Here is a 144,179-nt window from a genome sequence, read left to right on the forward strand (position 1 = left end):
AACGTTAATATACACAGTAATTTTGTGCGCATGTGTTAAACATATTTTTATGCTCATTAGAACACGGCTTTGTTAACAAAGCGTAATAAGGACGTCATATTAGAATATCAAAATAATTCTATCATGCCATGCTCTATGCTCATTTTAACATGGGTATGCATTATATTTGTAAACATTTAATACTTCGCTAACGCTCGGTGTTAAGATATTAACAAATATAATGCCTTCCCATGTTAAAATGAGCATAGAGCATGGCATGAAAGAATTATTTCTTAAATGGTAAATGAGGCTGAGATAAGATTTGGGTATTTTCTGTATCCAACTAACAAATGTTAAAATTATCAATAAAGTAAGATACACATCTAAAAAAATATATTTATTTTTAAGTCTATCTGTATTGAATATGTTTTAGTTACATTTCATGCAATCTTCCCCAAAAAATCCCACCACAAAGATGACATTAATTAAATCATATCAAATTTAATATATAACAGTATAAGACACAAACTATGATTAACATATTTGAAATGAAAGTCTTTCAACTGTGCAGGGTATTTATAGGCAGCCATTTATGTATGTACAAATTATTGTAATTGTATTTTATAGTTAACATGTGTATATAAATACATAAATATGATCAGTATAAAAATATAAGTACACCGTAGGTGTGGTATATTTCTTTAATTTATGTAAAATGGGGATATATACAGGCTTCTTAACAATAAATAAAATGATTTGCAGGGCGCAGCTTGATGCAACGGCAGAGGTCTAACCCTGAACAGTTGGGGCAAGTATGGACACGACATTCAAGCTTGATACAGCTCTGAATTTGGATTGTGATTACATATTTGACTCAGCATAGGTTTCTGACACAGAATGAATCTATAATACTAAAATTACGAGGTCCAATTTGTCAGCCGTCATCACGTAAAAACGACGAATCAAAGAATTCAACTTTTTATATAACTGATATATTACAAAGGTGTATATTAAAAATTACACCCCTCCAGGCCCTTTTGTTTTCCACGTAATTAATATTGCCAATAATTAAGAAGTTCCGGGTCGAGTCCGAGACCGATAGCAATAGTATTTTCACCTGTAACAGTTACCTATTACCTTATCTGTACGTTCCGCATCTGACTGGCGCACCACTAAATGGTGTATTCAGGATTAATATGCTATATACACGGGTCATATTCACAGGGTTGACACTACTAAATTATCAAATTGTTACCTATTGTAGTATTTCAATCAGTAAGACTTTCTAAGATAACAATACGAATCCTAAAAATCTGGACTAAAAATAAGACGTATAGGTACAGTTTTCAGTTTGTTAGTGGACATGACGTAAAACAGCTAATCAAAGAATTCAACTTTATCTATAACTAATGTAGGACAGTGCTGTTAAAAAAAATACTCCATTCCAGGACCTTTTGTTTTCCAAATAATTAATATTACCAATAATTGATAAGTTCCAGTTCGACGGGTTCAAACAAAGATTTGAAAGCAGAGAAAACTGTGTATCTTATAATCGGCATGACTTTATCAGATGACAATACTTATACTAAGTATTATATGCTTTAATTCAGTCACGGACCCGCGATATCACGGGTGTGCTCTAGTGTGGTCTAAGAATTAAAAAAAATTGAATTGGACATTTACCTATTATGGTCCAATATCCAAAATCTAAATACATGGTGGGATTCAGCATATCAAAGAACCCCGAGTAATTGATTTTTTTTATGAAATCAAACAAAAAGTTTAATTTTGGACCCTTTTGACCTCAATGTGGAACAATTTGATAATGGGCGCAAAAATCTAAATACATGGTTATTCAGCATATCAAAGAACCCCATTATGCTATACATTCAATTTTAGTTGATATCAAACAAAGTTTAATTTTGGACCCTTTGGACCTTAATGTAGACCAATTTGAAAATGGGACCAAAAACATAAATCTAAATACACAGTTAGATTCTGCATGTTAAAAAATCCTATAAGAATTCAAGAATAAAACCTAATTGAAATTGGTCAAGAAATAAGCAATATAGAAAGTATTGTTTTTGGCCCCTTATTCCTTATAACAGTGAGGGCCATGACCCCCAAAATCTACCTGAACCTTTCTTATATGGTATGGAACCTTATGGTATAATTTCAGAAAGATCCATAAACTTAAACACAAGTAATTGTCTAGAAAAATGCTAATTTGGGCCACTTTTTGGGCCCCTAATTCTTAAACAAGTAGGACTATAACCCAAAAAACTATCCCAAATCTTAACTTTAGTGATTATTAAACTTGTGTTAAAATTTTATTGATTTCTATTCACTTATACTTAAGTTATTATCCAGAAACCATCTGTTTTCGTGCGATGCTGACGATAACAACAAGGCAATACCAATATACATATTGTTATGTAAGACATACACCATGGTAAAAAGACATAGACTCATTTTAAAATGATAAAGAATTTATTTTCTTTCAATAATAACTGCCAATATCCCTATGGTAATCAGATAGATGAACCACAAATTAACATTTTAAATCATATGATGCTCCTACCTTGTATTTTACAAAGAGAACTAAATCAAGGGAATTTCATATACATGTACCATATCAAAGTTTAATCAACCTTCCATTCTTTAAGAAATCTTCTTTAAGCTTACAAATCTCTAAGAACAATAGAAAAGATACTAAAAGTTCTTATAAGAACTGATTAGATATACTCTATAAAAATCTTCATTAAAAAAAAGTACAATAAAATTCATCATTAACATACAGCATACACATATGAAAAACACAAAGCTTAATTATATTACTTCTTATATTATTATACTATATAGATATAGGAAGATGTGGTGTGAGTGCCAATGAGACAACTCTCCATCCAAATAACAATTTAAAAAGTAAACCATTAAAGGTTAAAGTACGGCCTTCAACACGGAGCCTTGGCTCACAGACACACCGAACAACAAGCCCCAAAATTACTAGTGTAAAAACAGGCCCCAAAACTACTAGTGTAAAACCATTCAAACGGGAAAACCAACAGTCTATATGCAAATTAATTTTAAGTTATGTTGGAAGAAATTCTGTTCACTTTAATGTTAAGAAAATTATTAAGGCAATGCATGCATGATGCATATATGTGCTATTAAAACTAATTCCTCTATACATTTTTTTCTTTTTTTAAACTTGTATGAACCCATGATATATATATACTTTTGAAATCCACATGAAAAATAATTCATTATAAGATTAATATAAAAAAAAAAACAATGACTGCTTGTAAACAAGTTTTGGCACTGAAGTTTACTGATAGTGACCATGGTGACCTTGATAAACAAGCAATATCTAGTACAATAAAAAAAAATCATAACAAATGCAACAATCTGATTAAAACACAGGTCCTTCATTCAAGCTTTCCTTACAAAGATCTGACAACACTCCATTTAACTTCTTGTTCTGGTAACTATAACATCAGCCAAAGAAATGCCAGCCTCCAAAATTTTGAACCTTTTTATTAATTCAGAGAAAAAAACAAGAGGATCGTGAAAGGTCTTTTACAACAGAAAAAAGAACAGAGCATTTCATATCCTTGTAAGCAAAACTTGGACACAGAATCTATTTTAAACAAATGGCAAAAACAAGAAATTGCAATAAAATTTGACATGGTAAAAAACCTATTATAGATTTATACAAGAAACACATCTAATTTTTTTATATAATAAGTTATAACTTTCCATGAACATGTTGTCAAAAAATGTTATTCTAGTTCTTCAGGTTCAATTTTAACTTGAACCATATAAGTATTATCAAAGGGTTCTTCTGTGGAATATTCATCTGTTGCTGTTTGTGCCATTTCACACACTGAGGAGTCATTAGCCGACTCTTCAAGTTCGGAAGACTTAAACTGAATTTTCGGTAATCTCTTTCTCACAGGTAAATCTTCTGATCCATCTTTAAAATTCATCTCATCAAATGATTCTTGATCATGGGTCCAGACGTGTTTTTCCAGGCTAGATTTTGAAAAAAACTTTGAATTACACATGTGGCAGACATATGGTGTCTCCATTTTGTGTCTTGTTGTCAAGTGTCTATTTAAACTACTTTTATCCCCAAAGCCACGTTCACAATAATCACACTTATGAGGTTTATCTCCAGTATGTGTCCTTATATGTCGTAAATAAGTATAACTCTTGGTAAACTTTTTACCACAGACATCACACTCCATTAGATTTTTGCCTGTGTGAAGTTTGTAATGTGTCACTAATGAACTTTTCATGGTGAAGCTTTTGTCACATAAGTCACATGAAAAAGGTTTGTTTAATGATTTTGACGGTACACCAATCTCAGTTGCCTTGTCATAATGAGCATTTTGTGAGACATCAAACTCTTCTATAGCTGTGAAATCTTTGGAATTCGAATTTTCGTTGAGAACTTCATGTTTTGTTACCTTTCTTTCTCTTTTTCCACAAGATTCCATATGTCGAATATGGTTACTCCTCTTAGGAAATATTTTTCCACATAAATTACATTCGTGTATGTTTTGCCTTGTATGAAGTCTAAAATGAGTTGTTAAAGAATCTCTTCTACTGAAACTTTTTGAGCATTCAGAACAATCAAATCGTTTCTGTTTATTTTCAGATTTTGACTCTATGTCTGAAGCAGTCTTTAATCTTTCTGAACATGTACTAAAGTCTAAGTAGCTGTCATCATGTTCACTGAATTTGGAACTTTCTTTTTCAATACTAAGCTGTCCTTCTGTTGATTCAGAAGAATTATTCAGACTTTCCTCTAATGCATTTTGTATCAAAAGAGCATCCATATTTTTATCATTTATCATATTGTCACCATGAGCATTTTCTGAGACCTCAAATTGTTCTTGAGCCGTGAAATCTTTAGAATAAGAATTTTCATTCAGAACTTCATTTTGTGTTACCCTTCTTTCTCTTTTCCCACAAGATTCCATATGTCGAATATAGTTACTCCTCTTTGGAAATATTTTTCCACATAGATTACATTTGTGTATGTTTTGCCCTGTATGAAGTCTAAAATGTGTATTTAAAGAATCTTTTCGGCTGAAACTTTTTGAGCATTCAGAACAATCAAATCGTTTCTGTTTATTTTCAGATTTTGACTCTATGTCTGAAGCAGTCTTTAATCTTTCTGAACATGTACTAAAGTCTAAGTAGCTGTCATCATGTTCACTGAATTTGGAACTTTCTTTTTCAATACTGAGCTGTCCCTCTGTTGATTCAGAAGAATTATTCAGACTTTCCTCTAATGCATTTTGTATCAAAAAAGCATCCATATTTTTAGCATTTATCAAATTAAGATCTACAGTGCTTTGTTCGACTGGTAAACTTTTATCCAACACTGATTGGTCATTATGAATATTATTTTCTGTCAATTCCATGTCTGTACTCTGGCCTGACAGATCATCATCCTTTGTGCCAACAATGTTAAAATTATCGCTACCAACCGGACTAATGTTCCCATTCAATTCTTCTTCATGAACAAAAATTTCATGCTGTCTTAAGCTCATTTTATCTTGGAATACATCATTACACAATGTACAAATGTAGTCCTCACTTTGTATATCAACTGTTAACTTGGATTTCAATTGATTGTTTTCTGATGTTTTTGAATTTCCATTTTTGTGAGTTTTTAAGTGAAATTTTAGATGAGCACCAGTCAAAAAGAACTTTGTACAAATACTACACTGAAATTTATAATCTCCTTTAGTATTATGTGTTTTGAAATGACAATACCACATACTGTAATTACTGAAACGTTTATCACAAATAGTACATTTATACGGTTTTTCGACCATGTGCTTTGTCATGTGATGTCTAAGGTGATGTTTCAAGTGAAAAGATTTCCCACAAGTTGTACACTCAAACTGTTTCCCTGTTGAATGTGTTTTAACATGATTCCTGTAATTTCTGCGATAACCAAATTCCTTTTCACAAATAGGACATTTATATTCTTTGACCTTTTCATCACTGTTTACATGGGGTCGATTAGCGTAAGTTCTCATGTGACGACGTAGACTACTGGGATCGTTAAATTGTTTTCCACACACATCACATTGGTGTGGTTTCTCACCAGTATGTGTACGTATATGTACACGTAAATGTTGACCTTTGATGAAGGCCTTACCACAAAACTCACAGACATGTGATCTTGAATAAACCTGGCGTCTCCTAAAACGTTTAACTTCATTCACACCAGACTCATTTTTTAAAGATTCGTCATGTATCAATGAAGCATCAGTCACATCAGTTTCAAAAGGGTCATGTGTTTTTAAGTGCCTTCGCATACTGCTGCGATCGTTGAAACCCCTACCACAAATATGACAGGAGTAAGGTTTTTCTCCAGTATGTATAAGTAGATGTCCCTTAAGATGGTGAGGGAATCCAAACCCTTTACCACATATTGAACAAAGAAAGGGTTTTTCACCTGTATGTGTTCTCATGTGTCCAATCAGCTCTGCTTTTCGATTACAAACTTTATCACACCTGTCACAAGCATGTCGTTTAGGACCAGTGTGAACTTTCAAATGCCTTTTAAGTTCAATTTTTTTACTAAATTGTTCTCCACATGTGGAACAAATATGAAACTGTTCTTTTGCATGAATTCTGGCATGTGACCTCAAGATTTTTTTAGTTTTATATTGTTGCCCACAAACACCACAGATGTGAATAACATCTTTGTTATGTGATTTTGTATGCATTTGTAGTTCTTTCTTTTTACTAAACCTTTGATCACATGTAGTACATGTGTACTTCAAATCTTCAATCTTTTCAACATTTTGCCTGATCTTTTTTGGTTTTGTTCCTTTTCTTTTTCTCCTATTTTGGACTTCTCCAGTGTTCACATTTTCATTTGCATCATTTAATTCAGACATGTCATTTTCTGCATTAAAAATATACATGACAGGATCTTCTTGATCAGTTTCATCTTGATAAGGAATCTGGTCAGTAACCCCATCTGTTCTGTCTTTCAATTCGTTCGATTTATTATCTGAAAAAAATTCCATTCCTATTATTTTGAGAATGCATTCTGTAAATGACAATATTTCAAAGTAATAATGACAGTGATTTAGCTAGCACTCGTCACTTTCATAATTTACGATATGGTTTTCGCATTGACGAAAGTATTTGAAATCAATTTCGTCACTTTAATTTTGAAAGTGTTAAAATATTTTTCACATCAAAAACCTGTCTTTTTGTCTTTGACAAGTTTATGACCCCCAGGTTATTTTACATTTGCAACGGTGTCTTCTCATTTATCCAACTTTTTAAAATAAGGCATTCTCATTTAGTATACATCAATAAGACAGCAACCAAACAAAACAAATAACTACAAAGAAGGGACATAATCCTTTCATAACAAAATATATGTATAGATTATAACATGCCTTTTTCCATATTGGCCTCGAGGCTTTAGCCGAGGGGCGATATGGTTCGAGGGGTGATACCAGGGCCAATATGGAAAATACATGCTATAATCTTTTTATCACATATTTATGTTCTGCAGAAAAGAGAAAACAAGGTCAATTATAACAATTTAAAGAAAGATAAAAGGTAAAACCTTAAACATTTTATCACAAACTTGTCGTTAAGGATGCAATGACGCGACATCATTTAGAATCAGGGCACAATATCAATATCTCTTTTTTGCCCCAGGCAATTTTGAGGTATTGCATATGCAAAACCCGATGTATTCGTTACAAATATGTGATCAAGCACTTTATACAGCACACAATTGCAAAACTTATCTATTAGCAACTCTAAGCAATGTTGCAAAATACCTTCATCTTTTACAGCTGTCTTGTCTATGTATGTCCATTCCTCAGTATACCCATTGAGTATATTGTTTCCACTTTCACTTTTAGGGGAACAGGGTTCCTGCTTTATTTCATCTAACAATTTGTTTCTGGAATCATCTGTATTTCTATCTCTGCTGTTGCTAAATGTAGTGGGATTACTTATTAACTCTTGTAGATTTTCATAATTTTTATATACAGTAGATTCAATTGCATTGTCAACAACTTCCTGTTTTATAATTAGCATAGAATCTACTGACTGCTTTCTTCCTGGAACACTGGAACCTTTTCCATCATACAATTCACACTCCATATCTACATGTATTAAACAGGTTTAGAGCGATACAAATTTTCTGGTGCTCTTTATTGATTCTGTTACAAATGTACCACTGCCATGACTGAGTTTCATATCTAAAAATAAAAATACATCCCATTAGACATTGTAGACTATCAAAATAATCATGGCTTAACATTTTTGCTAAATGGATTTGTGAGAGAGAAAAAAACAGTTGCAGATATTAGATCCATCTTTCAAAATGTGTGATGCTTTATTAATCTATTTATTTTTTTACTTTTGTGTCATGTACATTTATATGCATTTACACAAAACATAAAAAACAAAAAATCTTTGCAGAGTTTAAATTGCTATAAAATATAAAACTTTAAACAACACTAAAATGGTTTGCTGAGCGCAGCCTGATACAATGCCAGAGGTCAAACCCTGAACAGTTGGGGCAAATTTGGACACAATATTCAAGCTTGATAATGTCATGACTGTCTTAATTTGGATTAAAATGTAATAAATTTTTTGACATAACATCATGAACATAGGTTTATGACACAAAATAAATGTGGTGAAATTTAAATATCTTACAAATCTATTGTGACATACTGTGTTATTGAGGATTTCTTCTTGAAACATGTAATATAAAGTTTTATGCCGGGCTCAGTAAAAATAATTATGACATCCTGAAAGGCTATTACATGTATATCTTTTTCTTTGACGCCTTACATCGACACAGAAAGGCATCAAAGCAAAAATTTAAATAGCCTTCAAAGACGTCATAATTATTTGGACTATGCCAAAGAAGAGCCATGGAGCTATCACATCCATAAATAAAGCCAACAGCATTATACCGCTGTTCAACTCATAAATCGATAGAAGAAAACAAATCCGGGTACAAACTAAAACCATGCAAAACTGAGGGAAACGCATTAAATATAAGAGAACAATGACACAACATTAAAATGTACATATGTACAAATGTAACACACACAGAAACAAACTAAGCATTAGACAAAATCAGAAGAGAATAACAAATATAACATCAAAGCTAAATACATCATTTTTATACATAAATTTGGGATAGAAAGTACCGTGACACGTCTTATAATATTAATGTAAATTCACACTCATATATAAGGAGAAACAAACAACACAAAAGAAACACAACGTTAAAATGTAACACACACAGAAACGAACTATTATATAACAATGGCCATATTCCTGACTTGTTACAGAACATTTTTTAAAAAGAAAAAAATGGTGGGTTGAACCTGGTTTTGTGGCATGCCAAACCTCCCCGGCTCCCCCTTTAATGGCAATGTTAAATATAACATTAAAATGACAACACAACATAACAGGACTACAACACAAATAAATAGGAAAACATATTGGACAAAGAAACAATCGAATAAAAGCTAACAAAAGGTACCAGATTTAAACTTTAATATGCCAGGAGTGCGTAGTTTGTCCACACAAACATGACAAAGACGCCAAGATACAAAAGTTCGAAAGCCAAACCAATTACAAAGTTGATCTTCAACAGCAAAAGTTCAAAAAAGCTGATCCAAACACAGGCAGGGTTTTCTGCTTGGGATAAGAACATCCTTATTATTTAGAATAATTTATACTTTTGCAAACAGTTTACTGTAAATTTTATAAAATGCCTATATAAAAGATATACATGATTAAAAATTGAAATATTAACTAATTTCAGGAAAGAAAAAAAAAACGAACCGAAAAACAATTTACATTACATAAAACAACATAATCCAACACAATAGACACACCCGAGTTAATCAAGGCCTCAACCCAAAAAGTGACGTCACATTTGAAATTGTAAAAACGGACAAAAAGTGACGTCACAAACAGCACACAAAAATTACGTCACATTCTGACATTAGAATGAATAAAAACTGCAAATGTAAAATATCAAACAAATTACGTTGAACAAAATCAAATTAAATAAATGAAAGTGGCGATTAATTTTCTCTGACATAACACATGAATACAACAGAAATGACATCATTCAAGACATTTGACAAAATGCGATGAGAATTACAAATATAACATCAAAACTAAATACATGAATTTGGGATAGAAAAGTACCGTAACACGTCTTAAAGCTACAATTCACACTCAGCAAAACAGTCACAATCGAGAATAAGTCATGTTTGGTAATTAAAAGATTAGACTCCACAATATAACATGTGGTAAAGATGTCCTAAGCTAGGTTGGACAAAGACACATCGTATGGATCAACAGGGCTCACGCTACCAGGTAACTTGGGCGAAGAAGTCGCTTTCCTGACCGTCACTTTGCTTTCCCCAACCCACAAAAGCGAAAACAAGTCGCCCTGTTGTTAACAATACTTTCAGTCTCTTCCGTCATCGAACATTTAAAATTTTTACCAAGTTGATGAAGTTGATGAAACATCAACTTTTTATTGATAATTAAAGAAATTCAGACATTAACGATTCATTATCTTAAGAAAAGAGGTTGAAGCATTGTTTTTGCAGTGTGTAGCAAGTTATTTAATAAAAAAAAATTATCACTTGGTGCACTTCCGCAAGTTCCGGTGCTTGTTACTCGAAAACGTACATCAACCTAACTTTCGGCTGCAAAATAGGTTTGTTACTTCATCTAAACCTGATAAAAGTTGCCTCCAGTAAGTGTTCAATCCATTTATTGCATTAATAACATCATGATCCTTTCCATATAACTTGTCAAACATCATTTATTTTTGTAAATTTTCTTGCATTTGTCCGCCATTGACCGATTTCTAAACTACCGATAGGAAACGGACCAGCTACATGTACCGTATTTATTCTATTTAAAGCCCCCCTTCTAATTAACGCCCCCTACCGAAAATAGTGTGTTCAGAACTTTTGACTTCTAACAAACGCCCCCATTTTGTAGTTAAACAAATAAATTTGGTCTATTTCAGTAAAATTTTAAGTTTTTCAATATCAGTATCGTTCCCGGAAAATGTGTTTATGCAAGGTATTTCAAGTACGATATTAAAAAACTTGCTTCCAGTCCCAGTCGCGTTGATTTTACCTCCCCTTTTTAAGAAAAAAAGTTGAAGATTTTACTATGTTCAATCAGCACGTGGCCTACACATTTTTCTTCATTTCCAATGACAAAGACGAGTTTGAAGGCAAATTTATCGTTTGGATTAGCTTCCTCTTGTTCATATCTTAGTTTTGTCGCCATTTGCATAACTCCAGATACTTTTGGATACATAATAACCCCTAATTCAGCTGTTGAAATTATGTTCCATTGATGTTGACGCTTGTTCATTCGAAAATTTTAACAAATTATTACAAGAGGTCACATTACTGATAAACGCTATTTATAGATTATGGAGACAATAAGAAACACGTGTATGTTACTATAGTCTGTTTCAACAAAATTCAGGTAAAGGTCAATGAAGTAAGGTACGAAATTGGTTTCTCTAATTGACGCCCCCCTTTCGGAAATTGTCTTCGCCCCCAGGGCGTTTAATAGAATAAATACGGTATGACCAAAATCCATATTTTAAAAAAAATTACTACAGATGCAAGGATGGAACAGCTGACAGAAGAATATTGATCCCAAAAGGAAAAATTACGCATTCCACACGCATTAAAAGACTTTTGGTTACATCTAAATAAACTCATCATTGATTGGTGTATATAATTCCCTATAATTTATATGGATTGTTGTAAACTATTGTAAAATTAATTGCTTAACTTGACTGTTACACTAATATCAATATTTTATGGCCCAGCTTACCTTTATATATCTTTTGCTGAGAAACACTGAATTTCATACCAAAGATTAATTAAATTGTAATTGATATATTATAATTTCTTTATCTTTAAAAAAAAAATATTTTTTTTTAGTGCTTGATATTCATGATATTTAATTTGTAGTTTCTCACAAGGACCTTGGTAAAATTTAAACAACTTTTAATTTGAAATGTTACTTTAATTTTTTACTCAGATATGAATTTAACAATATAAAAAGAACATTATTTACAAATGACCGTTTATACTACAATAAAATCCAAACATTGTAGCGCGCCGCACAAAAGAGCACTTCTCTTTCAAATCTCACCACTTCTCCCTATTAGTTTCAAAAAGAGAAGTCACTTCTCCCTATAATTCTGAAGAAGTGTGAGCCCTGATCAAACAATTCGTGATGGTGTCTGTAAAATTTACAGAGTGTCAATTTTAAATTATCTGTTTTCCTCATAACTCTGTTGGAGCAGTTACTGCATATATGGAGCACACTCCTGTTTATGAAGTCCATATAGTGTGAACAAGCATCAGAATAACGTATCAATTGAGATATGTAAACACCATACGAAGGGGCAGAGGGGATGATACTGCTGAGAAATGGGAAATTGAGGATAACACGAATGACCGAATAACATGAATGACCGAATAACATGAATGACCGAATAACATTACTGGAATAACACTTGTAATGACTAGTCCAAGATTACTCTGACGTCCAACAGCTGTTTTGCCAGACAAGCTGGGGCCGTGGGACGTCAGAGTTCATCCCCTATCAAAAAGTGGATATTTGCACACCCAAAATAGATGCGCTGCTTTGTCACTTCTGCAGCCGACTGAGGGCCTTGGAATTATATAAATTGGGCATCAATCTCTTCATTTTTCATTTATCTCTTCATTTACGTAAGTTTCACCTACCTGCCAACCTCTATTTTTCTATAGCCGTTGGACGTCAGAGTAATCTCGGACTAGTAATGACCGAATAACAGTTGAAATTTTAACAATAGCACATATTGGTGACTTTTAAACATTGATTTTTAAATAATGATATATAATCGATGCATTTCATAACTTAAAAATGATTTACAGATAGCAGATAATTTCATAAAGATCATTTTAATGTACATCAAATATGGGGGCCATTGTGATTTCTGGTACTAGGTCCGTTTGTGTAGTAGTATCCATTTGAAACTATCAGACCTATCATTTGAAGTCTGAGAGTTCTTGCTGTTCTCCTAATGGTTTTAGTAGTTTCTTTCCGAGATCCTTTTCAGTAGGATTTTCGGCTTTCCTCTACCTTGATACAGCAGGGCATTTGGTAGTGTCGGTTTTGATAGATTTTGTCCTAACTGATTCCTCGTTATTACCTTAGACGTATTTTACCAAGGCATTTGTGGGGTATCCAGGTCGACCCTATCCCATTTATTGATTTAAAACACACATATATTAAAAAAGGATATTTGATACATAGAAAAAATACACTTTATATACTTTGAGGACTGAGCAAATCAGGTGAGACAGAGTGTGTGAGTTCGTATGTTTTATTTTGTTATATTTTATGTTAAGGGATGGTTAACTTTCTGGTAATAAGACCTGTCACGGCCTGGCTGGGGAATTGGGTAGGCAAATGCTCACATTAATCTGTACCGATACAGGCTCCAAATACTTCCTTTATACGCCATAATATATGGTGGTAATCCTTATAAAGGATGCTTATACGGAGACAAGAAGAAGAAGGAAAGCGTCCCGTTTATCATAGATTTTCGTGCGAAAAAACACATACACATCCGAGTATTTTTTATATTTTGTCCTTATCGTTCTTATAATTGATTAAAACAGTGTGTGAAATAGAACTATGGACACCTGTTTGCTCTTTAATACAAGAGGATAATTATTGTTTTACCACTGTTTTCTTCCTTTCTGATTTGCCGGAAGTACCGCTACCACAACTAATTACTACACGTATTCGGAATTATCAAGTGCGGACTACGGAATATAACTCTATCACAGGCAAAACAAAACAAAACGTATTTGTCGGGCAATTTTCAAAATCCGTTCATATTTTAGCAGGAACAAAAGTCAGCTATACCAGTGTTACGGCGAGTCTATGTTTTGGAACAGTATGTGCCTTTAAAATGGACTGTTTTAAAATTAACATTTATTAGTATTGTTGATATAAAATAAAATTGTGGATACAAATGATTATTTAACATGTTTATATAAGTAGTTAGACCTACATTATTGCGCTGTAATTCATTGAATATATCAGAGGCGGATTTAGAGGGGGGCCAGGGCCCCCCCCCCCTTTTGGGAAAAAATTGGTTGCTTATATAGGGAATCACTGAAGCGTGACTGGAGCGGGCCCCCTCTTAGGTCAGTCAGTGGGCCCCCACTTATGAAAATTTATGGATCCGCCACTGTATATTCATAGATTTTGTTGAATTTGCAACTCGATGTTAAGTGAAAGAGCGTTTAGATTTGTTTAGTATTAATTTTTGCAAGGATTTGTATAGTTTGACTGTCTAAAGTTCTCTACAAATCCTTGCCGGTAAATTTGTTAAGTGCTGAGATAAATAAGAGTACTGGAGTTGTTTTCATAAGCCATTTGGTTGACATAACAACCGCTCATTTTAGCTTTTATTTAAGAGCTTTACTGGTCTTGCACATACCTCAGTCACTATTTACACGAAAGGTCTAGCACAGACTTCGCTGACTAACTGTTCTTGCACAGACCTCGCTCACCGCAGGCACATAATAATTATATATAAAGTTAGATATACTGTTTCCAGCTCGCCGTGGCCGTCTACACGAACTTGAGGTGTTGTCTACACGAACTTGAGGTGTAATTCATTTCACTGCATCTAGACACAATATTGTGTCTACAATTATAATGCACCTAGACAAAGGTTAAAATGACAGATTAAGCTATGTCACTTTTATATGAATTTTAACTTGCTTTTTATATACTTACATGTTTCATGTTTTTATCTTTACAAAATTGGTATTTGTCAAATTGTAATTTGCTAATAAACTATGAAAACTTGCTAGTGTTAATTTTTGCAAAACCAAATATGAAGGATCAGAGACTTAGGATCTAGATTTGAACTCTTTAAGCAGAGTTCGAGGGGTAAACAGTTGGTTCAAATATGTCGAGCATGACACGGGAAATAAACAACGTAAAACCCCTCCGGTTACACCAGAAAATACAATATCATTATCTGTCTCTTGCTATATTGCATGCTCCCAGATTTTAGATATAAATTGGAAAAATATTTTATCAAATTAATTCAATGTTAAATATTCTATAAATGAACTCTTTTAATACTACACTTATGTGTACATACAAAAAGCTCAATACAGTGATATATGTTGTTATAGAGGCCGATTATTAACATCAACCCATGCCCATCATAACCACCTCTGATCATCGATAATCAGTCTAACTTGGCAAACATGCAACACTACATGGATTAGAAGTCTTGAATAAACAGCTGCGCCATGAGCGCATGATACGCCCGACGTCTTATGTGGAAGTTATATGCAATAATCATAAATAGTTTCTGAGAAAGTTTTAAGCAATAACCATATATAGTTTTTGAGACACGGCGGGAAACCCACCACCCTTTTTTTTTTGTTTACAAAAAACTAAATATCACTAAAATAAAATTTTGAACTTAAAACCAAAAAGTATACAGATCTTTAGATTAATATAACAAAGAAGTGTGTAAAGTTTAAAGCAATAATTATAAATTATTTTTGAGATACGGCGCGACATGTAAAAAAAACTCCCCTGTTAAACAAAATACTCATTAACCCAAAAATAAAATTTTGAATCATCACCAAAAAGTATACAGATCTTTAGATCAATATAACAAAGAAGTGTGTAAAGTTTTAAGCAATAATCATAAATTGTTATAGAGATACGGCACAACATGTAAAAAAAACCTCCCCCTTTTTTACAAAATACTCAATCAATCAAAAATAAAATTTTGAAAAAGTATACAGACCTTAAGATTAATATAACAAAGACATGTGTAAAGTTTGTAGCAATAATCATAAATCGATTTTGAGATATGGCGCGACATGTAAAAAAAACCCTCCCCCTTTTTTACAAAATACTCAATAACTCAAAAATGAAATTTTGAATCATCCCCAAAAAGTATACAGATATTAAGATTAATATAACTAAGAAGTGTTTAAAGTTTTAAGCCATAATCAAGAATCGTTTTTGAGATACAGTGCGACATGTGAAAAAAACACACCCCTGTTTTAGTTACAAAGTGCCGCAAATCAAAAAGTTTAAATCTAATTTTCACCAAAAAGTATACAGATCATTTGACCATCATGAGAAACAACTATATTAAGTTTCATGAAATTTGGATATGTCGTTCTCAAGTTACGCCATGTTTACGCCGGACAGACAGAAAGACAGACGGACAGACGGACGGACGGACGGACACCGGACATGTGTATACCATTATACGTTCCGTCAAAATTTTGACGGGCGTATATAAGGCATCTTTCTTATTTTATATTATATAAGTACGTCTGAGTCAGTGACAACTCTACAACAGATGTATCCATCGGATCGTCATCAATGATGGTGATACATGGCTGTGTACATAATGTATATAGTACTCGTCTAAACATCAACCCAACAATGTTAGACTCTGTAAATTTGCTTTCGCAATTTTTTGGTTCTTCCCTTGCCGGGATTCGAACCACACCAAATCGCCTGCACTGCAGCCGTCCCGCTAGACCACACAGATTTTAGTACCACACGACCACCTGGGCCCTACAATAATAGAGCTTTCGCTGGCCGTGTGTTACCTTTCCTCGTCAGTTTTAATCTAGCGGCGTACTACAGTACATCATATACATCTTCATGCCTTATATATCATGTACAATTAAACATATTTAGTTGTGGTATAAACTTTCAATTTACGCCCACAGAGACCCAACACTGAACAGTTGGGGCAAAAATCACCGGGACACACTATTTAAGCTTGATACAGGCAATGATTTGTATAGTTAGTCTAAGTATACAAATCCTTGATACAGGTCTGAGTTTGGATTGTAATTATTTATTTGACATATTACAGGTTTCAGAATAAATGTAGTCAAAGAAATTGGTTATATGAATTGAATTTATATTCAATTAAAGATCTCTTGTTGTTGCACTTTGCTGTTGCGCAATACTTAGTAAATCTGTTGTCAGGCTATAATCAAATAAAGTTCAATTTCTTCTCAATATGTCGTATTTTAAATTTATGAAAATCAATAGGGAGATTACATCAATATCTATAAACAATTCATCAAAGTTCACGTGAACTACTGAAAGCATTTTTTAGTTATTGTGACCTAAAACTGGAAACCCCCATGTTTTATGAATAAAACCTTGTAACTCGGAAAAGTTAAATCTAAAATTTATAAAAATCGAAAGGGAGTTCTGTAGTAATTCAATTTCAATAACAAATCAAGTACTGTAAAATACAGGTGGTACCTAAATATTACAATAATTCTTAAGTAACAAAATAGTACTACAGATTTCTGATACAGAAATAGTACTTATGCAAAAGTAGCTGTGTACCAGAACTTTGGACCTCAATCAATAAATTCTTTAGACCTTAACATAAAGCCATTCTTGTGACCTATAGTTGTTAATGTTTGTGTCATTTTGGTCTTTTGTGGATAGTTGTCTCATTGGCAATCATACCACATGTTCTTTTTTATATTCCCCATGCCAGTTTCCCCCGTGGGAAGACTGACATGAACCATTCTTTCATCCGGGGAAATCAAGCTTGGATCAGTTATTCTTCCTCTGCGGAAAGTTGACGATACGTATACATATACATTTAGTAACTTTTCCCCCACAATAGATTTCACTATGTTTATAGTCTGGAAACTAAACCGAACAGTGTAGAATTAGATTTTATTTGTAAATATATACAAATTTGTTGTTCATTTACATTTACACAAGTCTGTCTACATGTTTATCAGTCTGTTTTTTTTTGTCAACAAGTCATTCTTTCTGTTCGCTATGCATGATTGATTGGTGTGTAATGCCACTTTCAGCACTGTTGGTTATTTTGTAGCAGTGACAGATTTTTTGGCGAAGAAATTTAAAGTCGAAGAGTTCAGAGAGAACCACCATTTCTGGAAAAACGACAATCGTAATCAATTAAGATAGGATTCGAACGCACATTTATCATACTATTATAATAGATGTTAAGATATAAAGAGACAAACATGCTCCCCCCACTCAAACTAGAGGCTCTAAAGAGCATGTGTCGCTCACCTTGGTCTCTGTGAATATTAAACTAAGAAAGAAGATGGATGCATGACAAAATTGTATTTTGGTGATGGTTTTGTGTTTTATACATCTTACTTTACTGAACATTCTTCCTGCTTACAATTAACTCTATCTATAATGAACTTTGTCCAGTAGTTTCAGTGGAAAATGTTAGTAAAACTTTACAAATTTTATGAAAATTTTATGAAAATTGACAATAAAGGACAATAACTCCTTAGGGGGTCAATTTACCATTTTGGTCATGTTGACTTACAATGTATTTGTATATCTTAATTTGCTGAACATTATTGCTGTTTACAGTCTATCTCTATCTATAATAATATTTCAAGACAATAACCAAAAACAACAAAATTTCCTTAAAATTACCAATTCAGGGGCACTGAGCAACCCAACAACCGGTTGTCCGATTCATTTGAAAATTTCAGGGTAGATAGATCTTGACCTGATAAACAATTTTCCCCATGTCAGATTTGCTCTAAATGCTTTGGTTTTTTTAGTTATATGCCAAAAACTACATTTTAACCACATGTTCTATTTTTAGCCATGGTCGCCATCTTGGTTTGTTGGCCGAGTTACCGGACACATTTTTAAATCTAAATACCCAAATGATGATTATGGCCAAGTTTGGATTAATTTGGCCCAGTTGTTTCAGATGTGAGATTTTTCTAAAAGATTACTGAGATTTACGAAAAATGGTTAAACATCGACTATAAAGGGCAATAACTCCTAATGAGGTCAACTGACCATTTTGGTCCTATTGACTTTTTTGCAAATCTTACTTTGCTGAACATTTTTGCTGTTTACAGTTTATCTCTATCCATAATAATATTCAAGATAATATCCAAAAACAGCAAAATTTCCTTAAAATTACCAATTCAGGGGCAGTAACCCAACAAAGGGTTGTCAAATTCATCAAAAAATTTCAGGGCAGATAGATCTTGACCTAATAAACAATTTAACTTGTGTCAGATTTGCTATTAATGCTTTGGTTTTTGAGTTATAAGCCAAAAACTGCATTTTACACCTATGTTCTATTTTTAGCCATGGCGGCCATCTTAATTGGTTGGCCAGGCACACCAGACAAAACTTTTAAACTAGATACCTTGATAATGATTGTGGCCATGTTAGGTTAAATTTGGCCCAGTAGTTTTAGAGGAGAAGATTTTTGTAAAAGTAAATGCCGCATGCCGGACGCCAAGTGATGGGAAAAGCTCACTTGGCCCTTTGGGCCGGGTGAGCTAAAAAGAAGTTCAAACCTCACCATTTTTTTTTTATATCTGTAAATCTTTAAAATGTGTCACTAATTTAAATTATTAATAAGCTAATATAAAAAAGATGTGGTATGGTTGCCAATGAGACAAATATCCACAAAAGACCAAAATGACACAAACATTAACAACTAAAGGTCACCATATGGCCTTCAAGCCCAGTGTATTAGGCTTTGAACTAGTTTCTAGTTTTGTGTCACTATAAGTAGTTGTCTTTTTCAACTGATTCTAGTTTGTTTTAACATTGTGCTGTTACATCATTATCTCAAGAAAGGGGAGGGTAAAGTACCCCAACATGTGTTAAACCTGCCACATTCTGTATAAGCCTGTCTAGCTATTGATTTTTGTATATCAATTTTCTCCTGGTTAGTCTGAATAAAATCTGGTCACAGTCTTAAGTGTGTGAACCATGACAGCTGAAAATTTCAATGAAGGTCTATTGAAGTGTGTGAACTGCACATGTGTATAACTCAAATATCAGTCAGTGAGTTCAGATGCTTGACCATTGGTTGAATTCATTCAATGTGTACTACTTGCTGTAAAAAGGTGCTGCTGTAGCATAATGTAATCATGATTTTAATACACAGTAGTTCTCTTTTTTTTTATCCTACTGGTGTTGTTGACATTTCATTGTTAATTTTCGATTTTAAGCGACACTTGTCAAGGCAAAATAATCTAGATCTTAAAATATGGTGTACACATTTGCCATGGTTTAAGACAAGATATTTGTCTGTAGTTTATAGTACCAAACTCTTTAATAGATACCTCACAATATTTATTCATACTGGTAGGCTTTTGGAATAACAATACCAGTTTTTCTGCACCAGACGCTCATTTCAACAATCAATATCTCTTCAGGGATGCTCAAGACCAAAATATTTGAAAATCTTTTTTTTTAAAAGATGAAAAGCTATAAACCAAAAAGTAATATAGAGTAGCCAAATAGATATAGGAAGATGTGGTGTGAGTGCCAATGAGACAACTCTCCATCCAAATAACAATTTATAAAAGTAAACCATTATAGCATTAGGTCAATGTACGGCCTTCAACACAGAGCCTTGGCTCACACCAAACAACAAGCTATAAAGGGCCCCCAAATTACAAGCCAGGAAGCTGTTGTAATGAATCGCTTGCCTGAGTTAGCCATGTTTAGTAAAAACCTGATTTTAAACAATAATTTTACCATGTTATCAATTACAACTGGCTATGATTTATGATATTCAATGTTAATACCTTTTTGCTGTTAAATATTTCATATTACTTTGAGATGAACAGTTCAAGTTATAGCCACTAAATGAATGGCCTGAAATCACCATATAGCCTACAACAATAAGCAAAACCAATCACCATATGGTAAGCTACAAAAGGCCATCCAAGACCAAATTAATGTAAAATAATTCAAATATGAAATTTTAAAATTTCTCATTTATATAAAAAATCCAAAAACACAACGAAATGATAACATGTAATTGTATACATCAATAAATTGTGGTGAAAACTTTAAACAATGTTACAATGTCTTAACAACAGCTACATGTATTAACAAATAAGTGTACACAGAGGATCATAATATTTGAACAACAGTACAATGTTTTATTGGCAGCTATTGACAAGTAAGTGTACACAAAATATCATAAACATTAAATTTTGAGGTATGTGTAATAAATATTTCAATTTCATTTATGTCCAGTTTCTAACAGCAAGCTTTCTAACAACACATGACTTTTATCTGTGATGTAAGGTTGGTGTAACCATGACGATGTATAAAACATCATGGTATTACGATCTTTTGCATGACAAATGTTCTTGTAAATCAGTTGTTTCAGTTTATATTCCTTTCTATACATTTCTGTCAGTTCTCTTACTGTAGAAACTAAAATATAAAATAGTAAAACTTGACAAACAATTAATAAACTCTTTAATTTATTCTATAATACATAGATAAACAAAGGAAAAGTAAGCTTCCCACGTCACTCTCTCTCAGTCTGTTGACATTAAAGTTTTTGTATTATGAAGATAAAGTTTTTTGACAAAATAATTTTAGTTTAGGACTTATTTTTTTATCCATGTCTTCCTTGAACAGAATCCAGGTCACATATGAAATTTTTGTTAGTTTTGTTTGATATTTCAATTCCTTACAAGATTGTACTAGTTTTCATTAATTGCAATTCAAAGTCCAATGAAGTTACTTATCTTGACTAAGGTAATTCAAAATTTAAAAAACATAAAAAAAGAAAAGCCATATAAAATTCTTCATTAACGCATGAATTAAACTATAGTCTTTGGTGAGGTTCACTTAGTTCACTTTTATAGTTTTGTGAATGTTACAGACTTATCATTACAAAATTTAAAGTAATATGACAATGCAACAAATCTTGTGGAAACCAGTGTAAAATTTGGTTGCATTGTAGTAATATCCAGTTGAATTATCTCCCCATGAATTAAATAAAATTGTGCAAAGTTATTTTCCCTGACAACATTCCTATAGATTTTTTGATGAAATGAAGAGTTAACAATTATTATCGGAATTTAATATAGAGCATAAAACTTTATTTTTAAATTAATAGTTTATTTATCTAAACTGCTTTCAATTTGTTGACATTTTTTATTTTTTATTTCCTATAAAATGTCTGAAATAAAATGCATGCACAAAATGAGCATTTGTTAATGGGCAAGTCAAAGCAGAAATTTCTACTTATAAGTAAAATCCACCAAACAATATCAAAGCAACATTTTTACTAGATTTGTGAAAATAAATCTGTTATTTGTTGTTGTCAGAATTTCAAGCCTTCAACTAATATATAAAGATATCAAGTGGGATAACATCCCATCAATTATCTCCCTTATATCAATTCCATCAATTATCTCCCTCATATAATCCCATCAATTATCTCCCTTATATAATCTCATTACTGTAGTCTCCCTTTTAATATTTACCGAATATATCAGGAGTCCAGGTTTGAAACAAAACCAAATCATCAGTTAGATGCTGCTGAAGTTTCATCACACCCACAAACATAGCTGATGTTCCTGACAATTTCTTCACAATTTTCTCCTGCAAAAATATACAAAAAGACATTTTAAGATCATGGTTACTATACTGGTTGTGTTGAAACAGTGCAACATTAAAAAGAAGCTTCCACATAATCAGTTTATCCTGTAATTTGCATATGAATTGAAAAAAAATAAAGCTTCACCTATGTGTTCTATGTAAAAATTTCATTTGAATGTATTGAAAAACACCAATTTCTTGGTGACAAATAGACTTTTGTTATATTAACTTTTAACTTAGAAGTACATTTGTACCGGTATATAACAAGTCACCTGATAAGACATACTGGTACTTCATGTACTTTGTTTAGTAAGGAGACAACTGAAAGAAGTAAAATCAAGAATAAATCCAGTGCAACTTGGAAAAAAATTAGCAGTTACCTATGATTGTGTCCTTTATATAGAAATTATCACAAGATTGATAGCTTAATTTTACGTCTTTTAGTTGCTCTTACTTGACTGAGTACCAGAATATTCACCATTTTCTGAATAATACTCAGCAGTGAGGTACATTGTGCTTCTAATTCTTCAGGTATACTGCCATTTGGTAGGGTTTCATCTTTATTCTCCTTATAACTACATAACCAAAAACATTTACAATAATTATGACATGTATGTAGGAAAATACAATTTTAATTTGCCTGTTCAAAGTCAGGAATATGACAGTTGTTATCCATTCATTTGTTTGATGTGTTTGAGCTTTTTGTTTTGTAATTTTTTATTGGGAACTTTCCAGTTTGAATTTTCTTTGGAGTTAGTTTTTTTTTTTTGATGAGATGTGCATACATAAATTATATACAATCATTAAAACAAACTGTGCTTATTTTAGAATGGGTAGTATAGTACTTTCATTTCCTTTTCATTAAAGAGAATTTTGCTTTCTATATTTTTCTTTATATGGTCACATTTTTTTCAAGAAGTATTAGACAGTATTTAAACTGAATTGGACACTCCTACCTTTTTCCTAAAACTAACGAATAATAAAAATTATCAATCATTCTTAAACATAATAAGACTGGCTTTCCATTTATCAAATAGCAAGATCAGAATATCAGAATATGTACTTATGAATTTCAGAATAAAACCAAGGATTTGTATAATACATCATACAAATCCTTGATTTAATTGAATTTTTCAAAATGCATTACTGTAAATTCAGAAATTATTGCGAGGTTTTTATTATTGCAAATAATGCGACAGAGTCGTAAACACAATGATTGAAACTCACATTTTGTAATATTTTAACTGAATAAAGCATGACATTTTCCAAAATCCTAAAAATCAAAATCGCATTTAAGGGGGTTCGCGGGTCTAAATCATTTATATGGGATTTCTCTATATTTTTCTATAAATGAACTTTATCTTATAGTTAATAGAAAAATAAAATAAAAAAGTGGGGTCACTGTTCGTTTGCGCTCACAATCTGCCTTCGAAAGAAGCATACATTTTTGTAAAGGTGTTTTTTTTCTGTTGAAGTAATAGGAGAAATGAAAGGTAATATCGAAAAAGCCAAAAAACTGGCATTTTTACACCAAAGGGAGATAATTTGGAACTTTTTCAATGATGTATACATTTTAAAAGTCATTTGGGGCCAACACGAATTGATTGTTTTGAATGATTTTGTACCATATGATAAAGTAACAACTACAAAAGGTAACAAATATAATTTGTAATGAAAAACAAGTGTTTAACATTTTTCTGAAATTTTTATACCCTGTGCCTCCTTATGTTAAAGTTGACAAAATCGCAATAATAAATGCACGCAATAATTTCTGAATTTACAGTATATATTTTTTGGTATTAAAAGTGTACAGGAAATAAATTTTTGTTAAATTTAAAAATCTTACACATGTTGTAGCTTAATATTAGCTATGGTATCAATAATGTGCATTCCGTCTGAGTTAGCGTTCTTCCATTTTTGAATAAGATTGTACACATCTGCTACCCCATCTTTGATTTGTCTCTCACTTCCTGTTAAATTTCCACTTTTATTATGCTCTTTTACATTCCCTGTAAAAAAAAAAGAATAACATTATGCACATGCATTGTAACTGCCAACCCATTCACAGCAACTAAAATTACATGGGCTGCAATGTTGTCCATAACATGTATGAGACTACTATAACACACATTTGTAGAAGTCTCTGGTTATCAGGGTTGCTCCATAAACTTGGAAATTGCTCACCTAAAACTATTAACAATTAAAGCATCCCTTTATCAAGCTTAAGAGGAATTGCCTCTATACTGAAAGTGCTGTGTCCTTTGAAAGTTAAATAAGATTTGCACATAGCAGGAAGGGTGAAATAGGTTTGAATGATATTATCCACTAGTTTTAAATAAGCAATTTTGAGTTTTTGAAAGTCTAATAATACCCCCCAAAAACAAAGTTGTTGAAATGTTATTGGCCCGTCAGTCCTGTTCATCATTTCTTCTCTGAAACAACAAAACAGAAATTAATGGACTTTTGTAGATACAAAGGACATACTACATGTATGTAGATGTGTTTATCAAATCAAATCAAATATTTTATTGTTTTATCATTGATAATAATGACTAAATTCTTTCTTCTAGGAGTTATGCTTCTTTGAATAGTCAAGAGTAGCACTAAAATAAGTTCATGAAATTAGGGTGCCCGGGCCTGCATTTTGTGGGAAACATTTGGTTGATTATATAGGATTCACTGAAACATGACTGGAGCAGAGATGGAGTGTAAAATCTTATAGCAGAAACCATTTGTAACCTTTATTGGTATAATTATCAATGGATGAAAAAAACAGAGTATTTTGAATTCATAAGTAAATAACTAAACACATACAATCTGTATCATATTAATATAGAATGCATTTGACCTCATGTTAAGAATGTGACTTGAATGGAGAATTTTCTCATCGGTGCATATACCACATCTTTTTATATCTATGATCATTATTTTATCTCAAACTGTGTTTTTTTGTTTTGTTTTTTCACTTGTTTGTAATGATTTTAAAATCGATTATCAATTTAATTGATTTTTTATTGTATATTCCTTTTTATCATACATTTAGTAGTAAATACAGTAGTTTTGGATATTTTATAAATTGCCTGCTGTTTAATCCATATTGGGCAACTTTGATGCGCACCCTTTATGAAATTATCACACCCTTTATAACACCCCTACCCTTTATCGCACCTTTTTTTTTTTTATTTTACATTTACACTGTTTTGATTTATGCAAGCTTCTTCATAATTTTTTCTCCCTCAAAATGGGTCCTTAATTAATGGTCATCTGGGTGCGACATCATTTATTGAATGATGTCATTGTTTGGAATGTGACGTCACAAACATTGAGTTTTCATATTTCTGAAACATGAAATGCAATTATAAAAAAAAGAACTCAATGAAATACTATACAAAACACACAAACAAACAAAATAAACAATTTTTTTTTCTAAAACAACAGTACAGAAATTGTAAGGTATCCCAGGTGCTTCGGATGAGTAATTGAGCAGTTCTATCAAACCTTTCAAAACAAGACAAAAGTAGAACTGAGGGTAATTCAGGTGCTTGGGATCAGGAAGCAGTACATATATATATACACTCTCCTGTTGAAATATATGATAAAGCATACATGATTAGTCCAAATAATTATGACGTCTTGAAAGGCTATTATAATTTTTTTCTTTGACGCCTTACTTCGACTTCATAACGCCAAACTCATATTTTCAGTTGGACTTTGGGAGGGAATTTAGGGGGTCTCATTGGGGGGTTCCGATCCCAGATCCTGCTTACTGTTTTGTCAGATTCCTGTATCCCGTTTACACTATGTACGTAAGCAATTCTTATTTTTTTGTCATTTCCCGTGTCCTGCAAGACCTCATTTCCTGTTTTCACGCCACAATAATTTGACTTTCACGTGTCACGCTTACAAAAAATCGGCAATCACGCGTCACACTTAAACCCCAATGAGACCCACAATTTACTGCTTTATTAAAACGTCATGATATAAAACTTAGTTTATTTTGGCATCTTCAAAACCTTCTATAGTCAAAATAATTATGACGTCTGGTGAGGCTATTTTTTTTTCTTTCTGGGACGCCGTCATAGGAAGGCGTCCCAGAAAAAAATAAAATAGCCTTGCCAGACGTCATAATTATTTGGAATTTTGGACTAGACCTTCTGGAGAAATGAAAAAAAAGTGCACGGCAAAATCCTGGTAAGTTTTTATTTTTCTAAAACATAAAACATACTTAAAATTCATTTATCTAGGGCATGCTATGCCTGAAATTTGTTACAGATGCGCAGAGTAAATAATTTTTGAGGTGAATTTTAGCCATAAGGATGTGATGTAACTTGTCGAATTATTGTGTTGATATTATATAACGATATATAAACAGATTGTGATCAAAAATAAAACCTAGAACTAGTATAAATTTTACTTTGACCATGCTTCTTCACTGGTGAAAATCTACTTTCATTTTCATTCGTCATATCAGGAACGATAACTCTAAAATAAATATTATAACTTGTATACATTAATATGATACCTTATTATGATGATATGTTATCTATGTCCTATTATCTTTTTTTTTAACACAAATTGTGAACTTCAATATATCAATCGACTCTATAAAATATTTGGCAAAAGAATTTTTGTGACTAAAAAATAAAATGAAATCAATTTTTTGTTTCAAGTATCAGTGATATAGGTTCACAAATTTATTTTCACATTCTACTTTCACTTTACACACAAAACCTACTTTCTCTTTCATCATGGACGTGATAGTTATTGGAAGTTGTAACATGGACCTCTCAACGTAAGCATTTAGTCTAGAAAAATCACTGAAAAATCATGCACAAAACTCTCCAAAATTGTTTGTTGTGTAGGTAAAATAAATATGTCGTGTGGTCTAGCGGGACGTACAGCTGCAGTGCAGGCGATTTGGTGTCACGATATCAAAGTAGCATGGGTTCGATTCCCGGCGATGGAAGAACCAAAAATTTGCGAAAACAAATTTACAAATCTAACATTGTTGGGTTGATGTTTAGACGAGTTGTATATATATATACATATATACTGCTTGGGGCAACGCCCACCTTTTACGCTCAGCCCTTTTGCTGAAGGTGCAAGAGGCTGACGGTATAGCGAAATCCAACTCGTCAACACTCGGTCGATGATTTCACAAACGGCTATGGATTTATTTTCTGTACAAACTTTTTTTCTCTCAATTTTAGCATTACATATTGTGGCAGCTGAGGGTGAAACAAACAGTTTTTTCTCAGGGTGCAAAACAATTTTTTTTTCACCAAAAAATGAAATCCAAAGTCCCCCCCCCCCCCCCCCCAGGAAATCAAATGGTTGCTGCCTTACATTTTTCTAAATGTGTTGCTGCTGACTTAACTAAAACCTTAATTATTGGTTCATCTGTGTGCCCATTAAAAATTCTCTGAATTAACATGCAGTCTTGGTTATTTTAACTTTTATAAGCCAGCTGTGCAGATAAGTGTTATCGTCATTTAATTGTTATTCATGTATCTTAATCTTGCCTAATTGTATTAATACAATAAAGAGATGTTGTATGAGGGGGACATCTGTGAGGAAATAAATTTTACTTTAATTTCGGTAAAACGGACAATCCATAATTTGAGAATATTTTACATTAAAGCGACTTTAAATTAAAGTTGTAAAGAATTGATTAAATTCATTTGGCAAATATACTTTTATAAAGTTAGTTACGTTATAACGGTCACTATAGATAAATGTTGTTTAAAGGTCAATATTACATGTCAAGCCTCAAGCTATTCCCTAAGTCAAACACTTTACAAGTTCGTTATGCAACTTTTCTTCGGTCAAATTGAATACACAGATAAATCAATTGATATATGGATTGAACCTTATCCAGTTAAGAATAATTAAATAATACATCAAACAAAATATGTGATGTCCATGTATATTAAATAGCGGTCAGTTGGATGTTTCCAACAACAAAAATGTGAGGAGAAAAGAAGGAAATTTATCAAGAAATTATTATAAGCTTTTAGCAAAAGTATTAAACAAATAACTTACATGGGCCTCAGTTTATTGCTAACGAAAGTACTACATGTACTATATAAACCTGTTTCGCCCAACACTATGCACTTCGGTGTTGCGGCATATTAAAATATAGAAACTTCATTTCTATTATTCACAGCCAAAACGTCCCACCCAAAGCCAAACTACGGCAGAGTTACAGGTCCGTCTTAATAACTACGAGACAGTAAAATAAGTCTTGATACATCTATCCACATTAGATCAAACGACGTGAATGAAAAACCTAATGACAGAGCTAACATGAAAAATATGAACCAAATTCAACCAGAAAACCAACGCCCTAATTAAGAATAATACAATTGACGAAAAATAATATGAGAAACAAGAATGTGTCCAAAGTACACGGATGCCCCACTCGCACTATAATTTTCCATGTTCAATGGACCGTGAAATTGGATAAAAAATCTTGTTTGCCATTATATTTAGAAAGATCATACCATAGGGAACATTTGTACTAAGTTTCAAGTTGATGGGACTTCAACATCATCAAAAACTACCTTGACCAAAAACTTTAACCTGAAACTCACACTTTTATTTTTTATGTTCAGTGGACCGTGAAATTGGGGTCAAAAGACTAATTTTGCTTTAAAATTAGAAAGATCATATCATAAGAAACATGCATATATGTGTACTAAGTTTCAAGATGATTGGACTTCAGCTTCATCAAAAACTACCTTGACCAAAAACTTTAACCTGAAGCGGGACAGACGGACGAACGGACGGACGAACGAACGGACGGACAGACGCACGAACGGACGCGCAGACCAGAAAACATAATGCCCCTCTACTATCGTAGGTGGGGCATAAAAATCAGGACCAACGACAACCTCGAGATCTGCTCCTAACAGGCACATACAGAATGTGATGGGGTTAAACATGTTTGTGATCGCTCAACCTCCCCACTAAACTGTGATATTGTCTGTAAGTGTCTTATTCAATAGGTAGGTACAAAGCAAAGCACAACGTACATAAAAACAAAAGACACAAAGCACCGATTTATATTCAAAGAAATTCAATACTCGCAGTTATAGAAACTTTAGTTGAAAGCCAAATAAAACTACTAAATAAATCATGGTCTCTTAAGAAACTTACTAGTATGTCTTCTTCGGACTGTATGTTGTATAGTTCTTCCGAAAATACCATTATAATAGATTTAGGTAACCTACAGGACATTTGTCAATACATCCCCGCTTTTATCATGTTGCTGTTCATTTTGATATACCTGCATCTCTATTCGTTTTCCATGTTTTCACTGGACAAAAGGTCAAGAGAATTACTTGTACTAGCTATATACTTTCAATCAGAAATATTGCTTGTCTATGGAAGTTATCATTCATAAATTATTGGATTGTCTAAAATATATACTCGGACTTCTCTTGAACTGAATTTTAACAACGGTCGGGTTGTTGTCTCTTTGACAATTCCCCATTTACATTCTCAATTTTAAATGATATATAGATAGAATAATTTAATCAACATGTGACTGCAGATGATCTCAGAAGATGGTTTACCGGTTATAACCTTTGCCAGCTCACTTAAGGAATCGAAGGGGTTTCAGAAATTGACAACTTTGTGGAAAGCGAAAGGGCATTTATCTAAAAATAAAATGTGTTTGATAATCATTAGAGAATCAGATTCTTACATTAAGTTACTCGTGGATTATCGGATTATCCAATCTCAATAGCTAAATTATAACTTTTAAAGTCCTGGCCAAGACTCGGACAAGTTTTAAAATTCAATAATTCAACTTTCTGGATTGGACAAAACGATACTAGTAATTCAAAGGTACCAATATAAGAATCTATACTTTACAATTGGTCCAGTAAAGAGACAAGTCCCCAAATGTAAAGCGACAAAGTAACACCAGTTCCTTAAATGACCTTGAATTTCTAAATTAGTGCTAGATCAATTACGGTAACTTGATTTTCATTTCTTCATTGCTAGATATGCTCCAAGGTTTCCTAAGCCGGGAGAAACAACGACTGGGCATAAATATGTTGTTGGCTTTGGCGGGAAAGGTGCAAATCAGTGTGTGTCAGCAGCAAGACTTGGCTGTAAGACGGCAATGGTCGGAAAGGTGAGAACGTCAATATATTTATCTTAAAGTAGGTTATAACAAATAAGAAGATGCTGATGATTGCAAATAAGACAACACTCCACTAGACTGGACTGAACGACGTGGACGTTAGCAACTTTATGGCACCGTATGTCACTCAAAAATTAATAAAACCCATACCATAAAAGCAATTGCAATGAAATGCTCCGACATGACTAATGTAAAACAATCCAAACAAGAAGTCTTACGGATCTTACAGCCCGATTTATGTAGTCACGATTAACAAAGTGACGATATTAACATCAACTACAGGTCACGTACGGACTTTAACAATGATCCCAACCAATACTAAATAGAATACCAAACTATAAAAAGTAACGACATGTCAAATGTAAAAAGAATTCAAAAGTTAGGAATCCTATAAGATTATTCAATTCTGACTAGACATCGTTTCAGACTTATAAAGATTATGAACTTTCCGATTAGATTTTCCTCTTATTTCAGTGTTTTTGTGATTTTACTTTTTTTTCATAGGGAAAATATAAGTGACGTATATCGAATTTTCTTTAGGTTGGAAACGACGACAATGGAAACAAAACGATTGATAATTTTAAGAGCAATGGTGTAACAACTGGTAAGTGAAATATTTAAAATTTTAGTATCAATAAAAGAAGATCACATAGTTTAGCTTATAAACACAATTTATTTGTACTTTCAATAAATATGACTCGATACGCTTTTGGTAAAGGTTTATGGTTGAACTATCTTCGAAGGTACCAAAAAGGTAAGTCGATTGTCCCTTGCATTTTTTCATACCATAGTAAAATTCTATAAAAGTTGTCCAATCCTACTGGAAATCTTAGATAAAGTGAATTTTGAATCGAACGACGTCTCTGACTAAAATGAACCATTTTTTAATCGAAAAACAATAGATAGGCTTACTTCAAGCACACTTTCGGAAACAATGACGCAAATTCAATTTTTCACCGGCAAATAGAATTGATCAGAACTTGGAAGAAGCTTTTTTAAGAGATCCGATGTTATCTGACTTTTTCACTAACATATATATATATATATGTTTTTGATAAAAGAAAAAATATAATGTAACAGCAGCTCTCATGTATTTTTCATCATAATAATCGTATGGGTTTATAAAATTCAAATTTCAGATTATATGGCAGTTACTGACCAATCAAGTACGGGTATAGCTGCTATTACCATTGCGGATACAGGTGAGGAATAATCTGTATCTGACTTTATCTAGTAATCAATCGGGCGAGATATCAAAATTATTGACCACCTCTCCGCTTGATCTAACTCAAAAAAGCTAAATGGTATTTCAAAAACGACTTTCTTTTAGCATGACAAATACTGCCATTTTCACTGTAATTTCAGACACTGCTCTGTTATTTAAAATATTTATTATGATCAAGAGGAAACTTACCTGGATCTTTAAATTATAGGAGTTGCTTACAACCAACGTTATATTGTTGGGTCTTCTAAATGTTCAACGAAACCTCATTATAAATTATTAACATCGATATGAGCAATCAAAGCCGGGCCTCAAAGTTATTGTGAAACTACCTGTGATAGATGTGACATGAATGAAAATCCACAGATGTGTATGTATGTACAATCAAATAGGCGTTCATCTTTCAATGTATTTGACTTTACAACACTTTATTCAAGAATTTTCCGTTCAGCCAAACTAAAAGACAAAATAGAAAAGAATGGCAAGTCGTTTAAAAGAGGAGCACATGTTGTTCCCATTGAAATACCGACTGTTTTTTTGGTCAAGAATAATGTATTCGAAATGGGCGTGACTTTAATCTTCCGATAGATGGCGCAACATTGTAATCACAAAAGTTGGCTTAATCCGCCAAGGGTGGAGAGAGCGGGAGTGGATCGTAACCCTTGGCTAGCGAAGATGCATCACACCTTGGTTATCTGTCATGATTAAATTTGTATAAATTACTGTGGATTTTCTTCTGTATGACCCATTACTGAGAAGGAATGGGACTTAGTATTTTACCAATCTAAAAATAAACAAAGCCATAATTACATTTATTGGAATTCTATTTCAGTTTAATAGATAAATATTTGAAAATTGTCGTTTGTCAAATCACGTTTTTAGGAATATAACACATATGAAAGAAACTGGCGTTCAAAAGGAATGGTATACTTAGTGCATTTACCTTTACATTGGCGATAACAGATATACATTTGTCCTTAGTTGAGTAGATGATTTATAAAATATTTAATCCCCGTAATATTATTATTATTGAAACAAAATAACAGAACGATTATTGTAACAAACTGTTTTGGCTTTACTCATTTTAGGGGAAAACTCTATTGTTATAGTACCAGGCGCCAATTTGTTACTGACTGATGTTGATGTGACGGCTATAGAAGACCTGATAAAAGGTTCAAAAGTAGTGGTGTGTCAATTGGAAGTTGGACTGTCGGCTACATTGGAAACATTGAAACTTACCCGAAAGCATAATGGTAAGATTTGAGACGGAAGTTATTCGAAGAGGATACGGATCAGGTAAAGCGGTGCCTTTAAATGTTTTTCATAATGCAACATAATGGTGATTACATGATACGTTAAAACATTATTTTCATCCGTTACAAACATTTCTTGAGCAAATAAGATAAACTCCGAATTTTGTGTTGTTCGTGCTGCTCATGTTTAATTTCTATGTAGTATTTGTTTTTGTCGTTTCTATTGTTTTGCCATGCTGTTCTCTTCAATTAACGATTTTTGTTTTACTTTTTCGTATCTTCCAGTTTATTTACGACGTATTGGTTTGAATGTCCCTCTGGTATCTTCCGCCACTCTTTTCATCCCCTTTAAAACTTAAAATAATCTTCAATAGTCATATAGCATATAACATGATTAATGAAAATGAAAATAAGAAAACATTACCTTTCACAAAATACACCCACTGTGTTTATGAATGACACATATGTTATTGAAAGCTGACAATTGTGTATTTCTTTACAGTCAGGTGTATTTTAAACACAGCACCAGCACAGTCGGGCCTTTCAAATGATTTCTTTGTATTGTCCGATATTTTGTGTGCAAATGAAAATGAGGTAAGCAACATTTACAAACGAAATTTAATTTGATAACAATTTATATCTAATATGTTGAAATCATGCTTAATCTTTTAATATCGTCTTCTATTGGGAAATTTAAAACAAGGTGAACAAAAAGAAGTAAAAGTTTTCCTCCTTTTAAATATTCATATATTTATAAAAAAACTGTAAGCAAGCCAGTATTTATATATATGTGTTGTTCAATAAGTGTTTTATTTGGGTAAAAGGAGACAGATCTGTTAAGCAAATTTGTTTGTTTCTGAATCCTAAATATTGATAACATTTGCTCTTCAACTTCGTACTTTATTTGGCCTTTTAACCTTTTTTGAACTCGAGCGTCACTGATGAGTCTTTTGTAGACGAAACGTACGTCTGGCGTATATACTAAATTTAGTCCTGGTATCTATGATGAGTTTATTATTGTACCATATCGTTTTGTGATGATTTACCGGAATACATATACTCCTACGCAAACTACACCAATCAAGCAATAGGTATAAAAGACATATAGAAGTCACCACATGGTTACCAACAATATACTTATTTTAACATATATCATTTTTGAATCACCAAAAGTGTTTAACAGTTTTGCCTTCTTGATACAGGCACACGGAAGTAAGATTTGCAACAACAAAAATTGTTTTAAATATTTTAAGACTATGTTGGTTTGCTAATTAATTTTTATTAACATGTAGGCTTATAGTATATAGTAAAACAAAATAATAAATGTTTTGAATATAATTAGGCAGAAATGATGACAGGGTTACCAGTTTCTGATGTTGCGCAAGCTGAAGCAGCAATAGATGTGTTGCTAGGCAAAGGTTGTCGGTATGCTATTATTACATTAGGTGAAAAAGGGACGGTCTTTGCATCAAAAGATAACAGAACGCCTACTTATATACCAGCAACGAAGGTCAAGGCAGTTGATACAACAGTAAGTTCGTCTTTTTAAATTAACTTAAGTACTACCGAAAAGACTGTTATTGTTGTAGTTATGAAAGATCATAAAGATAAGTTGTCCCAGACAATTTTGTCATTGCAGAGATTTTTTTTCTTCTTTCATAATCAAAGCGAATAGTTCACCCCATTTGTGGTTGATTCAGAACCTTTGTTTTCCGTTTATAATGGAAAGACGTAAAGTGTCATCAAATTAGTATGTTACACTTTAATTTGCTACCAATATGATGATACCATTGTGAACTAGCAGTGCCCTTTATCATTAAGCCAATACGTTGGTTCTTCTCCAATTGCCCTGACTTCAATTTTTGTTAATTTAACACCAAAACAGAAAGAAGGCTTCACTGATAGAAAGCGATGATAGAAAGATTTTTATGCCCCATTTATGGGAATTATGTTGTCTGGTCTGTGCGTCCGTCTGTTCGTTCGTCTGATCGTCCGTCTGTTCGTCCGTCCGCCTGTCCCGTCTCTGGTTAAAGTTTTGGTTAAAGTTTTTGGTCGAGGTAGTTTTTGATGAAGTTGAAGTCCGATCAACTTGAAACTTAGCAAACATGTTCCCTATGATATGATCTTTCTAATTTCAATGCCAATTCAGAGATTTTATCCCATTTTCAAGGTCCACTGAACATAGAAATTGATAGTGCGGATGGGGCATCCGTGTACTTAAGACACATTCTTGTTTCCTCTAATGTTGTTCGATTTCAGTAATGTTTCTCCAAATCTCGAGTATTCCAAATACTGGATTCTAGCACATTAAACGAACCAATTAGAAAGTAAACATCATTTACATATATTCGAGTTTAATATGAAATCGTACGATGCGGGAGTAAATTCAAAGCTACTAGTTGACGTATACTCTTTGATATAAATAATAAATAATAGAGACAAAAAAACAAATAAAAATGTACGAACAAAAACAAATGTGGAGGGTTGTCTCATTGTCAATCATACCACCCCCTCTATTTTATATTAACGTATGAAAATATTGTTGCGTAACGGGACATATCTTACTGTTAACTTTGGTTTAAGAGTCGCGAACTTTTAACCTATCTAAACTTTCAATATAGTATAAGCCGTACGGTTTCCTATAATTGCCAACATAAACTTTATTTGAACTTTAGTTAATATTTGTCTCATTGGCAATCATATCACACATCTCTTTCTTTTATTGGTATTTTCGAGGTATTTTAGCAAAATGTTTCTTTCCTTTTGTTGCAATATTCATAGTGACAAATACTCTAAGCTGTATGTGATGACCACTGCCTTATCTTAATCAATACCAATACCATCTAACATTTAAGCATAATAACTAACAATAATGTGTGTGTTTTTTTTTTTTTTTTAAACGACATGTTTTGAATAAAAAAAAAAAACTCATCAAAAATTCTTTGTGTCGCTAATGATTTTGATTTCTTAAGCTTGCATAACATCCAGTGACTTTTATAAAAAGTATATAAGGTATATACGAGTGCATGTATCCGACTTTCTAGCAGTTTATATAAAGTGTTATTCTAAAATATGCTATGTTTAGACATAAGTCATTTTCTTCAAGCAACACAAAAATAATGCTTTCAACGGAGAAAATAGATACCATTACTGTGCTTCAAAAAAGGTTATCTCATTTCTCGGTTCAAGAGAATAATGTGTTGATTTTATTTGGAGCTACGATGTATTAATAGAAAACAGAATAAAAAAAAGTAAACTATCAAATGAAACAAAATTGATATTTCGTTTTTATGTCAAGATTTCTTTTTCTATTTAGGGAGCTGGAGATGCATTTGTAGGGTCCCTAGCATTCTATCTAGCAACCAGACCAGATTTATCATTTGAAAATTCCATTCAAAGAAGTAGTATTATTGCCTCCATAAGTGTTCAATCACCTGGTACACAGTATAGCTATCCATGGAGGAAGGATCTTCAACCAGAGCTATTTGAATAAAAAAAACCAATTATTATTGGTTTAATCAATTTACAATATTATTTTCTCTGAAGCCCTTGCATAAAAAAGGGTTTTATTGGGCCGTTTAAAACAAACATGCCCAGCAATACAATCAAAACAAAAATTAAGTACTAGTATATGAATCTAATCGAACTCATTATTGCAACAAACGAATTAGTTGCACTTGTATTGGTCATTCCAAATCTGATGGCATTTGATAATATTCAAATATCTTGACAATGGTTGGGAATCAAACCTCTCAAACATATTTTTTAGTTTTTCATAAGTGTATTCATCTTGATTCCACCAACCCGGCCATTTAAGAATGTTTTAAAATTATTTTCAAAAAAATAAAACAACAAAAATATCGAACACCGAGGAAAATTCATAACTGAGAGTCCTTAATGAAATGTCAAAATGTCAAAAGCTCACATTAAGCGAATGGATAAATTCTGTCTTAGTACAAGCATTTTCATATTAACATATTAAGGTGGCAATTTGGAGCATTACATCATGTTTAAACGTTTTTGTAAGTTGTTACATCGAAGGACATGCATATTGTTTACTAAAATTAATCTGTATGACACATTTTTTGTGTCAAGTCATGACAGATTATTAACATTATCATTTTCATGCATCTCATACGCTTTTCTGTTTTACCCTTTATCTGTCACGCTCAAAACCAGAAATTTTGAAAACCAGGGATTTATAAATACGTTGAAAAGTAAGGAGCTGTATTACCAAATAGAGACATAAAAGTAATTTAAAAATCTACCAAAGGTAAGAGTTGCCCGAGAAAGTTAAAACCTTGGCTTCCCATAATGTATCGATCCATTGCTAGTATTAAAAGGAAAATAACTCCCGTGAGTTCGACTCGCTCTCCTGGATTAATCTTCGTCAGGAAAGATTGAACCCAAAGAATTGAAAGCCATAGATGCACAAACATGAGACACGTTAGGTGCTTTATGACCAAAAGGGATCTAGCAATACTATACACGTAAGGAGCTATATGAATTTTACATCCATGGATGAATTGAAGACAAACACTAGGTCTATAACGTTTGAAGTTTACTTTATTCTTAGGAAATGTTTAAAAATAGACAAATGTGTGTGTGTGTGTGGAGGGGGGGGGGGGGGGGGGTCATGTAAAAATTTAGCAGTATTAAGCTATCATCACTTACTCAGTTGGTTATACATGTTACATACATAAGACAACTTTTTCATTATAAACACCAAGGATAACCAAGAATACAATGTTTTAGAATGAATTTCCTTGATCCCAACATTTATGTTCACCAAATGTATGTTTGACCTTTTTCTCACATTCAATGCAATAAGAACAGAGGAAACCGACTATCAGTTCCGTCAGAATTGTTTTTTTTTATTTCCGCGTTTTAAATCACGTAATTTGTTTTTCAATTACTATTAGCGATATAAATAGTCAATTAGCACCAATCTTCACAACAATCTAGCCATTTTTTCATGAGAAAGAGTTAATTCAGTAAGATAATTTCATAAATTATATGTGGTGTCAACAAAAGTTCAAACTTTATCATCCTATGCAAAATTAAACACAACTATTTGAAATAAAAAAAAATGTTCGTATTATCTTAAATTTAGGTTAGTCTGGTTTTATCAGGTAGGAGACACGGAAGATGCATAATAGACTTATATCATATAGGCTTTGCTCACTGTTGAAGGCCGTACGGTGAACTTTAGTTGTTAATTTCTGTGTCATTTTGGTCTCTTGTGGACAGTTGTCTCATTGGCAATCATACCACAACTTCTTTTTTTATATTTAGCTAAAACTGTCACAATCCTGACTTAGTACAGGACAACCTCCTGGTAATACCAATATCGCTAAAAAGACAACACTACGTGACAGTATTACTGTACAATCAGCCAAAAGAACACTACGTGACAGTATTACAGTACAATCAGACACAAGAACACTACGTGACAGTATTACAGTACAATCAGACACAAGAACACTACGTGACAGTATTACAGTACAATCAGACACAAGAACACTACGTGACAGTATTACAGTACAATCAGACACAAGAACACTACGTGACAGTATTACAGTACAATCAGACACAAGAACACTACGTGACAGTATTACAGTACAATCAGACACAAGAACACTACGTGACAGTATTATAGTACAATCAGACACAAGAACACTACGTGACAGTATTATAGTACAATCAGACACAAGAACACTACGTGACAGTATTATAGTACAATCAGACACAAGAACACTACGTGACAGTATTACAGTACAATCAGACACAAGAACACTACGTGACAGTATTACAGTACAATCAGACACAAGAACACTCAGTACAGAGAAACGCATATATATTGAATAAATAATATAATGGTACATAACAACATGTAAACCGCAAAATAACAACGCACATCTTCCATTCATGACAGTACAGGGCACTACTAACAGTGACCCTTTTTTTGTGATGGATATATAATTTTGATACAAATACATGGAACAAGATACAAATAAATCACAATGAATTTTACAATGCTAGTTCAATAATTATGATTATAACGGTTTTAAAAGGCTATTTAAGATAAATGTTGTGACGACGTCATAATAATTTATTCATTGAAATTGAAAATTAAGTGGACAAATAAGACATATGTAAAATGTATCGAATATACATCATTCAACCGAACCCACAAAAGAAACATCAGAACCAAATACGTGCATGTTGGAGTTGGATGTATAAATAACATAACATGGTAATGCAAATTCATACTCAGCAAACCAGTTATATTAGAGACGGGTATTTTTACAATGCAGATAGGAAAAAGCCAATAGAAACCGTATAATTGATGATAAATATCATATCATATGCAGAAGGTTGCAACTATAATGCTATGAGAATAAACTATATTGAAAAATATCATTGGCAAAAGCATCAACTTTTGAACTTGCCAGATGTTATCATTTCACAATAATGCAAAATAACTTAATGATTAAGGTGAATAATTTAAAATATTTGTTCAATATCGAACAAATCCGTAATATGTAATTATCATGGTTAATCTCTTATTTATCATATGATTATAGGCATTTGCCACGCTGTGTGTTTATCTTGAATACGTATTGATATTAATATGATACTGATGCACTGAAATGTTCATGTAAAAATGTCCTTTTTATATATAAGATGTATCGCATTGAAATAAAGTTTTATCACATTTTTTTTATAGTACATGTTGGATAGTCATGACTTTACTTGTGTTCCTTTATTAACTATAAGCTAATGCTTTGCATTAGTTTTATTCTGATAATGAAAGTATTTTTTTAGTCGAGACAATTGACCGACATCATTAATTAAAAAAGTGTAAAATAGAGTTGAGAAAATTGTGTGAAAAAAAATGTTGTTCTGATATTTTTCTTATAAAATATTTTGTTAACTTAGGAAAGTTAGAAGACGGTTTGCCAAATTTGAATACGTTAACAATGAATCAATGGGGCATAAGCTATCAAATTCGTGTTCACCTATTTGACTACAATTCTCATACTTGATTAATAACGAGTTAAAACGTAAATCCAAATTATAAAAAAAGTCTACAATAAAAATGTAACAATACGTAGGGTCTATAATATCAGCACGGATTTATTGTGTATTTCAGTCTAGACACCATCTTATTAACTATTGAGGTGATTCCGAAAACAACCGACTGTTATATAACCCGATATAAATACAAAATAACGATAGCAATATATAGCAAACTCGTGCAATTGTTTTTTTTCTAGGTTTGATTGATTTATTATACAATTAAAGATATACGTAAATCATCGTTTTTACCTGTATGCGAAAGCGTTGTGGATCTGATCAGTCAATCAAATGGTCAACCCTTGTTTTCACTTTCAATGTTGACTTTCTTTTCCTTTTGATAAATGGAAACGCTTAATTCATGCTGAACCTATCTTTACCTAAGGGGTTAAATTGTAGGTCATATGGATACAAATTCAAGTGAATAATTAATAAACGATATTTCTTATCTTATTTTGTCAAAACTGAACCAAAATGGCTTCTCAAAGCGAGTAATTATTTCACTATTTCACTTTTTATCAATGATTTCTTTTTAAATATATCTTGAAGCTAATACTCTTTAAGATAAAACCTGAAATTTTTACCGCTGAAACTCAATCTGAAGATGAATACTATTTATTTGAAGTAAGGCAAATGAAATATGATACTATCATGATGAAGAGATATATATTAAAGACTCATGTTTCTACATATTATAGGTTGGAGATCAATCAAACTTATTTCTCGTGTTAAAACATAAAACCAAACAATCATAGTCATCAGCGGTCAATGTTTCCTTAAAGATGTCAACCGCAAACGGTGTTTTTCTTTTTAATCTTTTTATAATAATTGAGCATCGGTAAACTAATTTTCCCTAAACTTTCATTCATACTTGTTTTACCTTGATGGCATTAAAGAGCGCTTGATGATCTTTTGATTTTTTCTATTGCTGTATTTTACAGTAACAAAGTTTTTTAAGATGATGTTGTTCAATACAGTGTGATTGATTACCGTACTTATTAATACGACTGAAATCACCTACTAAGTCATATGTTTTCCCTTTCTGGTCAAATCGTAATGTCACCTCGAAGACAGCATCTCCAGGCGTTGTTTGAACTGTTATCTGATAATCAATATAAGACTTAACACGATCGTTGTTTGTAACCTTCCTATCCATGACGTGTTGTCTTGTCTTCTTAATTCGAAGCCTTTTTTCAAACGGTATTACAAGAAGAGCGTGTTTTATACTCTTCAAGAATAATTGTTCACAAACGTCAAAGGAATCTTTTAAATCTTGATTGATCAAAGATACAATAGTATGTCCAACATTGATGACGGTTTTATTTTTAATATCTAATGTTTTAAGTTTAGAACAAGTACACCAATGAGGTTGGATATCAGCGTCAACACATGTTCTGTCTTCGGAAATCTCATTGAGCAAGCTCATAGATCTTTTCTTTATCACCTCCTTTTTCGCAATTCCATTGAAATCTAAAATATGTTCTAATGTTGCGAAGATATCAAAAGGAGTTGTAAGTCTTCTAGCATTGATTTGTAAATTTCTATTAATATCTGGATACTTTTTAAGGAACCATGGGGGGAATACAATCAACATAAAAGGAAGACGTTCTTCCATTTTTCCAACAAACGTTTCTCTAACTTTACCAAAACGCATTCCATGATCACTAAAAAAGAATACAACGGTATTTTTTAAGGTATCTCTTTCAAACATGTCTTTGAAAAATTTGAGATATATTGTATCTGCTTTATATGTTCCATCAAGATAATCATGTGTCAGTCTTGTGATGAATGAGAAAGCAAAATGTGGTTTATACTGAAACATCTTCGTAAAATCCTTTAAATAGTCAAGAACTATATCGGTTTCTGTTCTCCCATGCACACAATTGTGATAAGAATTCCAAATATTTTTATTTTTTTCCATAGCAACACTAAAAGGCCTATTGTAGTAATCTCCTGGAGTTTTTTTCTTAAATCCAGCTCCAGTAAAATCAAACATTCCTATATCAGGATCATCTTCAGCATAGAAAGTTCTATATCCCTTTGCAGAATAATTATTCCATATAAAATTATAGTCGTCCATTTGCATCAACCGTACTGACTTGTTCCTTGGTAACTGATCTGCAGATTTTCCCGCAGTCATCGGTACTATATTTGGAAAAGTGTTATCAGCAACTTTATTATAGCCTAGTAAATCTATGGCGTTGATTTCATTTACCAAATACGACCATGTTTTCTTCATATAACGAAGCATATTATTTCGAGCTATTGAATCAACACCCAACATCAAAATATTTAACTGTTCTTTTCGTGTGTTTGCAAATTTAATTGCATTTTGTTCACATCGATCTTCGACGTCTTTTTTTAAATGAACAAAAGAAAAGAAATTTGTATACAAATCTAGACCAGCTTCAGTGTAACATTTTACACGAACAAATTCATTTGATATATCAACATGATCTACGAATTCATTACTTTTGTTTATAAACTTAAAATAGTTGTGGTGATGCATTCCATCATATGGTCGCCAAATGACTTCATATTTGCAGTATTTCATTTTATTTTTAAATTGCGAGTTATTGACAGCTTTCCAATTAATTAATATTGTATTTCCTATTGAATATAATAGGTCATCCTTTATGGCACACTTTAAGACAGTTCCATGTTTTAACATGCGTTTCACTGATGTATCAAACGGATCTATATGCGGAATTTGACAAAATGAAGTATCTACTAAAAAGGGAGAACTGCTATTTCTTAACTCAGGTATGGTAAATAACCTTTCGGATGATACCTTATAAAGAGAAAAGGGAATATGCTGGTAATATGCATAACAAACGAACATGAAAACGAAGAAACCAAATATAGAATACATGCAATTGCGTTGTTCCTTCATGTTTTGATTGATGGTGACGTCACTCTTGTACTTTACTTTACACTTTACTAATTGTTTTGTTTCTCTTATGTAGAGACGTTCTGTTCTGTTCTGTTTTAGTAGTATTCTTCCACTATCTTGGAGAATCGTTGAATGCACTATGTAATACGTCCACTACTGTCATTTAAATACGAACTGAAACACCATCTTATCGTCCAGGAAAATAGTCATACTAGTAAATAAAAATATAAATCCTAGAGTGTAAGTGTAATAATTACTTGCAGGTTGTTGCGTTGATATGATTAAGGGATATATTGAGCATATAAATTTTGTACCCAAAATCACACTCTCAGCTGAAAAATACGAATTAAAAAAGATTTAAAAGGATTTTGGTGAGTTCTCACGTAATCACTTGTGGATATTTAAAATCCCAGACACGATTTCTATTATGACGCAATATATTTTCAGAAACGAAATAAATAATACTATTTATATCAAAACGTGAAAAACTCAAAAACTATGTTATAAATGCAAATCTACTGTAAAATATTTGAAAAAAAGAAGTATGCTTGTTTTGTTACATTGTCCGTTTATTTGTGATTTTAGTTAAAAATAAATCAGTCAGTTTTTAAAATACTGATATTAAAAAAGAAATCGCTTTATTAAGCGTGGAAATTCTTGTATTTACCTTGAATTGTATAAGCATTGCATGCAGTAGTTTTTTTCCCCTCAAAATTCTCAAAAATTAATAATGATGCCCGACAGAAGGATTTCTATCAAACATTTGATGATTGATATTTGATAGATTTATACTTCTCTTTGTTGGGTCAAAACAAGTGACATTATAATACCTTTTCCTATTGATGTATATATTGTAAGCTAAGACAAACTTACGTTTTCAATAGTATACCTTTGATATGTCAATGTAATTATTGGATACATATGCCACCGTGCATTTCTGATTTTGTTAAAATATAATATAATAAAAAAAACAAGCGTTACAAAAGAAAAAGTTTGTTACATATCGTACAATATACATTGATCGAAATCAATTTAACCATACAACATTTCATTACTTTCTTAAATAATTCGATAAGAAATCAATAGAATTTTAATCAAAAATGTTGTATAACTTCTGTTCTAGTGTAGAAATGCTTACTCGTTTTTTTCGATAGGTGATGTAAAAAGTGAAACATTTGTTTGAGTGTTTTTTTTCTACGTAAATTTGATATGGCTGCGAAAAATCATACACTTTCATTGTGTATATATGGTAATAATACAGAAATAGTATAAGATCCATTTTTTTGCAGAATCATTAGAACATTTCAGTCCTCTCAAAGGTATGCCAACATTGAATAATAAAAAAAGACCAGACCACAAAATGTCCTTGCCGAAAGAATACATTTTCTATTAATTTATTGGTTACGTAAGCCGGAGTGCCCCGGGAAAACCATAGACTTTCGATAAGAAAACTGGCAATCCTAGCCAACTTAGATTGGAGTAGAGTGCAGCCGCACAAGCGGGGTTCGAACTCACAACCACGGTGTTTACTGACTAGTGATTACAGTAATAACTTCTCAGACCACTCTGCCTTCGAGACCCCTAAATATATTTTAGGAAAAACCTTTATTCATATCAATTATTAACGACACCAAAATGAAGCTTTTTGGTAGTTTTCGCAAACGTGTGGAAACATGATATATTATGCTCGAATCTCTAAAGCCAATTTGTAAAACTAAATTTACATATACTAATACTGACAACCATGATGTCTAACGAAGATCTGATAAATTTAGATTCATAATACTTTATCATGACCTAAAAAAGTTACCCCATCATACATTTTCCTTTTTTATATACGTGTAGATGTTGAAAATAACAAAATATATAATTTACGTTTTCCTAATAATAACTTTTATACGTATATCTACGTGTACAAATCTTAAGATTTAAGGAACGCAAATGATATAACACGATAATATATGTAGATAATTTTATCAAATCGTGTTGACAGAAATTTCAGCTGAACATAAAGCTTTCGTGAGAGTCAATAATTTGGACTTTTGATTTAATCCAAAATATTTACAACTAAATGGACAAAACCAAAAATATAACACTTTATTATGCAAACTTGGTCATATTCCAATAAGTCAACTTTATGATATTTTTCTGGAGTGTGATAAAGCTAAATTTATGGTAGCCCTATGTACGAATGCATCCTTATCATTACAGCGTTTTGTGATCAGAATGTGTTTTCTAATATCGATAAACCTGAAAATCAGGAACAGGATTTTTTTAAATTGAAATATATTAATAGAGGTATTTCTTTTATTAACTTATCTAGTAAATTCAATGATTCCACCATCTATAGCCAAATACCTTCATATTTTGATAACACAGAACCACCGATATTTTCGTATTCTCCACCCCCAACCCCCCCCACCCCCCAAAGCAGATATTTGATTGTGAGCGTCAGTATCATCAGACGTCAATATAGGAAATAGCGCTCCTTCAATTTGTTACTGTGAAACATCTAGTTTAAGTTATGGTCACTATGTTCATGTCTTTATAGGAGACCACAAGTAGAAACAATTACTGGAAATGTGAAGATATGATTGAAGCTTTAACTTTATTCAATGACAGTGTATGCATATTATTTTCTGTGACTGTATCTTACATTAATTTGTAGGATCCTTTACTATAGATAATTTAGCTGATCTGTAACCACAACATCTTCATGTCTTATATATCATGTACTGTAGTACGCCGCTAGATTAAAACTGACGTGGAAAGGTAACATATGGCCACCGAAAGCTCTTTTTTTGAGAGCCCAGGTGGTCGTGTGGTCTAGCGGGACGGCTGCAGTGCAGGCGATTTGGTGTCACGATATCACAGTAGCATAGGTTCGAATCCCGGCGAGGGAAGAACCAAAAATTTGCGAAAGCAAATTTACAGATCTAACATTGTTGGGTTGATGTTTAGACGAGTTGTATATATATATATGCATACACTGTTATTGAATATATATATATATTCGGCAATCAAGTGTTTCGACAGCTAGTAGGTATTTCTATTGGTACTAAAGGCCCCCCTTTAATAGCAAATTTTATCCTTTATTGCTGGAAAATTCAGATTATATATATAAAAAAACTCAGTAAAGACACGCCATTGCTACATTTGATTGACGCATTAAACAATTTCTACTGTTATCTTGATGATATTCTACGTTATATAATCCAGAGTTCTCTAAATATACTACCGAAATGTACCCAAAGAAACTTACTGTAAATAAATGTAACATACACATAGTTGTCCTTTTCTATACATTTCAATATATAAAAGGGAACTTCCATACTAAGATTTTTGACAAAAGAGACGATTTTTCATCCATTTTGGTTAATTTCTAACCGGATTTTTGTGACAAAAATGTCGGTTATTGATTTCGGGATGTACGGCGGGCAGGCGGGCGGGCTGGCGGTCGGGCGGTCGGGCAGTCGGGCGGGCGGGCAGTCGGGCGGGCGGGCAGTCGGGCGGGCGGGCTTCAATCAAATGTTGTCCGTGCATTAACTCATGAACCGTTCAGCCAAAGCTTTTAAAATTTCAATATGTTGTAACTGACAACTAAATGAAGGTCAAGTTCAATAATGTCGATTTTGACTATTACCGTTCAGGAGTTATGGTTCTTGAAAGATTGAAAAATGAAGTTTCCAGTCGTGTACGTGCATTAACTCATAAACCGTTCAACCAAAGCTTTTAAAATTTTATATGTTATTACTGACAACTAAATGAAGGTCAAGTTCAATAATGACGATTTTGATTTTTATCGTTTGGGAGTTATGGTTCTTGGAAGATTAAAAAATTGAGTTTCCAGTCGTGTCCGTGCATTTATGCATGAACTATTCTTCCAAAGCTTCCCAAATTTTAAGATGTTGTTACCGATGACAAAATAGAGGTCAAGTTCAATAATGACGATTTTGACTTTTACCATTCATGAGTTATGGTTCTTGAAAGATTGAAAAATGGTATTTCCAGTCGTGTCCGTTCATTTTCTCATGAACCATTTTACCAAAGCTTTTGAAATTATTATATGTTTACTGATGACAAAATAGAGGTCAAGTTCAATAATGACGATTTTGACTTTTACCGTTCAGGAGTTATGGTTCTTGAAAGATTGTGAAATGGCGTTTCCATTCACGTTGTTGCATTTACTCATGAACCATTCAAACTAAGCTTTTCAAATTTTAATATGTTGATATATACTGACTACAAAATGGAGATCAAATTTGAAATTGACGATTTTCACTTTCACCATTCATCAGTAACGGTTCTTGTGATATCGCCAGGACACAAATAATGTTAATATTAATACGGTTTGCTGTTGTTTTGACATTCTCTTGTCCTTGTTCCTTTGCATCCATCATACGGTGTTTATGTATGACAATTCGTTCGTTATGATTTTGTGTAGCGATGTCACAGATTTTAACGAATGTAATCAATGATCAAACAAATAATCTTGACTTTGAACTGGCTGTTATCAAAGGGAAACAATTCAATCTCAATCTCAATGTGTTTAAATCTCAGGAGAGATAAATCTTGTTCCACGAGGGGGTAGCTAGTCAACTATAGTCTATTTCTGAAACATATTTTGGATATTTATTTTGCTCAACCAAATTGTTTAATAATTAATTCATCACTTTGTGCTCGATAAAATCCCTGAGTATGTATTTGTTATGCAATCTTTGGTGTTTTGTGAAAAGACAGTTTGTATTATGTGCGTGAATGACATATAGTTGATAATAACAAATACGCATGGGAGTTAAAAAATGAGATGTGTGAAAAAAGATGTCCATTCACATTAAAGCAAAAAAACCTGACTCGTAATTTTTACATATATACGTCAGACGCGTTTCGTCTACAAAAAGACTCATCAGTGACGCTCGAATCCCAAAAAGTTAAAAAGGCAAAATAAAGTACAAAGTTGAAGAGCATTGAGGACCAAAGTTCTTAAAATTTTTGCCAAACCAAGCTTAGGTAATCTATGCCTGAGGTAGAAAAGGATCCATTATGCAGAGGATACAGATCAAAGATTGGTCTAATTTGACAACTGATAAATAAAAATACGATGGATGCCTAATGTAATAGCGCTATCTAAATAAAATAAATGAAAACAATATATATTTTTTTTCAATCAGTACAATTTTTATTATGTAGACCAAAAGTAGAGAAATATCGCATTGAATGACTCCAATAAGAACGCAGCCGGCAGAGCGCAGCTTCCCATGGTCCGGACTCCATGGTTGGACTCCATGGTTGGACTGATCGCTAGGCCACTAACAGCTCAATCATTGGATGTTGTCATTAACTACATACAGTTTTACTGCTTTCAATCAACAACAACAAATGGAAGTTTTTAACGACCTTGACTGGCTATACAGCCCTTGCACGGTCGGATTTCAATCAACAGGATATTTCCAAACAAATTATATAAAATGATTAGGTCTTTCAACAAGGGTTATAAATAATAAGCAACGATGCAAAAATTGAATTTTAGAACATAGATAAGTCTTTTTAAAAAATGATTTCAAAACAGTAATATCTATTCAATTTAACAAATATGTACTGAATAGTGTTATGTACCAGAAACAAACAATGGTTTGGAACAAACTATATCACTACGAACGACAACTCGACCTAGAATGTTGCTCACATTTGTTGATAATGTAAACAAACATCGATTCACAAAAAATGATAATATGTAGCAATTTACAACAATCAGAATGCTGTAGTAGAGATCATCAGGAAATTAATCTGGTTTGCCGCCCGGAGATGCCGATAAGTGATATTTTACAAAATCATGTTTTCAGTGGACGTGATGAACTGTCCTTGCCAAAATTACAAATAATTCAGGTATCTAACATTCCTAACATATATTGATACCACGATAATACATTGATAATTCTGCCTTGTTAAATATACCTTATTGTCGAAAAATACAGCAATAGTTATGTCATCAACGGCCAAAGAAAAAATCGTAATGATCAAGCATGGAATTCTGCAAATTGACCGTCTCCAAAAATATTAAATTCTAAAATTGAGTTATCGTCCTTTTCGCGCCCGACGACTATTGAAAAGGCTAATCAATGCATCACTGGTTATTAAGTAAGTCAGATTTATCGTTTCTATAAATTACGTTAAACTTTATTTAATTCTTTCATAGATACAAAAATTGCAATAAGTATATTGATTAGTAATAGAGATCTTATTAATGTTGTAATAAGTCTTTGTAATAACATTACTTGTTTTTTCTAATAAAGCAATCACAATTGATAATTTATAGTAAGACTTTCTATTTCGTTATGTAATACTTCTGTTTTAGGTTCGGATGTACATAGACGTCAAAACGTTGGAATCTGCTGCATTTGTTTGCACTTTTCCTAAGTCAGGAACTTGTTGTTCAGTCGTAGATTGTTGATATGGTTCATGAGAGTTTTTCTATCTATAGATTATATCGTTTTTTTGTCTGTTTATTTTGTTTACACTTGTCATTTTTGGGCGATTTACAGCTTGCTGTTCTGTGTTACCGAAGTATCGGTACTTTGTCTTATAATTATTAATTTAAATACATTGTGACATGGATGGAGAGTTGTCTCATTGAGACTCTTACCACATCTTCATATTTCCAATTTAATATGTCTTCTGCATTTGTTTCAATCGTTTATCACCAATATTTTAATCTGGTGTCCGGGCGAAACGTTAATTGGTTTTATTCAGGTACGTGACTACCTTACGTGTATTAAAAATAACCATGCCTACTTGACCTTTACCAAACATACAAAGTTTGCTCACGGTAGCTGTTAACCAATGATGTTCCTTCAAATGTACAAGACGTAAGATAAATACGTATACATGGATTACAAACAAGAAAGAAAAACAAATTTGAAGTGAATTGAAATACGCATGACTTTTTGATATATAACGATATGACAATAACTTAATCAATTACAACATTTAAAGGAACAGATCTGCTAATGAAAAGGGGTAACGTTTTTAATATAATTCTGCATTACAAAAAGTATCACAAAAATACTAAACTCAAATGTAAATATAAACAGGAGCAGTCCATAAAAACAGAACGAATGGAAACCTACAAACCGCAATCCTGATTTGATACACGTATTTGTCGACGAAAATGGTAGGTTAGAATTAGTTTTATAGCTAGGTTAATATGAAAATATAAAAAAAGTTAAAATGTTAATGAGTCGATAAAGCCATCAAAAAGGTAAGATATTGAGCCAAAGATGAAGTACACACCAGATGATTTGCGTTTAAAATTTAAAACGATAACCAAAATTTAGAAAAGCAAATTTAAAAAATCTATCCTGTTTTGTTAGTCAAGTATCAACGTACTGTAAACTTGACTGGTAATGCAGTGCAAAGATAATCTATGCGCCTCGGATTGAATTCAAAGGACCAGAACTAATGACATTATATCATAATAAAAAACATATTCCATCCTGTAATTTTATAGTGCAATTTCAGTTTAACGTCCGTTGACTAGCAAATTGTTTGAAATTATTTAATTTGTTTGAATAGTGACATTCCTCCTTTGATTTCGGAATCATCTGTTTTGCGTATCAAATTACATAATTTCCTACTTTATCTATTCATGCCAGCACATCGTCACATTTTAAACTTTCAAGAAAATTAAACTGGCTGCTTGTCCAGACAAAAAGGGAAAAAAGTTATTTTTCTTTGAATACGTCAATCTTAAAAAGCCGAATTAATATGAAATTCATGATATAGATATCATCTTTATATGTTTTTTATGAATAATTTTTTTCCATCTTAATGCATGAGACAAATGTCTCTCATAACTACTATTTTAGGTATTTTAAAACATTATAAGCTTTACTTCCGTTTTATCAGCGTATTTTATCTTCTGTCAAAGCACTTCTAATGCAAATCATTTTCATTTTTTGATCATTTTTTTTTCATCCCATATCTCTAAATTCATCTGGTAACATGAGTAAGACGACAGGCCTCTGAAATACACTTATTATAATCTTGATACTTTCGATACAAAAACTAATTTTGCCTTTGTTTTTTGTTTTTATTTCAAAAATTGTTACCTGGTTAACCATCGTACCACGAGAAGCATATTGTAATGGAAGCTTTAATAAGTACATTGAAATTAAAAAGAAGAGATTACTAGTAAGTGTACTAGTTCATGATACTGATAGTACTGAAAGGTATTATAATTTAGTACGCCAGAAGCGCGTTTCGTCTACATAAGATTCATCAGTGACGCTCATATCAAAATATTGATCGAAGTTAAAGAGCAATTGAGTATCCAAAATTCCAAAACATTGTGCCAAAAACGGCTAAGGTAATCTATGCATGAGATAAGAAAATCCTTAGTTTTTCAAAACAAAATCAAAGTTTTGTTAACCCTCGATGGTATGGCTTACCACGAAGACATCATCATATTTATCACTCAATTAATGTTGATATGAAAATCATTTTTATCGTTAAGGATTCAGAATCTTGACCATTTAGAAAGATATTTCAACATTCAGAAGAAATGGGAAGAGGTTATTTTTTACTTGATATTTTATCTTGTTATGAAATATATTTTCTAATCATAAGATTTTCAATATGAATTTTTACGTCTTTTTTAGAGGTTGTCATTTATCATCAATCTTTATTGATCACACCGTCCAATGATCATTACTAACCACCCCATGTCTGTATCATTCACTGTTATAAATTTTTTTTTACATTTTATTCAATAAAATAAAAAAATCCTCAGATGCTTTTTAATTAACACCTTTTTGCTTTATAAAACCATTTTAAGACGTTCTTTAGTTTTGTTATGAAACAGTCAACAGTTTGTTAAAAACAACTTTTTATTAAAAGATCGTCATTTGGTCACAAATCTCGAATGCGAAGCTCGGCATTTTGTGAAGAAAAAAAATAAAACGAAGGGAAATATGTTTGACATTCAATTATAATTTAATAACATTAAAATGTTAAAAATAATTGGGTACTTATGTTTAAAAACTCCTATAAAAGGAATTGAAAACAAGACCTGCTTTGAGTTGATAACTTTCAAAATGTTTTCAATCGTCTTTATGAACGCAGTATTTGTATTTCTGAGTCTTGTTTCCCAAGCAGATGGTTCTTGTTTTGCGTCACAGGCAGGTCCAGGAATAAAAGGTAAGCTTAGTGATAAATTATTTGACAACTATAATTAATGATATTTGTCTTTCTCTTGTGTGAATATACTCACAATGATTTTAGATGTAATCGGTGCATAATATTTTTAAAATATTAAATAGAAAAATATGCGTGCATTTTTTCCAAGATTTGCTGTATATATTGGTCCTGTCTGATTATTTAACGTGAATTCATCAGTATTCGTTAGAAACCAACTATCATGGATTTTGCGAATACAGTCAAAAAACGAATTCAAATGTTAAAAGAATTAATACTTTACTATAGGCTTTATGTGTAGAGTTTGGTAAAACCACGAAATAAAAAAATATCCACTAATATGCATGTATTCCTTTATCCACGAAAATTGATAGCAACGAAGATAAATGAACAGTGAGCTCTAGAAACAATACCTATATTACTGCACCAGACGCCCTTTTTGGCAACTAACGTTTTTTCAGTGATGCCCGGGACCAACGCACTTAAAAATTCCAAAACCGAATAGAAGCATCGAAGAGCTCATTTGGCAAATTCAACTAGAATATATTCAAATCTGGAAAGGAACCCAAAATTTATATAAGGGATGTACATTCCTTAATTAGGTTTTCTGGAAATTTTATTACAACTTTCAAACAATGTCTGTATTTTCATATCAGAACCGAGGTATTGACTACTTGGCTAATGGTACTCTCACTGACTAACAATTGATCATCTGATGTATCAATCCAGTTTCTCCCTTTTTGTGTTTTTACATCATGTGCTTAGATAATCTACAACAACAAATATTCAATAAATAATCGCTATTCATATTATAAAAAAAGTTATAAATTGAACTTTTAGAATTCAGTTTAAGAGTCATTGTAAGAAATCAATGTAGAATTTATTGAAACGTTTTTTCACTTAAGGAATCAAAACTGTTCGAATTTTTGACCAAATTCATTTAAAAAGTAGAGTTGATACTATTTTCTTTTTGTTTTAAGCTTTAAAAAAGTTGTGTGCCTTAAAAGATTTGAGAAAATAATACATTTAGTTTTGAATGAAAGTTTTATTCTTGTGCAGATATAAATATATTCAAGCACGAATTAATTCATACTTCAAACTTGAAATAATCTTTACGCTATCATGCAAACCTAGGTAATAGTTAACTATTTGAAACCGCCTCGGTGATCTTAAAGTAGCGCAATTTTCTACCTGAAAGTTCCAACACCTGCATATTAAATTGATCATAAATTGCATGATTTTCTGTAGATTTCTTTTTTTTTTCCATAGAACTCATGTTGTTTTTCAGTATTTTCCCATTCAAATATATTATTTTTATTTTTGAGCGTTTCTCATGGAACTATACCCTCGAAAGCGCTTCCGACACACAAAATGTATTAAGTGTTAATTTCATCCATGGCTACATTTCCATTCTCAATTTTACTATGCAATCAAGTAAATAAAAAGATAAAGAAGTTCACAAGATGCTACAATAAACTAGTCTGATCCGTTTTCATATTTAATGTGTCTTTTATTCGTTAGGCATATCTTAAAACAACTTTATTTACAAAGCAAGTTGAACTTATATATGGTTTTGTCATTTTTTTTTAGAAACTGTTCATCAAAATAAATAAACAAAAAATGCAAGTACTATTTGTTCGAACGTTTCTTTGCTAATGAAATGCTATTGTTTACACCTGTAGATTGTACTGCACCAAATGGAGCCCATGTAGGAAATGGTAAAAATTATGAATCTTATGACGAGTGTATCAGCTGTGATTGTGACAACGGCTACCTAAATTGTTGTCAGTAAGTATATCTTAATATCACCTTTTCGTAAATACTAGCTCATGTCATAATTAATATCCAACAAAAAGCATAATCTATTTTTAATTTAATATAGGGCTATGTTCTTCTCGTATATTTTATGATTGTATGATACTAAATCCCTAACGAGAGGGATTAAACTTGATTTTGATATGATGAAGACAACATCTTTCTATCAGTTTAACTGAGGTCTGTAGCTGGCATGTCAGTATAGTAGCGCTTTATTAATTTATATATCATTGTCATTTTTTGTTTATTTTCTCTGTTGCCTTTTTAGCTCACCTGGCCTAAAAGGCCATGTGAACTTTTCTCATCAATTGGCGACTGTCGTCGTCGTCGTCGTCGTCTGTCGTCGTTAGCAATTTTTCAAACATCTTCTTCTCTGAAACTACTGAATGGATTTGAATGAAACTTAGCATGATTGTTCCTTAGATTATCCTGCACAAAGTTTGTGCTTCGATTTTTGATCCGTCAAAAAACATGGCCGCCGTTACTTAAAATAGAACATAGGGGTCAAATACAGTTTTTGGCTTATATCTCAAAAACGAAAGCATTTACAGCAAATCTGACTGGGATAAAAATGTTCAATAGGTCAAGATCTATCAGCCCTGAAATTTTCATATGAATCAAATAAACCATTGTTGGGTTGCTGCCACTTAATTGGTAATTTTAAGGAAATTTTGCAGTTTTTGGTCATTATCTTGAATATTATTATAGATAAAGATAAACTGTAAACAGCAAAAATGATCAGCAAAGTAAGATCTTCAAATAAGTTAATATGACCAAAATTGTCAATTGACCCCTTAAGAGGTTATTGTCAATTAATAACATGTCACAATTTGTTCATTATATTTGCTAACTTTAAAAAACTTTCTCCTCTAAAACTACTCAACCAAATTCAACCAAACTTCAACTGAATGATCAGTAGGGTGTATACAATAAAGCTTGTGTTTTATTTTCTATTTCGTCAATAAACATGGCCGTCATGGCTAAAAATAGAACACAGGGTAAAATGCAGTTTTTGGCTTATATCTCAAAAACTCCAGCATTTAGAGTAAATAAGACGAAAGTTAAAGTATTTATTAGGTCAAGGTCTACCTGTCCTGAAATTTTCAGCCGAATTGGGTTACTGGTTTTTCAGGTATAATGCCCCTGAATTGATGATTTTAAAGACATTTTGCAGTTTTTGGTTATTATCTTGAATATTATTATAGATACAGATCTGATAAACTGTTAATAAAGAAAAATTTAAGCAAGCTAATACAAAAAAGTCAATTGACCAAAATTGTCAATTGACCCCTTAAGGAGTTATTGCCCTCTAAAGACTATTTTCACAATTTGTTCATCATGTTGACTTACTTTAAAAAATCTTCTCCTTCGAAACTGCTGTATCAATTTTAGCCAAACTTAGGCTAAATGAGTTTCAGAGTATCTAGTATAAATTTTATATTTTATTTCCTTGTATGTCAAGAAACATAGCTCCTATGGCTAAAATAGAACATAGGAGAAAATGATTTGTTTTTGCTTTTGAAGAAAATAGGACGATTCAAAGAACATTTAAATAAATTGAAAAGCCAAAATAATCATTGATGAGAGATTTAACCAAAAGAATTAAGATGACCGATTCAGGCTCTTGAGAGCCTCTTGTTCGAAATCGGACTCGAACTTATTTTAAACTGAGCTTTATTGTTCGTATTGCTATGCGTTTCATTATTCTACATTAGCTAGAGGTAAGGACATGAAGGGGGAATTTTGAGATCTCACAAAACATGTTAAACCCCGCTGCATGTTTGCTCCTGTCCAAAGTCAGGAGCCTTTGACCTTTTTTAGTCTTGTATTTTTGTTTAAGTTTAGTAAATTTACATGTTCATTTGAGTTTAGTGTGACGTCCATTGAACCGGAACTAATACACAGTTTTATTTAGGGGCCAACTGAGGACCACCTATGTGTTCGGATTTTTCTTGCTGCGTTGAAGATCCATTGGTGGTCCTCGTCTGTTATCTGCTCTTTGTTCGGGTTGTTGTTTCTTTGGCATATTCTACATTTCCATTCTCAGTTTTATAACATAGTGTTTATATATTGTCAACACCATTTTGTTTACCTTTTAGTCAATTACTCAATAGTCAATGATAAGGCATAATCTTTGGTGTTTCGTCAATATTTGGACAACTATTCAGCTGAAAGTAGTTTCAAGTCAAATGTAAACCGTGACGAACATTTTTTTGTTAATTGCTTTTGACATATCAAATATATGTTTATTACCTTGTTTTTAATTGGATCCTCAATGGCTGTATACGGCTGCCGTGCAGGCGATATTGATATGGTGTCACGATATCACAGTATCATGGGTTCGAATCCCGGCGAGGGAGGAACCAAAAATTTGCGAAAGCAAATTTACAGATCTAACATTGTTGGGTTGATGTTTAGACGAGTTGTATATATATATATTGTTGTCTGATCTTTGGTCGGGTTGTTATCTCTTTGAAACATTCCCATTTCCATTCTTAAATTCAATTACTAATTAGTATGTTTGGAAAAATGATTTCGATGAGGAAAAAGTCTGTTATTGAATAAATAGATTGAAAATAATGCATTGTCTCTGGTTTTTATTCTTTCCAGAATGGGAATGACTTTGTCGGGTCTCCATCCAGACTGCAAGGCTGTTGCAGATGGTCCATGCTTTGAGAAGGCTGTACTGAAGAACAATGAAAACAAACCATGCCCGCATAGATATGGAGGAACTGGTCGTTAAAGTTAAAAAATAAAATTGATATGAAACGATAACGCTCTTAGTTTGTTCTTTTTCCACTCATGGAGGATATTATTACCTGAAATTGTCTATTAATCATGCCAAAGGTGACATGGATAGCATGAATACCGAAAAAAAAGTTTGCACAATAAGTTTTAAAAAGGTCCTCAAAGATAGAAGGCTTATCATTGTGTACGCTAGATGTACATTGAAATTGGACATCAACAGGTCAACACATTAGCGCAAACATCAAATTAGTGTCAATGTCATATGTCATCTCTGTCGCCTGTTCAAGTTGTGAATGATTTAACAAAGACTTCCTTGTCTATCCAACTTGGATATCAGAAATGCTTTTATTCAGTAAAGACGCCAAAAAACGCTCTTTGAACAGCACAAATTAGCATATTGGCATTTTTAGTCGCCTAATGAAATCATAAGCAAGTATCATTAATAATGCATTAACCCACGACATAAAAGTAATTCAACATTATCAAATTTTTGATAATAATTACAATAACGAAAGTAAAAAAAAAAATCATTTCAAATCTATATTCTATGTGAGTTGTGACGAATATACAACAATCTAAAATATATCTCAGGTACATTTGTACTAGATGTTCTCTAAAATGATTTACTTCGATTGCGTCACAAACAGCCACCGTATATCGGAATGTGTAAGATGATATTTAACAAATGAATCATGTATTGAAGAAACCGATAAGATACACGTAAACAATTTTGCAAGAGAAACATTCATCAAGTAATTTTGATAAATTTATTCTGCAAAATTTCATAAAAAGCAAGAAAATATGTGCTTTTGCCTAGTTTTTTTTTTGTAAAATATAAGAAATAATTGATGCAAGCTACACTTGTACATTTGTAGTTTTAACATGAGTAGGCATTATTTTATATTCGTGATTATTTTTGCCCGAGCGACAGTGATGCTTTAAAAAATGTTAGACATTGCTCAAAAAAAAACCAAGACCCATGTATATACTAGAACTAAAAACAGAAAAACGAATTAGACAGACATCATTGTGTTATAGAGTTCGTTTATTGCCTGGCAGCTTTTTAATGGATTACATAAAGGCCGTAACTTATGCAAAAATACAAGAACAGGAAAACTAGCTTTCCTTTTAAACATTTTTTGACGATCAGATATTTTTTTTAATAATCTAATATTGATCACATGAGTCACAACACCTATTATCGTTAAAAATAATAATATCATTTTTTAATATTAATTTAACAAAAAGGTTTGTAACAATAGAAAAAGACAGCATATGCTATATTACAATTCATGAAGTACATTTAATTATACCGCATAATATATATCTATGTAACAACTTTTACAGTAAATAGTTTTAATATTGATAGCTATCTAGGAACATGTGTTGAGGATGTGTGTACGTTGGTTTGTGAAAAAACATCAATACATATACTGTTAAATGTGTTTGTGACAAACATGTATTTTATAAAAGTAGTTTTAAAAATAAGCAATTAATTTTTCGAATGTATAAATACTAAGAAAATCTATCTGGGTAATTAGTCTAAAACATTTTTGCAATTTTGTACACCTTGATTTTCATATGATGACGACAATCTTTTTCAATCCTTTTAAAAGAGGAACGAAAGATACAAGAGGGACAGTAAAACTCGTATAAGAAAATAAACTGACAACGCCTGGCGAAAAATAAAAGAAGACAAACAGACAAACAAAAGATCACATGAAACAACCATGACGACATACAAAAACTAAAGAATAGGCAACACGAACCCCACTAAAAACTAGGGGTGATCTCGGGTGCTTCGGAAGGGTAAGTAGATCCTGCTCCAAATTAATTGAGGTCTGGAGCTGGCATGTCAGTACCTGCTAGTAGTGCTTTTTAATTTATGTATCATTGTCATTTTTGTTCTGTTTCCTGTTTTACCTATTCTTACATCGAACTCGAACTCGGAGAGCTTCACTGTTTTGTATTGCTATGTGTTTCTTCATTCTACATTGGCTAGAGGTAAAGTACATGTAAAGGGAGATTTGAGATCTCACAAAACATGTTAAACCCCGCCGCAGTGTTGTTCCTATCCGAAGTCAGAAGCATTTGGCCTTTCTTAGTCTCGTATGTTTTTTTTTTAAATTTAGTTAATTTATATGTTTATTTGAGTTTACTGTCCATTGTAACTGAAGAAGTACACAAAATTATTTAGGGGCAAGCTGAGGACCGGAATTTTCTCGCTGCGTTGAAGACATATTGTTGGTCTTTGGTTTATCTGTTCTTTGGTAGGGTTGTTCTCTCTTATACATATTCCCAAACACCTTGTTTCTATTTTCCCGTATATTCACGCTATGTTTCTATTCATACGTATATTGGTAGTCAATATGAAAATGTTACTACATTTAGATTTATGACGTCATGACGTCACACATAAAACAACTGAGGAAGCGCCGCATAAGAAAAGCCGACCGTGTAAAGACTGTATGGCCATCCAAGGTCGTCAAATACTTCCATTTGTTTGCATCAGAAAAGAAAATTTGACAAGTTTATCGGAAGATATCAAGAATTTTATGTTAAATGCAGAAGATAGGAAAACAAGATTGTTAATGCAACAAGCTATGAAGTTTAAAAAAAAATATATTTTCAATAACATGTTAAAATTTTTGCAAAATACAATTAAAAAAAAGAAAAAATTTAGTCATTTTCCTGATACATTATTTACATATGTAACATATTAATTTATATTCGTCCTCGGTCAAAACAATCTGAACAGGTCCATATATAACATATTGACTTTGTCAAAAGTCCATAATTGATAAATATATTTTCACCTTTATTCATTTGCTCAAGAGTCAATGATAAAGCATAGTTTGATGTATAATCAACATTTGGATAACTACTCAGCTGAAAATAGTTTCAAGTCAAAGATAAACAGAGACGATTTTTTTTTTGTTAAACCTTTTGACACATCAAATATATGTATAATTGCTTTTTTAAGTCTCTATGACACATTTTCATTTCTATTCTCAATTTTAATTACTTATTAGTATGTCTGGAAAAAAAATTGATAAGGAAAAGGTCAGTTGTAAAATATATATGGATTCAAAATAATGCATTGTCTCTGGTTTTTATTCTTTCCAGAATGAGAATGACTTTGTCGAGTCTCCATCCAGACTGCAAGGCTGTTGAAGATAGACCAAGCTTTGAAAAAAATGTACTGAAGAATGATGAAAACAAACCATGCCCGTATCGATATGGAGGAACGGGTTGTTAAAGTTGAAAAATAAAATGTATATGTAATTACACCCCAGTTCTATTGTTATACTTCATTGTTTCTATTTTTGAAACACGTGTAAATTGAATAGATCGATTGTTACGAATAACAATGGATTTTGACCTCAGGCTGTGACAAGCGGGGTTTCTGGAAACCCTTGCTTCTACATCCCGCAAACAAAGTCCATTGTAATTCGTTACAATAGAAATTGATTACTCTTTAAATAGCATGAACATAATAAATTACTATTAGTATTCACTACAAATTGTTAAAAGATATTTTAATTTTTAAATCCAATTGCGAAATAAAAAAATTAAGCGTCTATTTTGAATACCAAAAAAACAAACTTTTTTAATCCTCTGCTGAAAGTAATATTTTTCATCCCGGTCATGCTTCTATTTAAAAAGAGGGGATTCTAACTCTCGCCCCTCCTTGGTATCCAATTGCCGATCCGGGGTAGGGGTTCCACGGATTTGACCTGATTTAAAAGATCAATGTATTTGATTTATCGGAACCTCATCCCCTTTCTGTTGTGTTGGAAACCTCCAGCTGGATCGCCTAAAAGAGATAGTTACGAAATATTAAATCTGTATCTTTGTATGCTGAGCGTGTCCGGTAGTCGGGTTTCTATTGCAGACATACTTATCCCTTTGTAGGTCCGAATACGAATGTCTATTTATTTTCGAGAAGAGAGGGGGCTTTTTTCTATAAAACCGTAAGATGAAAAATACAGTTATGATTACCTTCATTAAACTGATACAGATAAGTACTTTGAGTTATAATATTGCCTTTATCTCCAAACTCTTCTACCAAATTCAATGCTTGCCAACAATGTCGCCCGTCTCATACCCTTCCATATTGACAACTGCATTCAAGGACCATGACATATTTTTTGTTTGTAATATGAATACACGATACGGTCAATTTGACCTGCTGATCCATATTAATCCAAGGATTTATTTGAATATGCAAAAATTACCTTGACACTGGTATACTATACTCACTTGTCAAAGTTTGAACAAAGATAACCAAAAAAGGTTAATAGTAGGATTTCACGTAATAAAAAAATCTTATAAATCATGGTTTGTTATTGTCAATAAAATATTATATGCTATCGTTTTTTTTTTTCTTCATTTATTAATCAATTTTAACAACATAGAGTGGGTGTAAGTTAGTTATACACCTCGGGATACGGCGTGTCTTGATAAGAAACCCCTCCGGCCTCCGGCCGAGTTTTAAAAAAAAAATCTAGACCCACCTTTCCCTCGGTGTATAACTATTACTGATAATGCTCATAGTTTTTTCTATTTACAATCATGAAAGGTAGTATTACCTTAATTGTTTATTCATAATGCCAAATGAGACATGGATAAAATGGATACAGAAAAAATGTTTGCACAATAAGTATTTATAAAAAAAATCTCCTCAAAGATAGTAGGCTTGTGATTGTATACGCTAGAAATACATTTCGTCCTTCAAAGAAAACAGCTGGATTCAAAATAGTTAAAATGACAATGCAAGTACGGATTAAAAGAGCTTTGGTGGCTTAAAATTCAAAATATTTTTGGAAAATACGACTTAGATAATCTATACCTGAGGTAGCTAACCTTTTGTATCTTTAGAATTTCGAACAATGGCAAGTATTATTTAAAAGTAAATTCCTAACAAAAACCGGATACAATCAGAAATGGAGTACTGTGAAAGTACTTTTATGCATAGGGAACCACTTTTCGTGGTTTTCGTGGGTGACTTTATCGACGAGTTTAAGTGTCCAACAAAATAAAACAACCGTTGTCCAAATCAAGACATGGACAGATAGGTTTACTACTGATATGATCTATAGAGCATACATTGAATAGCGCCAAATCTGAGAATACTTTGAAAGTAGTCACAGGGCAAACCCACTATGAACTATAACCGCAGGCAGGATTATACCCATTTAATCTTTAAAAAAACTAAACTGTACAACTTTTGATCTTTTTATTCCCATAAACCAATACTTTTGATCGATGAAAGTCAGATTTCCGATATTGATATGCTATGATAAAGTGTTCATTTTATATCCTCATAATTCTCGTACGTATAGGAAATTATAATTTCATGCGAGGCTCGTTTTTGTTAAGATTTATTTTAACTCTTGGCATTTACTTTTAACATCGTAGAGATGAATGTGAAAAACTAAATTGGGAAAATAAGATTGAACAGATGAAAAAATCAAAAACAATCTTACTATTTTTGGAAAAATTTTGATAATTAAAAAACATGAATTGTGCCTATTTTTACTTTTGTGGGATCTGCTTGCAGAGTTTCAGATTTTTTTTACAAGAAATAGAAACAAGTTGTTTTGTTTAGGATAATAAACCAGATAAAATAAAAAGAAATTCAATTATTGGTAGATATAAAAAGTTATTTCACTGCTTTAAAAGCAGTAAAAAGACTAGTGAATGATTGTGAAGGAGGTGGACAATTATACCTCAACACTGTTTTTATAATTGTGGGTCAAACTTGTTAGTGTGTTAAACAAACAGTGGGGATAAGACCGACGAAAGCATTGAAAATATCACAGATTTTTATTTAGATATTATAAAATGTGGAGGTCTAACAGAAAAAAACAGAAACAGTTACAGTCATAAGAAAAACAAATATTATGGAACAATACATTTATAAAATTGGAAATAAAGCTATATTAAAAAAATGGGTTAAAAGCGATCTTTTTAATGTAAATGAACTTATATATGAAAAAGGCTGTATTTCTCAAGACATCATTTTAAATAAACTAAAAAGTAAATCAAACTGGATAGCTGAAATCAATTTAGTAAAGAAATCTATATCAAAAGACTGGCCAGCAATTTTAAAATCGGAAAACTCTATAAAAAGTATTGTTAATATAAAAAGAAACCAATTAATATTGGATGGTTTACCTATAAAATTAGAAGCATTAACAAATAAACTTTTATATAAGTCTGTGATGAATAAAAAAAACTGAACCAGCTATTGGACCCAAAAAATGGCTGTGTATATTTGATATAGATGATGTGTTATATCAAAACTATTTATAAATTTTTTTATTAAGATATTGAAAAGAAAATAAACTTAGAATTTTTAGATGGAAATTACTACAATATATTCTACCTACAAAGAAACTGTTATGCAGGTGGAAAATTGTAAACAATTGTTTTTGTATTTTTTGTACACAAGAAGAAGATTATGATTACTTTTTTATACTGTGTCCGTATCTTTTTAAAAAATGGAATAAAATAAATGAAGTTTTAAAGAACAGTAAAAAAAACTTTTAAAATAAAACTTCGACACTTAGGATTTGGATATAAAACTTCTGAAGAAGAACATTTTGACTTTTAACAATTGTGGGTTTTTCAATTTACAAAGCCTACTACATTTGCGATCAAAAGATACAAAATGTCAATGTTTTCTCAATATTCCTCAATGAGTTTAATATATATATATATAATGTAAAAAATGTAATATGTATCTTACAACTAATCACTACCCTGAGTGATTAGTGGATTGTAACAGGGAACATCAGGAGGAGCTTGCACTCCTGAAGGATTTTGTAACAAGCCAATATTTGAAATAAATATTTATTTATTTTGTTAAAAAAAAATATTATTTTACAATTCAAGATACGTTTATAGCATTTGTTTATGTAACTGTTGTTTAGATGACATGTTTATTACCTAATTAACACCTTTGGTGGTCTTTAAAAGAGGGACCAAATATACCAAAGGGACTGTCAAACTCGTAAATCTAAAACAAACTGACAACGCCATGGATAAAAATGAAAAAGACAAACAGAAAAACAATAGTACACATGACACAACATAGAAAACTAAAGAATAAACAACACGAACCCCACCAAAAACTAGGAGTGATCTCAGGTGCTCCGGAAGGGTAAGCAGATCCTGCTCCACATGCGGCACCCGTCGTGTTGCTTATGTGATTACAAATCCGGTAAAAAGTATAATTCGGTAGGTCAAATTCATGAAAGGGAAGGGGATTGTAGTTACGACGTAAGGAACATATCCGATATCATTTGTGAAACGGTTATTCCATAACGGTCAACCAACTCGTGATGGCGTCCGTAAAATTTACGAAGTGATGATTTCAACTTCACCATTTGGAACTCTTGGTTTAATAGCTTCCTTGTGAGCAGTAATCCTCTATCAAGAAAATCATGATAGGAAATGCAAGCACGGGAATATCGTATCAATTGGGAGATATATACCCCGTATGTAGGTGCTGCTGGAATGTTTAATATGTTGATCACTCTATCTCCGGTTAATTAGTGATATCACTACGATACACACGGGTCAATGTTTACTTTGTAATTTCCTTCAATCCTGACAATTTGTAACCTTTGTTTCTAATGGCTTCATTTTTTATATTTTTGTTTTAGAATACTAAAATCCACGAATTTAAGAACCAATGAACATGTAAATGTTGCTCAAAGTACGAAAATTGATACCCACGAATTAAAGTACTTTCACAGTATATAAAAATGAGATAAAAATCCAATTACAAATTAAATAAATTGGACGTCAGAAGTTCATCACATGAACGTGAACATCAAATTAGTGTCCATATCATATGTCATCTTCTGCCACCAGTGCAAGTAGTGAATGATTTAACAAAGACTTCCTAGTTTATCAGACTAGGATATCAGTAATGCTTTTTTATTTACGAATGTTAAACAATTTGATTTCAAATGTATACGTCCGTCAAATACAGCAACTGTATATTGAAATGTGTAAGATGATATCTAACAAATGAATCATGTATTGAAAATGCCGATTTGATACACAAGAAAAAATTGTCGAAAGGAACATTCATCAAGTAATGTTGGTAAAATTATTCTGTAAAATTTCATAAAAATCAAGCTTTTAGAAAATATATGCTTTTGCCGATTATTTTTGTAAAATTTCAGAATTAATTGATGCAAGCTATTCTTTATTGTAATTATAATATTGGCAGGCATTACATTAGTGATTATTTTTGCCCGCTCAATAGCCTATCAATGTTAAAACTACATTAAAGTATAGCTTGCATCAATTATTTCGATTATGATTAGAACAATGACGGTAATTTCTATGTCCGATTTGTATAGGTGTAGAGCATTTTTGTAGGCTCATTTATGTTTGTAAATAAGCACTCGGTATGTAATGTGTTTTTTTTCAAAAGGAGGGGATCGAACAGCCAACAATTTTTATGACGTTCAGACAACCTTTTTAACCAATCCAATATTGATTACAGGTTGCATTTCTGTTGACGATGCAATTTCCCAAAGGAACTCCTTTTACGGCTAAAACTGTACCACTTTTACTATGTTTTGAAAAAAATCTGATCCTAGAATTGAAAGTTCATATGCACCACAATTTTTTTCAAAGGTCAAAATATAGGGCTGTGTTGCATATTTTCAACGTTTGTATGCCCTGAACTTCTCAGAGTTTAAACATACACTAATTTTCTTAACTACCCCTACCTCGAATGAAAGGTTACAAAAGAGTTCAATGTAAACAATATGCACATGTTTATTTACTGGTAACATTCCCAAGTTATCTATCTGTGAGTTGGAACACAGAGAGCATAACTGGGAATCAGTATGTAAACAAAATTAATTTTCTATAAATATTCAAGATCTCCCCAAAAGAGGCGTGTTTTGAGAAACAGCTGTATTTACAAAGTGCAACCTACATGAGTCACAACAGCTAAATAAAATGATATCTTTCTTTCTATTTATTTAATAAAAAGGTTTGTAACAATTAAAAAAGACAGCATATGCAGTACATAAAGTTCATTTTATTATACCGCATTAGATGCATTATGTAACAACCTTTACAATAAATAGTTTTAATATTGATAGCAATCTATGAACATGTGTTGAGGTTATTTGTATGTTTCTTGGTTTGTCCAAAAACATCGATACAAATGCTACTTAATTTGATTGTGACTAACACGTATTTTTTAATATTCGATTTAAAAAAAAAAGCAATTAGTTTCTCGGATGTATAAATACAGAGCAGCATACATCTCACCAATTAATCTAAACGTTTTGTCAACATGGTGAACATTAAACTCTGTGTGTTTTTCCTGATCGTAGGGCTGTGTTCTACTGTTGATGGGTCCTGTTTTATGCAGAAAACAACAGGTAAACTTTAATTATCCATTTACCGTATGTTTATTTTCCATTTTCCTTTTTCGTTTACCTGTTAAAAGTTTTAAACTTGTAGTTGTACATGTTATATAACTCCCAATTGCAGGATACTAAGGACATGAATTTAAACTTTTAGAAAATCGCCAATAAAATATATGCCTCTCTACAAGCACGATTATTCTTTAAAAAGAAGCAACGTGTATTTCACAAAACTTTCTTGCAGCTAATCTCATTCATCATTACAGTTTTAGATTACCGGATTTAATATGATAATGGTCAATTCATCAATTTTATATAAAAAAAATGCCAACAAAAATATTTCATAAAGATAAAAATGTTGGCTGCTGCAAATGTTATAAAAGTGCTCTCCGTGCATATATATAAGGGTCCTGTATTGGTTTCTTTAAATTAACAAATATTTTAAAAATAAGATTCTAACTTAATAAAATCAACGGTACCAATTTTGTTGCACCAGATGCGCATTTCGACAATACATGTCTCTTCAGTGATGCTCGTGTTAACTTATCACAATCACGATGCCACTCTATTATTGCAGAAAAAATGATTCAAATTCTTTTTTTTTTATTGCATTCTTTATTTTTCAATGTATTGGTATATGTCGGTACAGTATACGGTTTTAAGGATTCCTCAGTATTATTATATGGTAAAACTCATAACGGGTAGTAGAGTAATTGAGTTGAACGTCACAGCAATTGATCAGAAATGATAGTCACATAACTATATATTATGATTTGAACATCAACAAACATCCAAGAATTACCTTCCAAGGTTCAAGTGTAGTTGATATTGGAAACTATTGGCAATTGTACTGCATTCTACAATGAGAAAAAAACATACAGTATTATCAGCTATAAAAAATACAAACAAACTACAATCACTGAACTATAGGCTCCGAATTGGGACGGTAGTTATTTAATTTAAAAGTTATTATAAACAATTTTCAGTGCAACAATTTTTCAATATTTATAGCAAATGCTATCATTTCTATTATGAAAATAATTATGGATTATTTGTTAGACGATTATACAATTTAACATGAGCAATGGTGGTATACAGGGTTGAAAAATATTAAGATATGATTAAAATGATTTTAGAGAAATATCGAGTATAGAACCAAGGCAAAAGATTCGGACCAAGTTTCTGAAATTTGGGTTTTACATGCATTTCATTGTCTCATTGGCAAAAATACCACATCTTCTTTTTTATATTTCAACTTCGTTATTTAAGTTGGGCTTTAATATTACTTTGAGATGAATATTTTGTTTTTAATGAATGTTACAGTAAATTGGTCAGTCGGGTTTGTTTCTTTTCTATAGATTGTATCTACAAAGGAATAATAATAAAAGATAAAGCCAATTACCAATCTATCAAAGAGTGCATCAATTGTAGCTGTTCGGGAGGATTACTACAATGCTGCTCGTAAGTTGTTTTTAATTATCTAATTGGTTTCATATTCTATCTATTTCTGTTATGTCGATTGGTTTCTGTGTATTCAATTTCGGAGTATTTTCAAAAATATTAAAATTTAAAAATAACTGACTTAAAACATTAATCATCATTTTCGATTTACATCAAATAAGTATTTTTTTAGAGGTTTATGTTGGGATTAATATAGTATTACCATTTGTCTTTCGCCACCTATTGTTCGTTTTAAACATTGTCCATTATATAAACAATTTTAACCGCCACTATCAAATACCTTCACTAGCACAACTAGATGTTTTAATGATTTAGACTTGACCATTATATTCTGCAATATATAACCTAAGCTGTATTTTGCAAAAAAACTTTTGGAATTACAGTTCCTCAATGTTCTGCAACTTCGTACTTTATTTGGACTGTTTAACTGATTTTGAATGTTTTGTTCCCGTTTTACGAAACACATGTATGACGTTAATGTTTTTTTATTCTTGTATCCATGATGAGTTCATTCACGCGTATACAACTAATTTGTTTGTTTCAGTATCGGCATGCACATCTCTAGCGCATCTACTGATTGTAAAGTGGTACCAGATGGACCTTGTTCTGAAAAGGCTGTTCTTATTACTGACGAGACACAGCCCTGTCCAGGAGGATTTTCTATGACTGGGCGTTGAATGTGAATAAGTGTCTTATTGATGTTGTATTAATAAAATTGATGATGAAATTTTGTTTTCTTATGTAAATAAGCCTTCATAACCTCTACTACAATCACTACTTTTTTCTCAATGCATATTACCATACAATACATAGTTTTTTTACGTCCGTCGTCATTGTTAAACTTTTACATACATCTTTTTTCTCTGATACAACTTGCCCATATGAAACCAAAATTTGCCACAACCATCCTGGAGGGCATCTATCTACTATTTCAGGATTTGTCCGATCATTACATACAAACAATTACGGTTGCAAGACTTAAAAAACGCGATATATTCACAGTGTAATGTTGTCTTTTATAAACATTATAAATCAAGATAATATTGCCAAGCAGAAATATTCAGAGTTTCAAGAAATCATTTATATAGACTGTCAGACAGCATCATACGATAATTTTTGTCATTTCTTCGATATAAGATGAAAGGGAAAACTAAAAAAAAAGATATATGAATATAACCATCGGGATACAAATTAAACAAATGTCTGAAATTCTCAGTTCATACATCAAAGGAGTGTTTTGATTTAACATGCATTTTTTGCTGTAGTATGCAGAAATAACTTTTTTCTTGTGTTTTGTTTTTCAAGAAAATATTTTTATCATTTGTTTTAATTTTGTCTGTATCAATTTTGTGACGTTTGAATAAAATTGAAAATGGAAATAGGGAATGTGTCAAAGACACAACAATCCGACCATAGAGCAGACAACAGTCGAAGGCCTCCAATGGGTCTTCAATGCAGTGAGAAACTCCGGCACTAGGAGGAATCCTTCAGCTGATCCCTTAACAAATATTTGTATGAATGTTTACTTCGATTTGACCTTATGTAAACAATTGTTAAACACAAATGAAAGTTAAATGTAAAAGTCAACATTAAAACATTAGTCGAGGTGAAATGCAGCTTGAATACATTTACGTTTTAAAGCACAAAACATTACAGTTCTCTGGTCGTGCCTTTCTTATCAGACTTTCATTACTTTTTTGGTGAAGGTTTTCTTAACTTTTAATTCCATTGAATTTTCTTTTGTGTCACGTTTCTCAAGATATTCTATTTTTTTCTTTCTTTATAAAATGTGTCTTTCTTATCAAAGACAGTAACAATCAAAACCAATGAATAAACTAAGACTCACAAAACCAAAGGATATTTACATCAACAGTTATGAATAATAATTAAGAAACAACACGAACTCCACTAAAAATCGGAAGTGAAATCAGGTGCTCCGGAAGGGTAAGCATTTCCTGCACCGTAAACGGTACCCGTCGTGTTATTTCTTTGTTCAGTTCTGTAAAGGAAATAGCAATAAAATTTAGTTATCCTTCCATATATTTTGGAATGTCCTGAAAAAACGACTCTCACAATCAACAACGTTAATTTCATGATTGCAAAATCCCGAATCAAAAAGTGTCTACTCGAACAACAAATACCTTTATCTCCTTGTGTAATATTCAGATAGAAAACGCAATTATTCTACAAAATTATATGATAGTATCTTCCAGACGTTTATGTAGATAAATTGACAACCATCATATCTCCATAGCTCTTTTGTTCCACTCGTCTCAGATGGATATTGAAAAAATGGCCTTAAGGATGTACTTAGGTGAGGCCTTGGAATAAGTGTAAAATATTCAGACTCCTTGGCTTTTCCATACGTTACAAGAATTTTTTTTGCCCCATAACACCTTTTCATTTTTTAACATAATACTTAAAAGTTCATATAAGGTAATTTTACAAAATATAAGCAGATTCTTGATTTTCTTTCTTTGGATTTTAGACCCAAATAATACCAATGCAAATATAAGGTAAAAGCCCGAGTCAGCCTTTTCACACCATATCTTATAAATAAAATATCATGGAGAAGGAGCTCCATGACCTATCAATATCTTTAGCTTATTTTGATTTAAACTTATACTCACTCTCCCAGCTTCAAGTATCAATTTTGATTTCTTGATTTATACAATGTTATTTTTGGACACCTAAGACCACCTTTGTACATCCCTAAATTATATTGAGGTGTAAGTACTTATACAGCTGTATAACAAGCAAGTTCCCATTTCTAGTGAGTACTTTCTTCAGTATCCAATACTTTGTGTCCGTTTCATATAACCTTTTATAGGTAAAAGTAAAATCCTATATCTCAGCTTTTGTATTTTGAATAATACACCTTCTAAAAATGTATTGTCGGTGACATTACCATCTCAGATCACTATACCAATCATGTATTTCATCTCATCTTGATATCAGGTTCCCTTATTTGAATTCGAATTGAAGTCGGAGATTAGTACTTTTGAAATGGTTTTCTGGTTTTAGTAGTTTTTAAGGTGATATTAGTACTAAATCCGGCGGGGTTAAACATGTTTATGAGAAATAAACCCTCCCCCTATACCTCTACCCAATGTAGCAAAGTAAACGCATAAAAATACGCACATTAAATTTCAGTTCAAGAGAAGTCCGAGTCTGATGTGAGAAGATGTAACCAAAGAAAATAAAAATAATGACAATTATACATAATAACAACAGACTACTGGCAGTTAACTGACAAGCCAGCTCCAGACTTCAATTAAACTGACTGAAAGATTATGATTTCATCATATGAATATCAGGCACAATCCTTACCGTTAGGGGTTTTGTATCATACCATCATAACATATATGAGAAGAACATAAGCAGTGTCATGCCAACAACTGTTTTTTTTAATAAATGTGTTTAGTTCCGATGCAAAGACCCTATAAGTGAATCAATATTAACGCCAAAATATGCAATCTTTAATGACCTGACAACAATATCATTACAAAAGCTATTTTTTTCTAGACTGTTTTTGACGTCTTTACACTCAATCCGTTGAATATGAAATGTGTACAGGTTGATAATTTAGTCTTCAAAACATGATTTCTTTAATTTGTTGTTATTGGCTTTCAACTAGCTGTCAGTAACTTCAAATGTACCCAGATCTGTATTTTACGTCGAGTTTGTTGTAAGAGATGTAAAAATGAACATTTCAGAGGCAATAACTCCAAAAATACGTATCAGAGTAAACTGATTGATCATCTAGACAGACTGAACTAGAAAATCAGCTTTCGATGACCTAGTGTTACCTTTCCTCGTTAGTAGAATCTAGAATTGTAACACAGTACATGACATATAAGGCACGAAGATGGAATTGGTCTGAGCTAATTATGTATCATAAAAGAACAAAAGATAGTCACAGATATGTTTAGACGTCTAAACAATTCACAACATTTAACGTCCAACACCGGAGACTTGTGGACAAGGCTGTGACTCATCAGCAATAAGGACAGCCCTTTGCGAACATGGTCCATCAGGTATTACTTTACAATCATCAGAATGACTACTGATGTATCCGCCAATGCTGAAACAGAAAGTTATAGACATGTGAATTAAAGTTGTTGGTTGAGTATATTATTCATAGAGTGATTGTGTTACTGATGAAATTTGATAGGGGTAAAATTGAGCTGGGGAAAAAAATGTTGGTGAAATATATCATAGATGAAAAGGGAAGATAGATGTAGATAACAGAGGAAGTTGGTCTTTACCAAATGTGAATACTACACATATCTTGACATATGACTGTAAAAAAAAGAATTATTCAATTCTATCCCAAATTGCACACATATATATTAAATCCGTTAAGTTTGATATCTCCAAAAGTATCTAAATAGAGTAGCATTAATGAAACCATTGTGACGAAAATAAAAACGACTTACGAGCAGCAACTCAATGATCCTTTCCTACAATCACAGTTAACACATTCTTCAAACGATTTATACTCTGTTCCGTCTTTTATTATTTGTTCTTTGTAAACACAATCTAACGAAAACAAAAGATTGAATGGTTCAATTAAAGACAAAGTAATTATGTGATCTAACTGAAATATATTATTTATTTCTTTAAATGGATTCACTACAAATTTATTTAAATACATAAAAACTCCCCCATGTCTCTATGCTTTTAACTTTATACATAAGACTCGCGTTTCGTCTACATCAAACTCGACTTTTGAGCCCAAACTTAACCGGTTGGAAGGCATTAACAAAGTAAAGTGCATCAAAACACAAAAATTTCACAAAAGTGTGCCAAATTTTTTCATTGATGTGAAAATCATCGAACTCGACTTTTGATCTCAAATTTTACCGGTTGGAAGGCAATAACAAAGTAAAGTGCATCGAAACACACAAATTTCACGAAGGTGTGCCAAATCTTTGCCTCGATGCGAAAATCACCGAACTCGACATTTGAGCTTAAACTTTACCGGTTGGAAGGCAATAACAAAGTTAAGTGCATCGAAACACAAAAATTTCACAAAAGTGTGCCAAATCTTTGTCTCGATGTGAAAATCTTTAAGTTTTTTTTTTAAATTTTACATGTTATCAATAAAATGTACAGAAAATTACTTATCAATGTTTCAGCCATAAATAACAGTAATTTCGCTAAAGTTAATGCATGCAGTTTGACCAAACAATTTATAATAAATTATGTTTGTTCAATGATTTAGAAAATCTTATATTATGAGAAGAAGAAAAAATATTATTTCGATAATCTTTTTTTCTGATTAAATTTACTACTTTCTCTTTTTAAAAACAGACAAAACTATCAATCGTTTAATTAATCAGAATAATAAATGTAATTCCTCGAATGTTTCAGAAATAGAGGTACTTGAAAACGAAGGAATTAGTATGCTTAGTAGATATGAAAGATGCTCATATTACCATTGAAAAAGCTTAACAAAAATTGAGATCATCTGTGTATTTATCCATAGATATACAACAGGTATAATATGAAAAACAATGGAATAATAAGGATTTTTAGAAATGCTTTTATCAAAGATCTAAAGCAGTTACTCAAGGTCATCCTTGCTTTTTTTTATTGCTTTGAATCGAGTGTCACCAATGAGTATTTGTTGACGAAACGAGTCAGACGTACAAAATGATATTCAACGATTTTTGTATACGCATATGTCAAACAAAGCTTTCAAAAATGTATGACATTGACACTTCTTTCTATAAATGTTATGAAATGGTTGATAATAATCAAACGATAACAAATGATAATGGTTATTTATTGCTAAATTATCAAAGACCTCGCAAATATCTACAAGTATAACACTTAACGATAACTCTCCACCTCATACTAACTTTGCAGTTACCAAAAAAATAAATATATTGAGGCACATTCCCTTTTTATATAGTGTTTCGTATCACATTGATATTTGTAAAATCAACTTTTGAATATCATCTGATTGGACGCCGAGAGGTGAAGTGAATATGTTCATGGACAGGAACTAATTATTTAACTCTGCGTAGTTGTTCGAACTCCTGTTTCCTGACAAATAAAAGTTTACAAAAGTTTAAAGTATTAAACTATTTAAACTAATTCCGAAATCAGTAAACGTCCCTATTCAAATTTACCATGAATTATTCATACAAAGTGCTCCATTGAATAAATTCAAGACCATGCAATTTTAATATTTGAAAATACGTGTTACTATGTCAAATCATCAGAGGATTACTGTTTTCACATCGGAAAATGTCGATTTTTTAAAGTTTTAATTCTGATTACAAAGTGTAATTTAAAGAACAAATATTCAACTTACAGTTTTCACAATCTATTAAACTAATTTCAATGCTCTTCACTTTCGTTCTTCTTTTGGCCCATTTTAACATTTTCTGATGAGTCTGTTGAAGACGAAACGCGCGTCTGGCGCAAAAATAAAATTTCAATTCTGGTATCTATGAAGAGTTTATTTTCGTGATCTTAATACTTATTGTTTCTGCATCATTAAGAAAAAGTTTTAAAATGTAGACACGAATCTAATTGCAATTTTTGACAGGGAAGATCGTTACTCCGGTCGATCGTTTATTTTTATGTAGTTAATAAATATAATTGTGTTAGATATCACAGTATAAATACGTTGTTGAATTGTTAGTTTTTAAGAATAAGTTTTCTCAAAGAATTATTGAGATTTGATGCGTCCTATTTAAATAAACAACTTCACCATTAACATAAGGGATATTTCATTTTTTAATAAGAATTCTACAGCTAAAGCTATAAACTTTCTATTCTCATATTTGCATCTATGAAAGCATAAAGTAAAACTTAACATCTATTTGTATTTGTAAAACACCTGCCTGTCGCAGATTTTGCTCAAATTTTGCATACAATCTTGGCTCGGTGAACTACAACTGACAATCGAAAAAATAATGCAATTATCTCTTTTATTATCCGAAATATTGCAGATTGATTTCTTTTGATATGGGTGAATATTTGTATAGAAAGCACATACAATCAGCGAAAAAGCATAAAAAAATTGTCTCAAAATCACCAAATCTTTTATTCTACTCCATAGATTTTTCTTTAAAAACTGTATGTTGTTGACACATAAAATTCCGTTATAATGATGCAAAATAAAGATAGGGTCACCGACTTCGTTTTTTTTCTAATAATCATTTTTTCACCTTGTTGGTAGTGAAAAACATAAAAAATCAACGTTTTACGGCCTGCAACACGGCGACGTTACGATTATTTCGACGTGTTATAGGATTTTTTCACAAAGAACACAACATTGAATGATGTATACCGTAAAAACGAAGTCGGTGACCCTATCTTTATTTTACATCATTATAACGGTAGTTTATGTATCAACAACATATAGTTTTTAAAGAAAAATCTATGGAGTAGACCTAGAGATTTGGCGATTTTAAGACAAATTTTAGATGGTTTTATGCCGATTTTATGTGCTTTCTATACAAATGGTCACCAATTTTGTAAGAATTCAATCAGTAATATTTTAAATGATAAATGAGATAAATGCATTATTTTTTCGATTTTTAGTTGGAGTTCATCGAGCCACAGGTGTATGCAAAATTTAACTGAAATCTGTGACATAGCCCATTTACTGTAACTTGACCTTAAGAAAATAAAAAGAAAATGATGTCACCGAACGCGTTTTCTTGCTACAAGTAAACCATGAAAATTCCCTGTAAGTCCAGTATCATTTTTCTACTAAAAGAGTTATCTCCCCTTTAACAGCTTCTTTGGAAAAAATTATAAAAAAGCACAAATATTTGATATTTGTGAAACCTTTTCGATAAAGGAATGAATAACTAAAATTGTGTAACCAATAAATTGCATATCTGTCTCCAAATTTGCAGATTTTGGGAAAACAACTAGACCGATTATTTACTGTGATTCTACAGTTCAAGATAGCGGTATACCCCTGAACAATATACCTTAATAACTTAACAGTTATACATAAATAAGACAACAAAAAAATACATATAAATAAAAAATAAAACGACACCAACCCCACAAACTGTAGGTAAAATATCAAAAGATCTAGAAGGATAATCGGATCCTGCTCTAGTTATTTCTCAGTCGTGTGATGTATGACGTTAGTTGCAGCGTTGCAATAAAAGTGTGGCAAACGATTAATTCCCATAAAAGGTCCTCGCACTTTCAGAGAGATCCTAAATTCATTGATGAAAATGATTTTTAACTGGTTAAAATTCATGCCCCAATTATTCATACAGCACCACCTCATTAAGATGAAACTGTTTTTAAAGATAAGACTGAGTTGGAAAGTACAAGATACATTTTCGGTAAGCGTTGTGATCATGATGACTATCATCATTTACATTTAAAATTTAGAAAACAATGATTATATTTACCTGTAGGTGGCTGCACAAAACAGTACCCATCAACAGTTGAAGACAGTCCTACGATCAGAAAAAACACACAGAGTTGAATGTTCACCATGTTGCTAAGACGTAGATAAGCCAGAAGTATGCTGCTACGTATTTATATCAACAAAAATAATTGCTTTAACAAAAACATTGCTTGGCCATTATACAATTAAGTGTTGTTAATCATCAAACAGGTATTTGAATGAATGTTTTTTAACAAATCCACGTACAAACATTCTGGACACATGTTCCTAGATTGCTCCCTTCCGATCATTTAGCTATTTATCGTAAAGGTTATATGTTATTACATAATTCCTTAAAATTTGCATGATAAAATGTACTTTAATAATTCTGAATGTTACATGAAACACTTGTATTCTGTACTTTAAGTCGTTATAAATTTTTGTGTTGTTTAAACAGGAAAGAAGGTATCAAATGGTGCAATCAAATACCATAAATAGAAACATAGAAAAATAAAGACTAAGCAACACGAACCCCTCCAAAACTTGCATGATATCGGGTTCTCCGGAAGAGTAATCAAATAGAAACGATGCTTATCCTTTTGGACTAGTTTTAATTTAGTTCGCGGTCATTTGCTAAATAAACTTTCTCACAGCAATTGCTATATGATTTGGCGTATAAATTCTATGTAAATTAGCACTATTTACATTTCAGTTTACGTTTGTGTACCTTTTCTTTTATTACGGCTCGGAGACGTGCTTCAGTTGGTCCAAAACAAAAATGTGTACCACAGGAATGTCACCAAATGCTCGAAATTTTCATATTTTGCCGATGTGTTTTTTAATATTTGATTATAATCATGATTATAACTGATGTAAATATTCTACAAAATTATGTGTAACAAAAACTTCTTTGCACATGACGATAACACTAGTTATCTAGTACTAAGTAGTTGATACATGGAAACATTTAACAATTAACAGAAAGAAGTTAAAAGGTTTGTCTTATTCTTTTGTGTTGATCAATAGTAAACAAACAGCTTTGCTTCAGTTTACCAAGTAAATTTATTAGATATTTTTTTAAACGACATATCAACATGTTTTTTGTGCAGGGGATTTAATTGGAAACATTCCTTCCTAACTTTATTAAGTGGTTCCGTTAATTATACTGTATACCTTTATTGCTTATCCTGTTATAGGACAGTACATACCTTGTTTAAAGTTTAACAAAACACTGATCCATATCATATAACTATAGATGTTTTTAAAAATCAAAATTTACCAAAATATATTATGATATATACCATACTACAATAAAGATATTCTTCATTTCATAGATTACAGAATCATTGGTCCATATCATGGTTTATATGTATAACACTTTAATAAACATCTAGCCTTAATAAACATCTAGCCAAGACTCCGTGTTGAAGGCCGTACTTTGACCTATAATGGTTTACTTTTTAAAAATTGTTATTTGGATGGAGAGTTGTCTTATTGGCACTCACACCACATCTTCCTTTATATATTTATAAGGTTATTTGATTCCTATAATACTATAATGGATTTACATTCAAAAGTACAAAAACGACACATGGCACAACATTGACTCCAATTGTACTCATATCATCGTATCAATCAAGCAATTATTCTGTAAAAATATTTACCATAACAATAATACTGGTATTTTTGACACATCATATAACATTATAGTATGTCTATTTGTACTCCATAGAGTAATTAGGAGACGATTATATACATAATACTGTGAATTGTCAAAAATTGTGGTAATTATTTACTATTTTGATTGTATAATTTTATAATAAATAGCTTTGCTCAATTGTTTTTATATTCACGTTACTGGTATCATATCGTGATGACACTCCACTTGGTCAGCACCTCATAAGGTATATTCATGCCATCTTAAGTTGCATTCCATTCAACAGTTCTCTAAAAGAAGTCATATGTATGCATTCACCATAGGGTCCTATGTTAAACTAAGTCACCCGCTGTCGGCCATCTAGGATTATGGATCGGCTACAAAGTAACAACACTTGGTCAACACCTCATTAGGCACAGTTATACCATGTTTGGTTTCATTCCATTCAGTGGTTCTCTTAAATAAGTCATTTGTATGCATTTCATAACAGGATCCTATGTTAAACTAAGTCCCCCGCTGGCGGCTATCTTGGATTATGGATCGGCTACAAAATAACTACACTTATTCAGCTTCTCATAAGAAACAGTAATGCTATCTTTGATTTCATTTCATTCAGTGGTTCAATTTGAATGTATTTCCCATGGGGTCCTATGTTAAACTAAGTCCCCCTACTGGTGACCATCTTGGATGATGGATCGGCGACAAAGTAACAACGCTTGGTCAGCATATCATTATGAACATTCATGCTATGTTTTGTTTCATTCCATTCAGTGATTCACTAAAAGAAGTCATTTGTATGTTTTTCCCATATTGTTCTATGTTAAACTTAACCCCTGCTGGCGGCCATTTTGGATTATGGATCGGCTACAAAGTAACAACACTTGGCCAGCACCTCATAAGGCATATTCATGCCATGTTAAGTTTCATTCCATTCAACTGTTCTCTAAAAGAAGTCGTTTGTATGCATTTCCTATAGGGTCCTATGTTAAACTAAGTCACCCGCTGGTGGCCATCTTGGATGATGGATCGGCTACGAAATAACAACACTTGATCAGCATAAGGAACATTCATGCCATGTTAGGTTTCATTCCATTCAGAGCTCTCTTAAAGAAGTCATTTATATGCATTTCCCATCGGGACCTATGTTAAACTAAGTCCCCCCCTGGCGGCCATCTTGGATTATGGATCGGCTTCAAAGTAACAACACTTGGTCAACACGTCATTAGGCACATTCATGCCATGTTTGGTTTCATTCCATTCAGTGGTTCTCTAAAAGAAGTCATTGGTATCCATTTCCAATAGGATCCTATGCTTAACTAAGTCCCTCGCTGGCGGCCATCTTGGATTATGGATCGGCTACAAAGTAACAACACTTGGCCAGCATCTTATAAGGAACATTCATGTCATTTTTGGTTTCATTCCATCCAGTGGTTCTCTAGAAGAAGTTCAAAATGTAAAATGTTAACGACGACGACGACGGATAACGACGACGGACGCCAAGTGATGAGAAAAGCTCAATTGGCCCTTCGGGCCAGGTGAGCTAAAAAGAATATATAGGAATCGAAATGAAACGACTTACGAGCAGCAACTCATGATTCCTCCACTACACGTACAGTCGGTACACTCTTCGGAGGATTTATACGTGTTTCCATGTTTTATTATTTGTCCTTTGTGAACACAATCTAAAGAAAAATGATTGAATGATCACAATACAGGCAAAGTTTTCATTTAATCTTATTGATGGTATTTCATTTTTTTTTATAAATGAAGTCACTAAGAAGTTATTGGAATACATAATATCTCACCAATAAAGTACTGTAAGGCTCAAAACTTTGTGCACGAAAATCGCGTGTCATCATTATAAGAATAAATAAATTAAACTTGTGAGGACCTCCAACTGAATGATAAAGTTTAAGTGAATTTTAAACCAAAAATTTCCGAAAAGTGTGCCAAACATTTAACTGGGTGGACAAATCTTTTAAAAGTTTCAAAAAATTTAACATTTTAAGAATCATTAATGTATATCAAATTACAATATGTCAAGCCATAACAATAGCGGTTTCTCCAATGTGAAAGCACAGGAATCGACATGTAACAATTATGCTTTTTTCAATAAAAAAAAATAATGAACTCCAGAGAAAATTCAAAACGAAAAGTTCTTTATCAAATGGCAAAATCAAAAGACCAAACTCATCGGACGAATGGATTACCTGAGTAAAATCAAAGATTTAAATGTATTGATCAAGAATCTTTAATAGTTACTCAATGTCCTCAATGAATTTTTTTACTTATTTTATTCGGGCGTCACTGATGAGTCTTTCGTATACGAAACACGCGTTATGCATACTAAAATTCAAGCTCTGTTTTTATTATGATTTTTTTCTCTCTATTATCAATATTGCATTTTTCAATAAATTTTCAGTCTAATCATTACTTTGGGAAACCTTTGTAATATTACAGTACACAGACAAAGATAGTCGTAAGTTTCAAATTGTCCATATTATAATTGCATATTTTTTTTCTGAACTGTTTCCTAAAATTGAGCGCCATTAAGACCAAAAAAACATTTCATGATAACCAAATATGTCAATTAAGGATTAATTTGTACTGAAAAAGTGTATGATATGTATTTTTACATTGATTTTTTTTCTTGCTTCGTAAAGCTGCAGTACAGTTGTGATTTAACGGCACAGTGATAACTAACGTTCATATCTAGATTAGTGAGTTTTATTTCGTCTTATAACTGAGCCGTGAGCCGTATTTGGATAATCTTTTAGAAAGAATTATTCAAATTGTTTTGTTTCGTCCTGAAAATGCATGACATGTTTGGTACTGGACGTTATTGAACCTTGAAGCAATCAATTTATATTGAACTGAATCATCACTGCCTTAGATCACTGTTTACTAAATCAAATTTTTGAAAAAAATACTTGATTCATGCATGGTTACAGCTGTGACATCTACTTTTTCTAGTTTTGTAGGGTCAAGTCGAACATTCTATTTTCAAAAGCTCATTATATAAAAGTGCAGTAACTAAGGATTAAATAAAATTAAATCGGAAGAATATTATATTGAATTATTAGGAAATTTACGACAGGGGAATGAGCATAAAATAACATTTTTTTTCAAATCCGGTTTATTCTTTTTTGTGTAATACATTTGAACAAAATAACAGTATTTTGTATTCTATAACGTCACACGTTTTCTGTCAAGTTCTATTAAAGCCTTTTAATGTTATGTTTTAGTCTTTCTTCCATCTGAGAATATAGCCATCAATCGAAAAGGGCATATTCATTGTAAATCTTTGTGAATAAGGTTTTACAAAAAGCACTTTCCTTATATATCTTTGTAAATTTGACGCAAAAATTGACATTTCAGGAATATGACAGTTGCTATCCATTGGTTATGTGTAAAAGTGTTCAACACTGTAAATATTTAAAACTACCAGCAAAGTGGACAAGAAGAGCTATTATTAATTTTAGAAATCAGTTTTTAATATCACAATAGACAAATCAATGTTAAATACTAAGAAATCAATTTTGTTAATATTAAGAAACGATTTTTTAATATTTAAAAATCCTTTTCTAATATTTTGTAATAATAAAAAAAAAATCTTAATATCAAAAAATGATTTTGAATATTAGAATAGCTCTATACAGATAGAAAATCCTAGACTTAATTATTTATCAGTAATTCTTATACACCGTATAAAAACTTCATAAAACAAACGACTGGGCGACACCAAACACACCACAATCTGGGGATACTATTAGGTGAACCGAAAGGGAAACATGATCTGCTGTGCAAGTGTCAAAAAACGTATAATGCATCCTATTGTTGCATCGTTGCTGTCAACGTGTGGTTCATGACCTATATCTTTTTTTCGGACATGTGCCCTTACAAAGAAATATGTATGCACTGTCGAAAAATGTTTTTAAACTATCCGAAAAATTCATATAATATATGAGGTTTACTACAACTTCAAGTGTTAATTGTTTTAAAAGTAGAAGTAAAAGACAAATTTTCCATTTGTGTTAAGATTAAGATGACTACAAACATTTTGACATAATTTAACAATGATTTTTTGAAATTTACCTTCTGATTGCTTAAGAAAACAGAACCCATCAGCAGTAGAACACAGCCCTACGATCAGGAAAAACACACTGAGTTGAATGTGCACCATGTTGACGAGACTTATAGAATAATTAGTGAGATGTTTGCTGCTAAGTTTTTATATATCCGGAAAACTAATTGCTTGAACAAAAATCTTACTTGACAATTATCAAAAACACGTTTTTGTCATTTTCAAATAAAACAGCCTTTAAATGCATGTTTTTTTAATGAATCCACATACAAGCATCCTTAACAAATGTTTATAGATAATTTTCTATCGTTAAGCTATTTATCGTAAAGGTTCTTTCATAATTGATAAACTTTGCTTGGTGTAATTAATGTTTATATTTGAGAATTATTATATGACGTGTGCTGTCCTTTTTAACAGTTATAAATTGTTGTGTAATGTTATTGAATATCTCTGTCATAGATGATCAAAGATATGTTTCAATGGTATCCAAAATCATTTAATAAATTAGTTTTTTGTCTTAAATACACTCCAATAATGTGTCTATATGCATTTTGACTTTCTTTGTTGACAAAGTTATTTATTTTAAAGTGATTGAGATACAACGTACGGATGTACTCCTATCTATTATCATTTTAACGGTATTATTGTCACATAAATGAATATTGTGCGATTGTCATACAAGTTAGTTCAGTGTGACTGTTGCATTAATTTATGACAGTTGTTTAAAGATTAAGATATTGTTACCTTAATCAAAGATCTAAAACAGTTACTGAAGGGGCTCAGTGTTCTTCTTCTAAGTATTGTGTTGGCTTTTTTAAATTTTTGATTCGAGCGTTACTTTTAAGTGGAAATGCCTGTCGAGCAAAATTTTACACCTGGTATCTATGATCAGTTTATTTACTTTTTAGTGACGACCAATTATTCGTTAACATGTGTTACATGACATGCCTGCAATTAATGTTTAAGTGTATTTCTAAATCTTTTTTATCATAAATAGTAAAATCACAAAAGTACTGAACTCAGAGGAAAATCAATTTGGAAAGTACATAATCACATGGCAAAATCAAATAACGAAAAAACATTAAAAAAAAGAATGGACAAGAATAGCAACACAATACAATTTATCATTTTTGAAATTTTTGAAATAATAAGTTTTACAAAAATATAAGACTTTTATGCTTTGTATCTTTGATGAGTTATTATGAATTTTACGAATATGTCCAAACATACAGCTAGGTTAAGGAAAGATGGCTCACTGAACACACCGACTTGAATCTAGATTTTAGGAAAATGTGTCTACCGCTTGACAATTTGCTTAGTTATATTTAAAAAAATGTTCAGAATAAGCTTAGAATATGTTACGATAAAGATGATTGGAACAGAGTTTTTGAGCAGGTAGATAAAGTGCTTGTGTTTGTCCTTCCCTGGACATCCATTTCATGTTAAACAATGAGTCCCGAATACAAAAGAGAGATAATCAATGAATGAATTAGATTGTTAAAACTACAGGTCGAACAAAATAGTCACAATACATGTTCAAGTCATATTTTTAACGTATTGGAATGTGAGATCAAACCAGTTGCCACTTAAGTCATGGTAAAATATGTGAACGATCATGACAAATCAAATATATTTTCATCACATTTTATTGTTAGATTATGAAACAAACAGTTCTAATGAAAACGTTTTAAGTTTCGTCATATTAAAACTCAAAACTTACACGGCTGATGTTTTCTGATTGTAAACCAAAAACATTCCGTATTTCCTTTACACAATCTGTTTTATTTATGTCAATGTAAAATATATTTCTCCAATCGGTAACGCAAATTTCTTAAAACTTTTTGGAACTAGATAAAATCTTTCCTTTCGTGACTGATTGCAAAAATTACGTCAGTTTCAAAATTTGATTTCATCCGATTCCAAGGACAGACGACAGTATTGATATTTTTTAGCAACCAAATTTTGTTCCTGGAGAGAACAGCAGCAATTAATAGGAAACCAACAATTTTCATTTGTTCATTTGTATTAATTTTCTGAATAACATTGAAAAGCTCTAATCAATTTCCTCGAGCGAGAACATAATTTTAAACAAAACCAATGATCTTATGTATAGTATTTCATAATTGTTAAAAATTCCTAGAAAAACTGGACAAGGTTATGTTTTTTTTTTATCATTAAAACAATAGATAAGAAAGGTCTGATTTGCCAGTTCTTACTTTTCACAAAATTTTCCAACATATTTACAATTTGAACATAGTGCGTTCTTTATAAATTTGCAAATTTGTCATATCAAGTTTATTCATCTATTTGAATCAAATACTTTTAAATTACACACGCCTACTAAAAGTAAAAATATAGTTTTTTTCAGTCTCATTATACTATAATTACTGAACTGGAACTGTACATTGGTATGTGGTGTATATGTTTTTTATAACCTTTTAAGAATAACGGTTTCGACTGAAGAATCGCATCAGATGTAATTACACGACGATTGAATCACAATGTTCGTTTGAAATTAAAGCAAAACATAGTAGATGTCAGTGATATGTCAACTTCGACGTCGTAATCATTATGGCGTCTTTTTAAATCTAACATATATACAACCTGAAGTAAATTGTAGTGTAAAGATGACAATATGCAATATCTTCTGCTCTTGCATGACTGTAAATTTTAGTCCCATAAAGATGCGCGTAGCAAGTATGACTAAAAAGACCAGTGTCTCAAGGACTTGGGTTGCCTCTAACATTGCTATAAGAAAGAAATATGCTTGTAGGTGTTTCGCTTTAAATAAAGACTTGTACACGACTTATATTAACGTTACTTTTATCAGCCCACTGGATGAACCTCGCCGAGACGCAGATTTTAAAGTTGACAGTTTATCTATCTCGATTGGATAAATCCGATAACCCACTGGTACCAATGTATGAATCTTTATTCATCACTTTTAAAAATAAAGCAAAATGTATTTACTTCCATTGGTACTACAAACCCGAAGCAATGCTGTTCTTAAACATAGGCAGTAAAAAGTTGGCTGTATTATATGAAACTTGTAAAATAAGGCTACCAACAAGAGAATCGAAGACATTGACAAAAAGGCATTAATGTGCTTTTTCTTTTAGAGATACAGTTGTTAGGAACTTTTGGTTTTTAACAAACATGAAGAAAAACAAAAATACCAACCTGGTTTACCTACATGTATACTACCTACAAAATCCTCACATAACCCGCCAGTACAATTTTTCCAAAATCCAGCATTTTCTTTTCCCATCTTTATCCAGTACGGCGCACTATAACCTATCAATTGTACAATAAATCGAACGGCAGTTAGAATTAATGACACAACAGAAAATATTGACAATCCTCAAAATAGACCCATTGTCAAATGTTGATGGCGTCCTCACAACACTATTTAAATAAATAACCTTGTCCGGTATGTTGTAATATTATCCTAGCTTATATCGATAAAGAAGTGTGAATAATACGTATAGATTATTACATGGCATTTTTCATATCAGACCCTTTATCAGCCCTAGGTCATGATATCGGCCCAAGAGCCGCAGGCTCGAGGGATGATATAATGAACGAGGGCCGATAAAGGGTCTGATATGAAAAATGACATGTAATGATCTTTTTATCATATACTTCAGCAGAAGAAATACAGACAAGAACTATTGATTAAAAGTTTTTTTAATTTAATTGTTTTTATTGATATTACAAGCATTTTATTTATCTTGTCACAACATATATTTGCTCCTCAACTATTTTGTGAAAAGTATTAAATCATTTGCGGTTTTCCGCACTGATTTGTCGTTTTCGAACAAATTTCCGGAAATACACGAAGTTGCATGTGATAAACGTCACGGAAATGAACGGAAAGGCATGTGATAACATTCCGGAAGCAGTCAATAAAGGTCCCTTTATCAGCCCGCTGATGAAATTCTGAGAAATCTGTTCAATAAACCTAGCAAACCTTTAATAGCCTTTTGATATTTTAAATGTTATTGAACTGTAAAATTTTAGTAATATTGCATACAAGTATATGATAAATCCTTATAAACGTTTTACAACCGAGTTTCCTTGATAATGATAATCGAAGCGTTGTCTTAAGTTAAGATAAAAACATATTGGTTTAGATCAAACAGTTTACACAGACCATCGGACTGTCTTGTCTTTAAAATCTGTTCTGAGAAGTGGTTTGATATTCCAACTGAATACCAACTTTGCATGAGCAAATTCCCAAAATAAAAGATGAAAGCGTTACATAAAACTTCATTCATTTCTACGTGTAAATGAAGTCTCGAATATATATACAAAAACATATACAATTTAAATTAAAATATCATTTGTTTAAAGCGACCACGTAGAGACCGTCTATATTTCATATCTGGTTTGTATTTAGAAAGTACTTTTGTACACGGTTAGTCACACCCCCTCGTATAAACAAAATGGTGTTGAGGAATAGTCGATGAATCATCTTTAAGTCTTCTTAAATTAAACTTTTACTAAATCTTGAAATTTATACAATAAAAAAAGTCAAACCGAACATCAGTTAGGACGCTTGCACCATTCTAAAAATGTGTTAAACATGGCATAGGTTATATGGCTTATTACAACAGAAAGCTCACATATATGCTATAAATACAATTCTAAAACTTTATCAGGAACGACAATTATGATGGTATAACATGTATAAGCATGATAATGTCTGTAAAATTACCAAATAGATAGCACTGACCGATCTAAATTTTAAAATATTTGAAATTGACAGAGTAAAGTAGCTACAACAGAGTGTGAATATTTAGACATCGCGAACAAACAGCCGTTAAAATGTAATAATAATTGTTGACTAAGAATAACTAGAAGAACGTGGCTTGGTACTTATACATCCCTCCAAAATGAAGCAATTAAAATTGGTATCTTCAACAAATTTATTTAATAAATGAAAAGGGTTAAGAAAAAGAAACAGAGACTGTAATAATAAGTTATATAACCTAAATGTGAAGCACTACACGGAGTCGAACTACATCTTTTCATTTATCCCATTTGGTGCCAAAGTTATTAATTTTCTTATTCAAAATCTTTCCCGAGCAAGTATATCCTCCTTAGACCAAGCATAGTTGTGGTCAATGATTTTAATGGTCAGTCGAATATTGAGATCTGCCTTAGTGTTGCCAGGGGATCTCAAATGTCGACTGAATGGGAGATCTGGCGTGCATTGGTAGTCGCTACGATGACCGTTCATTCGTTTGTTGAACGGCTGTTCTGACTTGCCAACATACTGTTTACCACATTTACACTGTAAGACACACAACAAAATATGGCGTATTCTAAGCCAGTGGAGTGACTGTTAAAAGTCTGGGCATCCAGTATTTGTTTGCAAGTCAGACATCGTTTGTTTCCGCAACCCTTGCAAGAGCCCATAGATGAAGAGCTTGCTTGACGGGATAAATCAGCTCTCACCAGCAAGTCTTTAAGGCTTTTGGGCCTACGGAAAGACAGTACAGGTGGCTAGGGAAAGATCTTGGATAGTTTAGATGTTTTTCGATCTCTTTCCAATTTTCGCGGATTAGGTGAGATAAGTTGTCAAATTCTGGATGGTAAGTCAACACAAAAGGCACCCTCTTGTTGACCTTTTTGTCTTTATATTGTAAAAGCTCATCTCGGCTGATGCTGTTAGCAGGAGAAAAACCTTTTATCAATGTCTTTTCTTTTGTAGCCCCGATGCGTAAGGTGACTGCGAAGTTCTTGTAGACGTTTTTTGCAATATCGTTGGTGGAGCAAATCCTTTTTATTCATAATGTATACATAACTAACGTGCCTTCAGTGGCAGTACAACTCTTCCACCTTGTTTTCAAATCAAGGAACTTTCGACTTGTAAATGATATCAAATTAAGGAATAATACAATATATAGATAGATGCATACCTTCCGTCTGATAACTGATATCTGAAACATATCATTATCCTGTCTCTTCGGGGAAATTGATAGCCTTGAAATATATTTGTCAACGAATACAAGTGAAGTCGATTGGATACAAAGACTTCTTTAGTTATGAAAAGAAGATGTGGGATGATAGCCAATGAGACAACTCTTCACAAGAGACCAAATAACACAGAACTAAATAATTATATGTCACCGTACGGTCTTCAACAATGATCTAAGCTCAAACGTCTTACAATAGTCAGATATAAAAGATCCCGAAATCACAAATGTAAAACAATTCAAATGGGAAAAACTAACATCAAAATGAATGTACAAAAAAAAAACCGAAACACAAATAAATAACACAACAAAAAAAAAAAACCACAACCATTGAAATGGATTGTTTTATGCACTATAAATTCATCTCTAATTATATAAAGAATGCACATAAAAGACCATTATGCAAGACGAAGATATATATTTACAAAGTGTTAGTAAACAGCTAGCCTTTATAATGTTACTTGATACCTGTATTACTATAATAAACCTGCATATAAAAGTATTGAGAGGAGTACAAAATCGGCAAAGGGGACAAAACTCACTCCAATTTTATCTATATCATCGTATCAAGCCAGCAATTATTCTGTAAATACATGTACAATAACAGAGTAATTGATATTTTAGACGCATCATATGACATAATAATATGTTTACTTGTACTTTACAGAGTAATTAAGAGACAAATATATGCATTGTATAGTAAATTGCAATTATTACAGAAATCATTTAGTATATTGAGAGGATAATTTAAGATAAATAGCCTTGCTCAATTTTCCAATTCACGTTTCGAATCGTGATGAAATTAAGCAGTCTGACCTTTGCTCTATGATATATTATAAAAACAAAAGTAGATTGGCAAAGTAATAAAACAAAAGTGGAGAAAGAAACGAGATGAGCATTCAAATATACAGATCGATAATAAACATACAACACTATGGTTAAAACAGCAAAAATACAAACAGACACTTATGTTCAGTATTTTTGTGATTTTACTTTTTACTTACATTTGTCGTTGCAAGGTATTTTATAGCTGACTGTGTGGTATGGGTTTTCCTCATTGTTGAAAAGGTAGATCTATATTTGTAAATATCTTTGCATTTGTCTTCTGGTGGATTTCTTTCGCAATGACAATCATGCCAATCTTCTTATCCTATATGTACAAAGACCCAAGCTTGACAACAATATGAAACATTTTAACAAAATTCATTCTTTTTACGAACGATATTTGTAATCACTTACACACACCTTAAATCAAACGAATATAAACTTAGAGATATCATATCTGATATTTCCAGACATTGATATTTAAAATCAGTAAGCATTGTGAGAGCTGAAAAGGATAATTACACTGCATGTCCCTTAACTACGTTAGGCACTTAAACTACACCAGAATCTTTATTAATAACGGTATAAAAGATATGATTTCGGATTTCCATTTCGTTGTATCTACAGTTCAGCACTGGCTGCATATATTTCCCAATTGATACGATATATCCGGGCAATACGATATCTGATATATTCTTAATCCCCTTCTCTTTTTCACGAATGTGACCCACCTACGACTATTTACTGGATTTGTAATAACATGAGAAACACGACGGTTGCCAAATGTCAAATCCTAACTTCACGTGCATTGTGGTACTTTATGTTTTAGCGGTTGCGCGGAACTGATGTGGTTATTGAAAAATTCCAAAGATCTTTTATAGTACATACAGTATATGACTCTTTTATGTTGCGAAAGCTTTAAACGTTTTACTTTTCTACACTTCACACACGTATTCCTTATTCCAAACTTAAAGGCAAGAGTTGGTACTGCTTTCTTATATAAAAAGAATACCCTATGAAGAAGCATTTTTTTTTAGTGAGGGATTTATCAAACCTGTGTTATAAATACATATCGTCATGAGGTAAACATTTTTTTTAATTTTTCTATGGACTAAATATCAGTTATATTTGGAGAATGAGTACTTTTGTTTACAAACAATCGGTATTCTTATGGGAACCACCTGCTCTTTTCTTTTTGTCGATGTGTTATTTTATGCAGTCGAACATCATACAATAGCTTCTTTTAAAGAAAGAAATGAAGCTATCATCCCCTTTAAGTTCTCTTTTCGCTATGAAGATGACGATCTCTCACTAAATATTTCAAAACATACAACAGCTGCAGTTAAGTATGCCTCATATCTTGAAATTGACAATGAGAGTCCGTTGGAAAACAAAGCAGAGTTTTTGGTCTAATAGTTATTAAGATCTCGACATTCTTTACTTTTCTGTATTGTCAGATTTTCTCTATCTCTATCTGTAGTATTTCATGTTTGTTAGGCGGAATCTTTGTGAATGCTTGTTATAAAACTAGAGATCCTCATGCTGATTGTGACAAGTTTGGTTTCATTTGGCCAAGAATATTCAGACAAGACGTTTGTTAAACTTAATGGAAGATGACAGATAACGACAAAAGACGGACACTAAAAGATAGGAAAAGCAAAGAACATAGAACTGATAGAAATATATGGCATTTTATTTTTAAGAAATTAACTGTTGAAGTAATACAGGCCTTTTCAGTTTATTTAACAAAATGATAGAAAAATGATAAGATTTCAATATTTTGTTCTGTACAGATGTGATTTCATCAAAGTCTGAAGTAGAACCCCTTCGGATTCTGGACAAAGCTGTGTTCGTCAGCAATGAGGACAACCTTTAGCGAACATGGTCCATCGGGTACCACTTTACAATCTTTAGAATAGTTAGTGATGTATCGGCTAATACTGAAACAGAAAGTAAAGTTATATACATGTGAAAGCAATTTGATGGTTAAGTATATATAAGGAATCGTTGTGATAGTGAATGTATTTGACGGGGAAGAAAATGAGATGGTAAAACTGGTAAAGAAATATCGAACGGATGAAAACGGACACTAGACGGAGGGAAACAGATGTATTACGATAAGAAGATGTAGTTTGACTGCCAATAAATTTAAACATTTCGATATTTTAAGATTATTTTAAGATAGCGAAATTAAGTACTGGCGAATTAATAAGTAGTATCAAATTCCAGCACAAAGAAGTACACTAGAAAACGAACACGTATAGTAAATCATAGTATACTATGTATGGTAGCCGAAGAAAAACTAGTATGATGTTAATGAACGACTTTCCAGCAGCAACTCAGGTATCCATTCGTTCATTCACATTCGGAACGTTTCTTGATATTTTTCTTGTTCCATGTTTTATAATTTTCCCATAGTTAATATCTAATATCTGAAATCTGAAAAAAACAAACAAATGATCAAATTACCGCCGCAGTATTTATCTAATATCATAACCGACGATGTATCATTTCTTTTTTTAAATGTGGTGATTTATATCAATACATCGAAATTCCTCAAAGACACCAGGCTTATAACTTAGTACGCTAAACGCACTTTTCATCTCCATAAGATCTTCCAAATCAAACCAGTTGGAAGGACCAATTTCTTAGGATAGTTGCAGTGCATTGAAACCGAAAAATGTTTAAATTTCCAAACCTTTGCCTGGGTGTAATTATCTTAAAGATTCAAAAATTTTACATGTTGTAAATAAATAAAACATATCAATATTTCAGGTAATAACAAAAACGTTGAATTTATTACCTTTTAGTTGGCTTGGGTGCCTTCCTCCATCTTTGATTTTGAAAAAAAAACAGATGACAATCGGTCTTGATCTGTAAAGAACTACATAAATTTCGAGAAAGGTATGTAATTCATGTGTAATACTTTTTGTGTTAATGTGTAATAATATTTACGGCTGAGTTTTCAAGAAACACATATTCTTTTGTTACAAGAATTTTTTCTACTTAGTCAGATAAGGGTGTGTAACTCAGATATAAGGAAAGATAACTCAGATGAAGTAATTTTTATAACATAATGTGTTGTGAATTTTCCTTTTCTCTTATATCGCATTAAAACAAGTTTGGTGATCCCATTTTATTCCTTTTGTTATCTGAAATCATATAAGCTAGAGCTGTCTTTGTATCTTTAGAATCTATGGTGTAGTTTTCTAATTATCACCCAAAAAAGGGAGGTTTTCCATGCATAGTCAAAATATGACAATTTTGCTTCCGTAGCATGAACAAAAGGCCGGTGTCCCATACTTTTCATTATATTTTTGAAAAAGCATGATATAAATTACATGTTGAGAAACATATAAAAAGTTCTACCTTAGGATTAATATTCTTGAAAGAATAAATGGTTAAGATTTGTATTATATAGCTTATCAACATCACCATACGGATTAGTATGTTGTTTTTCGTTTTGTATTATACATCTTCAGCGAAAGTTATGAATTTCCGATCGAAGTGTTTGCATCAATGAAAGCATTTTGTAAAAGTTATCACTTATTTGTTGTTACAAAACTCCTGACTCAACAATCCATCAGTTCAACATAGACAAAGAAAACAAAAAACTACAAAGAAAACAAAATAATGGCGACATCAACCCAACCAAACTATGGGGATTCTATCAAGAGATCCAAGAGGATAATCAGATCCTTATCTACCAATGGCATCTATCATTTTATATATGCCATAAGTTTAATCGGTGCTGCAAAAATGCGGTATATGATAAATGATATTTATTTAAAGGCTCCGCCTAGAGGTATCAATTGATGCAAATGAGTTTTATTGGTGAAATTCATTTCCTATTCATTTAAATAACAAATGAGTTTTAAACTACAACTACAAGTTTAAATTGTTTAACTTTACCTGAGGGTTGGAGTGCAAAACAGTACCCTTTAACAGTTGGAGGCAAACTTCAAGACAAAATAACACACAGCTGAATGTGTACCATATTGTTAAAACGTTTGAATGGGTTAGCCAGCTGTGTGCTGCTAAAAAAATATATATCAAATTAATGTAAACCGATCGTTAAAACAAATACGACGTTAATCATACAACGTGTTAGACATCATCAAATGTAATTTATATTTGTGTCCATATTAATGCTGCAGTATGTTGTCGTAAAGGATGTTCACGCAATGTATTCATGAAAGTCTCTTACATTACTGTAGTTTTAAAAGTTTTTAAAAGTTTTTTAAAGTTGTTTGTAGCGAAAGGAGAATTTTCAATGTTGTCCCTACATTTTTTATGGTTTTTTTTCCATGCAATTTAATTGCGTTTGACATACTAGTAAGTAACCTTGACCGCCATTCAGGATCCAAAACATTTTTATTTTGATAAATTATATATCAGAAATTGAATCTTTTGGTTTTAAAATACAAAACCTTTTGGATCGTAGGTGGCGGCCAAAGTTTTCCTAAAGCTTTAAGGTCTGAAAATTGCACTGCAAATGATCATATTTTGACAAAATATCCAAAATTAACCTACTTTGGAGAATATTATGCACTTTTATGAAAAGAACTGGTCAAATAAAGGCAACAGTAGTATACCGCTGTTTGAAATTCATAAATCGATTGAGAAAAAATAAAATCCGGGTTACGAACTAAAACTGAGGGAAACACATCAAATAAAAGAGGAGAACTACAACACAACAGAAACACAACACTAAAATGTAACACACTCAGAAACGTGCCATAAATAAACCTTGTCCTTTCAAGATGTTTAATTTAAAAGTGTGCTTTTAAGTTGATTCTTTAATTGTACCTTCGTTTATCTGAATTACTTATGTCGTCCCGTATAGAACAATACACATAGTGATTAAAGATGTGTTTTTTTTTAATTTAAACTCAAAATTAACTAAATATTTGTCAATATCATATATTACCATTTGTTTCCTAGCTACGCTTTGTTTAGGCTGGTGACATCATCCCTTATAATAGAATGTTACAAAAAATATAAAAATGCAAGAAGGTGATATATATTTACATAATGTTAGTAAGCAGCTATTATTTTCAAATGAAATTTGATGCTTGCAATACTATGATAGACCCATCTCCTAAAGTATTGAGAGCATTACAAATTCACTCCATATCATCATATCAAGGGAGCAATTAATCTGTCAAAAATACCTATCATAACTAAACTACTAGTATTTTGAATACATAATATGAAATAATAATTTGTTTAATTGTACTTAACATAGTAATAAAGAGACGCTTATTAACATTGTACTTTGAATTGCAAATATTGCAGTAATCATTTTATTATTTTGAGTGGATAATTGATAATAACTATCTGAGTTAATTTTTTTGATCAATTTCACGTTACTAGTATCAAATCGTGATGAAATGCAGTAGACTGATACTTGATTTATAACATATGATTAAAAGTAAATTTGGGAAAAAATTATAAAGCAATCAACAAGATAGAAAACAACATAACATATATAGGTCGAAATACAGTCCCAAACAACAGAAGGATTCACCACAATATGGCTTACCAATATTCGTCCCGAGTTAAAAATATTTGAGCATGAATGAAACAAAAAGTATTCAAGATCTACATAACAGTAAATGTTTTATATGACATGAGACAACCACTGACGAGATATGTGATAGGAACATTATTGTGTGTGGATAAATCATTTGACTGTGTTAAAAAAGAATCGTGTGTCTGGCGAAGAGAACCGTAAGCAACGGTTGGTATATTTGAAGAGTCTTTACAACCACTGTGTAATGACACTGAAGGTGGACGTTCCTTCCCGAGGGTATAGACATCTCAGTAGTCAGCACTTATGTGTTGACATTCAATGTCATTGATCCGTCAATTGTTTAAATTTATTGTTTACAGAATCTACTAAAGATATATCTATCCCTTATCTGTATTTGGCAACACAATCAAAATGTTCGGTTCTCAATGCTCTTACACTTCGGAGTTGATTTGGCCAAAACACTACTCTGATTCGAATGTCAATGACGAGTGCTTCAAAGACGTAAACTGCGTCAGGTACAAAATTATAAGCTTGGTATCTGTGAGGTGTTCTGTAATTAGATTTTGATTCTCCCAATTATAATCTTTATCGATGAACTAATAAGGGTAAACATATAATAATCCTTTCAGGAAAATAACGAGCCTCTTAAATAGAGGTATGATTATCGAATGGAAACAAATTAACACTTTCTTTCCATATAAACACATTGATCTCAGTGTAAGAAGGGAAGCTCAGATACTTAACTTCATGTGGCACTTGAACAGCCTGTTCTATTTTCTAATATCGATTAATGTACTATACAGGTAATTTTTCAGCAACTGAGTATAAAGAACGACTTTATTCTTTGCAATGCTGCAAACAACCTGTACGAAACTGTAGTCCCGAAACAAGTATACACTGTTAGACAGATTGCTGATTTTATATTTTATTTAATAATTTAGAAAAAGGAACCAAACGTCGTTAGAAATCCATCCGTGTCAACGTCAAAGTCTATATAGATTGCCTATTATAGGCAAATTGAATGTCCCACTGGTATCGTTTGTCCCTCTTTCACTAGGATAATAGGAATGCATATGACAAATGATTGATTAAAATAGCTGAGGCAACATCTGGAAAACAACATGACAGATTATACAAATATCTTTATTTTCAGTGTTAGTTAACCATTTACCATATCTCTTACTGATATTTAAAGAATGAAAATTGTATTTAACCTATCTTATATTCAAAGTGTGTCAAGCAATACTGTACTTTTATTCCACTTATTGTTTTTGATTGCCATTTTGATACATTTTTCTATTTATTAAACAACAAGGTTTATAACGATTGAGAAAAAAAAACGGTATGTCCACAGTACAGTTCAGAATTACAAAAGCATATTTCAGTAATATAAATAAGATAAGTGATGTAACAAGCTTTACGCTAAATAGCTTAATAATTAAAAAGCGATCTACGAACATAAGTCCAGGAAGTATGTGCGTGGATTTCTTCACAAAACATCAATATCAATACTTCTCAATTTGATGATGACTTTTTAATAATTGAAACATTAGCACTTCTTAAGTCATTGGGTTCTTCGCATATATAAATATAAATACTTAGCTGCATATATCTAGGTTATTCAAACTTTTCAGCAGCATGATGCACATTTGTCTGTGTGTGTTTTGTCTAATCGTAGGGCTGTCATCAACTGTAGATGGGTTCTGTTTTGGGAAAGGACCAACAGGTATATTTAGATTATTTATATATATATATGAAGTTATACTGATAGTGATCATCAAAGAATTTAGTCTTCTCAATTAATCGCTTTGACCGTGTTATTTCGAACCGTAAAAGTGTTTACACCCAGGCAAAGATTTGACGCAACTTTCTGGATTTTTATGATTTCAATGATTTTTTTCTTTGTTAGTGAGTCTTTCCTCTAGTTTGATTTGCAAAATTTGACGAGTCTAAAAGTTGAAATCATCCCTTTGTAAATTTTACGGACGCCATCACGAGTTGGTTGACAGTTATGGAATAACCGTTTCACAGATGATATCGGATATGTTTCTTACGTCGTAACTACAATCTCCTACCCTCCCCTTTTCGTTAATGTGACCTACCGAATTAGACTATTTACTGGATTTGTATTAACATGAGCAACACGACGGGTGCCACATGTAGATCGAGATCTGATTACCCTTCTGGAGCACCTGACATCACCCCGGGTTTTGGTGGGGTTCGTGTTGCACAGTCTTTAGTTTTCTATGTTTTTTCTTGTGTACTATAAATTGTTTGCCTGTCTTTTTCATGTTAAGCCATGGCATTGTCAGTATACTTTCGATTTGTGAGTATGGCTGTTCCTCTGGTATCTTTCGCCCCTCTTTTATGTAAACGAAAGACGGGACACATCTGACGTAAAAAGTTATAAATCGAGTATATTTGTGAGTTTAATTATCCCAATAACATCTTAGCGAATACTTAAATAAAAGAAATGATGTCTTATAAATTGTCAGATAATGTGATTAGTTTACTTGACATGATTAATACTGTAATTTTTACATTTAATCTTCTTTGTCTTTAGATTGTGTCTACAAAGGAAGAATAATAACAAATGGTACAGATTTTAAATCTACCGTAGAATGTATTGAATGTAGCTGTTTAAAAGGATTCCTGAGTTGCTGCTCGTAAGGTTTTTTTTCTATTGGTCATATTGGTTTCATTGCAACAACTATATATCATACTTTACTAGTACTAAATATGCACTTTTTCTGTTGTACTTATTTTTTGTCAAATTCGGTACTGTCGATTGGTTGGTGAATATTCAATTTGGACGTATTGAAGAAAAACAAAATTTGAATATAAGAACATTAAAATATAAGTTTATAAAATGTGGTATGATTACCAGTGTGGTAACTATCCCTAAGATCTCAAATAAACGAGCTGTAAGCAATCATATCCAACAACGTTCATTTTCTGATAAAAAATAAAATCATCATCCTTTCAATGAGCTTTCAATGGTCTTCAACGTTGACTTAATTTTGCTTTTTAAAATCTTTTTCTTGGGCGTAATTGGTGAGGTTTTTTTGTAGACGAAACACGCGGTTGGCGAACAAAACTTAAACCTTGTAACTATGATGAATTTGGTAACATGTATAATTAGTTTTCAATGTACCAGGCTTTTAATTTGATTCACCAGACGCGCGTTTGTCTACAAAAGACCCACAGTGACACTCATAGAAAAATGATTAAAATGACTAGCAAGTATAAAGTTGAAGAGAGTTGATTACCCAAAATTTAAAAAAAATGTGCAAAATACGTCTAAGGTATTCAATGATTGGGATAAGACAATCCAAATATTTCGAATAATTTATACTTTTACAAACAGTCAATTTATAAAAATCACCATATAATTGATATACATGTCAACACAACAATGTTGACTACTTGGCTGGTGATACCCTCGGGGACGAAACGTCCACAAGCAGTAGCATCGACCTAGTGGTGTAAATAGTTATCAAGGTAACAGGCTTTTAATTTTATACGCCAGTATAAACCTTTCGTTTTCTTTTAAGTATCGGCACACGTATCACTAATAAACCTGATAATTGTAAAGTGGTACCTGATGGACCTTGTTCGCAAAAGGCTGTCCTTATTGCTGATGAAACAAAGCCTTGTCCAGGAGGAGTCGCCGGAGTTGGGCGTTAAATTTTGATTTATAAAATAATAAATGATCGAAATTATGTAGTAATATTAGTGTTTATGACATTGTGGTGAATGATACAAATAAGCCGTTATGTATCCTACTATATCCAAACTTTTTCCTTCAACGCATTGCCATACAATACTGAATATTTATTGTATATGTATGTGTGTGTGTTAAACTCAAATAGCTAGTGTGTGCTTTTCCTATTACTAAGAATCCGTCGTCTGGTTTGGCATAAACCTTTCAAGGATGTCAAGATCTGCCTAAAATTTATTTAGACCAACCCTGTTATACGACTTTTTGTAGAAGTTATTGTCCCTAAATAACGTTTCTTTACCAATTTTTTTCTGCAAATTAAACTTTTATTCTTTTAAATTATAAGAGATAGCGTGATTCTGTAAGAGCTAAGAATTGATCATCATACCATGGTTTACAAATGCCCTGAAAAAGGATTTAAAACATTTTGGCGGGGGTTTTTTTCTGGACACTATTCCAAACATTGTCATTTCAGTGTATCAATTTTTTACAAAAAGAAATTGACAGGTGAGCGATATAGACTCTTTTTGTTTATTTTTCGTGAGGTTTCATACAAATTTTACTTTTTTGTTTGGTGCCTAGTTTCATTTGTAATTTGTACTTTCGATTATTAATATTGGTATTTCAATATATATCCATAAAAAATGAATTTATGTAGACATAGTTCCTCAATTTTAAAACCATTGCAGATTAAGTGCTTATCGTCGTTCTTCGTTGGCTTATATTGTAGTGTAACTGTGATTCATTGACGTTTTACTCCAAATGTCTTATATTCAGAAAATGAGAAGCATTAAGAGGTTAATATGTTTAAAAATAAAATAGGTTTTTGGTGACAAAATGATTTCCATTTTGGATACAAATTTCATGAAAAGCGTATTTTTTATATTAATGGCAGTGCATAATATACTTCTATCTGGAAAAAGAACAAAGAAAAACCTTCGTGCAACGCATGCAAATTTACTGGGTAGAGAATCAAGTTGATGTACCGTTTACGGATGTAATCTAAAATTTTTCTCCCAATCGGCTTAATATAAAAACATTTTGTAAAAACAATTAAGAAGTTATGTTATTATAAGCCAGCATAGAAATATATAAGTTGTGTTGAATTGCAAATAGGAAAGTAATAGGATTCAAAACATACAACATAAAGTACTGGTATATATTTCTATAACATAATTTCATGTCAATACAAATATGACTAAGCTATCCAACGTCCTCTTCGAATTTTGAAATCTAGCCTTTCGATTTAAATTGTCTTATGGGTCATGTATATCAAGATTTTCCCACCTTTACCTCCAATCCAAAGTTTTCCTTTCTTGTCGAATGCAATAGCGATAGGATTAAGTAGTCCTTCCATATTTGTAGGAATTTCCTGGATAAATTGGCCGTCACAACCTAGAACGTTAATTTCATGATTGAAAAAATCCGAAACAAAAACTCGTAAATCGGAATCACAACAAACATCAAACGGCAAAAACTTTGATCTCTTTGGATTACCTTCATATGTAAAACGCAATTTTCCTACAAAATCAAATGCGAGTACCCTTCCCGACGTTTCTGTTGATAAATCGACAACTATTATATCGCCATTACTATTCTCTGTCACTCGTCTTGGATGGTTAAGAATGTGTTTCTTATTGAAAAATGACGCCGTAAATTGTATTGTAAGTTTAACTGTATAGTCTTTACCTAGACGATGGACCAGACGCTTACTATCAACAGATTTGGGATCGGCCCTATACATCTGTGAAACCAGTAAGTCCCCATTTCTACAAGCATGAATTCCATGTGGTTGTAATGGTGCAGTGTTGAGAACTTCTTTCAGTATCCCATTATTTGTAACTCTTACTATACGCTTATTTTTTGTGTCCGTTCCTAATATAACATTTCTATCGGTAATAGTAAAATCGGACAACTCAGTTCCGAAATCAAATCTTTTGTGTTCTGTTCCTTTTATATCTATGACTCCACCAATCGTTGACTCTGCTGGGTTGATCCATGTCAGTTCATTGTCTTGCAAACAAAATGAAGCAACATTCAAACAACTGTACCTAACTGACGATACCAGTTTAACTTGAATTCCGACTAATTCACCAGCTAAGGATGACATGTCGGCAAAATTGACATCACAGTTCACTTGGCCAATCATGTTTTTAATCACTTCTCTATCGGTGTTCCCCGATTTAAATTTAGGTGTAGACGAAGGTCGTATAACCCTCGGTTTAAAATCTCTTATCTGACTTTTCAATTTACTCTCGAAAAGAACTAGTTCGATATTATTTGTACTTTTGACGACATCGGAGGCTTCGTGTAGACTTAAAGTATACAAGTCTATAAATCTACGAACAACACTTTCTTCAATCTGGTAGTATTTTTCTTGTGAAATAGAGGACTGCTTACACTGACCTATAAGCGAATCGCGTTCTTCCATAATAATTGCCATGAGCTCGTTTGCTCTTTTATGTATCTTTTCTATAACTTCATCCGTTTTTGATACTTGTGATTTGCAGTTATTAACCTTATCCAATGTTGTCACCAAAGTTGGCAACTTTTTATTTTCAATCTGAGTGCATAATTTAGGAATATTTTGTCTCGCCTCGACGGCTTTATTTTCTATTTTGAAACATTTGTGGTCTCTGTGTGATTCTCGAGAACAATCAAAACAAACTGCCTTCTGACAAGTATCACAAAATGCTATCACTATTTCTCTTGGATGCTCACTGCAGTTTAACTCAATTTCCTCCTTATTTAAAATATGTTTTTCTTCGATTTTCTCAAAAATATTTTCCATTTTAAAATTCACGGTAAATAGAAAACTTTTAACACGTTCAAGGATCAATGAAAAGTCAACCCTGAGTTTTTGTTAATATCAAAGCGTTCATTCGAGTGATTTTCTTGAATAGGGTTAAAGTGTAGAAATCATTTGTCAAATCTCTTTAATTACTTTAACTAAAGTTAAAACCATGTGTAATGTTCCATTATTTATACTTTGCTTTCACATCTTGTCATTCCTTTTCGATTACCCAAATCCGAAGTCTGTTAATCTGCGTTTGTATGTTGCTAGATATGAGATTGGTCGGTTGGACGTGTGAATGTATTTGTGTAGAGAAATAAATATCGAAAGACAGACTTACAAGTTAATTCTTATTTTTATCAATACTTTATGTGTCTTCTAAAATCATTGTAAAACCTCCGATCTAAGGAATAAAAATCTATCGTGTATTTGTTTATTCAATAGCATTTTTTTATCGATCAGATAAATTTTGATGAACTGAAACGCAAAACTAAAATCAAAGTAAGTATGATTAGATAACCGTGCACACAATAACAAAAGCCTTAAACAATCTTGATCATAACATTCAACATAACCTTCATCAGGTAAGCTCTAATTTGTTATCAAAGGTATAACTTAGTACGCCAGACGTGCGTTTCGTCTACATAAGACTCATCAGTGACGCTCAAATCAAAATTATAAACCCAAACAAGTACAAAGTTGAATAGCATTGATGATCCAAAATTCCAAAAAGTTGTGCCGAATACGGCTAAGGTAATATATGCCTGGGATAAGAAAATCCTTAGTTTCTCAAAAGGTTTTGTATGCAGGAAATTTATAAAAATGACTAAAATAGAAGTAAGGATGCCAAAACAAATTAAGCCTCTGTTGCTCATTTTGGAATGTGTGCTGCAGTGCATATCAAACACCGAACAATATACCACATTAAAGACAAGAATAGAATGCATGACAACGTTCTCTGTCTTGGTGATACAACAAATGAAAGTTTTTTTACGACCTTGAATGAATATACAGCCCTTGCCGGTGCTTTGGTGATGATGACTTGTTTGTAAATCTTACTTTGCTGAAAATTCTTGCTGTTTACAGTTATATATATCTATAATGAACGTCTCCCGGTAGTTTCAGGGGAAAAGATTTTTGTAAAAGATTACATGACTTTACGAAAAAGTGTGTAAATTTTTTTTATTTTAAAGGGCAATATCACCTAATCGGGTCAATTGACAACTTTGATCATGAGACTTATAAAGAGAGCTATCTTTTGATGAAATGTTTTGCTGTTTACAGTTTATCTCTATCTATTATAATATTTCAGATAATAACCAACAAGTGTGCACACTCTGAAATGTCTCGCCTCATTTACTTACCATTGATATTACTGTATGTTGATCGTCCTAAATATTGATCTTTACTATAATTATCACATAAACTTAACATGATCAAAGCAAATTTGTCAAGGTCATATTAACTGAACGAGAAATACATGTCGCCTTGAAATCCATTATTACACTTAACACAGTTGACATTTAGCTTATAGTTTCTGAGAAACAGACTAAACCAAGAAAACAAAACATTGACCAATAAACCCTAAAATGAGGTCAAACTCGGTTGACTCATGCCAGACAGATATGTACTGATTACAATCTTTCCATACAACACCAATCGCTTACAGATAAAGAAAAACAGACCAAAAACTCAAAAGCTTTACACTGAGTCATGAACCGGGAAATTGAGTGCTATGTCAAATAAAACCTGTGGAACTGACATGTAAATCATAAAATATTCCCATACACCAAATATAATTGACCAATTGCATATAATATTAGACAAAAAAACAAAACTAAAAAACTGAATCATGAAAATGAGATGACATCTACCAGTTTGATATGTACACCTTACAGTCATTCTATACACCAAACACAGTAGACCAATCGCATACGGTATGTGAAAAACAGACCAAATCACAAAAACTTAACTATAACCACTGAACAATGAAAATGAAGTCAAGGTAAGATAGCACCTGCCAGTTAGACATGTACACCTTACAATCCTTCCATACATCTTTTATATACTATATCTATCGCTCATAGTATTTGAGATATGGACTTGACCACCAAAATTTAACCTTATTCAATGATTGATGAAATGAGGTCGACGTCAAGTGAAAGCTGTTTGACAGGTACGAGGATCTTGCAAGGTATGCACATGCCAAATATAGTTATTCTTTTACTCATAATAAGAAATAAATTATCATTACAAAAAAATTTCAATTTTTTTTCAAGTAGTTACTGAACCATGAAAATGGACAATGTGTATGGGACAGACGGAAACTTCGTAACACAAGGTATACAAAGTATGAAGCATCCCGGTCTTCCACCTTCTCAAAAGAAGTAAGGTAGCACTGCCGCCAGATCAATATCCCTATGTCAAGCTTTCTGCTACAAATCACACTCAACAAAAACTGCAAAATTTCCTTAAACTACAAATTCAGTGGCAGTAACCCAACAACAGGTTATCTGATTTGTGAGAAAATTTTCGGCAGATAGAATTGACCTGATGAACATATTTACATCATGATAGATTTACATATAACAATCTCTAGTTACATCGTGTTGACTATGATAAGGGAAGTTAAAAAATTGTTTCTGCTGAGCATTAAAAACTTAAAAAATACTTCATTATGTTTCATGAAGAAAAGTCCTGATCATGCATGATTTAAAAAAAAAAAAAAAGAAGTTTGTAAATAAGTAAAAAAAAGTTGAAAAAAAAATCCATTTCATTTCTAACCACCATCGTTGATTTCGAAATACAGGCAATACTAAATTTCCCTTGTCAGCTTTATTCTTCAGCAATATTTTGTCAAATACCAGTTTCTTTGTATCACTTTTATTTGTTAAACTACTTGACGCCATCTTGAAACTCGACTAAAGCTGGCCCAACCCAGGGTAGGTTCAAAAGATCAAACTCAGAGAGTTCGGTTGTCAGTTGAGTAAACTCGATGGGCTCTACTAACCCGAGTTGGACGAATCGAAGTAGACCCTTGATAGCCTTTGTTGACTTGGTCATTTGGTTGTTATGGACTGTGGCATTATACTTTTCTTCCGACTTATGGTTTTTGGTTGTCTCTTTTGTTTATTCTGCCTCTTTTTCAAGTATTAAAAACACTGGTCTAATAACATAACAAAATCTGGTAAACAATTCACTAAATGGGATCAATTTCATGTGAATTTTGTCGAACAGACATTCAAACCTTGCATTAATACAAAGGCCAAATACAGTTAACATTTTACTGAAATAAAGTGAAATTTATTGAGAATTAAGCTAAGGAAAACTGGAAGATCCTAGAGAGAAACCATAGACCATAATATTTTTGAAAACAACTTTTGGTTATCTAGGTCTTCTAACTTACGAAATACTTTATGCAGAATTATAACTCTGCTGTCATAAGATTGTCTTGGATATAAATTGATTTTCTTGAATTCATTGCAAGGAAGACAAACAAATAATGCTTAGCCTTTGATTGTCTCCAGGTTTTACATGATCCTAAATTACAGGTTATGTAGAGCATCTGTTGGAATGGTAAATCTCTTAGAATATAAATCCCTTGAATGTCATACAGAGGAAAAAAAGAATGATGTTCATTTTTATGTACAATTTTGAATCAGAAAATTGTAACTGTGCAAACAATCCATTTATTTTAAATGTACATGTTAAAAATTCAGAATGCAAATGAGGAAACCCATGTCACCCTTTCAGACCAAAGCAGTAAAAGAAAGCATTATAATTTTGAAACCATTTGTATTTTACTGAACTTGTTCAATATCACATGCCAGTTTGAGTGATCCACACTTTAAGTCATGGCCTTAAATGTAGATAATCATTTTTTCTATCATTTTGATGTGGGACAATTAAAAACTTAATAGCAAACATTTTTGTTTTATATAATCTCAGGTGAATGTATCCTGTATCTTGCCTTCAAACAAATAAGACAAATAAATTTTAACTAAGATATACAGCAGATTTATTTCATTATTAAATAACAATTAAAAACATTTGGAAAAACAATTGTCAGAATCTTTTTTTTAATAAAACTATATACTGCCTGGCATTAGTGTAATACCGCTAATTGGCACTAACCAGCATACAACCAGAAGCCTGACAAAATATTCTATCAAAATTTTGCATCAGACAGTTTTGACACTTTTTGTTATAATGAAACTTTTAACTGCAAATTTTTAAGGTCAAAACAATGCCAAAAATCTATAACAGAATATGTCCAACATTATAAAAATTATTAAAGGTTTATACATAAAGCAAAATAACTGAGGTCATAGGAAGTCTTAATTTTATTAGTTATTTTCCTTAAAATTGCCATATTTATAGATTATCGTGGATCATCTCAACGAGATTGATTTTTCTCGCTTGAGCTGGTACAGCGAAAGTGAGAAAAGCAAGCGAGTTGAGATGAACAATGATAATCTATTTATCGCTATTTTACCTATGACGACGTTGTCAATTTCATCATGTTCATGTCAATTTCATTAGCAACGCCACGTGGCCTCCTTAGTTTCTAGTGATAATTATTCCATCTCAAGTGAGTAGCATGATATGAAAATTATCACAAAAAAAGATCAAACGAAAAATGCACAAAATAGCGATAATTATTTTTATCTCAAGATCGGACTGTAGCTCACATTGAAAGATCACATAGACTGTTAAATATTTTTAAACCAACCATTTATGATATAAACAAAGAAAATAGTGAAATTTTCATTTTGTTTAATATTTAACAAAAAAGTAAATTATTCTAAAATGTGACTTCTTCTAATTCTCATACTTACAAATTCTAGGATAAATCATTACAATGTCTAAAACACCACTTCAGACAAATACACTGGTGCTAAATGCAGAAAAAAGACTTTCTAATACCTTAATGTCTAAAACACCACTTCAGACAAATACACTGGTGCTAAATGCAGAAAAAAGACTTTCTAATACCTTAAATTTCAACAATGCAACCACAAAATAAAAATAAAATAAAAATTTTATAATTATGCATTCATATAAACTGTATATCAAACATTAATATATAAACAATATACAACTTCCCTTAAACAACCCTGAAAAATACTATAAAATTTGATTAAATTTGTCCACAACTGACATTCAAATATTTGTTTGCCTTCACAACAGATAATAATTAACTAGAATTAATAATATTAAAAAAAAGTGTAAATGACAATAGCAGGTATAACAAACAAATGTGTGTTAGATGAACGTACAAAATAATTATCTTAAAAATACTTCTAAACTTTAATAATACATTCTTGAATAAACAAGATTATTCTATTTTACATAAAGAGCCTTAAACGTTACAATTTCACAAACATATTTTCATTATAACATTGAAAATTTTATCTTTTATGAAATAAAGATACCAAATATCCTATAAAGTACTTGTCACAGGAATGGCATTACCAAAGATTGATAATTTACAAGAGTTTTAATGAAATTATGGAAGCTTTGTTTCGAATTGTACAAAATTTATTGTAATATAGGAGATTTTTTTTTAGCTAGAACAAAAGTAACCAAAACAACCAGAGAGAGGCTATGAAATGATTTGTGACATCTGTAAAAATATTGGCCTGAAATAAATTGGTTTAAAGTGGTGTATTAAAAGGGAAACAGTTCAATATTAATAAAAACTAAGATTGCAGTTCTTGTTCTTTTGATTATACACAAGCAATGAGAATGCACATATTTATTTTTTATTTTTTTGCTTCAATTTATACATGTATTTCTTAATTATTGTCAAAAGAAAAAAATTACAAATTCAAAAGAATAATTTCTGCAAAAGGAAGTCAGAAATATTTCTTTCCAAAAAAAAAAGACACTAGCAAAAGTATTAAAAGATTATTTCATTTAACAGCTGCAACTTTCAATTAATGAAAACAATTACTACTTGTACTGCCTACATAAATATGTAAATATATAAACTCACTAACCTACTTTGTTAATATATATATAAATTATGTGATAAAATGTGGAATGATAAATGTATAAACAAATATAACAAAACTATATACATCACAACTAGGATTATAGAATTTTTATGCTTGGAAAACTTAACTAGAAAAATCAACATCTTCAAGCCAAACTTATAGTTTAATTTTATAAAAAATTTACATCAAATTTATATTTAACTTAATATTTCATGATACTTAAATTAAATTTCAACAAAACTGAAAACTTTTTACATCCTGGTTTTTGTCTTCTATTAAATAAGTAGACTTCTCAATAAATAAAATATACAATTCGATTTATTTCATAATGCAACAAAAAATGCAAACAAAAAAAATAAATGTCTAACAATAATTTCCTTTTTTATGATAAATTTGAAATAAAAGCTCTTTTTTGTAATGTATATATGTATATTTCTGGAAAGCTACATCTAATTTATTTGTGTGCAAAACTAAAATCAAAATATTCTACTTAAGATGAGAGCTAAACCAAGAATCTGTGCTACATCATTTAGCATTCATGATTAATTTCCATCACACAGACAAGATTCAAATTTTAATACAGTAATGAAATTTTGTGTATTTGCTTATTTATAAAGCATTGACAACAATTCACGATAGATTCATTTCACAAATTGTACTAACTATTCATTTTAAAAAATACCTGGACTTTTCTTAAAATTTTATCTCCAGAATTGAAAAAAAATATATAGTAAATTTTTATAATACTCTTTAACATCAATAACTTACTTTTTATCAGTAAAGCACCTCCCTCCCTCCCCCCTTTTGGGGTGCTTAGAAATATACCAGATTGGATGTTGATCAAAGTGTGAAAAAAACATGTATCTTACAAAGATATCATATCAACACTTCAATTTTGAAAATCTGTCATTAATGTGGTACATAACACTACCGGTAGACAACTCTGTAAAAATCAGCTGAAAGTTTGAATCATGTTCAATTGTTATGGAAATACTTAGCTTTTCAATGAGCAAAATTAGTGTTTGTCAAACTGCTATATATCTAATGAAATATATCCGATAAAGTGAGTGCTAAAATTTTATGTTTTTGTCAATAGATCAAAGTAAATAATTTGTCAAAATTTTGACCAACCAAATTAATTTGAGTCCAGGTGTTTGGTACCACCTCAAATCATTTAATTTTGATTACATTATGTATAGACAAGTGGACATTCACATACATTTGTTTTCTTGATGATGACAGTTTTATTTCAATGGAGACAACAACTGAACTGACTAGCTCTAAATAAATCTAGTTAACATCCTGAGTTGGGAACACAAAATGGCTCCACAAAAAACTTGTAAGTACAATATGATATAATTTTTTTTCAAATAACTGAGAGTTCATAAATAGTCCTAAAACATAAATTCTCAAAAAAAAATCAAACAACTTCAGTCTATCATAAACATACACAAGATACAAACTATTTCACAAATAAAAATTCATTTTTTTTAACACTGGCATCTTTTTTAACATGTAAACTGATATGAATACACAAGATTAATTCTGAAAAAAACATCTTTTTACATGATTAAATTTCAATTTATGTAATTATTAACACAGCAAATTAAAGACATAGTTTGATTTTCTAAAGATATATTGACTAAATGTATTTAACAAATGCTCAAATAAAAGATGAAAATGTGATCACAGTGGTGTAAATAGATTCATCTAATGTAACTTTTCATGTCCTTTTATATCTCCACAACTGTTTATGTTTTTTTCTTTTGATAATATGAGGAATAAATCTTACAAAGAAAAAAATCTCAAACCCATCATCTTTCTAGATCAAATTTAATTTCAAGATCTCTAATCTGTGAAAATTCTAATTTCCTGCACCAATAAATGAAAAAAGTCAACAACAAAAATTGCACCACTTGAAAATTGAAGAAAACACATGAAAGCAGAACAAATATTTGCATATCAATAATTAAGTAAGGTTTTAAGTTTCTTAGCTCTCATATAGTTCGCAACAAAAACACAATGCATTTCATTTCCAGGAACAAAATAAAAGAAAAGAAAAATGATTAAGAAGATAAATTATCAAAAAACAAATTAAGTTCTCTTCATGCTGCATTTCCCGTCAAAAGAATACACAAATAAATGTTATTGCACTTTGAAGCTAACAAAATGATTGATAAAGATGAGCACTTTTAAAAAGCAAAAAGCATGTCTAATATCGACACAAAGTCAAGAAATTCTTGTCTAGTAAATTAGTCTTCATCTTCACTAAGGTATGGGTTGCTAATTAATCTGATAATGGTTTTCATCATTGCTGCTGCCACGAGTGAGGCATATGGTTGCCATTCTTTGTTTCTTGTTCCATCACTGTAGTCTGCTATGCCTCGGATAAACAGGAAACTATCCTTTCTATTACCAACAATGGATTCTAAGACTTGATCAAACTCAGCATCAAAACAGGTGATGTTATATTTATGAGCAAAGTCAAGTCGAGTGGAATCATATTTGGTGACTGGTCTTCCAGAACCAATAACACCATAATGAACATTGGGAACACCTTCTCTAATGCCATCTCCATCTTCTGGTTTTAAGGGATGTTGTACCTCTATCAAATCATCTTCTCCAATGTTCATGTATAACCTATCGCTTTCTTTTGGTGGTCTATTAAAATCTGCCTCCTGATTACGTAGAAGATCTAAACCTTCGTAAATATACTTTTCCCAAGGTGCCTTATCTGGTTTTCTCTGAGCCCTATCTCGCAGTTTTTCGACAACATTTTGAAGAGTAAAATCCCTAGGAGCAAATGTACGAAGTTTATATGTCAAGTTTTCTTCTTTATCTCTAAATATTTTGTCACAGTGATAGTACACATATCCTTTGTCATTACACTGTGACATAACAATATCCCCCAGACGTACATGTTTGTAATAATCTGTGTAATGGGGAACACCTCCAGAAACGCCCACTACAAACACATGCTCTATATTTTGGAATGATCCTAAAAAAACCAATTTTAGCTAATTAGAGGAAACATGGTAAATGTAGATGGAAGGAACCTACCAGAAATTTTTCTTCAAAGACTTATATTTTTTTTTAATTTCAGAACTGCACTGGATTTGCATTCTTGGTAATCATGGTAATTGAAATCCTCATATATGATACAGTAATTAACATTCTCCTTAACCTTTCCATAAATTCTATAACACATTTTCTGTTAATTTATTTGTTTACATTGTACTAATATTTCCTAATAAGACTATGTCTGTGCTATGGTTGTGTGCTGACATCCTACAATTCACTTTTTTATCTTGTGATATGAGCACTGTGTTGTCCTATTGTCATTACTTGATTACCTGCATGTGTTTATTCCTCAAATATTTTGTTCTGCCACATAGTAAATGCCCTATACCCTGCTGGTGTGGCATATTGATGAGTAATTGTGCTGTAACTGTGTATAGATAAATAATGCTCTAATGTAACTTGCCTAATAATCTGGTGGTTGTATTTCCTGATGAGATCTATGCTGCACTATGGTAACTTACCTAATAATCTGGTGGTTGTATTTCCTGATGAGATCTATGCTGCCCTATGGTAACTTACCTAATAATCTGGTGGTTGTATTTCCTGATGAGATCTATGCTGCCCTATGGTAACTTACCTGATGAGATCTGTGCTGCCCTATTGTAACTTACCTAATAATCTGGTGGTTGTATTTCCTGATGAGATCTGTGCTGCCCTATGGTAACTTACCTAATAATCTGGTGGTTGTATTTCCTGATGAGATTTGTTCTGCCCTATGGTAACTTACCTAATAATCTGGTGGTTGTATTTCCTGATGAGATCTGTGCTGCCCTATGGTAACTTACCTAATAATCTTGTGGTTGTATTTCCTGATGAGGTCTGTGCTGCCCTATGGTAACTTACCTAATAATCTGGTGGTTGTATTTCCTGATGAGGTCTGTGCTGCCCTATGGTAACTTACCTAATAATCTGGTGGTTGTATTTCCTGATGAGATCTGTGCTGCCCTATGGTAACTTACCTAATAATCTGGTGGTTGTATTTCCTGATGAGATCTGTGCTGCCTTATGGTAACTTACCTAATAACCTTGTGGTTGTATTTCCTGATGAGGTCTGTGCTGCCCTATGGTAACTTACCTAATAATCTGGTGGTTGTATTTCCTGATGAGGTCTGTGCTGCCATATGGTAACTTACTTAATAATCTGGTGGTTGTATTTCCTGATGAGATCTATGCTGCCCTATGGTAACTTACCTGATGAGATCTGTGCTGCCCTATTGTAACTTACCTAATAATCTGGTGGTTGTATTTCCTGATGACATTTGTGCTGCCCTATGGTAACTTACCTAATAATCTGGTGGTTGTTTTTCCTGATGAGATCTGTGCTGCCCTATGGTAACTTACCTAATAATCTGGTGGTTGTATTTCCTGATGAGATCTGTGCTGCCCTATGGTAACTTACCTAATAAAATCTTGTGGTTGTATTTCCTGATGAGGTCTGTGCTGCCCTATGGTAACTTACCTAATAATCTGGTGGTTGTATTTCCTGATGAGGTCTGTGCTGCCCTATGGTAACTTACCTAATAATCTGGTGGTTGTATTTCCTGATGAGATCTGTGCTGCCCTATGGTAACTTACCTAATAATCTGGTGGTTGTATTTCCTGATGAGATCTGTGCTGCCTTATGGTAACTTACCTAATAACCTTGTGGTTGTATTTCCTGATGAGGTCTGTGCTGCCCTATGGTAACTTACCTAATAATCTGGTGGTTGTATTTCCTGATGAGGTCTGTGCTGCCATATGGTAACTTACTTAATAATCTGGTGGTTGTATTTCCTGATGAGATCTATGCTGCCCTATTGTAACTTACCTAATAATCTGGTGGTTGTATTTCCTGATGACATTTGTGCTGCCCTATGGTAACTTACCTAATAATCTGGTGGTTGTTTTTCCTGATGAGATCTGTGCTGCCCTATGGTAACTTACCTAATAATCTGGTGGTTGTATTTCCTGATGAGATCTGTGCTGCTCTATGGTAACTTACCTAATAATCTGGTGGTTGTATTTCCTGATGAGGTCTGTGCTGCCATATGGTAACTTACCTAATAATCTGGTGGTTGTATTTCCTGATGAGGTCTGTGCTGCCCTATGGTAACTTACCTAATAATGTGGTGGTTGTATTTCCTGATGAGATCTATGCTGCCCTATGGTAACTTACCTGATGAGATCTGTGCTGCCCTATTGTAATTTACCTAATAATCTGGTGGTTGTATTTCCTGATGAGATTTGTGCTGCCCTTTGGTAACTTACCTAATAATCTGGTGGTTGTATTTCCTGATGAGATCTGTGCTGCCCTATGGTAACTTACCTAATAATCTGGTGGTTGTATTTCCTGATGAGATCTGTGCTGCCCTATGGTAACTTACCTAATAATCTGGTGGTTGTATTTCCTAATGAGATCTGTGCTGCCCTATGGTAACTTACCTAATAACCTTGTGGTTGTATTTCCTGATGAGATCTGTGCTGCCCTATGGTAACTTACCTGATGAGATCTGTGCTGCCCTATTGTAACTTACCAAATAATCTGGTGGTTGTATTTCCTGATGAGATTTGTGCTGCCCTATGGCAACTTACCTGATGAGATCTGTGCTGCCCTATGGTAACTTACCTGATGAGATCTGTGCTGCCCTATGGTAACTTACCTGATGAGATTTGTGCTGCCCTATGGTAACTTACCTAATAATCTGGTGGTTGTATTTCCTGATGAGATTTGTGCTGCCCTATGGTAACTTACCTAATAATCTGGTGGTTGTGTTTCCTGATGAGATCTGTGCTGCCCTATGGTAACTAACCTAATAATCTGGTGGTTGTATTTCCTGATGAGATCTGTGCTGCCCTATGGTAACTTACCTAATAATCTGGTGGTTGTATTTCCTGATGAGATCTGTGCTGCCCTATGGTAACCTATTTGAGGTAATTTTGTTGAGACTACCTTGTGTTCTCCAATATACCCAATTGTGTATACATTGGATTCACCTTAAATAAAGAAAATTACAAAATTATTAACTTAAAATGTGGGACCAAATACCAGTATCCTTAATCAATTTTAAATACAAAATGATTTTTATTTTTATTATATATTGCACCATATTTAATTGAAACTAGAACTGTGAGTACACTAAGGTTGACTTCCTGTAAAGCTATTACCCCCATATTCCAATACTTAAGGATTATCTCCCCTTTAAAATGTTTTTTTTTTCCCATGCATATCTTCCAGTGGTGATGTGTAAATTTTCAAAGATTTCAAGCATGCTAGAAGGTGTATTTACAAGGTTAGTGGACAGATGCCATGATTCATAAATAGCATCCCCCCAATTAATAAGCTAAGGTTATAACCAACTTTTTTCAATGTTATACTGTTTCACAGTGGCAAACACTTTTGTCAAAATTTGTGTTAATAAGCATGCTTTTTATTCTTTTTAACAGCTACAAGATATGCTCACTGATGAATTTCCAGGAGACACAAGAAGCAGTGGAATAAATGCACATGGTTTTATAAGAACAGTGTTTTAATCCTTTTTAACAGAATAATTTACTTGCATAGTTGTCTATTTTGTTGAGATAAATTAAAATTTAAACTGTGTAAGTAAGACATAATGTGCCAGTAAACAAAAATGAAGTACCTTCAGTTTTAAATTTTACAAAAGTAGTTTTTTGTTCCATCATTGCATCTACTGCTAGTTTTTCTGAATAATTTGCTGTAATTATGGCAATTGTTGGCTGTTGATTGGCTGCTATGGTTGGCATCTGTTTTACATGTTGCACCTCTGAAACAGTAAACAATATTTCAATTTAAACAACTTTTCAAACCATAGTGCATATTAAAAACATTGCAAAATTCAAATTTTGTTTATCTTTCAATATTCAACTAGTATTATGTCTATAGTAAGGGACATTTGCTCCATATAAACCTACCATAATCCCCCTGTAAAAGTATCTTAAACTTTTGAGAAGTGATTAAATGCTAACCTTAAAAAAACCCAGAATCAACTCAGTCATAGATCTATATCAAATTCTTACAATTTGAATCATTTCAAACTATTCATTTGGTGTTAATCATTGGGGGTGGAGTAAAAAAGGTCAGAAATATATTTGTTTAATTTCAAATCAGAATTTGTTTCTCTCACTTTCATAACAAACAAGAAAGATGCTCATACAGAACAGTGTCTTAATTTACACAGATTTTTTATAATGTAAGATAAAAACAAAATGTTATTTTCTTGTAAAGAGAGATGGTATGTTTAAGGCTCTCCTTGGTTTAAAATTTGATGCATTACAATCAGAAAGATAATGGTGTAAATCACGATGACAATTGACAAGTATATTCAAAGTTAAACTGTAAGATCTTTGAAATATATTCATATACACAAATATTTTAGTGCCAAATGATATTTTTATATTCAATAATGTTAAAATTAAAAAAAAACAGATGCTTCGCAGGGCGTAGCTTTATACGACCGCAGAGGTTGAACCCTGAACGGTTGGGGCAAGTATGGACACAACATTCAAGCTGGATTCAGCTCTAAATTTGGATTGTGATTAAATAGTTGACACAGCATAGGTTTCTGACACAGAATGAATGTGTTCTTAAAAATTTTGTTTTCTCTAAGAGCAATTCACTATGCTGTTCAATATTAATCCTCTCAAAATAATGTTTGAAGAAATTTTCTTTTTATTTATGAAATTTCAAATGAGAAAAATTGAACCCAATTTTTTAATCACATCCCCCTTTCCCTTATTCCAAAACTAATCTCAATTAAAATATTCTAATGGAGTTTGCAACAATAACTACTCATTTAAATACATCATAAAATAAACTAAATAAAATGTAACCAGATGCTCCGCAGGGCGTAGCTTTATACGACCGCAGAGGTTGAACCCTGAACAGTTGGGGCAAGTATGGACACAACATTCAAGCTGGAGTCCGCTCTAAATTTGGATTGTGATTAAATAGTTGACACAGCATAGGTTTCTGACACAGAATGAATGTATTCAAATGAACTTAATTTTTTTGTTTTCTCTTAGAGCAATTCACTATGCTGTTGAATATTAATCCTCTCAAAAAAATGTTTGAAGAAATTTTCTTTTTATCTATGAAATTTCAAATGAGAAAAATTGAACCCAATTTTTAAATCACATCCCCCTTTCCCTTATTCCAAAACTAATTTCAATTAAGATATTCTAATGGAGTTTGCAACAATAACTACTCATTTAAATACATCATAAAATATTAAGATGTAAAAAAAACTGCTTGTTATCACTGAATGGTAAAGATTATTTAAATTTATCAGTTGGTAGTAAAAAGTGAATATACATTGTATATTGTATATAACGAAGATTTAAGTTGATTCTGGACAAAGAAAGATAACTCCAATTAAAAAAAATTCTTGCAGATATTTCTTGCTTACTTTACTGGACAAAGAAAGATAACTCTTAATTAAAAAAAAATTTGCTATTTCACAATATTGTGAAATAAGATATTTCTTGCCATTGCACAATACTGTGCAATTGAAAAGACTTGCTATTGCACAATACTTAATATAATAATTTTAGATCCTGATTTGGACCAACTTGAAAACTGGGCCCATAATCAAAAATCTAAGTACATGTTTAGATTCAGCATATCAAAGAGGCCCAAGAATTTGATTTTTGTTAAAATCAAACTTAGTTTAATTTTGGACCCTTTGCACTTTAATTTAGACCAATTTTAAAACTGGACCAAAAATTAAGAATCTACATACACAGTTAGATTTGGCATATCAAAGAACCCCAATTATTCAATTTTTGATGAAATTAAACAATGTTTAATTTTGGACCTCGATTTGGGCCAACTTGAAAACTGGGCCAATAATCAAAAATCTAAGTACATTTTTAGATTCAGCATATCAAAGAACCCCAAGGTTTCAATTTTTGTTAAAATCAAACTAAGTTTAATTTTGGACCCTTTGGACCTTAATGTAGACCAATTTGAAAACGGGACCAAAAATTAAGAATCTACATACACAGTTAGATTCGGCATATTAAAGAACCCCAATTATTCAATTTTGATGAAATCAAACAAAGTTTAATTTTGGACCCTTTGGGCCCCTTTTTCCTTAACTGTTGGGACCAAAACTCCCAAAATCAATACCAACCTTCCTTTTATAGTCATAAACCTTGTGTTTAAATTTCATAGATTTCTATTTACTTATACTAACGCTATGGTGCGAAAACCAAGAAAAATGCTTATTTGGGTCCCTTTTTGGCCCCTTATTCCTAAACTGTTGGGACCGAAACTCCCAAAATCAATACCAACCTTCCTTTAGTGGTCATAAACATTGTGTTTAAATTTCATTGATTTCTATTTACTTTAACTAAAGTTATTGTGCGAAAACCAAGAATAATGCTTATTTGGGCCCTTTTTTGGCCCCTAATTCCTAAACTGTTGAAACCAAAACTCCCAAAATCGATCCCATCCTTTCTTTTGTGGTCATAAACCTTTTGTCAAAATTTCATAGATTTCTATTAACTTCAACTAAAGTTATAGTGCGAAAACCAAGAAAATGCTTATTTGGGCCCTTTTTGGCCCCTAATTCCTAAAATATTTGGACCAAAACTCCCAAAATCAATACCAGCCTTCCTTTTATGGTCATAAACCTTGTGTTAAAATTTCATAGATTTCTATTCACTTTTACTAAAGTTAGAGTGCGAAAACTAAAAGTATTCGGACGACGACGACGACGACGACGACGACGACGACGCCAACGTGATAGCAATATACGACGAAAATTTTTTCAAAATTTGCGGTCGTATAAAAAAACTGCTTGTTATCACTGAATGGTAAAGATTATTTAAATTTATCAGTTGGTAGTAAAAAGTGAATATACATTGTATATTGTATATAACAAAGTTTAAGTTAATTCTGGACAAAGAAAGATAACTCCAATCAAAAAAAAATTTTGCAATAAGATATTTCTTGCTTACTATTTTGGACAAAGAAAGATAACTCTAATTGAAAAAAAATTTGCTATATCACAATATTGTGAAATTAGATATTTCTTGCCATTGCACAATACTGTGCAATTGAAAAGACTTGCTATTCCACAATACTTAATATAATAATTTTAGATCCTGATTTGGACCAACTTGAAAACTGGGCCCATAATCAAAAATCTAAGTACATGTTTAGATTCAGCATATCAAAGAGGCCCAAGAATTTAATTTTTGTTAAAATCAAACTTAGTTTAATTTTGGACTCTTTGGACCTTAATGTAGGCCAATTTGAAAACGGGACCAAAAATGAAGAATCTACATGCACAGTTAGATTTGGCATATCAAAGAACCCCATTTATTCAATTTTTGATGAAATCAAAAAAGTTTAATTTTGGACCCCGATTTGGGCCAACTTGAAAACTGGGCCAATAATAAAAAATCTAAGTTCATGATTAGATTCAGCATATCAAAGAACCCCAAGGATTCAATTTTTGTTAAAATCAAACTAAGTTTAATTTTGGACCCTTTGGACCTTAATGTAAACCAATTTGAAAACGGGACCAAAAGTTTAGAATCTACATACACAGTTAGATTCGGCATATCAAAGAACCCCAATTATTCAATTTTGATGAAATCAAACAAAGTTTAATTTTGGACCCTTTGGGCCCCTTTTTCCTAAACTGTTGGGACCAAAACTCCAAAAATCAATACCAACTTTCCTTTTATGGTCATTAACCTTGTGTTTAAATTTCATAGATTTCTATTTACTTATACTAACGTTATGGTGCGAAAACCAAGAAAAATGCTTATTTGGGTCCCTTTTTGGCCCCTAATTCCTAAACTGTTGGGACCTAAACTCCCAAAATCAATACCAATCTTCCTTTTGTGGTCATAAACATTATGTTTAAATTTTATTGATTTCTATTCACTTAAACTAAAGTTATTGTGCGAAAACCCAGAATAATGCTTATTTGGGCCCTTTTTTGGCCCCTAATTCCTAAACTGTTAAAACCAAAACTCCCAAAATCAATCCCAACCTTTCTTTTGTGGTCATCAACCTTGTGTCAAAATTTCATAGATTTCTATTAACTTAAACTAAAGTTATAGTGCGAAAACCAAGAAAATGCTTATTTGGGCCCTTTTTGGCCCCTAATTCCTAAAATGTTGGGACCAAAACTCCCAAAATCAATACCAACCTTCCTTTTATGGTCATAAACCTTGTGTTAAAATTTCATAGATTTCTATTCACTTTTACTAAAGTTAGAGTGCGAAAACTAAAAGTATTCGGACGACGACGCCAACGTGATAGCAATATACGACGAAAATTTTTTCAAAAGTTGCGGTCGTATAAAAATGTAACAGTAAGGCAAAAGCAAGATTTTGTGACTGTAATTTTATATCTTATTACTATCACTGATGAAATTTTGAAACAAAGCCTTTTGCATAACAACTAATTGCTAATGTAGACCTATTCTAGACAGAGTTTTATCACAATGCTCAGTGTACTGTAATTGAAAACTAACCTGTTTTGTCGTCATGTAATACATGTCGGACAACTTTCTTTCCATCTTCCATTTCAGCAATTAATTCTTTTTGTTTGAGTTCTCCTAACTGTAGGGTAACCATAGCTGGATCAGCATTTGTAATTCTGGGTTAAATAAAAAAAAACAGAGTTTAACAAGAGTGCACACACTGAAATGTCTCGCCTTCTTTACTTATCATTGATATTATGTTGATAGTCCTAAATATAAAGCTTTATTACAACTGTCACATAAACTCAACATTAAACAAGAACACTAAACATTGATCAGGAAACCATGAAAATGAGGTCAGGGTCAGATGAACAATGCCAGGTAGACATGTACACATAAAAATTCTTCCATACAACAAATATAGTTGACCTATCGCTTATAAATTTAGAAAAACAGACCAAAACACAAATACTTACACTTAGCAATGAACCCTGAAAAAAAAAGGTCAAGGTCAAATAAAACCTGTGCGACTGACATATAGATCATAAAATATTTCCATTCACCAAATATATGGTTGACCTATTGCATATAGTATTAGAAAAATAGACCAAAACTCTAAAACTTAACTTTGACCACTGAACCATGAAAATGAGGTCAAGGTCATATGACAACTGTCAGTAAGGCATGTTCACCTTCCAATCATTCCATACACCAACTATAGTAGACCTATTGCATACAGTATAACAAAAACAGACCAAAACACAAACATTTAACTATAACCACTGAACCATGAAAATGAGGTCAAGGTCAGATGACACCTGCCAGCTGGACATGCACACCTTACAGTCCTTTCATACACTGAATATACTAGACCTATTGCTTATAGTATCTGAGATACAGACTTGACCACCAAATCTTAACCTTGTTCATTGATCCATGAAATGAGGTCAAGGTCAAGTGTCTGACAAGGATGGGGACCTTGCAAGGTACACACATAACAAATAAAGTTATCCTATTTCTTATAATAAGAGAGAATTTAACATTACAAAAAATTTTTACTTTTTTTTCCCAAGTAGTCACTGAACCATGAAAATGAGGTCAAGGACATTGGACATGTGACTGACTGAAAGTTCGTAATATGAGGCATCTATATACAATGTATAAAGCATCAAGGTCTCCAACCTTCTAAAATATTAAGCTTTTAAGAAGTTAGCTAACACTGCCGCCAGATGACTATCCCTATGTCCAGCTTTCTGCAACAAAATTTGCAGGCTTGACAAAAATTACTTCTACAATCTTGTACACTTGTCAAGATCTTGCATGTTAATATATATTATTCAGGATATTTCCTGTGAAGACTGAATAACAATTAAATTATACTAAGAGTGTTCTGATATATGTTTTTGTTCATAGGGGAAATGGCTTTCTTTCCATTGCCAAGGTAACCAATTAAATTGCATGTTAATATAAAAAAAATGATGTGGTATGATTGCCAATGAGACAACTCTCAACAAGAGACCAAAATGACACGGAAATTATCAACTATAGGTCACTGTAAGGCCTACAACAATAGGCAAATCCCATACCACATATAAAAAGCCCAAAAAGACAATGTAAAACAATTCAAACCAGAAAATTTACGGCCTTATTTATGCACAAAAAATGAACGAAAAACAAATATGTAACACATAAACAAATGGCAACCACTGAACTTCAGGCTCCTAACTTGAGACAGGAACAAACATACAGAATGTTGTGGGGTTAAACATGTTAGCAGGAAACCAACCCTCCCCTAACCTGGGACAGTGGTATAACAGCCTGTATGTTACACTACAGTATAGATTTTAGTGGAATTTCTATAGTGACCACTGTGTGTAAAGCATACTTAAATAAATCACTAAACTCAATTATTAAACATCAAACTGGCGGTCATCAACAGTATTTTTTATCTTATTTTTGAAAAACAACACCTCTATGCTTGATGTATGAAGTTAACTTATCATGTAAAAGAAAACAGCAGACTCCAAATTATCCATAAAACAAAAACATGAATGTGCCCATAGTACACGGATGCCCAACTTGCACAATCTATTTTCTGTTCAGTGGACCGTGAAATTGGGATCAAAACTTGGCATTTAAATTAGAAAGATCATATCATAGGGAACATGTGTAAAAAGTTTTAAATTTTCTGATCTTGACCAAGAACTTTAATCTGAAGCGGGACAGGTAGACAAATGAATGCACAATCCTAAAAAAACATAATGTTTTTATATATCTTTAATTTCTTCACTTCTAACAATCAAATTAAAGAGTAGCTGGTTAACACGGAGATATGTCTGTCCTTTATGCATTATTGAAAGAATAAATAATGATTAAAATAATATGGCAATATGTTTACATGCAAACTATGCAAACATTTGAAAGTCTGTGAATCATGATGAAAATATACAGAAATAAAATATGCAAATGTAAATACAATTGTATACCAAATATCACCTTCCACTACTAATTCCCCTTAAACTGACAAAAATCACAAACTTTACCTTTAAACTTAGAAAAAGTGAGAAAAAATCAAAGTCAATAACCTGGAGCAGGGCCTCATAATCTCTGTAAAAATCAGATAACAAAATGTATACAGCTGAATATCAACTACAATTGACCTACAACTAGTGGTTCCCCTTATACACATAGGCCTTATCTCCACATTGATTCATTGTTGACACCTCTGCCAGAAACAGCATACTTAAGTTTCACTTTTTGTACTGTACATATACTTTGCAATGATAATACACAAATGAACTACATTGTTACCTAATTAAATCCTCTACCTCCAACACATTAGGATAAGCTGATTCAAGTATTTGTAACAGTTTCTCCCTCAATTTCTCTTCTTCAGATCTCTTGTCTTCCTTGTTTACACCTACAAATAATTAATATTCAATCATCTTTTATTTTTAATTTTCTCTGCTTCATAACACTGCACTTGCACAGTCATGACAGTAAGTGTGTACAGCCTGAATTTGACCTGCAAAACTTTTCTTATTTCCAGATATCCCATAACATTTTTTTGTCTTGTTTCTAGAAGTTAAAGAATGGAATTTATTCAACAAAACCATACCCTTTTAATCTGTATAATATTATTGTACAAACTGTTCTGATTATCATTTTATACAATGAGTGTATATAGAAAATCACTATATAAAGTTGTTTGATTTTTTTTTTGGATTTTTTTTTCATTTCAGATAAATTTATTGTCTGATTTTGAAATCTTTAAAATCAAATTTAGGAACTAAATTCATTGTTTAAAATATTTTTGCACATGATAATAATTGGAGATTATCTCTAGTGGTAACTAAAATAACTCTTATTAAATTGTTATGTTAACATTCATTTTTTAAATCTTTTTAAATTGTTACTGTCAATCTACAGTTTTAAAATCCAGATCTAGAACTATAATTTAGTTTTTTCTGACTCATTCTTCAATGTAAAAATATCTTTTTATAAATTATTCATGAGAGTCTCATAAGATTAAACCTGGCTGTACCAAAGACTAGCAAAATAAACGAAAACTAAAACATGTGCAGCTGTTTATAATACATTAAGTGTTTTCTATGTCTAGCTTTATTCAATATCCATAAACATAGTTGATATAGATGAAAAACAGAAAAGAATGGCTCATAAACAAAGAAATTGTTTGTTTTTTTAGTTTTATGTGCAACAGAACTCTCATTTCGAATCAATACTGCATTTCACTTTCAAAACAAACTACCTTAATGCTGAGTTGAGATTTATTTCAAAGACCATAGGAGAAATGATGATTCATGCTTATATACAATGGGTTGGGTTCTTTTCCCATATAATACAATCTATAAATAGTACCTAGTATAAATGTTTTTACCAAGTTCTCTCATGATTTTAGAAATTTAATGTAACCCAACTTATTTTGCCAGATAATTTTGCCCCCCACCCCCACCAAATTTGATTTTCCTGCATCCTATTTCTGGAATGTCTTTCTTGGTGTATGTACATGTATACGTTTAAGATCTGTCACATTTGCAACATTTAATAAAATAGTCACATTAAATCTCTACTCATAACAATTTGTACGAAAGTTGCATAAATAAATCACTTGAAAAAACATGATGGTACAGTAATTTCATAAAAAAATATTTTTTCCCTTTTCTAAGCCAATATTGTTTCTAAAAACCTTGGGGATCAAGAATGCATTCAAAAATCAATAAATCATGCTCAACTAACATATTGAAAACAGGTAACACACAAAATCATTCAAAACAGTGGAATTTATTTTAAATCAAAGTTGAAACTATAATATTCTGGATAAAATATAACTTAACCATTCAAAATTTAAATTATAAATGGGATTTAATTATCAATGAATGGAACAAAGGATACCTGTTTGCATATACATGTATAATATATTTTATAAAAAAATTATCCAGGACTTCCTAAATATACTACATTGTACTATCATACCTTAAAACATATTCATTTCAACATATATCATCAATATTACTTGTTTATTACACACATACCATGTGAAAGTCAACATATTTAATCATATTTATAGTTATGTAACATTCTTGTTCTTCATAAAAAAAAAATAATCTTCAGTTAACTGCCTTCTTCAAATTTAGAACAAAGATAGATTATTGATGCTTCAAGTGCATAGGCAAATATGTCAAACATATTCTTTAAAATATGTAGTTGTGCTGCTGACTTTCACATGATTTTTGTTGATTAAAATACTGTCAAGAAAAAGAGCATTTACTGTGAACTTCAGATATTTTCACTAAACAATCATGCATCGTCTTCTTAGTTTTAATTTTTCACACAGTGATTTAAAGCAACTCAATACTTGTCCATGGTAAGGCCTTTTTTTTTTAATTAGTTGGTTTACGGATCCGCCGACCCAAGTTTGTTTAAAAGTGAAATAAAATTAAAATTTTGATTTCGTGTTGTTTTTTATTCCGCCGACCCGATTTTTCGAGTGCTGTGAATAAAAAAATCCGAGGCGTTCCAAAACGTTTTGTCTGTGTCAATAAAGCGTTTGTAGTGAACGGCGTATTTTGAAAAGCTTCGAAATGACGCAGACGAATTCAAAAACCCAACGAGGGAGGACCATGGAGTCTGACGGCTTCATCTACTTTCAGTTGAATATTAACTTTGATGGTCAACGTACTGAGAGCACTTTTATCAAATGCAAACCTAAGCAAACAATCGGCGATTCATACGTGAAGACCACGTGCACCTTAAATGTGATGGTATTGTGTTCACCTGGAGAGTGAGAGATCTTGGGTTTGAACCTTGACCCGGTCAAATCAAAGACTTAAAAATTGGTATCTGCTGCTTCTTCGCCAAGCACGCTGCAATTGCAATTATTAAAGGAGTCAGAATAATGTGTTTGGGTAAGGTAACATATCTTTGGGGGAACTGTTACCTTGTGAGCTAGCACATTTAAATTCTGGCTCAGTGTGTCAGTTTAGCATTTCATTTCTCATTATCATATTCTCATCCTAATTATGCATCTGATTAGCCACTAGACATTAAACAACAATTGACCATCCATCCATCAAATGCAAAGCATATCAAGATAAGAGCTAAACTATTTCTCCTCCTCAACCCCTGTAATGTCATGAATGAACAGCATTTTTTTTTTTTTTCCTCCGACTCAAATTTTTCAGAACAGTTATATGTGAACAAAAAAAAATCTAAGATTGCTATTTTATTTTTATTTTTTTTACCTCCTCCGACCCTAACCTTTGACACTAGTTGTCCGTAAACCAACTAATTAAAAAAAAAAGGCCTAATGTTAAGTGCACTTTATTTGGAAAAGCCCAACGTCAACGTGAAGTGTTATAATACAAATTATTCATGCTTTAACAAACAATGTTAAACAAACTTAATGTTATTGAAGTTCACATACTTTTTCTTGCCATTAAAAACTAAAGTTACAGTTTAAACATATAAGGTCGCAATCTCCATAACTACAACACTCGTTCTGTCACCATGGCAACCAAATACTTACCAAAATATTGTTCAGCATCAGAAGGTCCTAACAGTGAATTATAAATAAGTTATCAGCAATACTGATTCTGTTATACATGTACAATGTAATGTGCACCGTAAATGTAGATTTGAATGAGTAGTCATATCTATCAAAATTGTATATCTCCTTAGTTACCAGAGCATTGGGAACATATATCCCTTATTAAAAAAAGCTTTGTTTGCAATTTATAAACTATAAACTGCAGGAGCAATTCATTGATTTTATTATCCATGAAGGGTTTACAATTTTATGTTTAAAAAAATCTCTTATGGAAAGTTATCTTATATTCCAATTACTTTACAAATTAAATCAAATATGCATTATATTAGAGCATGATTTGTAATCAAATGTTTATCAAGAATGCTATATGATGATTCATTCCTCAGCTAGTTTGATCAGTCTTTGCTTCAATCGTACACAGCAAATTCAGACATGCAACAATAACAGCATAACTGTTAGTCACTGTGCATGAAGAAATGTATCTTGTTTGCTGCAACAATAATAGAATGACTGCCTGTTATGCACTGTGTAATATGTATTTTATCTATTCCGCTATCAATATACCTATAGCTGTACCTATAGTTGTACATATACAGTACCTAATTTGAAGATGATAAAGTACATTGGCTATGACAGCCTATAGCTAACTATAACTCATTAACTGTGTCAATAACAAACAGGTTTATACTGTCCTTTCAAGTGATGAATGCATTCATATGATATCTTCAATCTGGAGTATAATTTGTTCAGGGATTTAACAGACATGCACAAAAACATGTAACAAATGACTTCATTGGGATAATAAGGGTTCTTGTTTAAAAATGGTAATGTTAAAATAATATTCTGCATAAAGCACTCTTTCATAATCAAACATCTCCAACAATAAAATGTAAAACAATCAAGTGTCACATCTGAAATTCAATTACATGTACATGGAAGTTTCTGTTTTTAATGTCATGCAACTGAATGCGGATTTATGAATGGATAAAAATTATCACAAACATGCTACACTGTATCTGCAGTGCTAAGTCATAAAAGTTTGTAAAAAGACTGGAAGTGTCAAATTAAAAAAAATAAATCAATCGTCTTTTCTTGTTAAAATGAGGCACTATAATGACATGGATGACATTTTTTTTTCAGTTATATGTTTATTCTGAAATAAGTTAAATAAGTTTTTAGCTTGCTTATTTTTTACTGCAAAGAATAGTTCAATGAAGAGTATGGCTATTAAAAACATTATTAACAAATATTTTTACAATTATGTAATGACTGGTTTTAAAGTGGCATTCATAACTCCCTACCCTTCATTGTAGTATTGTCACTTTGCAGGACCTATGCAGTCTGTCACTTTGGCGGACCAACATTGTGGTTGCCACTGGATGAGGGCTAACAGCATTTAATGAATCATTTAATGAATCGCATTGCTTATTTCGTAATAAAAGTAATGAAAAAATATTTACTACAGAGATATGTAAAAAAAAAATTACAAGAAAGAAAACAACATGTATAGGACAAACAAAAAGATAAACAATGTACAAAGGGTGATTTGAACTGAGAACTGCAGATACAACATTGAAACATACCTATCATATCGGGAGATATTCCCTCCCCTAATAAAACCAATACACAAGTTAATGTTTATACTGGAATTTTCAACTTTTTTATTTCTATTCACTTTACTGTTATAAGTAGATTGGTATACAACAATATATCATCAGGGCTCACACTACTTCAGAATTATAGGGAGAAGTGACTTCTCTTTTTGAAACTGATAGGGAGAAGTGGTGAGATTTGAAAGAGAAGTGCTCTTTCGCGCGGTGCGCTACAATGTTTGGATTATACTATAGCATATATAGTATAAAGGGTCATATGTAAATAATGTTCTTTTTATAATGTTCAATTCATATCTGAGTATACAATTAAAGCACCATTTCAAATTAAAAGTTGTTAAGTTTTACTCAGGTTCTTGTGAGAAACTACCAATTAAATATTTAGTATCGAGCACTAAATAAAATATTTTTTTTATCTTAAAAAGGTAAAGAAATTATAATATATCAATTACAGTTTAATTCAAAACTATCTTGTGTATGAAAATCAGTGTTTTTCATTAAAAAAAATAAAAGTTATTAAGCTGGGCCATAATATATTGATAATAGTATAATAGTCATGATAGTCTCAGAGTTAAACAACTTTAATCAATAGTTTGAAACAAACCATAAAAAATATAGAGAATTATATACACCAATCAATTAGATGTAACCAAAAGTCTTTTAATTAGCGTGGAATACGTAATTTTCCCCTTGCGATCCGTAGTTTAGAAATCGGTCAATGGCGGTCAATGGCGGACGAATGCAAGAAAATTTACAGAAAAAGTTATTTGGAAGGGAACATTACGTTTTTAATGCAATAAATGGATTAAACACTTGCTGGAGGCAACTTGTATCACGTTTGAATGAAGAAACAAACTTATTTTGCCGCCGAAATATAGGTTGATGTACGTTTTCGAGTAACAAGCACCGGAACAAGCGGAAATGCACGAAGTGATAACAAGTTGTATTTTTATCAAATAACCTACTACAGACTTCAAAGACAATGCTTCAACCTCTTTTCTTAAGATAATGAATCGTTTATGTCTAAATTTCTTTAATATCAATAAAAAATTGATGTTTCATCAACTTGGCAAAAATTGAAAATGTCCGATGACGGAAGCGACTGAAAGCGAGTATCGTCAAGAACAGGGCGACTTCTTTTCGCTTTTGGGGGTCGGGGAAATCGAAGTGACGGTCGGGAAAGCGACTTCTTCGCCCACTTCGCCTGGTAGCGTGAGCCCTGATCATTAATCCTGTGTATTAAATACTTTAGTTCATCACTCATACAAATTAATTAGCATGGCAAATATAGAATTATTAATACTGACCATGTTTCTGCTTAAATTTCAGAGAAAATTTTGTCAAATTGTATAAAACAGGAAAATGTAATTCAATGCTAAACATAATACAGTTAACATGGTTAACTGACCTTTACCCTAAAATAAATAAATTTAATAAAAAATGTCAGCCTCAACAAACCTGGACTCATTGGAGCTTCCTCATCATCCAGCAGACGTATCTCCAAATCAACATTCTTAGCTAACTTATAGTCAGGTTTTTTCATCTGTTTCATACATTTCTTAATAAAACCAACATAATCTGAAAAAATAAATACAAAAATCATTTCATTTAATTACTAATTTGGTTTTGTTACCTTTCCATTTTTCTTTTTATAATATACTGTTCCAAACCATGGTTTATTACATGTATGATGGTTTTTCTACAAGATTAATACAATTTATAAACAATAAATGGGATAGAGTAAATTATAGTAATGCTACACAACTTTCATTTATTTTTCTTATTCAATTATGACAAAAAAAAGTAACTGGATAGCCCGTGATCTGAAATATGTCCTCTCTTTTTTCTAAAAATTATGAATCCACAACAGTCATATTATTTCTTACAAAGTCTAAATGTTAATATTAACATTTATTAAAAAAAAACAAAGCCACTTTACTTCAACATGCAGTTCATATAGGGTTCCTAAACACATTATTCCATGCAGATTGTATATAACAAACTCATTACTTGATGAATATTGTTGGTTTTTTTTACAGTATCTGTTCTCTGGTTGAGACATGTCTCATTGGTATTCATTCCACATCTTCTATTTTTATAAAACAACTTTTAACTTGACAAGAAAACTAAACTCATTATTTTCCTGACAACACCAAATTCAGCATGATTTAAAAATGTCTATACAAACCCCTTGGAAAATTCTGTGGTCTCACAAGTTCTTTAAAGAATTCATAGGCCGTAGTTACTTGTTCTAGATAATCAGTTCCATCAACATACCAAAACTTCAATCTTCTGCTCTCCTGGAAAAGAAAAACAATTTTGTCAATTCTGTAACAACAAAATGTATAACACTAAAACAACAGTTCTGAGTATATAAAGGTATAAATGTTGAAATCCATTTTTTGGCATGGGAAACCTCACAAATCATTTAAGATCCAAAATTAAAATAGCAGGTGCACAAGGTAGACAAATCAGTGCAGGATTCATGAAATTCTGTCAAGCTTTTATAAGGAATTTTAAAGAAATAATAAAATGTGCCATTAGTCACTGTTCTGAAGATGACAGAAATTATTCCTGAGTGTTGCTTTAGTTATCCACTTGCTAAGATAAATTGTGTTATTTACTAAATACATACCCAATAAAATTGAGAATGGAAATGGGGAATGTGTCAAAGAGACAACAACCTGACCAAATAAAAAAACACAACAGCAGAAGGTCACCAACATGTCTTCAATGTAGCCAATGCACACTAAAAGTTTGAAGACTGTAAATCAGTGGTGTTCATTTGTTGCTGCTTTACATATTTGTTTTTCTTTGACAAAAAAAAATTGTATATTAATTAGGCTATTTCTCATATGAATTGTTTTACATAAGTGACTTAGTGCTTTTAATAGTTGACTGCAGTGTCAGCTTTGCTCATTGTTGAAGGCCATACAGTGACCTATAGCTGTTAATTTTTGTGTCATTTGGTCACTTGTGAAGAGTTGTCTCATTTGGTAATCATACTACATCTTTTTTATAATACATAAAAATGCCTAGTGTTGTGTTGATGGTCAAAATCACAAATAATTTTGATACAAACCACATGTTTTTTTCCTGTTTTCTGATCAACTAAAAAACAATTGAATCCTATCTGTAACTGTGGTCTTCCATAGGAATCTAAATCTCCTGAAATATAATTGATAACAATATTTCAAAATTTATTTCATAAATTACTAGAAAACACTCGCTAAATCACAGGCAATTAGAGCTTGCTACACATGGTTACCATACCCATAGGACACAGAGGCATGATGATTAGTTTATTGTGGAAGGAAGAGAAGCAACACACAAAACGAGGTCTTCTCGTTTAATTGTATAGATATGTACACTTATTCATTCATTTAAACAATTTGTAGTTGACCTATAAATTCTTTGATAAATGTCTCTCACTTTTGTAACTGGACTATAAAGTAGCTATGGTAATGTAGGTTGACAGCATTGAACAGCTATAAAATATCACATTGAAATTATTCAAGGTTTTGTATATCATCTATATGTGAAAATAGTCAAATCTTACAAAAATTGCAATAAATTTTGCAACAATCATCAAGGTAATCTTCCCTTAATGACTTACAAACTTAGTTAATATAAAATCTGCTAGACAAATGATCTATTTAACAGAACTGGTGTCATTCAATATACTACAATAAGATGGTAAAAGTCACCGACCGCCGTAAGTCAAATCACACTTTTCTAATAAAAGCCATTATGACACTAAGGCCTGTTTTTGGACCCCCTTCATACCTTGTCCTTTTATCTAGTTCTGTTTTGTATGCCTATTTTGACAGTGAATTGTCAGAGTGTCCTTTTAGTTAAAACTTAAAACTGACATACAAATGTCAGCATGTTCACAAAAAGGTAAGGAGTGTACTCATATTTTTGTACTCATATTTTTGTCTATGTACATGTATAACGCATACCTTGAGCTTTTTTATTCACTACAAATCCTTTATTTATACCATCTCCAACATGCTCTGCTGCAGATGTGTCAAGTTCTTCTTTAAGTTTCTTTTCAATCCTGATATGTGTAGTTTTACCCTTCTTTGTGGGGGTCATTACAATCTCTGAAAATTGACATTATATACTTAATATAGTTATAGTTATAATTTTATAATTAACTTAAATCAGGTGGTCTCATTAGGACATCAGAACAGGTTGAGATACTTTAAAGCTGTATCTTTTGAAACATCTTATAAACATATACGAAAAGTTAATGCCTTCTCTTCCCTGATTCTACATTCTTTAGCTACAAGATGCTGTTGAAAATTCTTCTTTTGTCAGGCATCTATTTGAAATTGCATTATAGAACACTGTAAGTTAAAACCATTTCTACAAATGTTGATACTTAAAATGTAAGTACAATAAGTATTAAATAATTCATCCACCTGGACATTATAAAAAAAATCTTTAATTCATTTCTTTGAAACAGGTGTGCTTGAACACAACTGTTTCAAAAATACAATACTGTAACGTTTGGTTTTCTATCTTATATTTTATGGAGAACAAGTATTATAAAATAGTTGGATGATCTTTAAATACCTTCTTGGACTTGATCAGCCATCTTTCTTCTGTAAGTTCTGTACCTGTAAAACAACAAAAAACAGAATTAAAACATTCGTATTGCACATTGTTTGTTTTTGTCTATAACTCTAGTATAACATGATTATACTTTGTTTGTACACAAAGCTGTTAATGTTGTATAATAAGAGAATAATGTATGGGCCTAACAGCATTTACTATTTTTTAAGGTGATTTGCCAATAAAATGTTGCTCTATCATTTCTCATATGGCTAGAATTGCTGTATTAGTGTTTTATATGAAGTAATTCAGCAGGGTGCTACATAATGCTCTTTTTTTTTCTCGAAAAAATATGACACCATGTGTCCTTTAGCGTTATCTACATGTAGATCAAGTTGCGGTATTGGGTTTTTGCTGATTTATACAGGGTGACAAGCATTGACTTAAGTTGGTTGCATGTTATTTCATGATGATGAAGACTTTATTAATTACTTACCAAGAATTTATACCATATACATGCAAATATCTGATTCATAGGGTTAAATAAACTTTAATACCATTCATATCAATATTTTCTATTAACAGAAGGGTTAAAGGATGCTATCTGTCTATACACCTTATTGCTAATCCCGGCTGCTTTAACTTTTGACGTGAACAACAATCACTTTTCCATTGTGGCGTCAGATATTTTGTTTTATGACGTCAAAATTTTACGGGAACCTGTGCGATATCCAGTAATGGCGGACAAATAGCGATTAGGTGTATGCTCAATGAACCCAAAGCAAACGAACTGAATGCAGTAGTCAATAACCATGAAAGTATAGGTGACGAATAATTTGTTATTTTGGTTGCAAAAGGTCATTATATAAAAGAAGATGTGATTTGATTGCCATCAGTCAACCACAGGGGTTTGTTACAATTGCCGGGTTTACTATCCATATGAACCCCTAAAAAAACACAAGGGAGAAAGCTAATTTGCGAAAATGCTTCAAATTATTGTTGTAAAATTTTTCCAAGACTTTCACTTACTTTGTGACCAAATAAATATGTTCCCACTTGAATTATCTCTCCAATGACATATATTTGTTACCTTAAGTAACCTCTATTACTATTGTAATCCTTAAAACAAACTCGACATTTCTGAAATAGAATGAATCGAGGCCCTACATTTGAAAATGAAAGTACTAAAGCGACACCTATCGGAAAATATATTTTCTGCACTTTCGGGTGTTTACCATAAATGATATGCTTTTCAGAAATCTAGGGTATTTTATTTCAATAATGTAAAAATCTGCGGGAATTATTAGGAACATACTGTCTTCCGTCCTCATATTTGGGTAAACTCCAGAGAGAGCCGAAAATATATTTTCCGGTAGGTGTTGCTTTAGTACTTTTATTTTCAAATGTAGGGCCTTGATTCGTTCTAGTTTGGAAATGTTGAGTTTGTTTTAATGGGTCACTGTGAAAACTGTTAAAATATAGAAAAATAAAGGTTGGCAGGTAGGTTTAACTTACATAAATGAAGAGATAAATGAAAAATGAAGAGATTGATGCCTGATTTATATAATTCCAAGGCCCTCAGTCGGCTCCAGAAGCGACAAAGCAGCAGATCTATTTTGGGTGGGCAAATATCCACTTTTTGATATGGGACGAGCTCTGACGTCCCCAGCTTGTCTGGCAAAACAGCCGTCAGATGTCAGAGTAATCTCAGACTATAGACCAAAATGACACAGACATTAACAATTATAGGCCACTGTACGGCCTTCAACAATGTGCAAAGCCCATACCGTATAGTCAGCTATAAAACCCCAATAAGACAATGTAAAACAATACACCTAATCGCTATTAGCCTACTCGGCCGGATGACCTGGCCACTTGACCTTTTGACGCATACAACAATCACTTTTCCAATGTGGCGTCAGATATTTTGTTTTATGACGTCAACATTTTACGGGAACCTGTGTGATATCTAGTAATGGCGGACAAATAGTGATAAGGTGTATTCAAACCGGAAAACTAACGGCCTTATTTGTATAAAAAAAAAATGAAGTATACATGTATGAATCATCTCTGCAATATATACTCGCAAATTTGAAAAGTCGTTCATTATGGAAACATATAATTAAATAAATGAACCCCAGGACGAAGGAAATTATAGAGTAACATCATGCATGCAAAAGATATATTGACCAAGGCCAAGATGGGTATCGGTGAAAGTCAGTTCTGTCATTTACCGGCGAACTACACTTTTGCAGCTATATTATCAATTGATGCAACATGAATTAAAAGCTGTTTATAAATGCATTAAGTGTAATTAGGACTAGCTGATTCATCAAATAGACATGTACAACCTCTCGTATAAACAAGGTGCGACTTCCAAAATTTGCACACCTGTACACTGCGCATGTGCAGCGTTGTTGTTAATTTGTCGTGAACGGAACAGACATGATATCTTTTCCGAGAATTATCATGATTATAGAAATTTTAAAACATCCAAATAGTCAACAATTGGTTTTGAGAATGTTACACAGGGAAGTTTGGTTCTAAATATGCTTTGACCCTTCGTGCAATTACAAGTTACTCCATGGGACCTGGGATTACTAAAACACAAGTGTTTATTAAAATACTATATGGTTACCTCATGTTTTGCTGAGGAAACTGACAAATTTCACTGATCATGATAATGCACACCGACTAAAATGCATTATTATCTCAACGCATAGTCGCATATACATGCCTGTACCGGCCAATCATCATTTTCCTCAACAAAATTATAAAACGGGAGGTCCTGAAACAAATTATGTGGCCCACGGTTATTTAAAAAGTCATAAGAGTCCATAAGAAACGAGTGACCGGTGAAAAATAATGTTCTTCAAATTCTTAAACCAATGCATACAAACATCATAAAATTAGTCTTCTGTGCTCGAATTTATCATTTTTTTCGTGTAAATTTCGTATAATCGTCAATTTTTTTTTCAATCGGTCAGTGTTGTGAAAATATGGCAGGTAATTAAAGTACGTGTTTTGAAGCCGAAGTTTAACGAGTGTCACCTGTTTGTCAACAATTGACGAAAAATAAACAAAAAAGCATGGAAATTGAGCACGTGTTTAACATGTAAATTCAGATAATAGTTTATTTTAAGGACATCCATGCGTATTGTGGTCACCGGATTTTTACGAGATGAGTCACACTGAGGTCACCTTGCATACGGAAAATATATCGGGGGAATTGCTTGCTGGAAGCAAGGACTTAAAATAGAAGGATTGGAATCTCATAATTTTTGGAAAATATGTAGAGAATCGTTGGATTTGAATATATCTTCTATACATTTTTAAATTGCTTATATTTAATCTTATACCTTATTGATAACAATGAAAATTCTTCTGTACATGTAAAACACATTAAGACTTCAGACAAAATAAATTTCATCAAAATCAATCAAGAACTTTTTAAGTTTTTAGCTGAACAGTTGAACTACGTTTTATTGTGTTTTTCACCCAAAATGTAGAATAATGCCCCAAAAATAATTACCCTACTTTCTTAAATAATTCAAATTACATGAAGGACATGAACATTATCAACCAAATTAACTCTATCTATGTAGGAATCATTTAAGTTTAAGAAAATATATACGTCCCTGCTGGAAGGAAGCAATTCAAATAAAGTAAACTTCTTCTAAATATGAATAAATTAAAGAATTTTCTTCAGAAAAAAGTATATGTACATAAGTTTTACAATGAAAACTATCCATTGAGTTATAAAAAACATATGCATTATATTTTTTTTATTTGAGGTTTCTTATGACTATAATTATCAGCTACTTGGCCTTGAACTTTTCATAGTCATTTGAAGCCACGGTGAGGAACATAAAAATATACTGTTCCCAGTTTGAAGAAACCTTTTAAACAGAAAACTGAATTGAAAAAAAATACACACTTTGATTTCCAAAAGGTGACTTTAGAAAAATTGTAGTATAATGATTATGACGTCTTGAAACTTCGGACTTTTTTTTCTGTGACACCTTAAAAAATTAAGTATACAAAAAAAAGTAGAACCAAGAAGTCCTTGTGACAGATTACCAGTATATTTACTATAGATACGGTCATTTATTCCGGATCAAACATTTAAGTTTTGATGTTTTATATATGTAGTACTAGCACTCGGAGGTGCGATGGGGACGCTGAAGTGCGATGGTCTGCTCCGAAGTTTGATGTTCCTTCGTTGGTGTGCGCTGGTCCTTCGCTAATGTGCGATGGTCTATATGACGCATTATAAGTAGTTTAAAATTCACAAATGTGAAACTATTGTTTTAATATTAAGTATATACATTTGCATTTATTCAGTGTCTATGTGTCTGTCCTTCGTTGCCGTTGCAAACTAAATGAGCGATCGTCCTCTTTGAATTTCTACATTTTTCACACATTTCCTGGATAAGTTTTACTCAGTATTTTGAGTTCATTTCCAGTACTATACAGATACATGTGAACATAATTCTGAATTTAAATTTCATCTTTACTTTTTCAATTCATGAGTTCCTGGTCTATCGTAATATTCTAGTATGATTCAGTCTGCGAAGCCTTGTGAATTTAGAAAATGTCGTGCTCCATGAGGGGGAGGACAAGGGGGTACCCTTCTTCCTTCTCCCGCCCCTCTTCTCCTTTCTCCTACCCCTCTTCTCCTTTCTCCTACCCCCTTCTCCTTATTCATTTTTTTTTAATTTACCGGAAAAAAGAGATATTTTATTTTTTCATAATTTATTTTTTTCTCCAACTTTTTCTCCTTTCCCCCAGCCTTCCTCTCCTTTCTCTTACCCCCTTTCTCCCTGTCCCCCTTACCCTTGTCCTCCCCCTCCTCCATCGTCATCGTACCTTTGAAAAAAGAGGGACGAAAGACACCAAAGGGACAGTCAAACTCGTAAATCTAAAACAAACTGACAACGCCATGGCTAAAAATGAAAAAGACAAACAGAAAAACAATAGTACACAAGACACAACATAGAAAACTAAAGAATAAACAACACGAACCCCACCAAAAACTAGGGGTGATCTCAGGTGCTCCGGAAGGGTAAGCAGATCCTGCTCCACATGCGGCACCCGTCGTGTTGCTTATGTGATTACAAATCCGGTAAATAGTCTAATTCGGTAGGTCAAATTCATGAAAGGGAAGGGGATTGTAGTTACGACGTAAGGAACATATCCGATATCATTTGTGAAACGGTTATTCCATAACGGTCAACCAACTCGTGATGGCGTCCGTAAAATTTACGAAGGGATGATTTCAACTTCACCATTTGGAACTCTTGGTTTAATAGCTTCCTTGTGAGCAGTAACCCTCTATCAAGAAAATCAGGATAGGAAATGGCAGCACGGGAATATCGTATCAATTGGGAGATATATACCCCGTATGCAGGTGCTGCTGGAATGTTGCTACTTAGAAATGGAAAGTTCACAATTGGAAAGCTGAAATCATCTCTTTTGTCGTAAAGTTTTGTCTTCAACCGACCCTCATTGTCAATTTCTAGATGTAAGTCAAGATATGAAGCCGACTTAACTGTATCTGTTGTATCCTTTATCTCCAATTCGATGGGATAGATGCGATCCACATAGTCACCAAATTTTGAATTGTTTAGTGAAAGAACGTCATCTATATAGCGGAAAGTAGAGTTAAAGGATATTGCTAACTTCTTATCTTTCTTCCTAAGAAGTTCCTGCATGAAGTCAGCCTCATAATAATAAAGAAACAAGTCAGCAAGTAGAGGGGCACAGTTTGTTCCCATTGGGATGCCGACAGTCTGTTGAAAAACACGTCCTCCGAACGTAACAAATATGTTGTCAATCAAGAAATCAAGCATCTTGATAATATCGGTTTCAGAGAATTTTTTGTTTGAATCAGAATGGTTCTTTACAAAGTATGATTTATCCCTCCCTAAGACAAGATACTTGTATCTACGTTGGCCATTCTTTTTTATGAAGCAAAGTAATACCAACTCTTTTAATTTGTCTTTTAGTTTGGAATGTGGAATACTTGTGTAAAGAGTAGAAAAGTCAAATGTTTTAATACTGTTACAAGATGAAAGAGAGTTAGATTGTATGTACTCTAAAAGATCTTTGGAATTTTTAAGTATCCACATCTGATTCACGCCACCTCTAGAATAGGCAGTTTCACAATAACTTTGAAGCCCGTCTTTGATTGCTGATAAAATGGATGTTAATAATTTAGAAAGGGATTTCGTGGAGCACTTGGAAGACCCAGCAATATACCGTTGTTTGTAAGGACACTTATGTAGTTTAGTTATCCAATACAGTGATGGAAGATCCAGTTCTTCATCTTTGGTTGAAATACCAAAGGAACAAAGAACAGACCTATGATTATCCAGGATTTCCTCTTTGGTAAGTGTCGTGAGGGTATATGTTGGGTTTCCAAGTGAATTGTCTATACCTAATTCGTTTATCAAGCAATTAATGTAATGACTTTTACAGATAAAAACGATGTTATTTGGGGCTTTGTCTGCGGGGACAACAACATATTCATCATGGAGGTCAGATAGGTGTTTAGCAACATTTGGATCTTTGAAGATTGACGTAGCATGGGCATTGATGGACCTATTCAGTTTCTTAATTCTGATTTGTATTAACGACCTCACTGCCTTAATCCATTCGGATAGAGTGTCTACGTCTTCCTTCTCGCGCTTAGCCCATTGCCTGGCATAATCCTCGACTGAATCCATCAAAATTTTAAAGTTGTGTTTCCAATTGATGGATTTAGGCTCACGATATTTCGGACCTTTCGATAACACGTTTCGTAGAGAAGTGTTATTAACAATGTTAAGGTCACCGGTAATAACGTGGCCAGCAGGATTATATGTGAATTGGGAACTAGCACAAGTGCAATCAGGAGGTTTAGACTTGAAGTCGTCAATATCGAGATCCTGCAAAACGCGTTTGTAATTGAAAATTTTAGTTGCAATAGGTTTGGTATAGGTATAAGAAATTATTGGTACAGACTGGTCTTTGAAATAAGGAGGTATTTTCGATTGAACTAATTTATGATGAAGGATATTGCCTAGGTTGACGCCATCGAGACCTTTGTTGGCAAAGGAAAGATTTAGAAAAGATCTTTTCTCTTTTTCATCTTTTCCAATGCGAACTGGCTTGAAAAGTCTGTGACTAGCAATATCCGAAATTATAGCTTGTAGTTTGTATTGGTTTGAATGAGGGTTTGTTACAGTGGATTCCAAACATAAATTGAACAGAGAATGAAGTTTTGAAAGGGGTAATGAATAAAGTTTCGTGCGAATGTGATGAATACCTAACGGTTTTTGTATGCATGGCAGCAAGTCATTAATAGAGACATCATGCAGAGAGGGAGATGTATAATGACGATGGCCATGACTACGTCTACGTCGAGGAGTCGAGTTGAAAATATTCATCACATTCACCGAGTTACACGAAGGACTAGATAGAATACCTATACCATCAATTTTGTCATTGCAGCCATACGGTGTTGCAGTTCCCAATTGTCTAATCCAGTAGTCTTCTTTTTGTCTACGGAGAGTCGTTGAAAGATTAGGATTGTTCGAGCTATGGTATATTTTTTCAATAATTCGAACTGTCATAGAAACGATGGAATGATCGGGCTGATTGAAATGCTGGTATAGAATGTCGTTAGCATTGAGGTTAATGTCTGATCTATGACCGCACATACGAAATGAATCCTTTGCAGATTTTGACTTGCGGTTAATACGCCAGACTTCTTATTATATTAAAACATGTTTTAATGTATTTAAAAAAAATAATTTATAAGGCCTAAATCAACTTTTATATTCTATTAGTGTTAGAGATGAATTAAGTTTTTTTTTCTTTTTTTAAACTTTCTTGATCTGAATTTTGAATTGTCGATTTTTATAATACATATTGAACACTACTTAGCTGGTCTTACCTTTCTTTTTGAATGAATTTATCCACTCTGATAAAATCTCATTTTTTGTAACGTCTTTATTGGCAAAGTACATGTACATGTAACAATATGTTAAAAGTACGGTAATCAGTCCATAGCTGCATCTGCAAAATCAATCATTGGCAAAATCAAGACATACACATGTGTTGCTTTGGGTCATATGACGAACTTATAAATAAACAATAATAATGAAAAACAAAGACAGTCTGGATAAAATCTCTTATTAAGTTATATAAACTTGCTGCATTTTTGTAAAATTCATTATCGATGGTAAATGAGAAGATTGTTAAAAAACAAAAACAAGTTTGGTATAGTGTTCATTATGTGGTAACGGTATATATAGAAATAAAGTGAAACTCATTCTATAGCATTTAATACTGATCTTTAAAGATACCATATACAGAAAAAACATGATCTTGGACAATGCCAAAGGAGTAGGTCCGGTAAGGGCCGATTTTAGCCTCAAATTTCAGGTTCACCTTACGAAAGATTTTCGACACTTTTTTAAACACTTAAGTGTCTGTTTCAATTGATTCAATGAGTTTCTGTGAAAGATTTTAACTGCTTAGTCATTAAAAACGCTCCGATTCAAGCTAAAATATGAAAATTTTATCAAATATGCCAAAAAACATAACTTTTCAGATGTTTTTTTGTCAAAAATTAAAGTGGCCGCATCCGTTTTCATCCTCAACCGTTATTATCATCAAATACAACTTACATTTAATATCATGAATAAATACGAATGCAGCCACTTTCATTTGAGACGGAAACCGTCTAAAATTTAACTAAAATTCTAAAATTGTGAAGATTTAATTTTTAGTAATTCAGCATGACTTAATGATGCAAGTACCCGATATATGTGCATAGTATTGTCAAAACAGCCCATATTTATGTAGCAGAAGCATTCTACTTTCCAGTAAATAGCTAAAAGATTACACTTTCACGATTTTGTAAAACTACTATATTTTAGGGCCAAAAATACGGGGCGCCGAATGGGACACTTGTGGTTTTGTACTCAAAATTCAATTTTGAACGGAGTTCAGTTTAACAAAATTTGTAACATACTACAAATTTAAAATTTTGTCAAACAAAATTATCTTTCAGTGGACAAAAGTATCTTTCAGTGGACAAAAGTCACTTTCGTCATGACAAAATTCATTTGTGTTAAACAGACTTGACTTTTGTTACCTAATTTGAATAATGGGCGACAAAAGTCAATTTTGTATGCAAATTAGTTTAGTTTGGATTCTGTGAACTAATTTGCATACAAAATCGACTTTTGTAACACAAAATTGACTTTTGTGAGACAAAATTGACTATTGTGAGACAAAATTGACTTTTGTGAGACAAAATTGATTTTTGTGAGACAAAATTGACTTTTGTGAGACAAAATTGACTTTTGTGAGACAAAATTGACTGTTGTGAGACAAAATTGACTTTTGTGAGACAAAATTGACAACAAAATTCAATTTTGTCTCACAAAATTTAGACAAAATTCAAATTTGTCAATTTTGTCTAACAGAAGTAACAAAATTGACTTTAGTGAGACAAAATTGAATTTTGTGTTACAAAATTGACTTTAGTGAGACAAAATTGAATTTTGTGTTACAAAATTGAGACAAAATTAAAAAAGTCAATTTTGTCTCACAAAAGTCAATTTTGTCTCACAAAAGTCATTTTTGTCGTCACAAAAATGAATTTTGTCATCACACAATTGAATTTTGTAGTGACAAAATTGACAAAATTGAGACAAAATTCAATTTTGTTAATTTTGTCTCACAAAAGTTAATTTTGTCATAAAAAAAATGAATTTCGTCATCACAAAATTGAATTTTGTCGTGACAAAATTGACTTTTGTGAGACAAAATTGACAAAATTGAGACAAAATTCAATTTTGTCAATTTTGTTGTCACAAAAATGAATTTTGTCGCACAAAAATCAAAATCGACTTTTGTGAGACAAAATTGACAAAATTGAATTTTGTCTCACAAAAGTCAATTTTGTCTCACAAAAGTCAATTTTGTCTCACAAATGTCAATTTTGTCGTCACAAAAGTCAATTTTGTCTCACACGATTGACCTTTGTGTTTTAATTTCCATATCAGGTAACAAAGGTCAATTTTGTATGCAAAAAGGTTTATATTTGCATACCTTTTTGACAAAATTGATTTTTGTCATGACAAAAATGATTTTTGTCTACAAATATGATTTTTGTCTACAAAAATGAATTTTGTCATGACAAAATCGAATTTTGTCTACAAAAATGAATTTTGTCATGACAAAATCGAATTTTGTCTACAAAAATGAATTTTGTCATCACAAAATTGAAGTTCTGATCAAACAAGTCTGTATCCCATAGTTTTGTAAGACAAAAATGACTTTGTTTTGACAGAATCGAATTTTGTACAAAATCACAAGAGTCCCATTCGGCGCCCCGTAAAAAAGGGGTTTTACTTCAAACCTACTCCTTTAAGGATGATCGAGAGAAATGTGGGACCGTGAATATTCGTAGTTGTAAAGCAATAATATTTAGTTGGACTTTAATGAATTATTATTTCAAAACGTAATATTTATACAGATGAAAATATCATTCAACTACTGTGGAACCTACAAATCTAGAAATAGATAATTTTACCATTTAAATGGACTAGCAGAACTGTTTCAATTTAATGGACTGGCAGAACACTTAAGTTAGTGAAGGCGTAGTTAAGCTTTGAGCAACAGATTTTAAAATGTTGTTCAACTAATTATTATTTAAGAAGTTAAGTATCATTTATCTTTTAAATAGCGTTTAACTTAAATGACGTTTGTGCACCCAGTCCTGGTTAATTTTGTTTAACAAAGTCATGAGTATTTTCCGTTTGAAGCTATTTTCTACAATGCACCGGTACCTTTTTCAGAAGTGAAGGCAGAAACAAAAACATTTCAAAAATTTCATTCAAAATGCTACCTTACAACATATTTTACGTGTGTTTCATTTTCATAATCCTCAAACCTTTAATTTTGCACTTTATAAAGAGTTTAAGTGCTAATTCATATTGTAAAATTGTAATTCTCTCTATTTTATAGCCTTGATTTTGTTGATTGTTACGCAGTTAAATGGATTAAGGCAGTGAGGTCGTTAATACAAATCAGAATAAGAAACTGAATGGGTCCATCAATGCCCATGCTACGTCAATCTTCAAAGATCCAAATGTTGCTAAACACCTATCTGACCGCCATGATAAATATGTTGTTGTCCCCGCAGACAAAGCCCCAAATAACATCGTTTTTGTTTGTAAAAGTCATTACATTAATTGCTTGATAAACGAATTAGGTATAGACAATTCACTTGGAAACCCAACATATACCCTCACGATACTTACCAAAGAGGAAATCCTGGATAATCATAGGTCTGTTCTTTGTTCCTTTGGTATTTCAACCAAAGATGAAGAACTGGATCTTCCATCACTGTATTGGATACCTAAACTACATAAGTGTCCTTAAAAGCAACAGTATATTGCTGGGTCTTCCAAGTGCTCCACGAAACCCCTTTCTAAACTAGTAACATCCATTTTATCAGCAATCAAAGACGGGCTTCAAAGTTATTGTGAAACTGCCTATTCTAGAGGTGGCGTGAATCAGATGTGGATACTTAAAAATTCCAAAGATCTTTTAGAGTACATACAATCTAACTCTCTTTCATCTTGTAACAGTATTAAAACATTTGACTTTTCTACTCTTTACACAAGTATTCCACATTCCAAACTAAAAGACAAATTAAAAGAGTTGGTATTACTTTGCTTCATAAAAAAGAATGGCCAACGTAGATACAAGTATCTTGTCTTAGGGAGGGATAAATCCTACTTTGTAAAGAATCATTCTGATTCAAACAAAAAATTCTCTGAAACCGATATTATCAAGATGCTTGATTTCTTGATTGACAACATATTTGTTACGTTCGGAGGACGTGTTTTTCAACAGACTGTCGGCATCCCAATGGGAACAAACTGTGCCCCTCTACTTGCTGACTTGTTTCTTTATCATTATGAGGCTGACTTCATGCAGGAACTTCTTAGGAAGAAAGATAAGAAGTTAGCAATATCCTTTAACTCTACTTTCCGCTATATAGATGACGTTCTTTCACTAAACAATTCAAAATTTGGTGACTATGTGGATCGCATCTATCCCATCGAGTTGGAGATAAAGGATACTACAGATACAGTTAAGTCGGCTTCATATCTTGACTTACATCTAGAAATTGACAATGAGGGTCGGTTGAAGACAAAACTTTACGACAAAAGAGATGATTTCAGCTTTCCAATTGTGAACTTTCCATTTCTAAGTAGCAACATTCCAGCAGCACCTGCATACGGGGTATATATCTCCCAATTGATACGATATTCTCGTGCTTGCATTTCCTATCATGATTTTTTTTGGATAGAGGGTTACTGCTCACAAGGAAGCTATTAAACCAAGAGTTCCATATGGTGAAGCTGAAATCATCCCTTCGTAAATTTTACGGACGCCATCACGAGTTGGTTGACCGTTATGGAATAACCGTTTCACAAATGATATCGGATATGTTCCTTACGTCGTAACTACAATCCCCTTCCCTTTCATGAATTTGAGCTACCGAATTAGACTATTTACCGGATTTTAATCACATAAGCAACACGACGGGTGCCACATGTGGAGCAGGATCTGCTTACCCTTCCGGAGCACCTGAGATCACCCCTAGTTTTTGGTGGGGTTCGTGTTGTTTATTCTTTAGTTTTCTATGTTGTGTCATGTGTACTATTGTTTTCTGTTTGTCTTTTTCATTTTTAGTCATGGCGTTGTCAGTTTGATTTAGATTTACGAGTTTGACTGTCCCTTTGGTATCTTTCGTCCCTCTTTTAAAGACATACGTACACTGTTTCATTTACCACGAGGGATATCAACATAATATGTAAATTGACAGTTTATGAGACTATTTATTACTTCAAACCTTGAAACAAATCCTTCACTTGTAGGGTAAATTTAGAAAAGTTTGTTTACACAACCTGATATGTTAAACGATATATGTCGACCATGTTGCTCCTAACCCGTTCTGATCGGATCTATGTCCACGCTTTTCACTTGACTGATTTCATTTGCAAACCGTACAAACGCAACACACATCAACGTTACAAATAAACTGACTTAAGTCTCCACACATAATACTATGAGCAGACAAAAATAAGTAAATAATATAAAACAAAGGCCCTTTACCTCAGAGATTCCTTGATAATTTTGTTAATTAATAATCTGAAGAATTAAACGCGGAGTATGTTTTTTCACGATACGGCGTCTCATTGTCTAGTTGGTGATATCTATGAATACGTGTTTGAGAAAAAAGTCATTTGAGCATCTTTTCTTTTAGAAATTACTTATGTGTTCTACTTCACGATTTGAAGACCATCACAAATCTACCAACTTACAGTGTAGAATAGAAACAAAATTTGAACAGTCGATCGTTATTCAAAAACAGAAAGGGCACAGAAGATCAAATATACAGTTCAATTTCCCTAGCCATTCCAGCAAGTCTTTTTATATTATGTATAGTTACTGCCACGAATTGAAACTGAAGTTAAGACACCAACTATGAATAACATAATATGAGGTCGCTTCAAACCCTCGTATTAGAATTCAGTCCTTAAATATATCAAAAGGGGCTAACCCAACAACTATTGAATATTTCAATATGAGGATAATGTATCTGAGGTTCATGCTGAGAAGA

The 144,179-nt window shown here is 32.1% G+C and overlaps 9 protein-coding genes across 17 annotated transcripts; 3 read left to right on the forward strand and 6 right to left on the reverse strand.

The window, feature by feature from the left end:
- Positions 1-363: 363 nt before the first annotated feature.
- LOC134707434 (zinc finger protein 585A-like) lies at positions 364-13,867 on the reverse strand. Its single transcript, XM_063567168.1, has 3 exons — positions 13,798-13,867; positions 7,815-8,240; positions 364-7,024 (listed from the first exon to the last, which is right to left on the reverse strand). The coding sequence occupies exons 2-3, from the start codon at positions 8,140-8,142 to the stop codon at positions 3,762-3,764; spliced, it is 3,591 nt and encodes a 1,196-aa protein (XP_063423238.1). The 5' UTR covers positions 8,143-8,240; positions 13,798-13,867; the 3' UTR covers positions 364-3,761.
- Positions 13,868-20,880: 7,013 nt separating this feature from the next.
- On the reverse strand, positions 20,881-27,013 carry LOC134707435 (cyclin-dependent kinase 2-interacting protein-like). Of its 3 annotated transcripts, none has more exons than XM_063567172.1 (5): positions 26,942-27,013; positions 24,374-24,536; positions 23,006-23,102; positions 22,413-22,530; positions 20,881-21,348 (listed from the first exon to the last, which is right to left on the reverse strand). In XM_063567172.1, exons 1-5 carry the CDS (start codon positions 26,991-26,993, stop codon positions 21,152-21,154), a joined length of 627 nt encoding a protein of 208 aa, XP_063423242.1. In that variant the 5' UTR covers positions 26,994-27,013; the 3' UTR covers positions 20,881-21,151. The 3 variants fall into 3 exon arrangements, with proteins under 3 accessions (XP_063423242.1, XP_063423239.1, XP_063423240.1); XM_063567169.1 differs by having other exon boundaries at positions 22,982-23,102; XM_063567170.1 differs by having other exon boundaries at positions 22,982-23,102; positions 26,920-26,994.
- A 199-nt stretch (positions 27,014-27,212) lies between these two features.
- On the forward strand, positions 27,213-36,676 carry LOC134705187 (ribokinase-like). The gene is made up of 8 exons (XM_063563945.1): positions 27,213-27,319; positions 30,538-30,670; positions 31,220-31,283; positions 31,819-31,881; positions 32,990-33,154; positions 33,657-33,748; positions 34,497-34,685; positions 36,471-36,676. The coding sequence occupies exons 1-8, from the start codon at positions 27,276-27,278 to the stop codon at positions 36,645-36,647; spliced, it is 927 nt and encodes a 308-aa protein (XP_063420015.1). The 5' UTR covers positions 27,213-27,275; the 3' UTR covers positions 36,648-36,676.
- A 4,480-nt stretch (positions 36,677-41,156) lies between these two features.
- Positions 41,157-42,374, reverse strand: LOC134705813 (uncharacterized). Its single transcript, XM_063564530.1, has one exon. It carries the CDS (start codon positions 42,372-42,374, stop codon positions 41,157-41,159), a length of 1,218 nt encoding a protein of 405 aa, XP_063420600.1.
- A 9,809-nt stretch (positions 42,375-52,183) lies between these two features.
- On the forward strand, positions 52,184-56,901 carry LOC134705188 (uncharacterized). Its single transcript, XM_063563946.1, has 3 exons — positions 52,184-52,322; positions 54,002-54,107; positions 56,745-56,901. The coding sequence occupies exons 1-3, from the start codon at positions 52,220-52,222 to the stop codon at positions 56,875-56,877; spliced, it is 342 nt and encodes a 113-aa protein (XP_063420016.1). The 5' UTR covers positions 52,184-52,219; the 3' UTR covers positions 56,878-56,901.
- Positions 56,902-66,154: 9,253 nt separating this feature from the next.
- On the forward strand, positions 66,155-68,480 carry LOC134707436 (uncharacterized). Its single transcript, XM_063567173.1, has 3 exons — positions 66,155-66,304; positions 67,648-67,750; positions 68,295-68,480. The coding sequence occupies exons 1-3, from the start codon at positions 66,217-66,219 to the stop codon at positions 68,425-68,427; spliced, it is 324 nt and encodes a 107-aa protein (XP_063423243.1). The 5' UTR covers positions 66,155-66,216; the 3' UTR covers positions 68,428-68,480.
- A 2,736-nt stretch (positions 68,481-71,216) lies between these two features.
- Positions 71,217-76,307, reverse strand: LOC134705190 (uncharacterized). The gene is made up of 3 exons (XM_063563947.1): positions 76,150-76,307; positions 72,190-72,292; positions 71,217-71,834 (listed from the first exon to the last, which is right to left on the reverse strand). The coding sequence occupies exons 1-3, from the start codon at positions 76,235-76,237 to the stop codon at positions 71,705-71,707; spliced, it is 321 nt and encodes a 106-aa protein (XP_063420017.1). The 5' UTR covers positions 76,238-76,307; the 3' UTR covers positions 71,217-71,704.
- A 22,869-nt stretch (positions 76,308-99,176) lies between these two features.
- LOC134705191 (tripartite motif-containing protein 2-like) lies at positions 99,177-100,750 on the reverse strand. The gene has a single exon (XM_063563948.1). The coding sequence runs from the start codon at positions 100,720-100,722 to the stop codon at positions 99,178-99,180; it is 1,545 nt and encodes a 514-aa protein (XP_063420018.1). The 5' UTR covers positions 100,723-100,750; the 3' UTR covers position 99,177.
- A 3,965-nt stretch (positions 100,751-104,715) lies between these two features.
- Positions 104,716-132,908, reverse strand: LOC134707437 (uncharacterized). 7 transcript variants are annotated; one of them, XR_010105710.1, is made up of 14 exons: positions 132,835-132,907; positions 130,505-130,548; positions 129,886-130,029; positions 129,006-129,091; positions 128,112-128,223; positions 127,382-127,501; positions 125,897-125,923; positions 124,293-124,319; positions 121,058-121,166; positions 118,298-118,422; positions 113,426-113,569; positions 112,653-112,778; positions 105,721-109,722; positions 104,716-105,651 (listed from the first exon to the last, which is right to left on the reverse strand). XR_010105710.1 is itself a non-coding variant. In XM_063567176.1 (13 exons), the coding sequence occupies exons 2-13, from the start codon at positions 130,524-130,526 to the stop codon at positions 108,977-108,979; spliced, it is 1,788 nt and encodes a 595-aa protein (XP_063423246.1). In that variant the 5' UTR covers positions 130,527-130,542; positions 132,835-132,908; the 3' UTR covers positions 104,716-108,976. The 7 variants fall into 7 exon arrangements, 6 of the variants coding, with proteins under 6 accessions (XP_063423246.1, XP_063423244.1, XP_063423245.1 ...); XM_063567176.1 differs by having other exon boundaries at positions 104,716-109,722; positions 130,505-130,542; positions 132,835-132,908; XM_063567174.1 differs by having other exon boundaries at positions 104,716-109,722; positions 132,835-132,908.
- Positions 132,909-144,179: the final 11,271 nt, after the last annotated feature.

This window comes from Mytilus trossulus, chromosome 2 (genome assembly GCF_036588685.1).
Source record: "Mytilus trossulus isolate FHL-02 chromosome 2, PNRI_Mtr1.1.1.hap1, whole genome shotgun sequence".
Taxonomy (NCBI): domain Eukaryota; kingdom Metazoa; phylum Mollusca; class Bivalvia; order Mytilida; family Mytilidae; genus Mytilus; species Mytilus trossulus.

What these genes read in the sequence shown, in the direction of transcription:
- LOC134705187 (XM_063563945.1), top strand. Translation starts at nt 27,276, where the DNA reads ATGGACGTGATAGTTATTGGAAGTTGTAACATGGACCTCTCAAC. An exon ending in TGTAACATGGACCTCTCAAC is followed by an intron (nt 27,320 to 30,537) that starts GTAAGCATTTAG and finishes CTTCATTGCTAG; the next exon opens with ATATGCTCCAAGGTTTCCTA. An exon ending in TGTGTGCAAATGAAAATGAG is followed by an intron (nt 33,749 to 34,496) that starts GTAAGCAACATT and finishes GAATATAATTAG; the next exon opens with GCAGAAATGATGACAGGGTT.
- LOC134707437 (XM_063567176.1), bottom strand. Translation starts at nt 130,526, where the DNA reads ATGGCTGATCAAGTCCAAGAAG. An exon ending in GGAAGCTCCAATGAGTCCAG is followed by an intron (nt 125,924 to 127,381) that starts GTTTGTTGAGGC and finishes TGGTTTTATTAG; the next exon opens with GGGAGGGAATATCTCCCGAT. An exon ending in AATATCTCCCGATATGATAG is followed by an intron (nt 124,320 to 125,896) that starts GTATGTTTCAAT and finishes ATTCACTGTTAG; the next exon opens with GACCTTCTGATGCTGAACAA.
- LOC134707434 (XM_063567168.1), bottom strand. Translation starts at nt 8,142, where the DNA reads ATGGAGTGTGAATTGTATGATGGAAAAGGTTCCAGTGTTCCAGGAAGA. An exon ending in GACAGCTGTAAAAGATGAAG is followed by an intron (nt 7,025 to 7,814) that starts GTATTTTGCAAC and finishes AATTTTTTTCAG; the next exon opens with ATAATAAATCGAACGAATTG.
- LOC134707435 (XM_063567169.1), bottom strand. Translation starts at nt 26,993, where the DNA reads ATGACGAATGAAAATGAAAGTAGATTTTCACCAGTGAAGAAGCATGGT. An exon ending in AATATTAAGCTACAACATGT is followed by an intron (nt 23,103 to 24,373) that starts GTAAGATTTTTA and finishes TTGGTTATGTAG; the next exon opens with TTATAAGGAGAATAAAGATG. An exon ending in ATATTCTGGTACTCAGTCAA is followed by an intron (nt 22,531 to 22,981) that starts GTAAGAGCAACT and finishes ATATTTTTGCAG; the next exon opens with GAGAAAATTGTGAAGAAATT.
- LOC134705191 (XM_063563948.1), bottom strand. Translation starts at nt 100,722, where the DNA reads ATGGAAAATATTTTTGAGAAAATCGAAGAAAAACATATTTTAAATAAG.
- LOC134705813 (XM_063564530.1), bottom strand. Translation starts at nt 42,374, where the DNA reads ATGACTGCGGGAAAATCTGCAGATCAGTTACCAAGGAACAAGTCAGTA.
- LOC134705190 (XM_063563947.1), bottom strand. Translation starts at nt 76,237, where the DNA reads ATGGTGAACATTCAACTCTGTGTGTTTTTTCTGATCGTAGGACTGTCT. An exon ending in TTTTGTGCAGCCACCTACAG is followed by an intron (nt 72,293 to 76,149) that starts GTAAATATAATC and finishes TGTTTTCGTTAG; the next exon opens with ATTGTGTTTACAAAGAACAA. An exon ending in GGATCATTGAGTTGCTGCTC is followed by an intron (nt 71,835 to 72,189) that starts GTAAGTCGTTTT and finishes TTTCTGTTTCAG; the next exon opens with CATTGGCGGATACATCAGTA.
- LOC134707436 (XM_063567173.1), top strand. Translation starts at nt 66,217, where the DNA reads ATGGTGAACATTAAACTCTGTGTGTTTTTCCTGATCGTAGGGCTGTGT. An exon ending in TTTTATGCAGAAAACAACAG is followed by an intron (nt 66,305 to 67,647) that starts GTAAACTTTAAT and finishes TCTTTTCTATAG; the next exon opens with ATTGTATCTACAAAGGAATA. An exon ending in GGATTACTACAATGCTGCTC is followed by an intron (nt 67,751 to 68,294) that starts GTAAGTTGTTTT and finishes TGTTTGTTTCAG; the next exon opens with TATCGGCATGCACATCTCTA.
- LOC134705188 (XM_063563946.1), top strand. Translation starts at nt 52,220, where the DNA reads ATGTTTTCAATCGTCTTTATGAACGCAGTATTTGTATTTCTGAGTCTT. An exon ending in GGCAGGTCCAGGAATAAAAG is followed by an intron (nt 52,323 to 54,001) that starts GTAAGCTTAGTG and finishes TTACACCTGTAG; the next exon opens with ATTGTACTGCACCAAATGGA. An exon ending in GGCTACCTAAATTGTTGTCA is followed by an intron (nt 54,108 to 56,744) that starts GTAAGTATATCT and finishes TATTCTTTCCAG; the next exon opens with AATGGGAATGACTTTGTCGG.